The sequence below is a fragment of the Globicephala melas genome, chromosome 2 (genome assembly GCF_963455315.2).
Source record: "Globicephala melas chromosome 2, mGloMel1.2, whole genome shotgun sequence".
Lineage (NCBI taxonomy): Eukaryota > Metazoa > Chordata > Mammalia > Artiodactyla > Delphinidae > Globicephala > Globicephala melas.
Genome location: NC_083315.2, coordinates 108307804 through 108451982, shown reverse-complemented (window position 1 = coordinate 108451982; position 144179 = coordinate 108307804). Strand labels below are relative to the sequence as shown.

Genomic DNA, 144179 nt, shown 5'->3' with positions numbered 1-144179 from the left:
TGATCCTATCTTAGATTTAAATAAAACTTTCTTTAAACTCCTCACCTTTCAAAGGATGGAGCTGGGATTCTTACAATAGCAATAGTGTTTTCTCCAAGAATTTCTTGAAACATGAAGGTTCAGATCATGAATAGCTTTTTCAATCATATGCTCTCAAATTGTAACATTTTATTTATCATATTCCCATAGAAAATTTCAAAGTTATTTATGATATGTATGGTATTTAAGTAGAAGGAGCATATGATGATTTTCCATAGCTGAGAACATTTATAGTACAGAAGGGCAAAGTGGCAAACTTAAGGTTGGCTGTGGGCAAACTTTTTTTATAGGATTGACTAACCTTACAAAAACAAGTAGGAAGGAGAATCATGGGCTTTGCTCTTCATAGATCACTATCCCACACTTCTTTAGTACTCTATTCAAAGTGATTTGTGATTAATCTACTTCAAACAATCAGCAGAATATACACTGACTAGTTGGTGTTTTTTACATGCTATGGGGATACAAATGATGTGTAAGAGATCAACCTGGCCCTCAGGGACATAACAGTATAACCAGGAAGATAAAATTAAGCTTCAGGGAACTAACTTGGGAAGATCATTAGGTATTAAAATGTATAGAGCAGTCTGTAGATCTTCCAGAGGTAATATTTTTAAATACTTCTCAGTGCATCTTGAGAGGTACTCATTTATGAGTTTCTTTCCATGCAACACTTTTGCTACTTCATCCAAGTAAAGGATAAAGTGAATGTCATGTAAGGAAGAAGAAGGGTAGGAACCAAGGCAGTTTCTGTCAGATGGAGAAATAAGAAGGCCCTCTATCTCCAGGAGAAAAAGCCAAGAAAGAAAAAAAGAATGAAGGAAAATGTGTGAAGTCAATCATGAGTGTACTTTCTTACCATTCCCCCATTCCCCAGAGAGCAGGTGAACCAGGAGTGGTACATAACAGAGGGGGTGTGTGTGTGTGTGTGTGTGTGTGTGTGTGTGTATTGAGTCACAAGGAGTATTTATTTCAATTTGGCCTGAACATTAATTTTACTTGTGGTAGTCAGAAATCATTGTTAACTTCAATTGATAACGTTTTTCAGACCACTGGAACTAGCTAACCTTGATGCATGTTGAAATAGTCTCTCAAAACACTTGGATTATCTTAGATGAGACAAATTCACTAGGGTAAACTGTGAAGTTTTTTGAAAGATTTTTTTTTATTGAATTCAGACTTCCAGAAAAGTTGCACAAATTATACAAAGAATTCTTGTTTACCTTTCACCCAGTTTCCCACAATTTTGCATCTTATATAACCATAGTTCAGTTATTAAAACCAAGAAATTTTATATGTGGAAACTAAAAAATAAAACAAATGAACAAATATAACAAAACGGAAACAGACAGATACAGATAACAAGCTAGTGGTTACCAGAGGGGAGGGGCTGGGGGGGGCCAAAATAAGTGAAGGGAATTAAGAGGTGCAAACTACCAGGTATGAAATAAATAAGTTACAAGGATATATTTGTACAGCACAGGGAATATAACCAGTACTTTGCAATTACTCTATATGGAGTATAATCTATAAAAATATCAAATCACTATGTTGTACACCTAAAACTAATAAATATTGTAAGTCAACAATAGTTCAATTAAAAAAAAGAAATTAACATTGATGCCATATTATTAACTAATATGCAGGCCTTATTAGAAATTTGCCAGTTTTTCTGCTAATATCCTTTTTATCTGGTCCAAGGTTCAATCCAAGATCCCATATTGCATTTAGTTGTTTTGGGGGTTCTTCAATCTGTGATAGTTCCTCATTATTTCATGTTCTTGACACTTTTGAAGAGTTCATGCCAGTTGTTTTTTAGAACATCCCTCAATTTGTGTTTGTCCAGTGCTTTCTCATAATTAGGTACTTGTTACTATTTTTTGACAAAAAACAGAAGTGAGGTTATGTCCTTCTCAGTACATCATATAGTGGAATATATGATGGCATTATATCCTATTACTGGTAATGTTAACTCTGATCACATGGCTAAATGGTGTCTGTCAGGCTTCTCCTTTCAATGTTAATATTTCCCCCTTTGTAATTAATAAGTATTTTGTGTGGAAATACTTTAAGGTTATGTAAATATCCTATTTCTCATCACTCATTAATTTTAGCATCCACTGATGGTTTGAGCAATATGTATATAGGTAGATAGATTTCACAAATATTACTGTGGTGTTTCAATGAGGTATCACCTCACACTGGTCAGAATGGCCATCATCAAAAAATCTACAAACAATAAATGCTGGAGAGGGTGTGGAGAAAAGGGAACCCTCCTGCATTGTTGGTGGGAATGTAAATTAATACAACCACTATGGAGAACAGTATGGAGCTTCCTTAAAAAACGAAAATTAGAACTACCATATGACCCAGTAATCCCACTACTGGGCATATACCCTGAGAAAACTGTAATGCAAAAAGAGTCATGTAGGGGCTTCCCTGGTGGCGCAGTGGTTGAGAGTCTGCCTGCCGATGCAGGGGACACGGGTTCGTGCCCCTGTCCGGGAAGATCCCACATGCCGCAGAGCGGCTGGGCCCGTGAGCCATGGCCACTGAGCCTGCGCGTCCGGAGCCTGTGCTCTGCAACGGGAGAAGCCACACAGTGAGAGGCCCGCAAACCGCAAAACACACAAAAAATATTACCGTGGTGTTTGTTTAATGGTGATTTTCCATTTCCCTTATTCCTTGTAGATTTATTAATTTATATTCTCCTGTAAAGGAGAGTACTCTCTTTATTTACTTTTCCATTTACAGATTTATGTCTGTATAGTCATCCATGATTATTTTTAATCTAGGGGTTGTAATTCAAACTAGCATTATTTGGGTTGTTCTCTAATTGGCCCAACTTTGGTCGTTGGGAGCATTTTAAACTTGGTTTTCGTGGTGAATTTTTGAGATGCCTCCATCATTTTGCGGATACTTGTATACATTCTGTTCCTTAAGACATTCCGGTCTTATCTTGTATTTTTCCTGCCCTGGTCCTTTCCAGCACCAGCTATTTCTCCAAGGAGTCCTGGTTCCTTTTACTGGAATGACATTTAAACTCCAAGATCTAAATGTTAAGTGTGCTTATTGTTACTGGGAAGTCATTGTTTCTAGGCCCTGTCAGAGAATAAAGCTAGGAAATAGATGTACGTGTAATAACACATGAATACACACAACTATTTATTTCTGTATCTATCCATCCTGTGTGCATATATATATATATAAACTACTAGTCATACTGATATGTTTTATTCCAATTTAACATGACAGAAATTGTTTTACTCTTATTTTCATTTGTAACCTCTTCCTCTGACGATGAGAAAAATGACACTCATTAACAATATATTTGGTTTTTGTTCAAACCTAATATGAATATAAAATAGTTTTAGAATTGCTAACCTACACCCGTGTTAGAAACAAATTTACTAAACACAGAGTACAACATTTTTGGAAAACTTGTTTTTTGTTTGTCTTTAGGTTTACTATATTTAGTCAAAATATTGCTTTCTAAAGTTACTTATGTGGGTTCTTTTATCCCCACCCTCATCAGTGTGGTTATTTTATTCATTTATAATAAAATTAGGTTCACTTGTTACTGTGTTTCCACTTTGAGTTCTCCTTACCTCCTGGGTTATTTAACCATTTATTTATTTGAGAGGTATATAAAACAATATCATGATCCTTAGAGTAAGAGCTATAAAAAACGTATCCTCACAAAAGTATTACTTCTCCCTCAATCCTATACCATGTTCCCATTGCCTCTTTATTTCTACCCCTTTTCCACTCATTCCTGTATGTAACCAGTCTCTTTAGTTTCTGTTTGATCCTTACTATAAGTCTTTTCCACAAATGAACAAATACATGTATATTCTCTTATTCTTCCTTCTTGCTTAAATGGTCCCATACTATAAATACTTTTTGCACTTTGCTTTTTCCACAGAACAATATATCCTGAAAATGTCTTTCTCATTCTTATTTACAGATGCACGGTACTCCATTGTGTAGAGGTACCATAGTTTATTCAACTACTTTCTTATGTGTGAGTATTTAGGCTGTTTCCAATATTTCACAGTATAATAAAGAAATTTTTAAGAGATTTCCAGTGAAAGAATTTGTTTCTATATCCTCGAGATAAGACAAGAAAACTTCAATAATCTTAGACAAACTCCACAGCAAACAGGGCACTGAGAGTGGTGCCTCAAGAGCTTAACAGGATAGGAACAGTCTGTGATGGTAGTGCATCAGATTCCTCGCGGCCCATACCTGATGTGTAGGATATCCACAGGCTCAACTGCTGAGAATACAAGTAGATCAAAGTAGGACTGGGTCCATGGCAAAAACTGAAAGGTGCAAGTGTTTCATGACCAGAAACTACAACCAAGTTCACAGTCAGAAGGAGTAGATTCCAGAATAATGTTCAAAAGAGATCAGTTCTCAGTGGACTCGATTGAAGAAAAAAAATGTCTGGGTGAAATGAGGGTCCTCCCAGCAGAGGGAGCAGGACCTAGAGAATGGTATAAAATACATTCATCATAAGTTTCCTCTGGAAAGCTTCCATCTTGGATGGGAGATGGGGAAGGAGAGACTCTTGGAGGAATTTGGAATTTGAGGAGAAGCTAATTTTATCAGGGAGTTTGAATTTAAATTTCACTGAATGTTACCTTACAGAGACTATTATATTAATTATGTATTACTGTGTAGTAAATTACCCAAAAACTTAGTGGCTTAAAACAACAAACATTTATTATCTCAAAATGCCTGTGGCTCATTAATTCAGGAACTGCTTAGCTGGGTGGGTCTCACATAAGATTGCAAACAAAATGTCAGCCAAAGCTTCTGTCATCTGAAGTCTTGATCGGGGCTTCAGAGTCTGCTTCCAAGCTCACTCACATGGCTGTTGGCAGGAGGCCTCACTTCCTCACTAGCTATTGGCTAAAGGCCTCAGTTCCTTGCCACATGGGTCTCTCTGTCGGCTTTTTGAGTGTCCTCATGGCAGGGTACTTGGCTTCCCTTAGGCTGAGTGGCACCAGAGAAAGAGCAAAGAGGAAGCTAAAATACCTTTATGTTCTAATCTCAGAAGTTACACATTATCAATTCCACCATGTTCTTTTCTTTAAAAGTAAGTCACTAGGTAAGCCCACATTCAGGGGAACAGAATCAGGCTCCACCTTTTGAAGGGAGAAATATCAAAGAATATGTGGACATATTTTACAACCATGACAACTGTTTTAATCTGGAAGAGGTGAAATTAACAAACTAAAATTTATTTCTCTCATCAGCAGGGCTTTGGCTTCAACACAAAATCATTACATAATAAAGGAAAGTACTTTTATTTAATGCATTATATGTAAATTGTCACCCCTGCTACAGGCTAAAAATAGATCACTATGACCAGAAGTGCTGAAAAACACCATTTACATTCTCAAATAACTTTTTAAAAGCTGAATCTATACTATCTCTATGATGTCACTAGTGGCATAACCTCTTCCTTTGTCTTTACCACTAATAAGATTGGAGAAAAGTTTAGATTCTCATTTCCACAATTCTTGAATTCTGCAATATAAAGTACCTTATTTAGGTTTAATAATAATAGACCTTAGTAAAAAGATATGTATCCAGATATACCTTGGTTAGAAACTCATTTCTAGTTATTAGTTTTGTGTGAAAGTTTCTTTATGCCTCAGTTTTCTTATGTGCAAATAGGGATACCAATACCTCCTTCATAGTATTGATGTATCACTAAAGCACCTAGCACAGTACCAAGAACATGGTGGATACTCAAAGAATGGTATTATCACTCCATGCCACACAAATAGAATTATATTGATATGGTTTTAGGATTGAATTTCTTAACCTTCATTCTGTTTAGAACTCTGCGAAGTGTTATACATAAGTATCAAGGATGTACAATCAGATGATGTTGGGAGATAAACTTTGCCATCTTCATCAAGTGTAATATTCATAATCAGTGAAACTAATAAAATCAATTCATCAATACCTAGGATTAGAATACAACTTTTGAATTACCAAAGAAGATTTCTGAGAGTTAAGAGCTCTGATACTGGAGTCACATAGGCTGCATTAAAACACTGGTTCCACACTTACTAAATGTAGGTAGGACTTTGGGCAAATCAGTAACTTCTCTGGGCCTCAGTTTCATTATCTATATCACAGAAATAATAGTACCTTCCTCATAAGGTTTTGGGAAGATTAGTTAATATATTAAAGTAATTAAATGAAAACCTGGAATATAGTAAGTTCTAAATAAATGTTAGCTATTTTCATTAATATGATTATGATTATTACTATTATAATTATTACATTCATTTGCTTTTGTTCTTCAGAGAAAAAAAGAGTTTTGAAAGTTAAAAACAAAAGAAAATACTGCCATTAATTCCAGGTGATGTTTTAAGATAATTTCCTGTTTGGATTTTGTGCATTATTTTAAGAATGACAAGGAAAGATTTTATTTTTAACCCTTAGTCACTTGGCAGAGAGAAGAATCTCAGAAAGAACCCAAATGTTGTATGTAGGTAAATTTCAGAGCTAGAAAGGTCAAAAGCTGTTTCAATATTTCTGAATCTGGATGAAGATGTATAATTGTTAATCATTTTGAGGCCAAGCTGAACAGAGTGCCTTAAGGGAAAAAGAAGGACTTGTAGGGAATTCCCTGGTGGTCCAGTGGTTAGGCCTCCACACTGTCACTGCTGAGGGCCCAGGTTCAATCCCTGGTCGGAGAACTAGAATCCCACAAGGTCTGTGGCGCAGTCAGAAAAAAAAAGAAAAGAAAAGAAAAGAAAGAAAGACTTGTAACTACTTTTGTGGTGGTGCCCTAGAGTGATCATGATGCTCCCTGCCTCTGCAGCCCTCTGTCTTCCATGTGCTAATCAGTGACCAGCATTCTCACAAGATTCTTTACCCAATTACTTATTTCCAATGATATACTAAACCCCTCAACAAGGAAGAGTTGAAATTCCTGAATTTGAGAGAAATTGCCATGGGGCTAAGTTGGCATAGTGTAGCCAAGAAAACTTACTTCAAAATCTAGGAAAATAACACTAACTTTTCTCCACACCGTATATTTTGAAAGCTTGATTCAACCGAGAATTTTACACAAAAACAAAAATCAGCTTAAAATATGCACTAATTTATTACTGAAAAAATATGGAACTTAAGCAGAGAAATTTTAAAAGTCACAACTTTCCGTGATATAGTGGTAGCCTCTCCTGATTGACAGAGGTCTAGTAATCTAAGTGAATATCACCCCAGTCCAACTATGCCTTATGGGAAAAATTTGTCAATATCCAAATATCACTAGCCTGTGACTATGAGAGTGGTCCCATTTACAAAAACACTCAGATTGTTGCTAGGTCTCAGCACATATACATTTTATTGTACACTTCATCTTTTTCTCAAAATTCCCCTTCTGACATTCTCAAGGAGGAGTTTCACTTGTTTCCAGGAACAAATTTTACTTCTATTTTTCATCTCTGCTCACTTCACAGAAGTCAGGTACTCATAAGCCACTTGAGGAGGGTGTCACACCACCATTACTGCTTCCTTTCTCCACCATTCCCACCCTGACTGTCCCTCAGAATGTGGATTTTGCACAGAAGTCTACGGAGACTGGGGAGTCAGAGATAGCCCTCTGCCCAACTCCAAGTGGAACTTTGGCAGTATTACCAAGATGATAAGGTTGGAATTAATTTGTACTAAAATGTTAATGACTTCTGTACAATGTTTTCATTGTAAATGAAGTAATTTAGTGCCGTAGTTTAATAGAAAAATGATTTTTTTTTTCTTGGCCACACCATGCAGAATCTTAATCCCCTGACCAGGGATCGAACTGTGCCCTATGCAGTGGTAGCACGGAGTCCTAACCACTGGACCACCAGGGAATGCTCTGATTTTTAACGGAAAAAAAGTTTTCACTGTAAAGCTACCACAAGAGATTGTGTGGATGGTGTAGTCTTCTGGTGCCTTTCAAAATGGAGAACTGACCTCATTATTACAGAACTGATGAAGTATTATAATTCTCAGCAAAGAGAAAAGGAATTTAAAAGGCAATTTTTAAAAGTAGAGAGGTGAAGATTCATCTTTGCCTCTTTTAGTAATTAGACAGCCTTTTCAGTGAATCCATAAACTCAAGTTTTTTTGTTTTTTATTCTAAGCTTTAAAATGGGCATATCAATCTTTGCCTATTTTAGGTGGTAGGTAATAATAACTCCAGATAATGAGTGTAAAGCACATTTTATAGATATAAAATGTTTCACAAGAGAAGATTGACCTCTTGACTTTGCTGAAATTTGTATACCATTTCTTCATATGCCTTTATTTCATAAACAGGAAGGAAAACACTTATACCTTAAACTATAATTTCCTTATCCTAAGGAAACTGTAGTTTCCTTATACCTTAAACTGTAATTTACTTATCCTAATCCTATGTTAGTCATTGAACTAACATAAAGCACCCTGACTGTCACCTCTGATCTGTAGTGATGGAAAGAATTACTTTGCTTTCAGGCAGAATTCTTTAAACTCCAAAGTAGGTACTATCACACTCTAAGTTTGAATCTATTGAATAAAAAGAAGTTTCAATGAATTCAAAAGTAAACTCAAGGGAATTCCCTGGCGGTCCACTGGTTAGGACTCCATGCTTCCACTGCCAGGGGCGCAGGTTCAATCTCTGGTCGAGGAACTAAGATCCCGCAAGCCGCGCGGGTCGACCAAAAAAAAAACGAAAAGAAAAATAATAAAATGAAATCAGAATCTTTGATATTCAAAAGAAAAGAAAAAGTAGAGTCAAAATTCTTATCCATTCTACTGAAAATATATGATTTTTCTTAATTCAAATGATATTTATTTAGCCTGTGACTCAAGTAAGCTCCCTGTTGGATAGAAAAGAAGTTATATTCTTCAGGAAAATAAGTGGAACAGAGGTCTCTCTAGTGCAACAGTAGCTGACAACAGGAAAGTGACAGGCACAGAGGTGACTAACAAAGGAGGCTAATTTCAAAACTAAGATAAAATTAAGGGGAAGACCTGGTAGCCCAATGAATAAAAGCTATTTTGTGAAAAATAATTACTGCTCATATAAAATAAAGCTTTTATGGAAGTAATTCTTACCTTATTAATTTTAGTACACTATAACTCTGCAAAAAATATTTTTTACATGTTAGTCTGGAGTAGGTTCTTTATGAAGAGAGCAAAATGTTCCCAATTTCATTTCTCGTCCTTCTTGTGTGCACTGCTTATCACAGAAGGAGGTGTTCTCACTCTGAGATCTTTCTGTTTAAGAAAAATAATCAGTGTCTCAGACAAGAAATGGACCCATTCTAGGAATTGCACCACCTAGACATAAGTCATCGTATGTGACTTTCAAGTTTTTTTAAGAGGCAACTTGGATTGCTGCCCATTCTACTGAAATGAAGAGGAGGGAGGAACCACACTTTTTCTGAAGTCCTTGGTGTCTGAAACCACAGCATCAGTTTGAAGTATTTCAAAATTTAAATTAAAAAAAGCAAAACAGAAATACAGTAGAACTCTGTGGTTGATGAGATATGGCCGAAATGAATGTGTTATCATAATCATTTGCACCTTTCTGTAGACTCACCAAAATCTTCTTATCAACTTATATTTAACAAACCTCAACTAGTTCAGTGCCTACTGAAAAGTTCATCCAGTGTTTATCCTAAAGACATAACATTGATATTTTTAAAGTACAAAATAATCTATTTCACAATATTCTATAAAATAATCAGTGAGGTTGTCTAGAAAAATAGTTCATTTTATTTAAGATGTCTATCTATGAACTTGAAACCTAGATTTTGTTTTATGATAATTCACATTTTATCTGAAATGTTCACGCTAATCATTTTAATTTTTGAAAAGATGTACCCCCGTCAAGAAAAAGCAGAGATTTGGTATCAGATGATCTTGAAAATACAATGCCTTTGACTGTTTAAAGAGATAGAAATTTTATTAGTAGGCTTTTAATCATTGAAAACAATAAGGAGAATATCTTCTATTCATTTTCAATAGGACAAGGCAGTATTAAAACAAGACCATTCCATCAGAGAAGCTTGATGATTTTCTCAGTGTTTTAAATTATGCATATGATTGGTGACACAAATACATGTTTAAGTGGTTGCAAATTTAAAAAATCAATATTCCCAAAGAACTAAAATTATGCCCAGTCATAAATAACAAATTAATTCACCTGCATATTTTGATCTACAACTTACCCTATGAACATGAACATTTTATAAAAGAGAAGTATCTTTTCACATCAACTTATGTTCATTATATTTCACACAAATATAGTTCAAGTCAAACACAAACCTTTTCAAAGAGGAAAAAATTAGAACTGTTCACTGTTCTTTTCTTTCCCAGATGATCTGGTGTGAGATGTGGACTGCCATGTTGCACCAAACCCACAGCAACCAGGACCCATTGTTCCCAAGGGAAACGTAGCCTATGCAGGAATGCAATAGTATGCACTGCAAGGAATGTGGAAAATAGCATATGTCACTACTGTACGGCACACAACAGACAATTATGATTCAACTGTCCAAATTATAATCAGTTTGACAAATGTCCACAAGCGTCTTCATTCTATTTTATATTTTCCCTAAGACAAGGCAATCACACAACCAGACAATTCCATCAGGGAAGCTTGTTAGCTGCTTAGTCTGTTAAACCCTGGTTGCCATAGCATCTAGAGTTGAAAAAGCTGCAGATTGGCATGAAAAAGCATGTCGACAATTGCCCTGTCACAGCATGCAAGCCAGGTCTGCTCAAAGGCAGCACACTACAAGTTTTCTTTCCCAGTTTGCACTACCCCATGCTGTTTAATAATATCCATTTACTGGTATTGGGATTGATCTAGCACAGTGTAAAATTCACATCTAGTGAGACTTTGCTTTTCACATGGAGTGAAATTCTTTAACAAATGGGAGTATGGCAATTAATTTAGAAATGTAATACTGTATATACTAAGTATATTTAGATTTAATAGAGAAACTGTCCAAAATTTTAATGCACAGTTCTGTAAAGAACCAAACAGTTTTACTTGGCAATTTTTCAGTTGACTTTCTAGTCATTTCTGAAGCCTAGTCATACTTCGCAGATGACAGACAGCATTCAAAATTCAGTAGTACATTTTAAATATGTTTTAATCATACCATAGTTGTTTCTTCTTTATGTGCATGGTATAATTTAATTAAGGATATACATTTCTAAAATAACTGTAATTTAATTAAAGATTAATATCATGAACATTAAAATTATAGTCTAGAGAGCAATGTGCATCCATTTTTTCCCAGAGGGATCATATACTTAATGGTGATAAACTACCATGTATTAATAAGAAAAATTGTGTTTCTACCAAAGGGTATTCACATCCCTGCCAACTCTCAGATTCATACGGTATATGGATTTTAAATAAAGCATGTTTACAAACAGCCATTGTTAACTTACTGGAACTATGAAAATGTGAAAATGTCTACATAAGTTGTGAGACTTACAAAATAATTTTTGTTCAGAAGTTTATATTTGTGTTATTCAGTCTTCTTCCATTATCTCCTTATATTCTAATTTTTCACTTCAGTTTAGTTTTCGTTCAATGCTACAAAGAAAAGAAACATTTTAAGATACTTACTTGGGAGCAAATTAACTTGGCAAACCGATAAGTATTTCAAATACAGGTATTTTTCTATGTTTTCTACTATACTTGTTCTTTCCATTAATATCCACTGCTTTGCTCTCAAAATGTCACAAAATCATATTTAATTAACTAGAAATGACCTCATTTTTTTGAACTTTACATAGGAAAAAAGTTGATAGTTTACCACAGTACAAGAAAGGGAAGTTAATATTTACACTAAATTAGAGATATTGAAGTAATGACTATTTTTCATATTCCTGAACTATTGAAGACCTTTTTTTTCCTAAACAAGATTATCAGAGATTTTTTAGACAGAATGATCAAAGCATAACACCTTGAGTTTTATACATACGTATAAGTGTATATATATATCAGTATGAAAATAGTGTTAATGAGTGAGCCTCTTCAGTAAAATTCAGTATGAATTTAAATCCGTCATTTTCTAGGAATTCTCAAAAATCTCAAAATCTTGGGATGAAACTTGGTTCACATATGGTGTCCATGAATGTGTTTTCTTATACCACATCTTCCAGTTTTTTAAAAAAGAGGAAAGCTGTTTACTTGTTAAAGGTCTTTTTATAAGCTTTGATGACTCAAAAACACCTTCATTTTAACACATGGAATTTGGCAAAGAACTTAACCATGTTACCATTTGGAAGACTTTGATATTTTGAAAAAGAGAGAATTAAAAACAACAGAGATTGAAACTTAAGTTGGCTTTTGTGTATAGAACATAATTTTCTCAAGTATATTTTCTAGTATAAGGATTTGCTATTGAAATTTATCTGCCAGAATACTATAACATATCAAAGCTATAGTTATCTTGAGTGAACAATGGTGAGTAGAGCCTCAAACTTTACCCTGGTGTATCAAGTTAAAAAAACAAAGATTCTTGGTATAGCATTACAGTAATCTAAATAGATAAATGTGTATGTCAAATAAAAAGCTTAACAAAAGGTTGAAACAAAATTTCTTCTAATTACGCTTTTCCAGAAAGATTGTATTTAAACTTTTGTTTGCTTCTCATTTCCTTAATTCACATGCAATACAGTGCAGTGCAGTTCTTCAAGTTGGATTAAAGGAGTTACCACTTCTTAACAAGTCTTAAGGATATGTATTTTCCTACAGTCCTCAAAGTATTCGGTTTGCAGAATTCCACAAACTGGGTAGCATGGAAATGAAAGTTTATGCTTTAACTCAGAGTACATTTGCTTTAGTTGCGATATCTCAAATCTTCCCTGTAACCCAAATGCTGCTTTTATCTATGATTTACAAACAAATGTTGTTCTTTATAACTGTGCGGTGTTCATATTCTCCATTCCCACTACTTAAAAAATATGTAAAAACTGCATTTTTTATAAGTAGTTTATTTCATGTACATTCTTATACTCTAAAATTGGAAATTACGTTATCCTTTCTGAATTGCTTCAGACATATCATTGGATATCATTATTACTTTTGGACCTCCTCTACAAATAATGTACCTTTCAGTCATTATGATTATTGCCAAATGGAAATTATAGAAGAAAATGTTGATGAACCTAAAAAGACATCCATAAAATGAAACAAGCAAACTTGACTTGTGGCAGAAAATAGGTGGTATCTTGCAATGCCATTAGTTCCTTTCATAATACAAAGGGTAAATGTCATACTAAAGACACTAAACTGCTTTATTTTGTAAAACAAACACACTCTTATTCCCTAAGTGAACTACTACCTTACACAAAATGTAGGTTTCATGTAAGCACATACATTCTTGTGTAAGGTAGTTCTTCTTTTTCTGGGTGATTTTGCCTTATTCTGAAATTTTCTTCACCTGACTGAAAGCACATTAACTGCTAGATAGGCATCACACTGATGTCTCCATGCTGTAGCATAGAGCCGTGAATTTGCTACGATCTGTTTAATCAGCAGTATATTGATTTTCCGCAGCTTTCCTTCATTTTAGCCCCATAGCAGGCTTCTGTAATTTCCTTTGGACAAAGTGTAACCAAACTGTGCTAAGTGATGTTGATTTGCAGGCAAAAGTAAAGGGGTAAATATAAATTAACAAGCTATAAACATTTTACAAGTGGGGAGTCAATAAAAACAGTGTCTGCCGTTTCTTTTAAAAAAATGATTTGAAGCAGATTGTTAACAAACGTGTCCAAAGAAACTGACATGAGTCTGAGAATAATTTTTGTGCTTTGTGATTAAGAATTGATCAGTCTAAAAGCCTTGGATGCAACTGAATCACCAATAAGCTGCTGGCCTGAAAAGGCTCAGCAGGGGCTGGTATTTGTTTGTTAAACTCCCATGATTCCAAGTAGATAATTGGTCTGTGAAGTTCATGGCAGAATCTGAATTTGCTTTCTTGCTTCCCAGCTGGCTGAGCGCTGGTTTATAGACTTATGTGTACAAATTTAGCCAGCAGCAAACCTCACATCTTTAATATAAAAGGTGTTTTGTTGTGTTTTTCAGGTGCTGAGTGGAAAGCCCACACTCCAGAAGCTCATTAAAAGGGCCAAGTTACAGTACAGGTTTATTTCTGTCACAGCGTTTCTGAAAACAGTGACAAGGATTAATATGTTTCTTTAGTACTGGAAAAAGCCTGACACAATCCCCTGTGAATTTGATCATCTGTTTCATTGCCTGTATAAGATTCAATCTCCTATTATATCCTGAAGTTCCAGCTGTAAACTAATGCCGGTAAGAATTCATAAGCTATTGCAGAAGCCTGGGGCAAAACTAATTGTTTTATTCAACAGTCACTTATTTATTTATTATTTATTTCATACCACTCTCTTATCATCTTTTTCCACTGTTCCTCCTCGAAGTCAAGATGATCTTGGCTCTTTGTCTCCATGCACAGAGCAAATATAGAGACATGGGAAGTTCATGTTGCCAGGAGCTTTCAAAAAAGTTGCTACAGATCAGTGTGTTGTAGAAATGTGGCCCGATCTAAATTTCTTATAAAGCTATTCTACTTTCCTTAAAATGGAAATTCCTTATTAAAAAAGCAATTATCTGCACAAACATTATAACCTTTGTGTTTTGTATAATCATGTGACATTAGGCTCTATCTGCTAGTGGTTGCTGTGTTTCTGGGACATGATTTAACATGTGGTAAATGCAAATCCTAGTAAAGTGCAAACTATGTTATAAAATGATTCTGTTTTACATCAAAGTAGATAGGCAAATAGCTATTTGCTATTTTCAAAAATTAACAAAGCTATAACAATATGCTGTATGGATACCATAAAAAGTAATCTTTTGAATTGAGGAATCTCTGTCTCTAAATCTCTCTCTAAGTCAATCTCTCTCTCTCTTTCTCAATTCAGTTGTAGAGTAATATTCCTTACCTACCAGTTTTTGGTTATGGCAAATTACATGCTACATTAAAAATTTAGATACAAAAATTTATATTCAAAATTTCAAACTTTAATGCAAGTACATAATAAGACACAAACAGAAGGATTCCTAATAGTCCATTTGTGTACACTTTATAAAAAGTTGGTGGAAATTAATGCAAGATTAGACAGAAGAAGTATATTCAGAGAATGTTTGAAATTAGACATTAAGCTTCCATTCTTAATAGAAGTTGAGTGCTAATTCCCTATACATCACAGACATTTTAATCCATAATAACTGACTGTAAATACAGTATGAAGCTAGCTAGAGCCTTATTTACACCTGCCAATTTGCTGCCCTCCAGCACTAAAAACAAAAACAAAATTGTAGCCCAAGAACTGCCAAGCAAAACACACCCTGCCCCTCATGTACACTCCTTTCTATTTCCACAAGCAGAACCTCTTGCTTCTTGTTTTCCATCAACAAATTCAACTATGGGATTTGAAATAAAGTTAAGGAAAAAGACATTTGCGTGACATGACAACAACAAGTAATTGTTAAAATGGTCATTTCTTTCAAACATGTGTCCCCTTAAAACATTGTAAGCGCTTGTAAGCATTTCATGGCACTTTTAATTGAGAAGTAACACATGTGCTATGCAATGCATATGTTGCAATGGCAGCCACTTATTTTTACTGAATAGCTACAAAATTTGCACTCAATTTTATTCATATAATAAAAGCCCATGTTATGCGTTAAAAAGAATATATCATGGATATTTTGATTGATAAAATTGCATTTCCTGTTGTTTTTCATCCCCTGTGCCTTCCTATCATATCTCATTTACATAAATAATGGCAGCCCAATTATTTGTTTCTACTTTTTTTAGAAGCTTAAAGCATTTGTCAACATTTTAGTGAGGTTTTCCCTACGACCTTAATTCAATGAAAATAATTTCTGCTAAATGCTAGACAGTGTTTTACCCTTCTATTGTGGATAGCAGTAATTTGCATATTATTACATCTATTACTTAACTTGTATATATTAAAATAGTAAAATAAGGCATATAACAATGACTTGCATACATGATGATATGAATAATTTGTTTATCAATAACATCTTTTTTTCAGTGAGCTCAGTACTTGTTATTTGATATTGAACCCTATCCTTATATATTCAATACATTGAGAACAAATGAGACTCATACATTAGAACAGAGTAGTAGCTACCAGAGGGTAAAGGGTGAGGGTGCAAAAGGGGATAGATGGAAACTAAATTTTGGGTGGTGAATACACTGTAGTGTGTACAGAAGTTGAAATAGAATGTTGTACACATGAAATATAATGTAATAAACTAATGTTACTTCAAGAAGAAATAAATTTTAAAAAAACGTGTACATCTTAATTAGCTTTTTAAGGTTTTTGAAAACAAATTTTATTTTTATCACATAGAAAAAACTGAGGGTTACTCCTTGGACAAAAATAGGTGGCTAAGCCAATATTAGATCTCAATACCCTTTTGACTTTAGATCACATCTTAATATTTCATGCCAAAGGTTTATGAATTCCAAGGCTGGTAAACACATATGTGGAGATTTATGTTTTATTGGCTAGATTGTAGGATCCTTAAGACAGGGTAAATGTCTCATTTAACTTTAACCAACACTAAATACGTATTTAGCATTCAGTAAATGTTCATTAAATTGAATAAACTGAGGCTTTCAAGACATAAATTGCCAATGGATGATATCTTAATAGAGTATACAAATTCTTGTCACTTATGGCAATGATGATCAGTTTTTCAGGTCAACATGTTGCAATTGCAAATTGTTGCACAGACAATATTTATTGTGCCTTCTAATGGGAAATTAGATGAATAAGAAGATATGGGGATATATGTATAGGTATAGCTGATTCATTTTGTTATAAAGCACAAACTAACACACCATCGTAAAGCAATTATACTCCAATAAAGATGTTAAAAAAAAAAACAGTAGACAGTGTCTGGCATGCTATAATTGGATGTTGCTTTACTCCTATAAATTAAAAAGATTATATATCTTAGAGAGAAAAAGGTGAAATTTTAAGAATTATCTTTTTTTTGGTAAGTCTGTATAGTATCCTATGAAACATTAGTAAACATGAAAATATTATAGATACAAGAAAAATGCTATAAAAGGCATGATTGCTATAGATTTATGAGAGAGTGCTAGTAAACCCATATCATTCGTTAGAAATTGCATGTAAAAAGTATAAAGTTTCGATTCTGTGGCGAAGTAAACAGCATGGCCTTATATTTACCATGGAAATCTATACCAAGAGACTAAGACAGACATAATTTGTTAAAACAAACTTTGAAAAATTTTTCTACCAATTTCTGTTCTCATATTAAATCCTAGAGTAGTCAGGCATTGAATTAAGTAAAGTAGGTCTATGATAGAAATCTGAGGCATATTTCTAAGGAAAGAATCTGTGCCAACAGTGTCAATCAGACACTTAAAAAGTACTGTTTATTTAGGATGATTAATGACTATCTAATGTCTTTGTTGATTTTTCTTTGCAGTTAAGTGGTGGTCTCAAGTTTATTTTGGTAATAAAGCACTGTTCTGGGAAACGAATTCAAATCTTCAGTTCTCATCTATTTAACCTTTAGATTTTTGTTAAGTGGAGATTATGCTTTGTTCCCTCAATTTCCTTTATTCTGCATTATACTACATCTTTTTCATTCAAAAATGTCCAAACTAGTGAATTAGATACATATTGTAATGTACTGAAATCTGTAGCTACCCTTAGTTCAAGCAACTTCAGAAAGTTAAAATAAGTTAATGATCAATTGTATATGAAAAGAGTATTGCAGATCATAGTGTAATTGTGCCCACAGTGAACAAAGTGAATGATTTGTGCTTTCTCAGCTTGTTCTCAGTTGTCCACTAGTTTGTAAATTCTTTTACGCCTGAATATCAAACACATGACTCTATGTAATTATTTTAGTCTCCATGCAAAAAATAAACATCCCAATTAATATAGGTGTCATCAGTGTAGGTGATATATCCTGGGGAATTGTAAAGCTAAAATAACAAGAAAATAATAAATATTTACATAGAGTATACAGATACTTTACCTCATTATAACCAACAATAATACCATAGATATGGCACTTAGACTGAAACTACTTCTTTATTTCCAAATCACAGATTGTCATTTTTGTTGAGCTATTTGTTTGGAAATTTAAAATATGGTTATCTGACTAATTGATTCTTCTTACAGGAAGCTGTTCCTTTGGGTGGAAATTATAACATCAGGGAGAAGATTGGCCCAAGTGAATTTCCAAGGTTTAGCCAACAATATTTATTAAGCTCTTATGGTATAACAGAACATTATACCAGGTTTTGTATGGGAATAGTCAAAAAATGAGTGTAGGGTACAGGATTCCTCTCCACAGAGCATTTTAATATGTATTAGAAAACTAGGACGTTCATCAAGAAGACTTAGATGGACACTTTTATTAACCAGAGTTATATAACTACCACGAAAAGGCCAAGTGGAAGCATGGTCATAATCAGGTGGGATTCATAATGGAAAAAATTCATTTTAAGCCAGGTTTTAAAGTAATTAAGAACTATTGAATGGAAAGGGGAGGGACTTAATAAGCTCACCAGAGGAGAATTAAACGTCATTTGACAAGCACTGAGTGCCTTCTGTATGCAAGGCATTATGCTCTGGACTTTATTGACTTGCAGAAGACTCAGAGGCATGCCTGCCCTCATGATCTCTCCATCTAGTGATGGAGACAGAGAGGTTAGCAACAATGGCATGTGCCAAGGCTCAGGAGCAGAAGCATACCTAAAATCTTTAGAGAACCAAAGACTTGTGTTTTTGCCTGCACTAAAGATGCCACATAGAAGAATAAAAATTGGCTAGTTTACGGAAGTGCTGGAGTGGGTCAGTTGGCAAATGATCTTGAAAGCACATGCATCAGCTAGAAACAGTTTCAGTCATGAGAGCTGTGAATCAAGCTCCAAAATGCCATCAGTGGTCCAGGTTCCTTCTTTCTTTCTGTTCAATGATTCATAGTGTGAAACTCTAGAACTAAGAAGGGGAAATACCATGGGCCTGAAATTCCCTCTAGCATGCGCCCATGTGCACGCACACATGCGCGCGCGCGCACACACACACACACACACACACACTTTCTCCATCTTAGTTAACTGGCACCCCATTCACCCAAACTATAAATATAGGAACCATTTTTTCTTCCTTTCCTCATCACTTGTAGCAATTCCTATAAGCATTACATCCAAAATACTCCTGCATTTAGCCATTTGTTACCATCTTCACTACTACCACCCTAGTTCAAACCTCCAACCTCTGTTATTGGGTTTATTACAATAGTAATTTACCTGATCGCCCTGAACTCTTATCCCTTACAATGTAATCTCTTCTGATAAACCAGAGTGATCTTTTAAAGAATATAAGTCAGATTATTCTGCTCACATGCTTAAAACTGCTGACAAGCTTTCCACTACAATTAGAATTAAAACCTCAGATTCTGTATCATGGCCTGCCTACCTAGCCATAAATGATCTAACCCCTCAGCACTCTTCCACTCTTTCTCTTCACATTGACACACTCCTTATACTTTATATACTTTCTTTTTTTCTTGTACTTTATATGCTTATACTTCATATACTTTCTGTAGCCATTAAGATCATTCCTACTTGAATGTGTTTACACTTACTGTTTGTCCTTCCTACAATACTCTTCCCTCTAGATAACTACATCCATATATCTGGCTCCTTATCTTTCAGGTCTCAGAGGTCTTCAGAGTACAGTCTGTCTAAAGTGATCTCCTTTCACCCAGGCACCATCCCTATTCTATCTTTTTTTCACTGTAACTTTCACTATCTAAAATATGTATCTTTTAATTTATTATGTATTGTGTCTGTCCAGTAGAATATAAGCTCCATTAGACAGGCATATTATGTCATATGTGTTCTTGTTTCCCTGCACATAGAACAGCTCCTGCTTCAAAATAGGCACTCAGTAAATACTTGTGGAATGAATAAATGATTAGGATGGCTTTGGAAGATGTCCACAGCATTGTCTTTGACATGAGACAAGTTTAGGACTAACTGATGAGAACCAAGGAGAAATAGTAACATTTTTTTTGCAGTAGGAATAGTAATACTGTAGGAGGAAAACAAAATTAGTTATAGGATGTCCTGGGACATTCGTCCACAGTACACAGAAGGCAGAGAAATGGGGCTATTCAGGTTTGGGAACTGAACTAAAAAAGAATAACAGGATCAGAGACTGTAGAGTCTAGTAGGATGACTATACAGCCCAATTTACTCAGGACAGTCCCAATTTACATCTATTGTCCCAACTTAATTATTAAGTATGCCTCCCTTTCATTCTCAAAAGAATGTTCCCTGGATGAAAAATTATATGATCAACCTAAGTTTAGGATGCCAAAGAACTATCCATGGAGTTCCTACCAGCCAGTGAAGACTAAAAGGAGAATCCTTGGTAGTTTTGTACCATGTCACTTGCTCCTCTGAAATGTAGAACAACTCAGAATGTTTTCCAAAGGCATAGGCCTCAAAGGGATCAACATGGACTTTTCCACCAGCTGCTTCAGTGACTGTGCAATAAGCAATCATCCAGGGATCTCAGCCTGAGCTATGTGAAAGTATTTGGCAAAAAGGAATTAACACTGCTACTTCTGATGCAAGAACAGCAAGTACTTCACTGAATCATCAAGTCAAACCAAAGATGGAAGGAGTCCCAGAATGCCAGCTGGGCTAGGTTCCCGCTTTAGTAAGCTAAATACAAAAACTTGATCAGGTCTCAAATGGCATTTATTTAACGTACAGGTAAAATGGGCCACATGAAGACTAAATTACAGTGAACAAACCGCATAACTGTGGCAGCTTTTTTACTGGATTTGCAGACATGAGTCTAATAATTTTTATTCAATTTTCCGTAGACTTCTTCCAGCTCTGAGTTTAGAGAGAAATTTTTTAAAGCAGATTTAACAGGTTTTCTCTGATAAACTCTGTTACCATTTTTGTCATTAGCAGAATTAGTGTAGTAGTTCACAAGCACAGGTACTTGCTTGGAGGTTTACGTATGTTATATCAGTTAATCTCTATACAGACATGCCTCAGAGATATTGTGAGTTCAATTCTAGATCACTGCGATAAAGCAAATATCAAAATAGAAGCAAATCACATGAACATTTTTGGTTTCCCAGTGCATATGAGTTATGTGCACACTATACTATAGTCTATTAAGTGTGCAATAGCATTATGTCTAAAAAATGGACCTATCTTAATTTAAAACTACTTTATTGCTAAAAAAAAATGCTAACCATAATCTGAGCCTTGAGTCATAATCTTTTTGCTGGCAGAGGGTCTTCCTTCTATGTTCATGGCTGCTGACTGAGCAGGGTGCTGCTGAAGATTGGGGTGGCCATGGCAGTTTCTTAAAATAAGACAACAATGAAGTTTCCTGCATCAGTTGACCCTTCCTCTCATGAACAGTTTATCGGCAGTAGGCAGTGCTGTTTGACAGCATTTTACTCACAGTAGAACTTCTTTCAACATTGGAGTCAATCTCTCAAACCCTACCTCTGCTTTATCAACTAAGTTAATTTATGTAATATTCTAAATCATTTGTTATCATTTCAACAATCATCACAGCATCTTCACCAGACGTAGATTCTTTCTCAAGAAACCACTTTCTGGGCTTCCCTGGTGGCGCAGTGGTTGGGAGTCTACCTGTCGATACAGGGGACACGGGTTCGTGCCCCGGTCTGGGAAGGTCCCACATGCCGCGGAGCGGCTGGGCCCGTGAGCCATGGCCGCTGAGCCTGCGCGTCCGGAGCCTATGCTCCGCAGCGGGAGAGGCCACAGCAGTGAGGGGCCCGCGTACTGCAAAAAAAAAAAAAAAAGAAAAAAGAGAAACCACTTTCTTTCCTCATCCATAAGCAGCAACCCCTCATCTGTTTAAGTTTTATTATGAGATTGCAGTAATTCAGTCACATCTTCAGACTCCAGTTCTAATTCCACTTCTCTTGCTATTTCTGCCACATCTGCATTACTTCCTCCAGTGAAGTCTTGAACCCTTCAAAGTCATCCATGAGGGTTAGAATCAACTTCTTCCAAATTCCTGTTAATGTTGATATTTTGACCTCTTCCCATAAATTATGAATGTTCTTAATAATATGCAAAATGGTCAATCCTTTACAGAAGGTTTTAAATTTACATTGCCCAGATCCATCAGAGAAATCAGTCTGTGCCAGTTATGGCCCTTCTCCAATAGTAAGACTTGAAAGTCAAAATTAATCCTTGATCCATGAGCTGTAGTGTGGATGCTGTTTTAGCAGGCATGAAAAAAACGTTAATTTCATTGTACATCTCCATCAGTGCTATTGAGTAACCAGGTGCATTGTCATTGAGCAGTAATGTTTTGAAAGGATTCTTTTTTTCTGAGAAGCAGTTCTCAACAGTAGGCTTAAAATATTCAGTAAACCATGTTGTGAATAGATGTGCTGTCATCCAGGCTTTGTTGTTCCGTTTACAGAGCACAGGCACAGTAGACTTAGCATAATTCTTAAGGGGCCTAGGATTTGGGGAATGGTGAGTGAGCATTGGCTTCAACTTAAACTCACCAGCTCCATTAACCCCTAAAAAAAAGGACAGAGTCAGCCTGTCCTTTGAAACTTTGAAGCCAGGCATTGACCTGTCCTCTCTAGTTATGAAAGTCCTAGATAGCATCTCCTTCTAATAGAACACTGTTTCATCTACATTGAAAATCTGTTGTTTCATGCCAACAGGCACATGAAAAGATGCTCAACATCACTAAACATCATGGAAATGCAAATCAAAACCACAATGAGATATCACCTCATACTTATCAGAATGGCAGCTACCAAAAAGATAGCAAATAACAAGTGTTGGCAAGGTTGTGGAAAAAAGGGAACCCTGTGGCGGTCCAGTGGTTAAGACTCTGCTTCCACCGCAGGGGGCGTGGGTTCGATTCCTGATCTGGAAACTAAGATCCCACATGCTGCGCAGCTCCACCAAAATAATAATAATAATAAATAGAAATGTAAATTGGTGCAGCCAGTCTGGAAAACAATATGGAAATTCCTCAAAAAATTAAAAATAGAACCACCATATGATCCAGCAATTCCACTCCTGGGTATTTATCCAAAGAAGATAAAAGCACTAATTAGAAAAGAGATATGCACCCCTATTTCACTGCAGCATTATTTACAATAGCCAAGATATGGAAGCAACCCAAGTGCCTATCAAATAAATAAATGGATAGAGAAAATGTGGTATACATAGACAATGAAAACTTAGTCATAAAAAATAATGAAACCTTGCCATTTGGAACAACATGGATGAACCTAGAGGATATTATGCTAAGTGAAATAAGTCAAACAAAGAAAGAAAAATACTGTATGATTTCATTATATGTGTAATCTAAAAAACAAATGAACAAACATAACAAAACAGAAACAGAGTGATAGATACAGAGAACAAACAAGTTGTTGCCAAAGGGGAGGGGAGTGCAAGGAGAAAAGAAATGGGTGATGGAGATTAACAGATACAAACTTCCCATTGCAAAATAAATGAGTCACTGGTATGAAATGTACAGTGTGGGGAATGTAGTCAATAAATATGTAATATTTTTCTTTTGTGACATATCATATTAGACTTATTGTGGTGATCATTTTGAAATGTATAGAAATATCAAAATACTATGTTTTCCATGCACATATGGTCACCTTATTTTTGATAAAGGAGGCAAGAATATACAATGGAGAAAAGACAGCCTCTTCAATAAGTGGTTCTGGGAAAACTGGACAGCTACATGTAAAAGAATGAAATTAGAACACTCCCTAACACCATACACAAAAATAAACTCAAAATGTATTAAAGACCTAAAAGTAAGGCCAGACACTATAAAGCTCTTAGAGGAAAACATAGGCAGAACACTCTATGACATAAATCACAGCAAGATCCTTTTTAACCCACCTCCTAGAGAAATGGAAATAAAAACAAAAATAAACAAACGGACCTAATGAAACTTAAAAGCTTTTGCACAGCAAAGGAAAGCATAAACAAGAAGAAAAGACAACCCTCAGAATGGGAGAAAATATTTGCAAACTAAGCAACTGACAAAGAATTAATCTCCAAAATGTACAAGCAGCTCATGTAGCTCAATATCAAAAAAACAAACAACCCAATCCAAAAATGGGCAGAAGACCTGAATAGACATTTCTCCAAAGAAGGTATACAGATTGCCAACAAACACATGCAAGGATGCTCAACATCACTAATCATAAGAGAAATGCAAATCAAAACTACAATGAGGTATCACCTCACACCAGTCAAAATGGCCATCATCAAAAAATCTACAAACAATAAATGCTGGAGAGGGTGTTCTGCACTGTTGGTGAGAATGTAAACTGACACAGCCATTATGGAGAACACTATGGAGGTTCCTTAAAAAACTAAAAATAGAACTACCATAGGACCTAGCACTTCCACTACTGGGCATATACCCTGAGAAAACCGTAATTCAAAAAGTCATGTACCACAATGTTCATTGCAGCTCTATTTACAATAGGCAGGACATGGAAGCAGCCTAGTGTCCATCGACAGATGAATGGATAAAGAAGACATGGCACATATATACAAAGGAATATTACTCAGCCATAAAAATAAACGAAATTGAGTTATTTATAGTGAGGTGGGTGGACCTGGAGACTGTCATACAGAGTGAAGTAAGTCAGAAAGAGAAAAATGAATACCATATGCTAACACATATGTATGGGATCTTAAAAAAAAAATGGTTCTGAAGAACCTAGGGGCAGGACAGGAATAAAGATGCAGATGTAGAGAATCTATTTGAGGACATGGGGAGGGGGAAGGGTAAGCTGGGACGAAGTGAGAGAGTGACATGGACATATATACACTACCAAATGTAAAATAGATAGCTAGTGAGAAGCAGCTGCATAGCACAGGGAGATCAGCTCAGTGCTTTGTGACCACTTGGAGGGGTGGGATAGGGAGGGTGGGAGGGAGACGCAAGAGAGAGGAGTTATGGGGATATATGTATATGTATAGCTGATTCACTTTGTTATACAGCAGAAACTAACACACCATTGTAAAGCAATTGTACTCCAATAAAGATGTTAAAAAAAATAAATAGAAAAAATAAACTAGAAAAAGAAACAATGTATTAGAGTTCCAGTTACCCTGTGTTCTTGCCAGACTGGAATTGACATTTTAAAACATTTAAGCTATTCTGATAGGTGTGAGGTTGTATCTCATTGTGATTTTAATTTGCATTTCCCAAATAGCTAATGGCTGGTTATGTTGAGCATCTTTTCATGAGCTTATTTGCCAGCGATATATCTTCTTTGGTGAAATGTCTGTTCTTATGTTTTGCCATTTAAAAAATTTGGTTTATTTGTTTTATTACTGTTGAGATTTGGGAATTTTTAAAAATATATATATTTTGGATACAAAAAAATACTATGTTTTGTAACAGAAATTAACATAGTTTTGTAGGTCAATTGTACTTCAAAAACAAACTCATAGAAAAAGAGATCAGATTTATGGTTACCAGATGTGGGGGGTTGAGAAGGAGAAATTAAATGAAGGCAATCAAAAGTACAAACTTCAAGTTATAAGATAAATAAGTACTAGGGATGTGATGTACAACATGATGCATATAACTAACACTGCTGTGTGTCATACAGGGAAATTTTTAGGACAGTAAATCCTAAGAGTTCTCATCACAAAGAAATTTGTTTTCTATTTCTTTAATTTTGTATCCATATGAGATGATGGATGTTCACTAAACATATTGTGGTAATCATTTCATGATGTATCTAACTGAATCATGTGGTACACCTGAAACTTACACAGTGCTGCATGTCAATTATACCTCAATAAAACAGAAAGATACATACATACATACATAAAAGTAAATCTGTTGTTTAGTGTAGCCACTTTCTTTTTTTTTACTGAAGTATAGTTGACTTACAATGTTGTGTTAGTTTCAGGTGTACAGCAAAGTGATTGTTTTATATATATATGCACATATATACATTGTATATGTATATATATGACACACATATATATAATTCAGATTATTTTTATTTTAGAATTTTACAAGTTACTGAATATTGTTCCCTGTGTTTTACAGTAAAATCTTGTTGTTTATTTTATATATAGTAGTTTATGTCTGTTAATCCCATACTCCTAATTTATCCCCCCTTCCTCCCATTACCTCTGGTAACCGTAAGTTTGTTTTCTATGTCTTTGAGTCTGTTTCTGTTTTGTATATAGATTCATCTGTATTATTTTTTAGATTCCACATGTAAGTGATGATATATAGTATTTGTCTTTGTCTGACTTCTCTTAGTATTATATTCTCTAGATCCACCCACATTGCCACAAAGGACAATATTTCATTCTTTTATGGCTGAGGAACATTCCATTGTCTATATATACCACTTCTTTTTTATCTGTTCATCAGTTGATGGACACTTAGGTTGCTTCCATATCTTGGCTATTGTAAATAGTGCTGCTATGAACATTGGGGTGCATGTATCTTTTTCAAATTAGTGTTTTCCTTTTCTTCGTATATATACCGAGCAGTGCAGGATCATATGGTAGCTCTATATTTAGGTTTTTTGTTTTTTGGGGTGTTTTTTGCGGTATGCGGGCCTCTCACTGTTGTGGCCTCTCCCGTTGAGGAGCACAGGCTCTGGACACGCAGGCTCAGCGGCCATGGCTCACGGGCCCAGCCGCTCCACGGCATGAGGGATCCTCCCGGACCGGGGCACGAACCCGTGTCCCCTGCATCAGCAGGCGGACTCTCAACAACTGCACCACCAGGGAAGCCCTATATTTAGTTTTTTAAGGAACCTCCATACTGTTTTCCATAGTGGCCACACCAGTTTATTATACATTCTCACCAACAGTATAGGAGGGATCCCTTTCCTTCACACCCTCTCCAGCATTTATTATTTGTAGACTTTATGATGATAGCCATTCTGACTGGTGTGAAGTGGTACCACATTGTGGTTTTGATGTGCATTTCTCTGATAATTAGCAATGTTGAACATCTTTCATTTGCCTGTTGGCCATCTGTGTGTCTTCTTTGGGGAAATGTCTATTTAGGTCTTCTGCCCATTTTTTGATTGGGTTGTTTCCTTTTTTTATAGTGAGTTGTATAAGCTGTTTGTATATTTTGAAATTTGACCCCCTGTTGGTCTCCTTATTTGCAAACATTTTCTCCCATTCTGTAGGTTGTCTTTTCATTTTGTTGATGGTTTCCTTTGCTGTGCAAAAGCTTTTAAATTTGATTACGTTCCATTAGTTTATTTTTTGCTTTTATTTCTTTTGCTTTTATTTCTTTTATTCTTTTGCCTGATCTAAGAAAATTTTGCTATGGATTGTGTCTGAGAATGTTTTGCCTATGTTCTCTTCTAGGAATTTTATGGTGTTGTGTCTTATATTTAGGTCTTTAAACTATTTTGAGTTTATATTTGTACATGGTGTGAGGAAGTATTCTAATTTCACTGATTTACATGAGGCTGCCCAGCTTTCCCAACACCACTTGCTGGAGAGACTGTCTTTTCTCCATTGTATATTCTTGCCTCATTTGTCAAAGATAATTGACCGTAGGTGTGAGTCCTGACCAGACCTCATCTCTGCCCCCTCCTACCCAGCTGTTGTGACACCTTCTTTATATCTTTAGTTGTGGAAAAGCTTTTCTGCTAGTCTTCAGGTTGCTCTCAGAGATAGTTGCTCTGTAAGTAGTTATAATTTTGGTGTGCTCAAATGGGAAGTAAACGCAGGATCTTCCAACTTTGCCATCTTGATCCTGTCTCCTGTTTCGTCAGTTTTAACAACACAGCGTATGATGTTAAGAGAAGACCAGGGGTGGGGCTTGGGCTGGGGTGGGTATCTGAGGCTCTCTAAACTTTGTGAGTGGCTTTTCTGTAAGCTTAAAAATGCTCTTAAAAAAAGTAAATATGCACCTGATTATGTATGTTCACAAAAACACTTTATGCTGGCTGAGACAGTGAACATAAATGTAATCTTGTTGCAGAATTTGTCCGAAAATATGGTGAAGATCTCAGATGTCTTGAACTTGAGTAACTCACTCTATATAATATAGATATAGATAAATATATAGAGACAGACAGACAGAGAGAAGGAGAAAATTACAAAATTCTCCCCAAGATAATCAAATCATGGCAAATGAAATGTTGAACATAGGCCAAGCACAAGAGAATCTCAATAATAGCTTCTTTGTATGACCTTGGAATCATACATCTATGACCTTTGACTTCTCCTACACCTCTCATGTGCAATTAGGTACAAAGTCTTGTCAATTCTTCCTCAGTTTTAAATTATTCTGTTTAAAACACTTCTATTACTTTCCATAGCCAGAAAAATTCCAAACTCTTTAGAATTGCATTTAAAGTCCTTCAAGCCTCTGAATCTAATCAACATTTTTAGTTTAGTATGTCCTCTTATAGACTTGGGTTCAGTCAGACCAGAACACTCACCATTGCTGAACATGCCATTCATTTCCATGCCTAGTCTGTAACACTGATTCTCATACTTTGGTGTGCATAAGTAGAGTATGGGGAAGAGCTTATTAAAAATGCACATTTCAAAGAAAAAAACAAAAAAAAAACACAAAAATGCACATTTCAACAAAACAGAAACAGACTCATAGGTAGAACAAACTGGTGGTTTCCAGAGAGAAGGGGGGTCGGGGGAATGGAGAAAATAGGCGAAGGAGATTAAGAGTTACAAACTTCCAGACATGAGATAAATATATCACAAGGATAAAATGTACAGCGTAGGCAATAAAGTCAATAATATTGTGGCAATTTTGTATGGTGACAGATGGTAACTGGACTTACTGTGGTGATTATTTTGTAATGATAAAAATATCAAATCACTGTTGTACACCTGAAACTAATATAATATTGTATATCAAGAATAACAATAATAAAAAATGGCAAAAATTCAATGAAATAATGTAAAACAAGTTGGGACATCTGGTCTCTTATCCTGATTTAATAAAGTATTTGTGTTCTTTTTGAAAAAAAATAAATAATGAAAAATACAAATGCGCATGTCAAGTCCATGTACTGCATTATGACCCAAAATAGTCCAAAGGACCTTCCTGCTATAGAACAACCAAATATTTGATAGAACAGTTTTCTATGCATTGCTGAGGTCACAGGAAATAAGGGAAATACTAAGGGCACCCCCTACAGGGGAAAATATCTGTTTGCTGAACCCGGAGTAGAGTCAGCAGGCAGCAAGCAAATCAGAAACTTGAAGCTTCCCTGAAGGTAAATGCCAGTATTAGCACTCTCATCAGGAAAGTCTCAAGTAAGCTTCAAGGAAGAAGAGCTGAGCCCCAGGCTCTTGCATTAGCTAGGGGCTCTAGAAGCTTAAGTAGTTTCAGGTTGATAGTCTCCTTACCATCAGGAGCTAACTACGAGAAAGGGGGTCTGAAACTCAGACTCTTGTATTAGAAAGAGACTCTAGAAAAACCCTGAAGTGATCTTAGGCTGTTAATCCCCTCCTAAATAATTAAATGCTTACTTAGTGAAGGAAAAAAGACAAGGTTGGTACTTTTAAGGAAATTAGGCTTCAACCGTAGAAAGAAAGAAGTATAATCTGCTCTAATAGGAGAAGCTGAATGCTTACAACATGTTATGTTTGCATAGAGGTGTCCAAGGTTCTCACAAATTAAGATGAAATATGACCTCTTAATCAAGTATCTCCAAGCATGTAAAAAAACAAGCCATCATACATGAATCAGTAGAAACCTCAAAAAACAGATTTATTCCCAAGGATTTCAGATACTGACATTCTGAGAATCAAAATATAAAATTTCAACTAATGAAATGTTTAATAAAATAGAATGGGCAATCTCAAAAATGCAGAAGAGTAACAAAAACATGGACAAAGATTTGAAAGGGGACGAAGTTGAAATTTTAGTGATAGAGAATATAATTTTGAAGTTAAAAACCAAAAGGGCATGTTTAAAGGCAGATTAAACTAAGCCAAAGTGAAGTTAATGAGTGAAAAGATAGATCTTAAGAAATTATCTAGAATTCAGTACAGAGAACAAAAAGATGAAAATTATGAATGATAGGATCCAAATATAGAGACAGAATTAGAACTACGTCATATATTTCATTGAAATACTGGAAAAAAAGAGAGAATGGATGAGAGGTACTTTTGTAGAGATAGTATCTGAGACTTCTCCAGAACTGATGAAAATTATGAATCCACCAATGTCCATCAACAGGAGAATGGAAAGTAAATAGTGTTAAGTTCACAATAGAAATTACACAGCAGTGAAAACAAATGAATAACTACAAAAATCACCATAAATGATTCCTAGTAACATAATAAATTTTTTTTAAAAAGGAGCAGAATATGATATACTAATTACTTCATTCTTTTTTATTGAGGTATATTTGATGAATAATAATATAAAAGTTACAGGTGTACAACATAATGATCCACAATTTTTAAAGATTATATTCCATTTATAGTTATTATAAAAGATATAATATTTTGGCTATATTCCCTATGTTGTACAATATATCCTTGTAGCTTATTTATTTTATACAGCATAGTTTGTACCTCTTAATCCCCTACCCCTATCTCGCTCCTCCACACTTCCCTCTCCCTACTGGTAACCACTAGGTTGTTCTTATGCCTGTGAGTCTGTTTCTTTTCTGTTATATTCACTAGTTTGTTTGATTTTTTAGATTCCACATATAAGTGATATCATATAATATTTGTCTTTTGCTATCTGACTTATGTCACTTAACATAATACCATCCAAGTCTATCCATGTTGTTGCAAATGGCAAAATTTCATTCTTTGCTATGGCTAAGTGGTATTCCATTGTGTATATATATGCTACACCTTCTTAATCCAATCATTTGTTGATGGGCACTTGGGTTGTTTCCATGTCTTGGCTACTGTAAATAGTGCTGCTATGACCCTAGGGAGAATGTATCTTTTTAAATTAGTGCTTTGATTTTTTTCCAGATATATACTCAGGAGTGGAATTGCTGGATCATATGGTAGTTCCATTTTTAGTTTTTTAAGAAAACTTCATCCTGTTTTTCATAGTGACTACACCAATTTACATTCCAACAAACAGTGTAGGAGGGTTCCCTTTTCTCCACATCCTTGCTAACATTTGTTATTTGTGTTCTTTTTAATGATAGCCACTCTCACAGGTGTGAGATGCTATCTCATTGTGTGGGGTTTTTTTAACATCTTTATTGGAGTGTAATTGCTTTACAATGTTGTGTTTCTGCTGTATAACAAAGTGAATCAGCTATATATATACATATATCCCAATATCCCCTCCCTCTGTCTCCCTCCCACCCTCCCTATCCCACCCCTCTAGGTGGTCACAAAGCACCGAGCTGATCTCCCTGTGCTAGGCAGCTACTTCCCACCAGCTATCTATTTTACATTTGGTAGTGCGTATATGTCCATTCCACTCTCTCACTTCGTCTCAGCTTACCCTTACCCTTCCCCGTGTCCTCAAGTCCATTCTCTACATCTGCATCTTTATTCTTGTCCTGCCCCTAAGTTCTTCAGGACCATTTTTTTCCTTTAGATCCCATACATGTGTGTTAGCATATGGTATTTCTTTTTCTCTTTCTGACTTACTTCACTCTGTATGACAGTCTCCAGGTCCACCCACCTCACTATAAATAACTCAATTTTGTTTCTTTTTATGGCTGAGTAATATTCCATTATTACTCATTACAGTAATATGTGCCACATCTTCTTTATCCATTCATCTGTTGATGGGCATTTAGGTTACTTCCATGACCTGGCTATTGTAAATAGAGCTGCAATGAACATTATGGTACATGACTCTTTTTGAATTATGGTTTTCTCAGGGTATATGCCCAGTAGTGGTATTGCTGGGTCCTATGGTAGTTCTATTTTTAGTTTTTTAAGAAACCTCCATAGTGTTCTCCATAGTGGCTGTATCAATTTACATTCTCACCAACAGTGTAGAAGGATTCCTTTTTCTCCACACCCTCTCCAGCATTTATTGTTTGTAGATTTTTTGATGATAACCATTTTGACCTGTGTGAGGTGATACCTCATTGTAGTTTTGATTTGCATTTCTCTAATGATTAGTGATGTTGAGCATCCTTGCATGTGTTTGTTGGCAATCTGTATATCTTCTTTGGAGGAATGTCTATTCAGGTCTTCTGCCCATTTTAATTGGTATTGTTTGTATTTTTGATGTTGAGTTGTATGAGCTGTTTATATATTTTGGATATTAACCCCTTATAAGTCATATCATTTGCAAATATTTTCTCCCATTCAGTAGTCATCTTTTCATCTTGTTGATGGTTTCCTTTGCTGTGCAAAAGCTTTTACGTTTAATTCGTTTCCATTTGTTTCTTTATGCTTTTGTTTATTTAACTTTAGGATACTGATCCAAGAAAAATATTGCTACAATTTATGTGAAACAGTGTTCTGCCTATGTTCTCTTCTAGGTGTTTTACGGTTTTGGGTGTTACATTTAGGTATTTAACGCTCCAGACCTCACTCAAAGTTGGCGGCATTTTGTGTCACCCAGTATATACACCAGAGAAGTACACCTATATGTGGAATTTATTGCCTACAGAACCGAAGAAAAATAATAGGTGATGTGCTTCCTACTTTGTGGTAAAGGGGGCAAGATTAAGGAATTTTTCTCCCTGGAGGGGAATTGTGGCTTTTTCCTGGCCACTGTATACCTGAAATCTTCACTGGCATGGTCCCTGAATCTTCATGGGGTTTATATCTCACCCTCTGGAACATAAGTGTCTTACCAAAGTCTCATGTTATTAGCCATCTCTTGTTTGTCTGGACCAATCAGTATGATGTCACTGATGTAATTTATCAGCATGATGTTCTGTGAGATGTCAATATAATCCAGATAATTTTGGACTATATGATGACAGTGGGTGGAAGAATTAATGTAACACTGAGGTAACACTGTAAATCAATACTGTTGTCAATAATGTGTGAATGCAAGCTATGTATGATTTTCTTTGCAAATTAGAGGAGCAAAGAATGCGTTTGCTAAATTTTTAAGCACATACCATACCATATATTTAGGCATTGTTAATCTGTTCTAACAATGATACCAACTCCAGCACAGTATCTGCAATCATCTTCAGTCATTCTCTAGTACCCATCCAGTTTCCATCAGGGCCAGCCTGACTAATTAAATAGACTTATAGGGACAACCACACCTGCATCTTTTAGGTCTTTAAATGTTGCATTTATCTCTACCATATCCGACAGAGTATGATATTGTTTTTAATTTACTATGTTGGTGGGGAGAACTGAAGGGCATGGAATGTTTCAGAGGTTTTCACTTGGCCTTCTCCACTGTGACAGCACTTGCCTCACAGGCCAAAGAACAAATATGTTGATTACTCCAACTGCAAGTATATTAATTCAAATTATACATTCAGAGACTCAGAAAATGAGTACTGGAGAGATCCACAAACATAGTGGAAACACTGTGAGTTGACCTCTAAGCCAGGATTCCATTTATTACATACTCCTCTGAAGTCTCCATTCTAAAAGGGGAAACTTGCTGAAAGTTTAAGTTTCCACATATTTATGTCAACTCAAACTCTGGGTCTAACATTACTCAAAATTAGGAATAAGAGGTCTGCATATTCCCCTTTCTCCTCTTTACAGTCATCCATGTAAACTGCTAGAGTTCCCTCTTCAGTAGAAGACAACAGAATCCAGTTTCTACAACGTATCAGCCACAATGTGGAACATTGTTATTTTAAAAAAATAGTAGATATTTTTTAAGTGACCAAAAGTGAACAGCAAAACTAGTCAACAGAACCAGAGTACAAGGTGAATCAAACACTGGAATCAGTAAACAATAATTTTGAAGCAGCTATTTTTAATTGGTTCAAGAATTTAAAGGAAAATTTGATCATAAGTGAATGGATGAAGAATCTCAGCTGAAAAATAGAAACTACAAGAAATGGGAATTCTGGGACTTCCCTGGTGGCACAGTGGTTAAGAATCCACCTGCCAATGCAGGGGACATGGGTTTGATCCCCACAGAACATCCCTCTGTGGCACGTTCGATCCCACATGCCACAGAGCAACTAAGCCCATGCGCCACAACTACTGAGCCTGTGAGCTAGAGCCCACAGGCCACAACTACTGAGCCCTCGTGGTGCAATTGCTGAAGCCCACACACCTACAGCCCACGCACCTCAATAAAAGAAGCCACCACAACGAGAAGCTCATGCACTGCAACGAAGAGTATCTCCCGCTCACCGCAACTAGAGAAAGCCCATGTGCAGCAACAAAGGCCCAACACAGCCAAAAAATAAATTTAAAAAAAAGAGACAAATGGGAATTCTAAAACTGAACAGTACAGAGTCTGAAATTTAAAATCCCCTCTATGGGGTCAAAGATTGTAGATGTCAAGAGAGAGTTTCACTAAACTTTAAGATAGAGCAATAGTAATTACTTCAATCTTAATTGGTGCTAGTGTCCTAAAAGGTATTTTCCTCCATCACATAAACTTTGAATCCAATAGAGATGACCTACTGAAAATAAAAATAGAAGCCGTTGTTATTTTACAAATGCTTACATAAACACAGACACATGCAAACCTACACTAAAAGGGTAAAAATGTGTTATTATTATTAAAATTAAAACTTAGGTCTATTAACTTCATTCCATTTCTGTTTATTTTATCTAAATAAGAACATCTTATAATGTCAAAAATATTTTTTCGGACTTCCCTGGTGGCACACTGGTTAAGAATCCGCCTGCCAATGCAGGGGACACAGGTTCGATCCCTGGTCCGGGAAGATCCCACATGACATGGAGCATCTAAGTCCGTGTGCCAAAAATACTGAGCCTGTGCTGTAGAGCCCGCAAGCCACAACTACTGAGCCTGTGTGCCACAACTACTGAAACCTGCTCACCTAGAGCCCATGCTCCACAAGAGAGGCCACCGCAGTGAGAAGCCCACACACCTCAACGAAGAGTAGGCCCCGCTTACCGCAACTAGAGAAAGCCCATGCACAGCAACAAAGACCCAATGCAGCCAAAAAGAAAAAAAATAATAAATTTTTCGATGTAGATACACAAAAGATACAGAAAAAGATACAGAAAAATAAAGAGAAGAAAATAAATATCACCAAAGGACAATGTCAATTAGCGTAGATACACAAAAGATACAAAAGGACAATGTCAATTAGCGTAGATACACAAAAAGATACAAAAGGACAATGTCAATTAGCGTAGATACACAAAAGATACAAAAAAGATACAGAAAAATAAAGAGAAGAAAATAAATATCACCAAAGGACAATGTCAATTAGCGTATTACATTTTGATAGATTTATTTCTACTCTTTTGTCTAAACAAATATTTTTATTAAAGTAGGATCTTTGTGTAAAAAATATTATTGACTGATTTTTCATTTAACATTTTTCATGATCATTTTCCTATGTCATTAGCATTCTTTTAAAATGTAATTTTAATTACTTTATATATATCAGAAATTATAAACCTATCCCTCTATTGTTGAACAAATGAGTTGATTTCATTTTTCAGTATTGCAAATATCATTGTAGTAGATTTTGTTGCACATAAATCTGCCTGAATTCCTTCTTATTTATTGAGAAAACTTAGAATTGGGATTAGTTATATTATTTTATTAGTTTTTTAGGACTTCTATAACAAAATAATACCGATTGGGTTTCTTAAACAACATAAATGTATTATCTCACAGTTTGGGAGGCTGAAAGTCTGATACCAAAGTGTAAACAGGGTTGCTCCTTCTGAGGGCCATGAGAGAAGGATCTGTCCTAGGCCTCTCTCCTTGGATTGTTGATAGAAGGCCATCTTCTCCCTGTATCTTCACATTGTCTTCTCCTTGTGTCTGTGTCCAAATTTCTTTTTCTTATAAGGACACCATTCATATTGGATTAGGGCCCACTTTAATTACTTCATTTTAACTTAAACCCTCTCTAAAAATTCTATCTCCAAATACAGTCACATTCTGAGGTAGTGGAAGTTAGAACATCAACTTTTGTATTTTTGAGAGTACACAATTCACTCTGTAACAAATGACTCTGAACATTTTTAAAGGTGTGAATACATTTAACCAAACAGGCCTCTATAAATTGCATGTCTATCCAGACTCAGAACTGGAAGACTCACATAAAGCAAAGTTACTCCTCTGGTATTGATATTTCCCTCTAAATGAATACATGGAAATTAATTCCTTTTGAAAATGGAGAAGAGGTCTATATCAGGCAGCTTCTCAATGTTTGGACCATATTGAGAGTTTACTTACTATACATGTAATTTAGTAAGAGCTCTTGCAGAAATACCACATGGATTACTTCTCTGTTCTGAGATACATAGATTATAATCACATTATCTGAATGTTTAATATTAGTTTGTCTTAAAATAATATATATATACACAATATACTTTACCAGTATGTTATGGCTTTTTACAGAAGAGACATTTTAGATCAACTTCTCAAATGTTTCTGCCATATTTTGAAATGCTACTTGCAATCAGGCAATAAACTGAAAGGCAACTAAAGAAGTCCAACACAGCTGCTGGAATAATCTTCCATAAATGTTGTTTGGATAACATCATTCCCTCTCTTAGAAAGCTACAGTGGCTTTCAACTTCTTTTTGTTCCAAATATGAACTTCTAAATATTTGCTACAAGGTTTGGAAAAATTCAAAACCACCTACCAAGACTAGTGTTTTCTTTGTCTGATGATTCACAATCAGTTCCCATTCTATCAAACAACAGCTACTTAACTTCCAGGGCATGTGTATCTCACTCTCATGGTTGACTTTCATGGGGCTACTCTTCATTGCAGTGCACAGTGTTCTCATTGTGGTGGCTTCTCTTGTTGCCGAGCACGGGCTCTAGGCACGCGGGCTTCAGTAGTTGTGGCACACGGGCTCAGTAGTTGTGGCTTGCGGGCTCTACAGCACAGGCTCAGTAGTTGTGGCTCACGGGCTTAGATGCTCCATGTCATGTGGGATCTTCCCGGACCAGGGCTCGAACCCATGTCCCCTGCATTGGCACCACCAGGGAAGTCCCTATAGAGCATTTTTTGACCAGCTAAACTGCACAGCCCAAGATCAGGAAAACTTTTTCTCTGCTGAAGCAGAAGAAGTAAAAATATTCTCAGGAAGTCATCTCACATGGCAGCAACTGAGGCTCCTGGAAGCGCCAACAAAACTAAAGGTGAATGTAGTCTTTCTAACATTGATAGAATAAGATCAAATACAGACAAATAGAACAGAGAACAAAAGACATTCCTGAGCAATAGAAGTTGGCTGGGGCATGCAGGACCTTTAAAGAGGCCCTGAGAGTATTAGGCACTGAAAAGAGAGGGAGGGGAGTCAGACCAGTTTCACCAGACCTACAAAGCACCAGGCAGAGACTTCCCCAGCTAGATGCCTCCCACCAGAGATTCTGAAAGCTTCTAGTCATGTGCACTATTACCCCTATGGTATACTGCATAAGTCTCATGACACCATCATGTTTAAAGCAAAAGAATGACTATGACTGTGACTATGTTTAAAGCAAATTCACATCCTCTTCTTTTTTGTAGAAAACAGTCTCTGTGCACGTGTGTAAATATTAAAGGGAGAAATCTGTTCAGATATGCTTCCTGAAGGGTACAGAGTACCAAAAGCATTAATATGTTTTTGAAATAATATATCCTATAATTTGAGTAACTTGAATTTTTAATCATTTTTTTTCTTTTAACACTTTAAATGTTAAACACTTAAAAGACCAACTTATTTGGGGACAGTTTAATGGTATATAAAAAAACTTTAAAGAATTTACATATCATATAATTTGATAAAATTTTAATCATCTATATCTTTTCTTTGAACACTTTTAAGGATAAATATTTTAATGGATAAAGTCATTTGGGGGCAAATAGTTTATTTTATTTTATTTATTTTTTGCGGTACGTGGGTCTCTCACTGTTTTGGTCTCTCTCATTGCGGAGCACAGGCTCCGGACGCGCAGGCTCAGTGGCCATGGCTCACGGGCCTAGCCACTCCGCGGCATGTGGAATCTTCCCGGACTGGGGCACGAACCCGTGTCCCCTGCATTGGCAGGCAGACTCTCAACCACTGCACCAGCAGGGAAGCCCTGGAGGCAAATAGTTTAAAAATAAACTTCAAATGTAGCCACAAAATATTCATGGTTGAGGGAGGAAGGGGATCTGGTATGGACCTTTATTTAAGTGGATATTCACAGCAGTTCTGGATAACCTGTGTATGTCAACAAAAGGCATATTATCTCTTAGAAAGATAAACTATCACTCTTCATCTCTAACTCACATACCCATTAGTCTTTGCTTTACAAATTTTAAACTAGCTTTTTCATGCTCCATGTAATTACCTCTTTCTCTATCTCTCCTCTACATCTCTCTCCATTTTCTATGGCCCCATTCTTTGTATTTCCTTTTCCTGGAGGATTTCTCTGCATATGCTCCAGGAAAAGTAGTACCTCATCATATAAATGGAAACACAAAAATTGGCTTCAACCTAACTCAGTTAATCAAAAGGACAAAAGAGTTCATGGTACTTATCCTAGAATTTTGGAAGAAGAAAAAAAATTCATGAGGTGAGAAGGAAGGAAAGAAGGGATATTCTTAGAATATATTTTGTCTATATATATTTTTTATATATCGACTATCAGTATCCACTGAAATGATTTCTTTCTTTGGAGAAAAATGGAGGGAATAGAAAATTATATGACCATATTTTCCCAGAGTGCTAAATAAAAGCACACCGGAAAAAAAGAGAGAGAGAGAGAGAGAGGGAGAGGGAAAGTAAAAAGAAACACTACCTCGGTGTTTTTTTTCTCAGTTCAGCACCTTGCTCTTGTGCTTGTTTTAGAGATTTTTGGAAAGCTAATGGTTAGAGCATTTTTAAATAAAAATGAGTTGGGAAAGTAAGACATCAGTAGACAACTGTTCTGAATTGTCTTTAGCTATCAAGAACCTATATAAACTTTTTTTGGAAAAATCTTAAAAATGTTTATCACTTTAAAAGGACAAAAAAAGAAATATTGAGATGTCAAAGTTTCACATGGTATGTACCATCAATGTTTTTTGTGTTAAAAGATAACGTTACACTGATTTATGTGAACATACCATTGTAGCAACAGACTGTGGCATCAGTTGGAAGCAAAAGAAGTTGGAAGCAAAAAAGACAAAGTGGTTAATGTTCTGAATACCTACAGTGTAATTAAGTGAATGGTTTAATTTTGAATACACTTCAAGTGGGCACATGTCCAGTCAATTGAATTTCCTTTTCTTTTTTTCAGATGCTAGTGTTTATCTCATTCACCAACATGATCAGTGTCCAAACTTCAAATTCTGCTGAAGTGAATGACGTTGAAATTTTCTTGACCTTCCTCATCCTATACATTCGTATTCCAAGGGGTAAGTATTATCATCCAATGAAAGTTTATATATAAACTGTTTCCACTCGTTTCTGAATCTGATACTGATAAGGCCGTGGGCTTTTGATCCATAAAATAATGTTATGTTAATTTTATCAACACTTTCTAAATTAAACCAAAAAACTTTTATTCCCCTAACTGAGGTTTCAAACTAGAAATCTGAAGCTTTTGAAGCAAAAGCCCCTACCAGAATTATTACTAAATAGATTCCTTAAGTTATTCCATACATTTCCTTCCTCTACATTCCTGATTCTGATGCTAAAAATAAGCCAAATAATTCATTTCCAATTTATTAATTTTATTAAAGTTTATTAATTTCAGCACCCTATTAGAATTCTCCCAATCTTTCAATAAAGACACATAACAAACAGTAACCTATTTAACTTTTATTAAAAGTTTTAAAGTGCAATTAGACATATATGTATATAGTCTTATAGATATGTAGATATATTATAAGAATTCAAAACTTTATATATATAATATTATATGCTATGATATTGTAACACACATTGTTCACTCTACCATGGAATGAAGTTATATTTATGGAAATGTATTTAGATTACTAAAATTCTGTTGCTCAAAGTAGAATATTCCAAACGCTGGGATCAATTATTTTTTCCCTACATTTCCATCCATTGCTCAAAATCATACTATATTTTATTTTGCTACATATTTAGAAAATTATTTCTTGCAGAATATTTTTCTTTCCTGGAATATTCTGGAGGCTGCAATTAATTTTCTTTATTTTTTTATATGTCAAAAGAAACATGTCTTTATATTCATTACTAAGATCATCCAGAGCTTTGTAGTTATATTATTTGATATTGTGCATTTTTGGAAGATATTCCTTTCATGTCAATTTGACTTCCAGTTTAGTTTGATTGTTTTATAGGCTTAATACATAGTTGTCAAGCTATTATTCCTTTTTGTTGCATTCCTGGGATAACCCAACTATTTTTTATCTTTATCTTTCTTTTTCTTGCATTCATTTTTGTTTGTGTGTTTGTTTTGCTGCAGTAAATCCTTCAGTAATCCTCCTGACCCAAAGCCTGTATAGCATTGAGATTTCTAAGTCATCACCTTTTGGAAAATATTTTTATTTTGACATTTGGTTAGTAGTTTGGCTTTATTTCTTTGCCATATTCCTTAGCAAAGGGGAAAAACATGGAAGTTCTGGAAACCAGTAAACAGTTGCAAGATATGCATTGTTTTAGAGGTAAATTGTAAACAACTAAACCCATGTGGCAGGCCAAATCATGGCACCCCAAAGATGTCAATGCCTTAATCCATACAACCCGCAAATATATTAAATTACATGCAAAAGATGTTTCAGGTGTTGTTAAGGTTACATCTTGAAATAAGGATATTATCCTAGATTATTCCAATGGGCCCAGTCTAATCACATGAGTCCTTAAAAGCAGAGAACTTGGGCTTCCCTGGTGGCGCAGTGGTTGAGAATCCGCCTGCCGATGCAGGGGACATGGGTTCGTGACCCGGTCCGGGAAGATCCCATATGCCGCGGAGCGGCTGGGCCCATGAGCCATGGCCGCTGAGCCTGCGCGTCCGGAGCCTGTGCTCCGCAACGGGAGAGGCCACACAGTGAGAGCCCCGCGTACCGCAAAAAAAAAAAAAAAAAAAAAAAAAAAAAAAAAAAGCAGAGAACTTTCTCTGGCTGACATCAGAAGAGCTATAGCAAAAGTCAGACTGTAAGGACTAAATGTGCCCTTGTTGGTTTGAAGATGGAGAAGCAATGTGATGAAAAATGTGGGCGGACTTACGGAGAGGCTCCCAGTTGACAGCCAGCAGGGAAGCAAATCCTCAGCCCTACACCCATGAAAAACTGAATTCTGCCAACAACCTAAATGAGCTTGGACTTGGATTCTTTCTCATAGCTTCCAGATAAACGACCAGACCTGCTGAGGGAGGGAGACGCAAGAGGGAAGAGATATGGGAACATATGTATATGTATAACTGATTCACTTTGTTATAAATCAAAAACTAACACACCATTGTAAAGCAATTATACCCCAATAAAGATGTTAAAAAAAAAAAATAAGACCAGACCTGCTGACACCTTGATTTTGACCTTGTGAGACCTAAAGCAAAGAAAATGGTTGAGCCCAAACAGACTTCTGACCTATACAACTGTGAGATAATAAATGTATATTGTTTTAACCCACGAATATTAATGTGTTAATTTGTTATGGCAGCAGTCTAAAACTGATTCTTTGGAAACTTCAAGAATCTAGAGTACCAACAAAGAATTTATAACAACTAAAAAAGAAGATACAACAGCCAGGAAAATGGAAAACTTTCACAGGGAGATATGCTAAATCTAATTAGCACTCCTCTCTAAGGGCTTGTTGCAAGTTGTTTCTCTGAGAATAAATGAAACTGAGTGCTCAGAAGATTTATTAAGATTTATTAAGTGCTCTCAGTGTCCACACTGCAGAAGGAAACAGAAGGAAGAAGGATTGTGCAGTGAGAGAAAGTGAGCTCTCACACAGTCTAAATGAAGGCCTCAGTCAGCCCTGCAGGGGGTTCTGAAGCTGGATAGCCCTTATTCCAAGACAGGATGAATGGTTCAGGTCTTTATATCTATACTTCAAATAGTTACTGGGTGTTGCAGCCCCAGTAAAGATTGTGACCTTGAACAAGGATACTCATTGCACCTGAAATAATCCCTCCATTTAGGTAGCTGACAGCTGAGAGCTTGATGCTAGTAGCACTTATAGCAGCAGAAGGAGTAAGGCCTTCATTCCAGAAGAAGGATCTTGGCATCACATCACAGCATCCACTACATGGTTGCTATTACCAATTCACCTGCAGTTTGTGTTGAAACACAATATACTGTGTCTTATGGTTAAGAGGTTATTTTCAAAACCAAGATCCATGATCTGTTTATGCATAAATTAACTCAATCAACAGATTTTTGTTATTAAGTAACAAAAATGTCCCAGGTACTATGCTTATTTACATAATTACTTATTTACATGCTTTGTAAGATTTTGATTCTTTTCAGTTTATTGAGGCTTTCTTTTATATCCCAGCAATTGCTCTATCTTGGTGAACATATTCTGTGCAGTTGTAAGAATGTGTATTCTACTCTTGTTGAATATCAATTAGGTCAAGGCAGTTGATAATATTGTTCAGATCTTCTAGATCTTTACTGATTTTTTTTCTAATTGTTCTATCAGTTGCTGAGAGAGGGTTGTTAAAATTTCTAACTATGATTATGGCATTATCTCTTTTTAATTCTGTCAACTTTTGCTTGAGTCTGCCCTGGGCATAAATCAGCCAAGGACTTACGTAAATTTTACAAACAAATTTGGAGATATCCTTTCTCTGGTTGTCTTATTTCCAGGATATTTTCCTTATTTTCCAGTGCCTGTGGTTGCCCTGAACTCTGCCCTCCAGTTATTCAAACATGTAAGCTTGTGAGTTTTCTAAAAGAGTGTTTTCTAAAGGAATTTTTCTAAAGGAATGCTGCTGGTCCAGTTGGAAAAGGTTTGAAGGAAGATTTATGTGTATCCTTACGGCAATGATGCAAAATCCTTCCTCAGTGGCAACTGGCTTCCCTTTCAATCAAGGACCTTGAGTCTGTGAACTGACATATCTTGAAACTGGGTGAGAGACTGTGGTAACTCAAGTTAGGTTTTTGGATACCAGACTTAGAGTTTTTCCCATCGTATAGATCAAGAAATAATCTGTTAGGCTATCTATTTCATTCCTAGAGACTCTGTGATCAATTAGCAACTGTGAAAGATCTCTATGAGGAAGCACATTCTTATTGGGAGTCTTTACTAGTTGACAGAATCACCTTATCTTTGAAAATTAAGTGTGGCAACAGGGGAGGTTGTGGTATATCTTTAGGACAGTAAGCATCCCCTTCCAAAGCATCTTTTCAAGTGTGATTATCACCAATTTTTCAGGCAGAAAAGGCTAGTCTCTTTGAACACCAGAAAGCAAGCTACTTTCCCTGATGAGGGAGTCTCAGAATGGCATGTGGGTTCAAGATTGTCAGTTTCACTTAGGTCCAACCAGAAGTCCCCACTGCAAGTTTCAGAATTCCATTCTTTTCCACTTTCACGTGAGAAACCTAGCAAGAGTGTCATTGTAATTCAGCAACTCACACAATTACATTTTGCATTTGATTTTCACCAATATCACTCCTGTAACTACAAGAATTAAGATAGTTTGAGGAACTTCATAGAAAATCCTTGGTTGTGAAGTTATGAGTTAAATTTAGAAGTAATTGAGTTAAGATTATTATTTTCTCTCTATAACTGCTCAGGTGCACACAATGGTATTTCATCCCACATTCCAGTCATTATAGAATTCATTATTCCCATCTGGTTAAGTGTAACAGCCGCTTGAGTTCCCAAGAAATGTGCCTTAGTTGGCACTTCATTACAATTAACCGCAGTTGGTAGCTTAATTAACTGTGATGCCACTACAAGCCATGGATTACTAGCATCTATTTCCCATTGACAAGGAGCTCAGCACTGTGCTAAAGCTCAAGGGCATGGCCAAACAATCTCAAAATCCCATCTTCAAGAGTCTACCTCCTGAGATCTATTCCACTTCTTATACCAATTCTGAATCAATCTGGGTCCAATCAGGATAGAAACAACACAGTGATTCAAACAGGAGAAGTTTAATATAAATAATTACTAAGCTATGATAAAAGAGTAAATCTCCCTAGGGTTATGAGAGAGTACCTAAAAGAAAAAAAAATACTTGGACTGGAGGGTCTTTCTGCAAGAGTGAGGTTCAGACTTCACTGGAGAAGGTACAGCTGCAGAGCAGGTGTTGAAGGGTGAATTTGGAGCTGCGATGCGATAAATTGATATCAGGGCATCTCCTATGCTTCTCCTATCCACTGTCTCCTCTTTCCAATCAATTTAGTCACTGTTTTATTGGACCAATATTATGGAGCACTTATCACGTCTCAGGTGCTCTTTTCAGTTCTGGAAATAACACCCTGGGCAAAACAAAGCCTCTGCTCTCATGTCATTCTATTGGGATAATAAACCAACAAACACATCAAATAATATATTCTCAGATTATGATATAAAAAAGTAAAGCAAATACAAATATCATGTTTCTCAACACTTTTTAAAGAAAAAAAAAGCAGACTAAGAAGGTGACTGTAATTTAAAAGATATGACCTTTGTAGATAGAATGGTCAGCAAACTTTTCTGAAGAGGTAACTTTCGAACAGAGACCTACTACTCACCGTTAGTACCTACCAACTAGCACTCTTCCAGTTATCAATTGAAAGTCACAGTTGAATCATGTCATTTTCTTCTCAAAAATCTTTCATAACCCCCTACTTATATGTAGATTAAGCAGATCAAAGCTGCATTCAATAATAAAAGTGATCAGGACAGATCTTCAGTCCTAGAAGGGTCATGATATGCGAAGCAAGATATAAAGACAGAAGCCTAATTGTTTAGAATGAGTAAGTCCAAGTAGGGTGAAGAAAACCCATGGGAAGGTGAGCCCATGTTACACTTGGGCTAGAGCCTCCTATGGGTCATTTCCTTTGCCCACAGATAATACAACTCATAAATGGAAAAACCGCACTTCTTGAAATGGTCCATCAATACCCATGACTGGGGTTCAGTGTATGGATTCATTTGTCATTCACACTAAGCTCTGTCCTCCCACTGATATCCATTAGAAATAAAATGTTTTAATTTCCACCTAGTACTTTCTCTCTTGCTCCTTTTTTTTTTTCAGAACCTAGAAAACTAAAAATCGACTCTCTACTGGTCTCCCTCAGAGGCACAAACAGTAGATTGTGAGAGATCAAGTATCTTGCCCAAGATCACATAGGTTTATTGGTGGCAGCCAGGATTCAAATCCTATTTTTTGTGCTACCGTAATTCTCAGTTTGTGCATAATAAGTTAGTCTGGGGAGATGCTGAATGAAAAAATGTTTATGATCAAATAAATTTGGTAATCACTACATACTATGGTACCCTTTTAGAAATTTAGATTGTACATTTGCATACTAAAAGCTCTGAGAAGTCTAAGATTTGAAGGAAGAAAATTTTGTTCTAACTTTATTCATTCATTCATTTAACAAATACGTATTGAAACTTTACCAAGTTCAGGGCATTCCAGGCAAAAGAAAGAGTACAAAGACCCCAAGGCAAGAAAAAAACTGGCTTGTGTGGGGAACTTACAAAAGGCTGATATGACTGAAGTGTAGTGCTGACATGAGAACCGTAAGATACGAGGTTGCAGAAGTTGGCAAGGAATTAGTGGATGACCAAAAGAAATTTAGATTTTTATTCCCAATAGAATCAAAAGCCACTGAAAGATTTAGCTGAACATTAAACTTATCTGGTCACAATCCTCTTTATTCCATGAAATTTTCATAAACATATGCTTCTTTATATTTTGTTGACCCCCTTTCACTGGTAGAAACTGATTATGACCAAGATAAACTCCTCCAGGCTGAAATCATTTCATCGACACTGTAAACCCTAGCATAGACATAGTAACTACTCAGTAAATGATGTGTGGAATGGATTAAAATCATGAAGGGATGGAAAGCTATGACATTTGATAAATGTCTGAAAGAACTCGAAATGTTTCATCCTGCCATCTGGAAGATTTATGATCAGAGAACAAGACACAAACCTTCAAATGTTTGCAGTGATACTAGAAGACAAATTAGACTGACTTTGTAAGGCTCAAGAAGGTGTGCTCCTAGTCAGGAGCACTGAATTCTAATTACAGAGAAGCAGACAATAAAATGGACATGTCATTGAGGCAATAAATCTCTCATCACTTGTTTTCAAACAGAGATCAATAAAATTATAGGGAATATCATTTATTTATCAATCAAAGCCTGGATTACATACTTTGAAAATCTCTTTCAACCCTAAGATTCTGGGATTCCATTTGGAAAGGATTGGAGGAAGGAAAATGAGTAGATGAAGAAGTAGGTGTGGCTAGAGAAAATTTTAGACAACAATTTTTTTTTTAATTTTGCAGACCTTTTATCTAATTAAGGCAGAGTAAGGAGAATTACTTGAAAGAATGAAATGAAGGAAAGGAACTTCCAATAAAATGTGTCAGTATAAAGATATTCTTACTATACTCCTCACTCTGACACTAACATTAAACAAAAAAAGAAAAAAACTAGAGAAAAAATGTTCATCATCAATAAAGTCTCTAACACTCCCAGAATTCCAAGTCAAAACCTGTAAAATCTGTCACTAAAACTAAAGGAGCCACCTAAAAATTTGTAGAATTCTTGAAATATTTCTGTAATACACAAGAAAGCACTAATAGTAGAAAATTTTAGGGAGTAAGAATTGGGTTTGTGGAAAGATGGGGGAGTAGGGACTTTTATTTTTCACTTTGTATGTTTCCCTACTCTGAACATTTTTAGATAAAGATGTATATATTTTACATTTTAAAAACAATTTCAGAAGGATAAAAGTGGTAGAAGTAAATTTGTACTGAATATATGGTAGATGCTTTCAAGGAGACATGTATCTTCAGAGTTATAAATCTGAGTACATGACAACTTAAAATAGTCCTCTAAGAGGAAAGCAAAGGGATAGCCAATATAAAATGTACTCTACTTCTAAACCCTACAATCCTACAAAAAACAAGCCCCGTGATACCTGAACTTTTAATTTGATTGGAAGAATTAGATTCACACCACTCTGTAGAAACACCTGGAAGCTAATAAAATATAACATGTACTCATTAATAAAAGTCCAGCCCTCCCATCAACAATAAGCATAAGTCCATGAGCATGGTTGTAGGTATAGACTGAGCAATAGCTGAGAATCTAATTATATCTTCTTCTTAGACACTAGAGTTTAGGTATGTAGTCTATGAGTAGCACCTTAACCGTCAGATTTCAATGGAAAAAAAACACAAGTGAGTGGAGAGATATTTTTCCCAAATTCCAAGGTTCAGGTAGATTTCAGTTGAAAAACGCATTTTGTCTTCTGCTAAATTTGTTGCTTTGGAAATATTATATTGAATGCCAAGCCATATTTTAAAGGGAAATTTTCTTTTAATGTCACTTACAATAAATGACCTGGAGCTTTACAGAAGTAATGCCATTGGCCTTCCTTTTTTAAGAAATCTACATTCCACCCCAAGCATCTGTAGGCTACAGAGTATTATCAGACAACTAATACATCCCAATCAGACTGAATTTATTTATAGACAACGTTCTTTTTGCAATGTTAGATGCCTCATTAACTTGATTCAGCTTGTGCATAGCAAAAATATTCCCTCCCTCTTCAGATTTTTGATAGAGTGAATTATAATTTCTTGTCTCACTCATTATAAACCTTTAGTTTGGAGGACATTTCAAAAATGTGTAGTGCCACTTATGTAAATCCTGGATTACTTGGCCTGGATTAATTATGTGCTTTATTTATCTTTATTTGGGAGGAATATGGAGTGGTATAGTGCCCATTCTTATTTTTCGCTTCACATGGAAAATAAGTTAAAATTTAATTTTGCTATAAACCTCCTCCCAGAAGAAATGAAATGTAAATTGCGTTTGAGTAGATTCCATTATACACATTATTGTCAAGTTAGTGGGGTATGGGTGGGATAGTTGGGGTTTTAAAACTCCTAGAGCCTTAATAATTCGATGTACTTTTTAGATACGTTCATCTGAGAAGAAAACCAAGGAGATACTGTGAAAAAATGATCATATATAGCTTCCATATTATGTTACACATATTGAAATTGTGAAATTTCCTTTTGAATATCACTATGCAACTTTGGGTTGTATGCTCTTTTAATTTGGCTTGCACTTCTACAGCGTGGGGGAAAAAAGGATTTTTCGTTCCAAATATTCCACTACAACTGTTTCAGACTCATCATTTTTAAAAACCAGATTTAACAGGTTAAATTGAGCTCGGGAAAAAGATGATGATTAAAAAGCTAACCTCCATTTCTCTTAAATTCAACCTACCATGCTTTCAATGAAATTTCACACAAATAAATAAGAATACCTAATGTTTGATGTAAAGTAGCCACAAATTAGACTTGGAAATATTCCACATTTTGTTTTAAATAAATGGAGTTTTGTGAAGAACAAAGAAACATTTTTCTTAAATTACAGCCTGCAGTGTTTTAAATTTCCTCTGTATGATTTATTAACCTGTTCTATATACTGGAATATAACAAATATGAAATATCCAATATATGTGGTTTTCCTTGTTTGCCAGATGATAGGGAATGTATCAATACTTACAATCTTGTAGCTCTGATGCTATCACAATTAATTTAGCCAAAGTTGATCATATAACAACAACAACAACAAAAAGGTGGTTTCATTGCTCAGTCTTCACACTTGAAAACGTGTAGCAGAAATATGAACACCTTAAGCAAGTTTCAGAACTTCTGTTTTTAGTCAAAGAAAAATGTAGAAATTCTTTCCCTTCTGCAAAGCCGATCTTGGTTTTATTTTCTTTATTATATGTATTCTAAGTAAGCTTCTATTCAGAAGAAAAAATTAAAAAGAAATCTCTAAATATGAAATACCCCATGTGATTGGAAAAGAAAAAAATACCAAAAAAAAATTTTTTTAAAGCATCTCTACCCACTGTTTTGTCATGAAAGACCATGACATTAACTAGAAAAAAATTTCCCCTTCTAGGCCACAAATAGTCCTGGATCCACACTGTTTGATAAAAATTCTGATTCTCCAGAGTTCCCTGGTAGCCAAGTGGTTAGGATTCCCAGCTTTCACTGCCCTGGCCCAGGTTCAATCCCTGGTCGGGGAACTGAAATCCTACAAGCTTCATGGCATGGCCAAAAAAAAAAAAAAAAATCTGATTCTCATAAGAGATTGGGAATTTATGCAGAACAGTATGACTTAACGTTCATCAGATGGAGTGGTTTTCTTTGTGATGGGAATGGGAATGGAGAATTGAAAGCATTTAAAATTAAGATGGAGTTCCTAAACTTATAAAATTGGCCTAGTGTGCCAAATGTATGCCGAATGACATGGAGCATGGTTTAAGCATACATAACTGGCCTGTTGTTGAGCTGTCTTTTTCAGAATACATAAATGAAAAGTTATTTGTAAGCCAATGTTTTGGTCCTAAAGAACTTCCAAGTTTACCTGTTAATCAGGTTTTAAGGCTTCAGGGTACGAAGGGTAAGCCCAAACTAAAGGCCATCTCTTATTCCAATCACAGTTAAAGTCAGCTGTGGGAGGCCGCCACCCTTGAATGCTTTATAATCAGCTTGAGACATGAAACTGACTCATTTCTGGAAGTGTGGGGGGCTGTTCTTTCACTCTCTTCAGTGCATGAATGCCACCATAAAATAAGATTAAAAGCTCTGGGATTTCCCCCGCTGCTTCTCTTCCCTATTTGTTAGCTTTTCATGGTATGTGGGCTTATACTGTATTTATGTTTTCTCTGCTTCAAATTATCTCACAATTTTGCATTGGACAGCCCGCTTTGCTATACTTCTAAAATAAGACTTATTTTCCTATTATGCTCTATTTTATCATGTTATTTTTAAAAGATTAACAGCTTAAATATGAATAGATATAATACTTAAACTCATTAGAGTCACAACATCTTTGTTGGTGCCCCACTCCATTCAATGTCATCTCTTGGGAGAAGATTACTTGTGAGCTTCTTCCCCACTGTCTAAAGGTAGCTGTAAACTTGTCCTCTAAAATACTATTATTAGGGAATCACACTGCAATTATAGACTTTCTTCCTGAAGCTTCTGAATTTCAAGCTATAGTGTTTTATTTCCTTCTTTGAAAAGTGTCTTGGCCTCCTAAATTATGGACACATATCTTCCAGGATCTTATAGACATTCACGTTATTTAAGTTATTGCTCCCTTGTATTTTGAAAAATCTTACTCAAGTTTTAAAGGAGGAAAATGCTTAATGTACTCAACCAACTCTCAAATGGATTAGAAAAATAAACTACATACACATACGTAGATATATATAGTTTTTACATATAAACTATATATAGAGAGAAAGACAAAGAGAGGCTGAGAGGGTGAAACAGAGGGAGAGACAGAGAGAGGTGATATAGAAAATGTGGTAAGTGTTCATTTAAAAACCAGTAGGGAATTCCCTGATGGTCCAGTGGTTAGGACTCCACACTTCCACTGCAGGACTGTAGTGGACACGGGTTTGATCCCTGGTCAGGGAACTAAGATCCCACATGCTGTGTGGTCAAAAAAATAAATATATAAATAATAAAATAAAAATCAATAAATCTTAGAAAAGAATATCTAGGAGTTTTCTGTACTATTCTTGCAACACTTCTTTAAGTTTGAAGTTACTTCAAAATGAAAAAATAGGGAATTCCCTGGCAGTCCAGTTTTAGGACTCTGCACTTTCACCGCCGAGGGCCCAGGTTCAATTCCTTGTGGGAACTAGGATCCCACAAGCCATGCGGTGCAGCCAAAAAAAAAGAAAAAAGAAAAAAATATATTAGTTTAAGTATGACATTGGCAAGTATGTAGCAAATAATTTAATAGTTAATATAGCGAATAATACTATGATGACAACAATCATCCTTTATAATAAAACTAAAAATATAAAGTGAGGCAATGATTGGGGTGTAGGGTACTTACACTAAATCCCTTCTCTTTCATATCAAGAATTTAAAAAATTACTGTGTTATTTTATATCAAGACATAGAATGATAAAAGTGTGTTTGGTGAGGTTGAGATGAGAAGGATCAGAACAAAGTATTCAAAATTGGTAGAAGTGGGTGTTATGCAGAGAGGTAAGAAGGAGACTGATTTTATTTATATACTTACTTATTTTTACTGAGATAGCACTGGTTTATAACATTAAATAAGTTTCATGTAGATAACATTATATTTCTACCTCTGTATACACTACAGCCTGCTTATCACCAAAAATTTAGTTTCCATCCATCACCATCCAGTTGACACCCTTTTACCCATTTTCCCTCCCTGACCCCTTTTCCCTCTGGTTAACACCACTCTATTCTCTGTATCTAAGTGTTTGGTTTTGCTTGGTTTGGTTTGTACATTTATTTTGTTTCTTTGATTTTTTTTTTATATTCAGCATATGAATAAAATCATAAGGTATTTGTCTTTCTCCATCTGACTTATTTCACTTGGCATAATATCCTCAAGGTCCATCTATGTTGCCACACATGGTAAGCTGTCATCTTTTTATGACTAGTATTCCACTGTATATACATATATATACATATGTATATACATATATGGAATATATATATGTCACATCTTTAACCTTACATCTGTTGATGGGTACTTAGGTTGTTTCCTTATCTTGACTATTGTAAATAATGCTGTGATAAATATAGGGGTGCATATATCTTTTCGAACTACTCTTTTTGTATTCTCTGGATAAATATCCAGAAGTGGAATAGTTGAATCATGTGGTAGTTCTATTCTTAATTTTTTGAGGAATCTCCATACTATTTTCCACAGTGGCTACACCGACTTACTTTCCCACCAACAGCGTATGAGGGTTCCCTTTTGAAGGAGACTTACTTTAAATAAATAAGGCATTGGCAATACACATACAAACAGTCCTACTTAAGTAGAAAGGGTTTAACCATATGGTTCATTAAAGGTCTGCAGGTAGTCACAATCAGAACTGTAGATGGAGATAATCGTACTTGATCAATGACAAGACAGTAACAAGCAATGAGAAGTTATAAAGCAATCAATGGAGAATAACAGAAGAGACAGGACAGATGCATAATACCAGAGAATTTTAAAAAAGAAAACCTGAAGCAATTGACTCTGTCAGCTTAAGTTGCTTTCACATTCCTCTTACCCTTGGTGAGAGTTATTCTGACTGAGCCAGACCTGCAGACTTAGAGGGTTCACTGGAAATAAAAATTAGAAAATTCAGTCTGGCTTGGTAGAATGCAGAAAGGGGATCCAGTAGAGTGTTTAGTAAGGGTTTATCTAAATAAAGTTTTTATTTTGTAATAGTTTTAGATTTACTGAGAAGTTTCAGATGTAGTACAGAGAATCCCATACACCATATACCATTTCCCCTATTATAAACATATTTGTGTGGTACATTTGTCACAATTAATGAACAAATATTGATACATTATTATTAACTAAAGCCCACATCTTATTCAGATACCCTTGGTGTTTACCAAATGCTCTTTTCTCTTCCACAGTCCCATCCAAGATATCACATTAATTTGGTTGTCAATTCTCCTTAAGCTTCTCTTGGCTGTGATAGTTACTCAGACTTTCCTTGTTTTTGGTGACCATGACAGACTGTAGGAGTACTGGTCAGGTATATTGGTCAATGTCCTTCTATTGAGATTTTTCTGATGTTTTTCTCATGATTACACTGGTGGTGTGTGTTTTGGAGAGAAAGATCATAGAGGTAAAGTGTCATTCTCATCACATCACATCGAGAATACATATTATCAAGGTGACTTGTCACTGTTGATATTAATCTTGGTCACTTGGTTGAGGTAGTGTGTCAGGTTTCTCCACTGTAAAGTTACTCTTTTTTCCCCCTTTCCATTCTATACCCTTTGGAAGGAAGTCCCTATGCATAGCCCACACTTAAGAAGTGAGGAGTTAGGCTCCATCTTCTTGAGGGTAGAGTATCCAAATAAATTATTTAAAATTCTACTGCACAGGAAATGTGTCTGTTCTCTCCCATTTGTTTATTTACTTAATTATTTATATCAGTTTGGACTCATGAATATATATCTTGTACTTTGGGTTATAATTCAATACTATTTTATTTTGTTGCTCAAATCATTCCAGCTCTGTCTATTGGGGGGTCTTTCACTTGGCTTCTGTGTCCCTTTGACATACTCCCATCACTGTGTGTGTGTGTGTGTGTCTGTGTGTGTGTGTGTGTGTGTGTGTGTGTGTTGAGCACTTTCTTTCTTTCTTAACACTACAAGGTTCTCCCAGATTATCTTGTTTATTTCCTGCCCCAGGCTTAGAATCAGCCATTTCTCCAAGGAGCCTTAGTTCCTTTAATTAAAGAAGGGTTCTAGAAACCAAGATCTGGGTGCTAAGTGTACTTGTTGCTACTGGATGTCCTTGCTTCTAGGCTCTCTCAGCTAACAGAATAGGAAAATATGTGGATGTATGTTAACCTTTGTGTGTATATATATATGTGTATATATATATATATATAGAGAGAGAGAGAGAGAGAGAAAGAGACAGAGACAGACAGACAGTCACATACCTTGTAGATATTGCAAGTTCAGTTCCAGAACACTGCATTAAAGCAAATATCAAAATACACTAAGTCACATGAATTTGGGGGTTTCCAATGCACATAAAAGTCATGTTTATACTATTCTATAGTCTGTTAAATGTACAATAACATATCTAAAAAACAATAAATATATATCTTAATGGAATAATACTTTATTGCTAAATATGTTAACCATCATCTGAGCCTTCAGCAAGTCGTGGTAGTGACATCAAAGATATCTGATCACAGATTACCATAACAAGTTATATAATAATGAAAAAGTTTGTAATACTGCGAAAATTACCAAAATGTGAAACAGAGACACGAAGTGAACGAATGCTGTTAGAAAAATGGTGCTGATAGACTTGCTAGACACAGGGTTGCCACAAACCTTCAATTTGTAAAAAAGCAGTATCTATGAAGCACAGTAGAGTGAAGCACGATAAAACAAGGTATGCCTGTACTTATAAATATTTCCCTGTGTTTCTGTCTGTATCTATAGTAAGCTAAAAATGAGTTTATGCTGATATCTCCAACTATATTCTATTACCAAACAAACCTTTTTTTTGTTTGTCTGTATCCTCCAGCTCCAACACTGAGAAACTTGCCTCCCACGATCCGCCATTCATCTACCTCACTATTCAATTCTAGTATATATGCATAGTGGCTTCAGAATTGTTAACCCATAGCCCCATGGGAATCAAAATTAAAGTACACTGCTTATGTGCAGTTTCTTCCTTTGCCTTTAGTCTAATGTCTCCACTCATTTCCAAAACTACTTAAACCAGAAATTTTCTCCCCATTCCTTCAGTGAGGTTGTTTTATAGATGTTATACAATTAGATTGTTTTGTCACAGTATACATTACATTCTGGAATCTACCAACCTTCTAAATGATTTTTCTACTTGCATACATTAAAGTTCATTCTTGTGCCATGGATTTTGACAAAGGCAGAGTGTCATGTATTCATCACTCCAGTATCATACATAATACTTATCTCCACAAACCCCCGCCTCAACCCAAACCAACCTGCCCCCAAACACAGTCAGTTTTTTGAGCCATGCCCTCAAAAAAATAGTAACTCCTCTGGAAAGAAATCTTAAGGGGCACAATCTCCTCCTACTTTCAATGTTCCACACTCCCCAGCACAAGCCTCCTTGGCTTTTTTCCCCCCTGCTCCCTCCCCTTCCCTCCCCCAGCTACCTCCATTACCTAAGGAAGGGTTTTTTTTCTCTCTCTCACCCTCACATTGTAGGAATGCATGAGCAGGCCAGGTGCACAATCACATTTTTCAAGAAATAACTTCACAAGATTTCCAATGATAGGCAAAGATTGAATGATAAGAACCCCAGAACCAGGAGAGGTAGTTCAGATGCAGACCATAAAGACACTGCTGCTCCAGAGCTTTAAGAACAAGAAAAAACACTCTTTGACATAAATTGTAGCAATGATTTTTTGGATCTGTCTCCTAAGACAAAGGGATGAAAGCTTGTAAACAAATGAGGCCTAATTAGACCATTGATAAAATGAACAGACAACCTACCAAATGGGAGAAAATATTTGCAAATGATATGACTGATAAGGGGTTAATATCCAACATATATAAATAGCTCTTACAACTCAACATCAAAAAAACAAACAACCGATTAAAAAATGGGCAGAAGAACTGAATAGACATTTTTCCAAAGAGGAAATGCAGATGGCCAACAGACACATGAAAAGATGCTCAATATCGCTAATCATCAGGGAAATGCAAATCAAAACCACAATGAAATACCACCTCACACCTGCCAGAATGGCTGTCATCAAGAAGAACACAGATAAGAAATGTTGGTGAGCATGTGGAGAAACGGGAAGTTGGTGGGAATGTAAATTGGTGCAGCCACTGTAGAAAACTGTTTGGAGGTTTCTCAAAAAACTAAAATTAGAACTACTATATGATCCAGCAATTCCACTCGTGGGTATATATCCAGAAAAAACAAAAACACTAATTCAAAAAGATATGTGCATCCCAATGTTGATAGCAGCATTATTCATAGTAGCTAAGATATGGAAGCAACCTAAGTGTCCATCAACAGACGAATGGATAAAGAAGATGTGGCATATATGTATATATATATATATATACACACACACACAATGGAATACTACTCAGGCATAAAAAAAAGAATGAAATTTAGCCATTTGCAACAACATGGATGGACTTGGAAGGCAATATGCTAAGTGAAATGAGTCAGAGAGAGAAAGACAAATACTGTATGGTATCACTTATCTGTGGAATCTAAAAAATAAAACAAATGAACAAATATAACAAAACAGAAGCAGACTTATATATAGAAAGCAAACTATATATGGTTACCTGTGGGGAGAGAAAAGGGGGGAGTGGATTAAGAAGTACAAACTATTAGGTATAAAATAATATACAAGGGTATATTGTACAATATGGAGAATATAGCAAATATTTTATAACTATAAGTGGAGTGAAAGCATAGAATATAAATCATTACCTACATACATACCCCAAAAACGTGAGAGAGGAAAACCTTTTACATACAGCAAAAGAAAAAGTCTGAACTCCCCAGCAAAACCACTGCAAATTTTCCACTACAGTAGTGCAAAAAGAATTCGGAAGGAGCTAGCTGAAATCACCTTTGACCCTCCTCCTAACCGAAGTGCTGGACCTAAAAGAGATAGCACCTATGAACAGAGACTGACTATACTTGGTCCATCAGGTCCTGTGTATGAAAGTGGTGTGTTTTTTCTAAATATCACATGTTCATCCAGTTATTCATTTAAGCTGCCAAACGTTACTTTTCACACCACAATCTATCACTGCAACATCAACAGTCAAGGAGTCATCTGTTTGGGTATCCTCAAAGACAGCTAGAGTCCTGCTTTACTATTTCAAAGATTTTGTGGTCAATTTGTTCCCTTTGACATTGACAGACTGCAACTCTGTAGATCCTCCGGTTGGAAGCATAGCTGCTCAGTATTTGACCAACAAAGAAGAACATGACAAGAGATAGGCAACACAATTCACATAATTTGTATGCAGTGAGAAAGAGCAGAGGCATCTTCTCACTGCGCAGCAAATCTTTATAGCCTTTACAATATGGACTTCTGTGTATGTGTTATGCTGCTGATTCTACTCTGGGCCTTTATCCTCTGGAAAGTGGGAGACTGCCCCAAAGGGCAAATGCTGTCAAGAATAGAACTTTGTAACTGTAGATAATTTATGTTTAAACACCTACTCGCAAGTCTTGCTTCTTTGGGATATTAAAATGCATTTTGTAATATACTAAAGATACTGGTCTTGATTTCTACCAAATATTATAGTGCATTTTGGCTTAACTCATTATCTGTATGAAGTTATAAAAGTAGCCATATAGGAATTAGATCATTTGTAGTAAACCCATGTCAATTTCTGAGTATGTGGTTCACACTGTTGTGAAAAAACGTCTTACGTTTTACTTTCATCAATTTGTAATTAGAGGATTTTCTTTTACCCTTTTGTAGCTCAGAGAGCACCTGACGTATCATCTCAAATACAATAAATATGCTTCTGAAGGCAAAAAAAAAAATTAAGGGTTTTTACAGCAGCTTTACAAAATATAGGATCTGAAAAACCATATTGTAATTACTTCTTTACATGTTTATAACCTCATGAGAGCTTACCTGTCTTATCCTGAATACCCATGCCCAGCACATACCTAGCAATAGTAGGAACCCAATGACCATTTTGGAATAAATATATTAATACCAGTTTATCCTAATTAAAATAACCAATACATAGTTTTCATTCTGAAATTTTTCTGATTTTTCAAGGTTTTTAATTGAAAAATATAGAAAGATAACTAAAACTTTGAGATTCAATATCTGTTCTATAGGCATATTTATAATTTAACATATTCACTTAGCTCTATAGAGTCCTAATAACACAGAGGGGATTCTTCATAACCATAATGAATATTTCATCATATCTTTGCCTGTGTATTGAAAGTGTGAACAATTTTTTAATAGCTTAGATTTCCTCTTTTACAATGCTGCAAGAAATTTTGAATAAAGAAATTATATATTTTTACATCCAAAACAAAAAATGTTCACAAATTTTATTTTCTACAATTTGGAATATGTTACTCCTATAGGCAAACAAGGTCAAGCTTATAATTTTCATAAATGTAATTTTGCAAATTTTATAAAAGCCAGAACTCGTTTTACTTAATGTAATGAACAGGTGATGGTGACATGCATAATGCAATTTTCACAAATGAAGGTAAACGTTAAGTTCGTATTTCTGTATTCAAGAAAAATATGAACTAACTCAATAAAGATGAGTAATGTTAACCTTAAGGAGTTAATCATCAGAGTGAATGAGGGAAGATAGTATAATTAGCAATATATGAAGGTAGTCATTAAGGTGAACCAAGGCACATAATATAGTTTGCAACATAATGTAAACAAAAGCCAAAGTTCCCATAGCAACACAAACTTTTCTCCAGTGTACACATACTGTATTTTGGATTACCAGTTAGAGTTCTAAATTTGTAGTTTCTTATGCAGGTGAGTAATAAGGGTATGTCAACATGGTTCTGAGAACAATAAGATTTATATATTCAAATTTAGATGTGTTTAAATTTGCAAGCTTCACACTTAGTTTTCTTTACAGTTGACATCCCCTAAACTTATGGTGGCATTTCAGGTTAATGCCATGAAATTACATTTATCTCATTTGTGGTAATGTTTGTAAGTACCTTTATTATTTAAGCTTGCATGTGTTAGGATGCATATATTTTGTGGTGTGTTTTAGAAACTTTGATGATTAAATGTAGTGGTGTTAAAATATAAGATTATATAAATATTAGGAAATATAATAGCTAGCCCTAAATTATTTCACACAGCAATAAAATAGTAGATACCATAAAATGGTATTCTTTGCTCAACATGGACAATTGTATTAATACTCTTTCTTCAAGGAAAATTTTTTTCTTCTACAATTCTCACTCAAATAATCCATTCCATTATAGCTGTCTTTACTTTGTTTTTCTTCTTTATAAAATAAAACAGGACTTTAAATTTACATTTACAAAGTTTATACAGTCACTTGTATACTAATTCTCATAAAATTTTTGTGAATGTGCCAGTTGGGTGGTAACTACAATCCAAGATCACACAATAAGAGCAAATACTATAGTTACTCAGCATAAACAACTTTAAAATTTACATATTATATATGTATATATGAATGGAAAGTGGAAGTAACTAGGAGAAAAATCGTGTATTTTATTTCATATTTACATATTTTATTCATCTAGATATAAATCCTTATTCATTTTTATTAAGACTCAATCAAATGCTTAGAATATTCTGGAGAATCCTAGTGGCTCGCTATTTCAAAGAGAAGTCAACTTTTCAAGGTTTGAATTATTGACAGATTTTGCTCATTGTAAAATGGAAACAATTTAAAAGAGGTGTTAGTTTTACCAATCTATCCATCCTCAATTTGAATGTCCTCAAATATTTGTCTTTTGAATTACATTATGATAGAGACAGAAGGATCAATCATTAAGTGAAGGTTAGTGTGAAGTCTCAAAATTAAACCATTCTGGAATTCAAACTCTCTGTGGCACTTGACTGAGACACATAATGAAGTATCTGACATGTGGGAGATAATATGATTTGTTTACAATTTGAATAGGTAGAATAAAACTATAAAAATTGGGGGCTTCCCTGGTGGCGCAGTGATTGAGAGTCCGCCTGCCGATGCAGGGGACACGGGTTCGTGCCCCTGTCTGGGAAGATCCCACACGCCGCGGAGCGGCTGGGCCCGAGAGCCATGGCCGCTGAGCCTGCGCGTCTGGAGCCTGTGCTCCGCAACGGGAGAGGCCACAGCAGTGAGAGGCCCGCGTACCGCAAAAAAATAAAAATAAAAAAAATTTTTAAATAAAATAAAATTCCTCTTCAATTAAAAATAGAACAAAATAAATAGTAGTAAGAAGGTGTAGGGATGACATCAATATTTTAGCATTTTCTAGGACCTGGAGATGTTCTCATTGTGGAACAAATATAAATGGTTTCATTCATTTTGCTATTAAAGTGAAAAATCATGTGTCAGAATACAAATCTTAAAACAATGATGTCCAATTTCGGGGGAAAAAAATCATCCCTTTTGAAGATAATGATAAATATTCAAGTTTTCCTCTATGAAGATAATATTTTTTGTCTAAGTCAACATACTTTACCATTTTTAAACTTTTCTTATCACATTTTTGACAGCAGTTTTTCCAATTTTGACAGCTCTTTAAAAGTAATTTTAACAGCCTAGTGATTTCTCTTCTAAGCAAAGTCAGATTATGTGAAATGTCAATGTAAAAACTATACACTCTGACACATAATCATTTTTAGTTGAATTTACTTATTAATTTTGCTTGCTATTACTAATAAAACATAAGTTCTTAGCTAATTGTATTGCTTTTTGAAATGCTTTAATGGTATTAAAACTGTATCCTCTTTACCACAAAACGTCTCACTTTATCACAATTAGCTACCCTTCCAAAAATGGAGAGGAGGGAGGAGTAGCAGTGCTAGGTAGAGAAAAGGCAATTGAGAGACTCAGCAAAGTGGCTAAAGTGCAAATACAAGCCTACATTGGTTAAACCAGGATGGAGATATATCTGAATTCCCTAGGGGGAAACTCTTGCAAAACAGGGGCATCTCCCTTCTCCCCTTCCTCACATAACCCTATATTCCCAGCTCCCATTGCTGGGATTCTGATATATGCCCAGGGCAGGTGGATAGAGAATATTTTTTCACATGCCCACCCTCCCAACTGATTGAAAACCGCTGGAAACAATTTAAATAAAAACTGACAATTTTTTTGACCGAATTAATCCAGTTAATTTCCTCAGTCCTTTATTTCATGATCAAAGTGTTGAAGGAGGTGAAGTGATTATCTGGTGAATATAAATAAATGGGTTGTCAGTTCAAAAATTATCTTCTCTTTGTAGTATTTGCTCTAGTCGCTTGTTTCCTGATCAATACTTTGGTGACTGAAAGCTTGTTTCTCTATAGAATGACTTTGTCATAATTTTAAAGAAAAAAAGTTTTACAGAAAAGGATTTCATTTTAGTTGATGATCCACCATCTAACCACTATTCTAAATGGAATTCCAGTAAACTTAGCAAATTTTTAAAAAGTTAGATTAGTCTTATTAGATGAATTCATTGAGGATTATACATTGACTAGATTAATAAATTGAATTCTAAACTGTCCTATGTTCCTCATCATTGTAGAAACGTTCCACTTCATGTTGAATGAGTAGACTTGCCTTAGACAAATTAGGAGCATTAATTACATTTTGAAGTCTAAACAAGTAAACAAACAAAAAAACCCAGTCAAAATTACAGGCAAGATTCAACAACTCAGTAGCATCATTCAATAGAAAGTGGAAAACAATGGAGAAATAACTTTAAAATTCCAAGAGAAAATTATTTCCAACCACACTATCAATCAAGTGTGAAAGTAAAGTGTAGACTTTTTAGATAATTTCTAAAATAATTTACCTTCTAGTCAACCTTTCTTAGGAAGCTATTAAAGATGCACTCCACCAACTCCAAGAAGTAAGCAATGAAATGGAGTCCAGCAATTCAGCAAACAGGAAATCAAACTCAGGAAAGAAACAAGGTAATTTTCAAGGTGATGAAAAATCTTCCAGGACAACTACGCAGTAGTCCTAAACTGCTGATTGTACAGGCTAGATCAGAAGAATAGACATATCCAAGAAAATAAAATATAAAGAAAAGAAATGAATATGTTGCCTGATGTGTTTGAATATATGGAAACAAGTTTTACAGTTTTGGTACAAAATTGGCTCTGAGACAATGGTGTAACAAACAAATGTAAAGCAATGTAATTATGAACCAAACTAAGAAAAAGTTGTACAAGAAAGTTAATGTAGTCAAAGGAAAAGAACACCTAAACCATGAACAAAATTTACATTGTCAGAAACATGTAACAACAGAATACTGTTTTTAACAGCTTTATTGAGATATAATTCACATACCGTAAAATTCAGTCTTCCAAAGTATACAATTCAGTTTTTAGTATATTCACAGACTTGTGCAACCATCACTACTATCTAAATTTAGATGAAGCCCCATATGCATTTGCAGTCACTCCCTATTCCTTCCTTCCCCAACCCTGGCAGCCAATAATCTACTTAGTATCTCTATAGATTTACCTATTCTAGACAGTTTTTATAAACGGAGTTATACAATATGTGGTCTTTTGTGACTGACTTCTTTAATTTAGCATAAAGCTTTCAATATTCATCCATACGTTAGCATGCATCAGGACTTCATTTTTTTTTCACTGCCCAATAACACTGATAGGACAGACCAGAAGAATCAGAGAGGAAAATACATTATTTCCTCAATCCATCAGACACCATACAACTAGTAAACAATTTAAAAATATTAAAATTTAATACAATGTTTTCTTTACACAGCCCTCCTTAAATCTTTATTTATTCATTCATTCATCCATCTATTCACTTATATTCAATATATAGTGATATATTTACTATATCACCTAAGATACTTATCAGCTTATCTTAGGCCTTGTTATAAGCACTGGAAATTATCACAGACAAAATAAGATAAAAAAGACAAAGCCCTGGCATCATGGAGCTTTCTAGTGGGAAAGTCAAACAATGAATAAGCAAAATAATATATAATGCGCTTGTTAAATAGTAAGGAGGAAAATAAAACAGGGAAGAGTCATAGGAATCATGGGGGAAGGGTTGAAATTTTTGATCTTATAGTCTGTAAGGACTCATTGACATCTATGTAAAGGAAGTGAGGAGTGAGCCATGTGTATATGTGTGTGTGGCTGGGGGGGAAGGGAAGCTTTCCCAGCAGATGGAACAGGAAATGCAAAGGTCCTGTGACAGGAGCAGTTTTGGTATAACTGAGAAACAGTTGGGAGACTAGTGTGCACAGAGAGAATGATGGGGGAAGATAGTAAACGGCTGGAAGTCACAAGGTAAGGAAGCGCACAGGTAATGCGGAGCCCTGTATATCGTTGTGAAAATTTTGGCTTTTAGCCTGACTAAAATAAGAACACAGGAGGAGGCTGAGCAGAAAAATGAGATTATATGAGTTAGATTTGAACATTTCCTTCCTTGCTACTGGTTGAATAAAAACTAAAGAGAGACAAGGGCAGAAGCAGAGGCTGTTGTGATAAACCAAAGGAGATATGGAGAGTGGCTTAGACCTGAGCTGTGGCCATGAGGGTGGCAAGAAGTGGGTGAATTTTGGATACAATTTGAAAATAGCACCAACATAAATTACTCAAAAATTGGATATTGTATGTGAAATAAGAAGGCAATAGTGATCAATTTGGTCAAATGTTAATGAGAGTCCAAGTAAGATGAGGCCTGAGAATTGACCACTGGATTTAGCAACATGGAGTTCATGGTTGACCTTGATAAAAGCAATTTCACTAGAGTTCTGTGGCTAAAAATCTGTTTGGAATGGATTAAAGAAAGAAGAGGGGGGAGAAATTGGGAAACACATGTAGAAACCTCTTTTTCAAGTTTTGTTTTAAAAGGAATGAGAGAAAAGGAAAGGTTGTAAGGGGAAGTAGAGTCAAAAGTGAGGTTTTTTTTTTTTAGGAAAGCAAGAAATAGCAGCATGTGTATGTGCCAACGTGAAACATCCAGTATCGAAGGAAATATATATGGCGCAGAAAAGAGAAGAGAGAATGATTAGTCCCACATCACAGAGTCAGTGGGAAAGGGATAGAATCTAGTACAGCAGTTGAGGACTAGCCTTTAGGAGTATGGTAATTAAAGGTCAAGTAAATTTGCACAGAGAGTTAGGTCAAGAGATGTAGAGGTAGGGGAAAGTCCCTTCCACTTGCTTCAGTTTTCTTAGTGGAGTAGAAATCACAGTCAACAGCTTAAGATGAGTATGAGGAAAGAAGTGTTGGAGATTTGAGGCAAGAAGATTTAGAATAATCCTTTTAGTCTTATTAATGAACTAGGAAAATGTAGTATGATTTCTAGACAGTATGAAGGACCTGCTAGAGAAAAGTGATCCTAAATTTAAGGTGAAATTAGTCAGCATTGATTTGGATTTTTTTTCTCTAGCTGCATTCAGTTGCAAGTGGGCAAACATTGAGCAGGTTAGAGTTTGATTTAACATAGGTGGTGCTTTATCCAGCTGATCATAATGAATCAAGACTGGGACAAAGGAGTGGATGGTATCTGCTAGTGAGAGATTATCACTGATCGTTAGAAGGGCTTTAGAATGTCATACCAGCTTAAAGATAAGACATATATTTAGCATTTTTAGATTTCATCGATTCTAAGTTTTATGGTATTCCCTAGCAGGACAGTAAAAACACAAAGTTTTATGTGAACCTTTTCCTTTTGTGGTTCTAGAAAAGGTGCTTTTATGCTCTGCTAGTGTTTAAACTGCAACATTTGAAAACCACAGTCCTTTATTATCAATAAATGTATTAGGATGTGGGCTTCTCTAGAACAGCAAAACGTTAAAAAAAATTAAAATTAAAGAAACAGTAGTGTTAAATTATCCCTGAACGCACATTATTTAGTTCCTCATTAACTTAATTGTTTTCCAGTAAAAGTGAAATGTGCAATATGCAAATTAAATAATATTACATGTCAGAGTTTGAAAGAAATATTCATTTAACATTGGAAGAGGTTTTCTTTCCCCAGGAAATCTTGTTCATTTATTTTGCAAGAAGTTTTGTTTGTCGCTATTTGTTCAAAACATAATACAATTGTGAGACCCAGTGCCTGCTGGCAAAGTTGGAATAGCTGTCAGCAGGAAATGGCAAACTAATAATAAGTGCTGGTAAAATATTTATATTATAGTTTACTAGGAAGCTGAATGTAGTTTTGTATTTCATTAGTGCTCGAAGCAATACATAGTAACATAGTTGTGCTCCAAAATAAGTGAATAGAATTCTAAATACTATAGTAACTTATCAACTATCTGCTGGGAAGAGAAAGAATTAATAATAATAAAGCCTTTTACACGTTGAAATTTAAGAAATTTTAAACGAGGTCCATAGGGCAGTAATTAGCAGCATCTCACATTCAGTGTTATTGGACACTAGGCTGCTGGATCAACCACTTCTCTATGAGGCCTAGTAATTTAGCTCTGGCTCATAATTTTCAATAACAGAGCTATTCAAGAGGGAGGGGTGGTCCTAAACCACCAGAGGACTCAGAAGTATGGTGATGTTCAAGTACAACACTATGTTTATGTACTCCCCAAAGTGTATCAAAGCTCAGATCCAGAGAAATAAAAGAAAAGTCAAACAAAACAAGCATTAGACTACGTAAAATAAGGTATGGACAAGGCAAACAGGTGAGGCATTGTTTAGGTGGCTAAGGTAGATCAATATCTATTCTTGCAAGCCAGGAATCCTGCCTGCTTTCCTCTGGCGCTCTGCAGATCATCTTACGGCTTGCAGACAGACTGTCGCCTAAACCCAACTGACAGACAACTTATTTCACCCCTGTAAAAATCATACCCATCTTCTTTCTTTGTGGTTCACTGAGGGGAGAAAAAAAATATAACTGTCAAAATAAAATAATTACCAGATTGGTTTACCACACTTTAACATCCCTTTTCATTCACCTACTTATAAAAGAGTGGTTCCTAATTTCTCTTTCATATATAATTTTAATCTACTCAATAAAAGGTAAGTATATTGTGAGAATAACAGTGTGTGCGTGTGTGTGTATGTGTATGTTGAGGCGGCCAAATTTATGCAAATAATAAACACGTGTAAAGTGTCTTGCACAGAATAATCACTCAATAATTATTAGCTATTATCAATATTCCTATCATAATTTTTAAAACGTTAACAGAGGGATGCACAAAGAATCAATTAGAAACTGAGGAAATAGACGTTTATAATTGTAATTCATAGGCTAAAGAGGTAATATTTCAGTAATTTTGAAAACATTTAACAAGCTCATGGTAGCTGAATTTTGAGTAAATAACAGAAAATCATATTATGTTTTGTGACATAGTACCATCAGTTTTCATTCTTCTGACAAACTACAAGTTGAGGCATAACTATTAGCCATCTTAGCTTTCCCATATGTTTTAGTTCTGATGGGAAAATCAAAACCAGATATGTTTTCTCAAAAATAAGTATTATACTTTAGTTATGGCAAAAATAACCAACATATAAAACCCGTCTTCTGGCTCTATAGGACTTTAAAAAATTATTCAAACTTCCTTGCAAATTGAGCATTATAGAAAATGTTTACTTTACATATATAATTATTATTGTGTTATTGTTTTTCACTTCATAAGTTTAACCAAAAAGTTAGGAGAATGCCTTCACTGTAGTAAAAGCAATAGTAATTGCTATAATAACAAAAGCTTTGTGTAAAGGAGAAATTACAACAAAGACTACTTAACAAAATAACAAAATATAAAAAGTTTGCACAATCCTCCTAATTCTGCTTTGGCAAAAGGAAGACATGTTGTATGTTTTACTCCTGAGTATAGCATTTACTGACTTGTAATTTTTCATATGTGTTCAATAACTTACAGATTTCATCTTATCCAGATTTTTATATTAAAAGCCATCCTGCTTTTTTTCACCCTCTGGGTTGACTAATGAAAGGAGTGGCAATTTTAATAAAATATTAAAATACCAAAGTCAAGACAAATCCTTATTTTAGTGTTTGTAGAGATTTTGTCTTAATCTTGAAAGTGGAAAAGGTCATATTTTGTAGGCTGGCCCATATCATATCTCTGAGTAATAAGAATATGTCTTTTCATCACTGCTACAGTTTTCTGCTTACCTCTTTATGGTGGAAGAAATGTAATTTACTTGTCAGATTGAAATGTTTGATATAAATTCTTATCCTACCTTTTGAACTAGCATTTCTGAAACACTGCATTGTAAACAAATGGCATGTTTAATTAAACAACTACTTTACTACTAACTGAACAAGAGAGTATGATTATATTAATTTAATAGAAAGCCATGTGACTAGAATTTAAAGAAACCATTTTTAATTCAGCAAGAATATATGATTATACTAATTTAAAATCAAGACACGTAATTGGAATGTAAACAAAATATTTTAAGTTCCTGTCTTCAGGATATCAAGAGTTTTCTTCTAAAAGTTAAAACTAACATGGTTTAAAAGATTTTAGTTTACATTAAAATTTCTTCTGTAACTTACTAATAAATTTAAAAGTCAATTGATAGTTTACTATGATGCTAAAAACTCATTTTAAATATAAACAATTGTGATTTTCCAAGGGATTCATTTTATTGATACTTTTCTATAGGATTGATTTTTTCACAGCTGCAGGTTAGCAATTCTGAAATATACTATCTCTGTTCTAACAAGAATGAAAATATGGTGAGGTAAATTTAGCTGAATAACTAGGCATACTATAATGTACATGATTACATATGTGCATATGCATTTATGTGTGTGTATATAAATATATATATTTAATATATATCTATAATTTTTGAAAGCCAAGGATTAATTTTGCCTTCAAATTTCAAAATATTAAATAGTAGATTTGCTGTAATCATTCACAGGCATTTGATGCTGAAGGTCAATCCATTTTTACTCATTTGTGCAAACAAAGAAAAATAAAAAATCACTGGGTTCTGACCTAATCAAAGCCATAAATTGTTTTTTAAAACATGAATTGTTAGAATCTTAATTATCTTATTTGTGTTTGTTTAGATAGATAAACAGATGAAACTTTTCTGATCCAGATGTGACAATCTCACCGCTGTCATTTACCTTTCAAGGATCATAGAACTTTTGCTTTTAACACATTCCCTCGAGTACCTACATGTTTTCATTATAAACCAGTAGTTGAGAAAACATGTCAGATGCTAAATTCAAAATCCACCATGCAGGAAACATGGGGAAATGTAACAAATGTTTTGGAAGAAAATGTCTTGAAGTCAACTTACATAAAATCTTTAATGGTTTGACAATGAATTATAATTAGCATTTATGTTACAACTGCAAATGCTAAACAATTTCTGCCTAACTATTATAGGGTTGAAAATATTTTTGTCAAATATGCATAAAATCTTAAAATATCTACATTCTATAATATAAAAGTTTAGCGATACAAACGCAGAATTTGTAATATCAATTTAAGTTATGAAAAAGGAGCAAAATAGTTTGAAGTCTAGAGCACTTAAACCCTTTGAATACTTAATACATTGTATGAAGTCTCATAAAGAATATGTAGTACTCAAGGTAATAATTTCTGATATAAATATTCAATAACCTGCATGTCCAAGTAGACTGAAAACTTAGAAATTCTTCAAGAGGCTCACATTCAATAGAGTAAATTAAATGAAAGCTTTAGGATGTTTGTGTAAAGGTTAAAATAACTCAAGTTACTTTCTTAGTAAATGCTTCCTCATATTCATCAATCATTATTCTAAAGTATGAAGAAAATGATTTATATAACACAATATAATCAATGAAATGTTATATGCAAAGGTAGATAATGCAAGACAACTGAGTTTTTAATGCATAATACTTAAAATATTTAATCATGGCTTTATATGACTACACACAATAATTTATTTCTATTTAATAAAATAATAAAGTTGCTTTTTTTACTTTTTTAATGTGTAGTTGCAAACATTTTCTCTCACAGAATTGTTCAATTAAATAATATGCATTTCCAGTTAAAGAACTAATGTATTTATGGATATTCATTTTTCAACATTTATTTAATAAAGGCTAAAGTTGGTCAGGCTAGCATGGAAACAAAAATTATGATGTTATTTTGAACTCTGTAACCTTATACAATTTGCAAACAGGTAATTATATGAAAAATTGTAGGATACACTAAAAAAGCAGTTGGAAAACAACAAATATTTCATGAAAGAATTATTAATTAGTGTTATAACCACTAAAAACAGAAGTATGTGCATGAATATATAATCACCTAAAGAATGTCAGTCTAACTTCATTTAATTAGTAAAATGGTCATTTAAGAATGTCTCAAAAAAAAAAAAAGGATGTCTCACAAACATATCCTTTGATTAAACATGAATAATAAGGGATAGTTTGATATCTAATAAAAATAGCAAAATATAAGACCGATTTCATATATTCATATTAGTTATGAGAAAATGTGTAAAATATTTATGCCTTCCAAAATGGTATCAGTATAATCAAAAGTACTCTTATTGGAAACGAACCCATTAATATACACAGCCAATCTCTAACAGATTATTGGTATTACTAAAATGTGAGTGTTGAGTGCTAGTTGCTATCATTTGTGACTTGTTGGATAAAGTGTAAAGTAAGCAGGAAGTTTGAATCTATGTATTTAACCAGGATGAAAAACACCGTCATGAAAACATTAAAAGTCTGTCTTTCGGAGAGTGCCTAGGAATCCACGTGCTAAATGTGTTTTAATATAAGGAAGCCTCTCATCAGTAAAGTGGACTTCAGAAAAAGTCATATTTTGGAGTATCATAGCAAAGTTTGCCCTGTGCGTAGGTTACTGTCACAGCAATTCTTCATAGGGAAAATTCTAAAATCTAAGGTTGTCAATCTGCTGTTTTTTGAGTACCATAGTCACTTAGAAATAGCAGTTAACAAAATAACCTCTTAAAAGCATTGACTTTTATACTTCATTCTAACAAAACAATTTACTATTTACTTATTTTACAGTTAATCTCCATGCTAAATCTGAAAGTATGCTCTCAATAACAACTATAATAAAAGAATGTTGGGATAATGACACAAGATGATAAAAGCAAGGAAAATGCTCATTTGAGGATAATCTCTTTCACATATACAAGCTTTAAGTAAAAATAAAGTAGGATAAATGCTCCACAAAAAGTTAACCCAGAGAATTCCTATAGAACAAAATTTATCAAAAAGTGGTAGAAAGCCTTCCTAGACACCAATCCCTGTTGATAAAGGCTTTCTAATGGAGATACATAGCTCTATAAAATTATGCTCAAATAAATTTTGTAGGCAAAGAGCTCCTCTCCATTTTTAACTAACTGATGAAAAATTAGAGAAGAATCCTAAGACTTAGTTTTGTTGGTGGAAATGTTTGGTTGGTTGGTAAGGCAGAGATAATGCTATGTGTTCAGCAAACCCATTTCTTATTCCTCCTAAACACAATACTAACTTATATTCTCAAACCTTCCCTGCAATTAGATTGGGCCTAACATGACTGACTTCAGGCCAATGGAATAGGTATTATCTTTTAGAATCCTCAAAAAGCTTTCCTCCCTCCCTACCCAATGCAGAGTACCAGTGGAGGACTCCAGGGCTCTAGAAGATGGCAGAGCCATTCATGGGTCCCTGAATGACTGAATGAAACTGGATGGAACAAAGAACCACTCCTGCTCTCTACCCGACCCGCAAGGAATATGACATAAAGGAGTAATAAATCTTGATGGTATTAAGCCACAGAGACCTGAGAAAGGCTAGAAGATTATTCATTCATTTTTTAATCTGTTTCTCAAATATTATGAATAATAAAGAATTAAAGGGGATCAAAATAAAATTTGGTACTTCAGAGGAAAGCAAAAGTGGTAACTGTACTGGATCTGAATATTAGAGTAAGCATAGTTCTTAGAAACTATATGATTTCAAGTATTCTGCAATTGGTCCCTGTCAACGTCTTGCTTCCCCAATCGTGTGCTGAACTTATGTCATCTTATTATGATATTATTATTACTCTTAATGATAAATGCTTAAAGCATTAGCTACCATTCATTTCATACCATACTCCGGGCTGAGTGCTAAGCACTTTATATGAATTATCTCATTTAATTTCAGAGTGACTGTATGAGGGAGTTTTGACAATATACTCATTTTACAGAGGAAACTGATGTCCATAAAAGTAAAGATGATCTCACAGCTAGTAAGTGAGGACTCAAAAAGTCTTTTTGACTCCTATTAATATATAATATTACTTTGAAGGTAATATTTGGTCCAAACCAATTATTGTTTGATCAACTGTAATTTACTTCAACTACTATCCTTCACACAAAGAGAATCAGATAGTTGTATTGAATATGTTCATTTTGTAGGTCACAGGAAAGACTGACAGGAAGGATTGACCTTAGAAGGTATAATTCTGGATCTGCCCCTCATAGTAGAAACCTTACACTCTGATTTTATCAACATGCCAAAAATGTATTCATCTATCAAAGGTAGATATACAGTAATCATCAAATCAAAACACTAATGTTTTGACCCAGAAATCAAATTATTCACTTATGATGAATAACTTAAATGAATAGATCTTCATTGAAGGCCTGGGATATAATTACTCACCTAAAGGTAACTGCTGTTATAAGTGAAATATTTGAAATTCATGTGATTAGTGTATATTCTAAGAACAAAGGTACTTCGGAAGCCAAATAATAATCCAAATATTGCTTGGAAGACATGGATTCAGAAAGAAGATATTTTTGTGGATAGAATGTTTAACAGCATCAAGTTTAAAGAGCCTGATACACATTCACAACAGGAATGGCCTTTCATTGGGATTGAAGTCCAATGGAATTGAATCCACTCCCTCATCTCTGAACCGTACTTGCATAGGCTTTGCCTACTTTGCTTCTGGCTTTCCTTTATCTGCTTTCATGGCTAAAATTCTTTCTGCAGATATGTCAATACCTTCAATTAGTTTATGTCAAACCCTGCTGCACAGGAATTTGTCTGTTCTTTTAAGATAACTTTGCACACACTCATGCTGATTTGTTTTGTGTTGATCTTGAAATTTAACAATCGAAAGGCAATCTCATCTTGTGTCCTTTATTTCAGATTTCTTGCTAATACCTCTCTATCATAATCTATAAGAACAAAGCACCATGACAAGAGTTGAAAGAATTAATTCCAGGATAAGATAATGCTCACTGAAAAATCATGGCTATTTGTGAGAAATGAGTGAGAATAAATAATAGCAGCTGTTCTCTTCTTCTTTCACTTAGGGTAGAAGCAGTATATCCACAGGATTCAGTTAATCATCTTAACCACCTTGATTACTGGGATAAAGCTCTCCAAACTCTTCCTACAAGAGGCACCATTTTTCTCTTTATTGATGGTACCAAACCCCATACTAAGAACTTTAGCTCTGGGAGGAAGTGTGGCCCAGAATAAATCATAACTGGCATACAATGTCAGGGAAAGATGATGCTATGCCACCTGTACCCTGTCAATGAAAAACTAAGCTCGTTCAAGCTTTATGCTGCTATGGTGCCATGCATTTCAAGAGCAAAGTCCAGTGCCGCATTCCTACTGTTCCCTTATCCACCTAGGCAAATGCCAAGAGGAGCAGTTTCCCACAAATAAGTGTGTGGGAGATAACCTACCAGGGTGCTTCAAGACTGGAATGATTCAGTCAGACAGAAACAAACGATTTTTATTCCTTTATTATTATTTCTTCTTTATCTGTGGAGTCAGAGGGTGGGAAGAGGACCAAGAATTCAGACATGGGACAGATCTGGATGAACTTAGGAACCTATCTAGTAGTTGGCGTATACTGTAGAAAGAAGTGTTCCAAAAACAAAAACAAAAAAGAATGCTGAAGCAACTTTCTCCGGAGATGCATCATGTGCAGGGAGTCCCAGACGCATTTTTGCCTCGATCCAGCTACTTTTCTTTGAATTGAATTGGAGAACACGTATTTGGAAACTTCTGATTGATAACAGCACACCAATAAATAGATATCCTTTGATTCAAAGTGAACAATTGTGCCATCAACCTTCATTGTACTGACCCATGAGAAACCTCTGAAAATAACAACATGGAAAGGACAAGAAAATAGATGATCAGTACAAAAAAGGCAAAACTTCTTAATAATAAGAGAGAAATAGACAAAGATAAAAGTTAATTTACAAAAGCAAAAACAATTTTAAACAATATTAATCCTTTATTTGTAATTTTAAAAATTGTTGTGGTGTTATAGTATACTGTATACCAAATTTTATTTTTATTAGTAGAACTAATTGCATTCATAATGAAAGGAGGGAAATTCCATTAAAGTAAGCATTGTCTATGGTGTCATTGTAAAAATTTGATAAGATCTGAATATTCAAGCTATTTCAGCAAAGCAAAAAAGAACACGTGAAAACTTGCTGTGTTTAATTGAGCATATGCAAAGTTACCCTCCCCAAAAATGATGAGTAAGGAGATTAAAAGAAAAAATGTCAAAAGAGTGATTTTAAAAACATTATCTTACAGATCCTAAAAATCTTACTCAGTTAAATTACTCAGTTCAGTGCTTAGCCACTGCCAAAGATAAGACACAGCAAACTCACTAGCTGTCACTTGATTCTGCTTAATAACAGTTTCCTATAGGTAACAACAACCTGAACCATATAAATGGAGAGAAATCAGAAATCAAAAATTCTATAAGGAAAAAGAAATATATTCCAAAGGAAAAAAATGAAAGAAATATCTAATTAAACACCTGAAATAAGAGATAATTACTGTACTGTCTGGCAGAACTAATGAATGGGGAAAAAAATCAGAGCCGATTTAAAGTTTTATTACATCTTCACTACCACTGAATCATAACTTGAGGTACTTGTCCAAAAATTTTTCTTTTGGACAATGACTTTTGTGGTTTTTTAAAAACACTATAGCTAAATGGTATGTGCATAAATAAATAACAGACCATTAAACTTTTCCTAAGACGCTTAAAGATTACTTTCAAGAAACAATCTCAATTATAATAGTGGAGGAATCTTCCATTGAGAATAACATGTTAGTCCTATGTAGTTGTACTCTTGAGAGGCAGGATTTGACTTTCAAGTCCTAAAAAGTCATCATCGTGAGGCTCTACTTTAGTCATGTAACAGCACATTTGATCCATTTTCTTTTCCATTATCTTTTCAAAAGGAATAAGGTACTAGCCATACTCACAATCTTTTCTTTAAATTTATAGGAAACATGGTGCCTACTGTTCATTATTTGAGTGGGACACTTGGTTTGTCTTGTCTACAATAATTTAATGGGGTTATACACAAAGATGAAGGCTTTACGATTTTTTTTTTCAATCAGAAAAGAAACCGTCAGATACTATGAATTACCTGTCCTGTTTCGTAGGTAGCACCTGTATTACTGCCACACATCTGTGGAAGCACAGTATCAGCCAACTGTTAATCAAGGATCACTTCCCTTCAAAGTGACTGATGATCCACTGTTAAAACAGCTTATAAAAATAACTTCTCCTTCGAAAAGGTGCTTCAGGGTTTTCAGACACATCTCACTGTTCCTGATAGTTTAATGCATGTATGAAAGTTAATTTCTCATTAATATTTAAAGAAGAAATGGCTTCAGAACAAATTTTAAATGATCCATTACATTTTAGAAATAAAATATTATTGGCATTATTTTCATCTCGATTACAAGGAATAATAATGTCCAAGATTAAGATTAGCTTTTAAAACTGTTAATGAGCCCTGGAAATGTGAAAAAGATATGGATTAGGTAGATGTAATGAGGTATGATTAAAGGGTGCAGGCACTGAAGGGTGTTGGAGAAATTCTTTTCAGAAAGAGTATAATTAGTGTCTGATAAAAGTACTTAGTAGATAAGATTTTTGAAGAAGAAAGGTTAAGATAAACACATACTTTATGACAAACCTGCTGAATTTTCCCCCTTTGGTTCTCTTACAGACTCAATATTATTTTGAAGTTTCATACATAAATAATGTTTGTCGAATACTTGATGCAATTTTATGAGACAATTAGAGTGTTTTAATTGCCAGACACGAGAGCAGAAAATGTGTTGAAACATCTTATTCCATTTTCAGTGTACATTTCTTTGTTGATTTATGTAATGTAGCTAATAATACGCAACGTACCCTAGTTTTTTTTTTGTTTTTTTTTTTTTTTGCGGTATGCGGGCCTCTCACTGTTGTGGTGGCCTCTCCCGTTGCGGAGCACAGGCTGCGGACGCGCAGGCTCAGCGGCCGTGGCTCACGGGCCCAGCCGTTCTGCGGCATGTGGGATCTTCCCGGACCGGGGCACGAACTCGTGTCCCCTGCATCGGCAGGCGGACTCTCAACCACTGCGCCACCAGGGAAGCCCAACCTACCCTCGTTTTAAACAAACAAATGAACTTCTAAAAAGCAAGCTTTCTGTAAGTTGCTAAGCAACTTCAAAGGCACATTTTGTTAATTTAATAAATAACATTTAGATGACAAATCCTTAAGGAAGATTTTTAACTCCATTTTATAAAAAGTAGAAAATCCAAGCAGTTACCCTTCTGATTTTCCTATTTCTAAGGCCTCAAGGCTAAGAAGAGACACTGCCATTTTCAGAGGTACATTTGACTCACTAAACAAAACATTTCTTCAATCGAAATTGTTACTATAATAGAAGTTAGGTTCTGGGACTCCTTGTGTAGTTCTCCAGAGTTAGAGCTCAGGCTTCACTCCCACAACTGAAGGTTTCTCAATCTCAGTACAATTGATATTTGGGACCGGCTAATTCACTGTCATGGGGGTCTCTCCTCTGAATTGTAAGATATTTAGTAACATCTATCCCTGGTCTCTACTTACTAGATGACAGTAGTAGCCCCACAGTTGTTACAACTAAAAATGTCTCCAGACATTGCCAAATGTGCCTGCTGGGGGTGGGGAAGGTGTGTCAAAATCACACCCAGTTGAGAACCACTGAAACTGAATAGTGGGTAAATATGTTAAATGAGAAAGATATCTTGAGCTTTAACTGGTGATGAAGATATCCTGAAATTAGTCACCATCAGTCAACACCTAACATCCCCTAGCACTACCAACAATGAAGATTAAAGTGGTAATGCTTATTCCAGTGGTCTGGGGCTCTTACTTTATTCAAGACTCATTACTGATTTTATCATTTAAATGTAATTTCCATTGTATAAAAACTGGGGAGAAAGGGCTTAATGATGACTGTCTACAGTCACTCTGTAGTAATGTCCCATTCCAGAACTGCACCAAAATCTTTTCTCATACTCTTTCTCCCTCAATTTTCACTATGCTCAGTTGCTGGCTAGAATCATTTTAAATATAAATCTCCATTTTAATCATGCCATCCTCTGCTCACAGGGCCACCACAGGTCTCCATCACCTCTACTATCAAATACAAACTCCTCTGCATGATCTTTAAGGTTTCCTACAAATTACCACCAAACTCCATCTCATCAAATATCTTTCTCATTCTCCATTTATGCCACCTTTACCCCCCTTGAACACAAACAGCTTGCATTTCCAATCTTTCTATGTGGCACATTAAGGACAAATTCATTTTCTCCATGAAAGTTTTCCTAATTAATCCTTCCTGTATTTCTTATCAGTATCATATTTCTGTTAAAAGAATGACACGACTGCAAATTAATTTGTGAGGCAATTGTTTACTGAATGTTTTCAATATTCCAGACACTGAATACTGCTTAGTAGCTGTTTCTATCAATTTACATTCACATTATTTATGCCCAGCTAGATTGTAAGTTCCCAGACGAGAAGAACAGGTCTTATTTGTATCCCTCAGATGCCTATTAATAATGATGCTAAATACACTTTAACTTTGATTAGCAATTATAACCTTTCAAATTACTTTCATGGTTATTAGCTTATTGGTTATATATTTTCACTATTTTACAGTCAATGAGAGTGGGACATTAAATGCCCTAGGGACTAGTCTATAGATTACACAACTGGTGCTTAGCAGAATATGCATTTAATATATGTTGACTGATTGAATCCAGTCTCACAAGTTCACAACTATGAAATTTCTCTCCTGGTTACATAAAGTTCTTATAGCATTTTTTAGAAAATGTTATCGTAAAGAACAAGAACAGTTGAATGATGCAGAAGATACAACATAGGATTGAATTGTTTGGCAAGGATTAAACTATAACATAGCAGGAAAGCGAAAGAGAAATCTTAGTTTCTGCCTCAAATTAGCTATAAGAGATTAACTTCATAAGGCCTTGACCTCTTACCACAGAAAGTAAAACTTAAAAAAAAAAAAGCAAAATGGAAAGGAAAAGCCACAGAAGGGCTGATAAACCCCACATTCTAAAAATCACAGCATTTTATCTCTTACGTATGAAAAAGTTCAAGAAAACACTTTCAATATCTTAAGAGATTTCCTCCCACTGTTTGGGGGAGTCCCTAAAAAACATCAAAATGCCCGTAAAAACCATTTATTTATCAACCTCTCAACTGAATTTAACAAAACACCGGAAGGCAAAAGTCAGCTGCTTTCTGAGGATACCTACTATCCCTAAGCACCATGTACCTAGCGGAGCAGCATCATTTATTCAGTAATTCTTTAAGCATTTATTGCAAGCCTACTAAGTGCGGACACTGCCCTAGGCCCTTCGGGAAAACTGGCCTAAATCTCAGTAGCTGATGTGAACGGGTGCAGGGAATTCAGAAAGGGGGGGAGGGGGGCGGGGGGTGGTGATCTGAAAAGACAAAAAAAAAAAAAATCTTCAATGGGCTTTTTCTCTCAACCTCTGGCCCTCCTCCACTGTGCCCCCCTCCCACACCCCCAAGTTTAAGGAAGCAAATAATTAAAGTCAAAATAAAAAGAAATGAATGGAACAGGTAAACTTCCCAACAGCTACGGGAAAGTTATAGAAAACAGCTCTCAGGGGTGTACCTCAGCCCGGTGACTAGGCGGGAGCGCAGAAGCCCACGGGACGGAAGTGCTGGGGAGAGGAGGGTCAGGGCCCCCGGGGGAACCGGAAGTGCAGGACCTGGAGGGCGCGGGAGAAATGGGCCTGGGCAGGGCTTGACTCAAGCACCGAGACCTTACGAGGCCTCTCAGGGGGTTCTCTGACCACCAGGCCTCATCGCGGCACAGCAGGCTTTCTGCAAAATAGGCATTTTGGAGCTTTTCCGAAGAGGTTCCTAGAGGTGGCGGTAACCTTGACGTGAGGTCTGCAGCGAGGGTCCGCGCTCCTTTCCCAGCTTTTTCCTGGGCAAATCAGCTCCCCCGACACCGGTACGCGGAGGGGAGCGGACGCCCTGGGCCCCCAGTCGCGCGGGCGGGGTTGGGGTGCGGTCCTGTCTGGCGTCGGCCGCGCGGTGCCCCCTTCCCGAGGGGGAGGAACACTGGAGTGGGCGGCGGGGTGGGTGTTAGAAAGCTGGCCCTCTGGGGGTCCGGGGTTCCAACGGGGCCACTGAAAATGTGTCTGAGGCAGGGCTCGTAGCGGGGGCTTTGTTCTGGCCGCCCTCTTTTCTGAGGCCCCCGGCCGGGGCGGCGGAGCGGCTGATGGACCCGGCAGAGGACCGACTCGGGCCTCGGCGAACGCCCTGGGCTCGCGCGGCGCTTTGCGAGCGGCGGTGGGGGCGGAGGGGGCACCGTGGGGCCCTTTTCAAACTAAATTGTTAAGAAGAAAGTTGGCTCTAGGGTTTTTATCCGGGATATGGAAAAGAAGATAGAAACTCGGAGTCTGTCTCTGTTGGTCTTTCTCGACCCCGAATTAATTCTGAAGCTCTCGGCCTGGCCTGCAAAGGCGGAGGGGTAGGACAGGGAGCACCTCTCTCTTCCTCCCTCTCCATTCCCCACCCCCAGCCCCCGGCTCGTCCTCCCTCTCTCCAGGGACCGGCTCACCCCCGCCCCTGCCTTCATCCCACACACTTCATTGGACCGTCTCAGGAATCCCTGACATATTCCACAGAACACAGAACGACTAGAGCGCTCCACTGCACTCGTTCCCAGCCCTGGGCGACTTACATCAGAATAAGAGAGCTAGAGAGTTTCTTGCTGGTCTTAATATAATTAAAATGCACCAGCCCTGTGTATTCCCAAAGGCGCGAGAGGGAAAGTGTTTGAACTCGGCGCTGATGGTTAATGGATCTGCACAACATGGCTTGTAAGTTCAATTTTGAGATCTCCCCAACCAAGTCGTCACTGAGAAGAAATAGCTTTCGAGATGATTTTTCATCGCATTAAATGTAGGACTCCTCCTCACTCTCTACTCTCTTTGAATGTCCAAAGATGGAACGGAAACTCTAGGTTAATTTCCAAAGGTTAGTGACCCAGAGGAGCCCTGACTCCCCTCCCTGCCCTGCCTGCTCTCGGTCATCCTGGGAATGGGGAGAAACCCTGGGGTCTGTAGGACCCTAACAACTCCTGATTGCTAAAAGGGGAGGAGGGACGGAGGAGAGAAATGGAAAGGGAGAAACACACATTTGTGTTCATTTACACATTTCCTGTGCAGAACGAAAAAGTCCCACCATCAGCAAAAGAAGTCTTTTCCTCCAAAATAGCAGCCAAAGAGGGAAAATTAGAATATGCATAAATTTCTTCATTTTCATTTGCACAGAGCACGATTTCCGGCAGATTTGTATTTAAACTGCTCGATTAATCCCAATTTCTGAACAGTATTTTACTTAGCATCTTCCCAAAACTCACCTAAAGAGTATTGCTCTCCTCCCACTACCCTGTTTTGAAGCTTCCTTCTTCCCTAGTTTCCAACTGCCAATGAGACTTTCATTGATAAGACTGTCACTTTATTTTTTCTGTCCATCGTCTTCTTTTCAAAACTGGACTGATGCATTGGATTGCACTTTAATACAAGCTGGCTACTGTCTGTGAAGCCATAACTGCAAATGAGAGCCTAATATAAAGGCTATGTTTTTGAAATGTGTACCCAAAAGAAAATAAACATGATAGGACCAATAGACTTTTGCAGCTCCCCTCTTGGCGTGGAATCCTTTCCTTTTCTACACAGGTCACATCCTTCCACCATTAGCAATAGTTAGGAGGCTTGGACACGTCCATCCCCCCAAACTTCTCCCCCCTCCCCCATTTTTAAGGAGTGTGATAGTCACACAACACTCTTCAAAGGAGTATTACTCATCATAAACATTCAAAGAGTATCAGTCCATTAAATCCCCCCCACAGACCATTTTTAAAATATTTGTTTTGCCACTTGTGCAACAGATCTGGCTGTATCTGCCTTGAAAAATTCTTTGCTGGAAAAAAATGTTAGCATCATTTGAAACCATTCCTTTTGTGAGATATAATAGCTTGACTTGGACTTACCTCTCCTGTCTTTGAAACTGTATATTTCTTTTATTTAATTATAGAATGTGAATGTTTAAAGAATGAAATTACTACATCTTGGCTTACTGAAAACATATATAGATCTTAGTGCCACTCAGTCCAAAATTCCTCACTCTTGCACACCCCAAAACAGAAAGAAACTTATATTTGCTTCATAATACAGCCTAAGCAGAATGTCGTGGTTCTGGCTTTCCTTCGGTGTGTACAGATCACAAATAAACACCAATTATGGGTGGTTAAAAAGTTAGAAATGCTAATATTTGTTTAGTTCTTAGTTTCTACTTAAAAATAAATGTATATTTGAGCCATATGTAGCATGGTATATAAAATACATATGCATAAGCATTAATATAGGTTGGCTAAAGATGTTTTTACGAAACTGGGATACAGAAGCCTACTAATTTTGTTAAATGGGTGCATAAACGGAATGCAGGTGAATGTCTGCATGACTTTTACTACTTTGTGAAATATCTGCTTTTATTGTTTCTTTACTTTCTGTCAAATATTCCCATTACAAATGTATTGACTTAGTTTCTTCTAGTTAGGCATGTCTTCAGTGACTCAGAGGTTCTCAGTTACATACAATTAAATCCAAATTGTTTGAAACTTCTTAAAAGCCATACTTTGGGGGTGTACATAACAGGATTGAGGGCTACTTTTACTGGTGATGTTGATTTCTTTTAATTTTCTTACTGAAACAAATGATAATTGCCTTTTAATCAAAGGAACAATTCAAATGAATAAAAAACAGTAACTGAGAACATTTTCCATAAAATATTATTTTAATTAGAGTTGGATTTTATATGGAAAGCACCAGTTTGATTTCAAGTTGCAGAGTTGTACTTCCAGAAGAATTGAAGTGAACTTAGTAGTTATTAGTTATTTTTAGTGCACAGAGAAAGCCTGGGGGTACCACTGAAGAGCAGAGCAATATACAGTTCCAGCCAAAGCTGCCTTTCTCTATTGCAGACTGAGCATCACCTCAGTGAATTTATCCCTAGAAATGAAAGCTCCTCATTCTCTGCTGATCTTTCGTGAAAAACAATCTCATGAACTGGAATATTTTCATACATTTTTAAGTGAAAAGACTAGACGGAAATGAAAAAAGATTGTTCAACCTCCCTGCTATGAAAGGTGAAGAGATAGATGCACAGTACGACCAGCAGGGAAGTTGCGTCCTTCTTTTTTTCCCCCTCCCTTTCTTCCTTCAACTACCGTTTGGTTTAGTTATGGATTGTGTGTATACAGCAATATCTAAAGAAAAAAGTTTTTTTGAGGACAAAGTGGCTATTGATAGTTATGCCTTTCTTTTTGTAATTGTTTTTTAACAAGGTATGAAGATCTCATTTTCTTATAAATTTTCAGGGCTACATTAATTTGCAGGAACAGAACAATGCAAAAACGTTTTATGATCACCCTTCCTTCCTCTCAAACTGTCCTTCTGTTGCTAAGGTTGTTTTTCATTTGGCCCTAGCTGCTGGGCTGCCGAGGAATTTCTATCTCATTCTCTGCTCTTCTCTCCCACAACCACCCTTTCTCTCCTAACCAGCTTTCTTTCCCCTTCAAAATGAAAGCAGTTACCAAACAACCTGCTTTAATCCCAACATCTGCCTGAAAAAAAAAAAATGAGTCTAATTCCCTCCCCATCTACTTTTTATTTTCTTTCATTTCCTTTTTCTTGGGGGTGGGGTGCACAGGGGGCTCAGGAGATAGGGAGAACATTGGGCTGACAGGAGAGTTAGATGCCTGCAAGTACAGACTCACTGGCAGATTCTTTCCAGCCTAGTCTCAGGAACTGGTGGCTGTTCTTGAACCCAGAACAGTAAACCCTGGCAAGTTTACAATTGACAAAAACACATCTCCCTCCTCCTAAGGAGATGGGTCAGCTTTACCAGCTAGCGTCCCACTGGCTGCTAACATCTTCAACCTGGTCTCCTCCCTCCACTTCTACTCCCTACACTTTATTGTCCCCTTTCCATCCCTCCATCCCTAAGGAATCAAGAGTTCATCCAGGGGGCCCTAATTTCTAAGTTTTGTTTCTTGCCCAATGACCCGAGTTCCTCAGGGCCAGTGTTCTCTTTGGATTCATGAAACCTAAGTTACTTTGCCCCTCTCAAACTCCTTAGCTTTGTGAACGTGACTCCCAAATACGACAACTTGCCTATTCACCAGCAGAACTCCAGACAGAAGGCACCAGGTCCTTCTACTCAAGAATCCCTTCACATGTCTGCCTCTGCTCCCAGCCTCCTTCCCAGGTTGATTTACTTGGGAACAGTGTCCAAGGGGAACATGCCCATAGCAATGAAGAGGAGTGGGCACAAAAGTACTCAATGACATTAAAAAGACCTACCATATTAGACCAAGGGAGTCTCTATTAGAACACGAGTTGGACAGGAACAGATCATCCATCTAACAGTGAAACAAGAAATCAGAGGAATGTCCCAACTGCAGCCGTGAAACACAAATTTCAGACTGAAATGGATTCCATCTTCATCCTGTTGGCCAGAGAAATTATTTTTAAATTGTTTCTGCTATTATTGTGTGCATTATTGTTAACATTTTATTTTTGTCATTATTGCTGCAGTTTTTTTTATTTTTGTTGTTGTTGCTGCTATTATACTACTCAACAGAAGTTTAGAAAGATTAGTCAGATTAATTAGTTTATTGGTAATTTAAAGTAGAAAACTAGTAATTAAGCCAAAAACTAAAAATGATCAGGGATGATTCATACCAATGCAGGATTTGGGAGGAAGAGAATCTAAATTTTGGATATAAAATTTGGCAGCTGTGAAATAAACAGGACTTGGGGATCAGAACCATGATAATTGGAATATTCTTAGTCACTCCATCTCTCCCCCTGCCCTGCTCCAAATTCAGCTAAGATCATTCTGTGATTTGTTTGATAGAAGGAAAAAATTATATTTGTTTTTGTTGACAAAGAACAAAGACCCCAGGCTTGTTCTTCATGTGATTTGCATTTGCACATGAATTTCCTCTGCCCAGGACTATCCAAATGTCTAAGATCCCTCCCCTCCAAGTTTGCCTCCTTCATCTCTTTGCTCTTGTTACACACCTCACTGAAGAGGGTGCATCATATAAGACAGGTATACAGTTTCAGCCCTCTCCACAGACACATTCCATGGAATATAAATTCAATAATGCAATTCTCTCCACAACAAGCTCTCTGCTCTCTTTCAAATATAATTAATGTTTTGATAGTGTAGTTCTTTAACTACATATATACACACAAAAACAGACATACCCTCTAGCTTTGCTGTTTTTGAATCTAAGACAGAAATGGATGTGGCTCTTTCAGTCACTACAAAAATTCCTCAACTCAGTCAGCCCACAGAGAAGAAATCTGTTTAGGTAATAACTGCACAGTCTGTTGTGTGTCCAAAAATATTTAAAACAATTAAAAAATGCAAGCCCCTAGTTTTTGATAGTCATTTTTGTCAAATTTCCTAGTAATTAAAGGATATTCTGAATTGATATTCTGATATAGACATTCACCAGATAACAGTCAAAATCAACAAAAACACTGTCCTAAACTACTGGTTGTCTTTTCCAAGTTTTGATGATGGAAACTGAATTTCAATACCTTCCATTTACCCAACTGGGACTAAACTGACAGAGATGTATAAAAACTAGCAACCATAATAACAAAACTGCAACGACTTCCATAAGGAATTGCTTACTCTGTCAAATACCTCAGTTATATGTTTTAGGTGGGTAAATTCATTTAATTGCAGTCAGTTGTATATTGACATATTCGTATGTGAAATAGATGGTCAGAAAGACAGGTAGATGACAACATATCCAATAGCAGTTAAGTGAGCAAATGCTGCTGAACTCCCATATTCAAATGTACAATATCCCTAACATTTTATTTCTACCAGCTGACTAAAACTATAAGAGGACAAATAAACTTTCAGAGTGTAGGACATGATATGTTTTCAGTCTTTGAAGAAAAATATGTAATCTATAATATTTAATCCAATGAAAATATAAACCTTAATCTCCCTATATTGTTACTGAGTTGAAGGAGCTAGTTATTTGGAACTGATTCACTGATTTCCAAGCATCTGGGCTATTTTGTGTGATTTGTGAATGTATATGAGGTGCTGGCAGGGGGAAAATTTTACACATTTTCTCTTCTCCACAAAATTTTCAGAGAGGATATGTAAAAGGAATTTTTTAAAAAATCTTTTGAGGTTTTATTATCTAACTCTTCATGTGGTATTTGATGTTTGGAATTGTGAAAGAAGGTAAAAGAATGAACAAGGAAAGGAGCACATGTGGCTGATTTCAAGTAAGTAGATCTTTTTACTAGATGCGAAAGAAACAAAACTATTTCCCCAATACAGTTGTGCAAAAAAAGGGGAGAGTGTGATTTGTGACGAGCTCACTGTGCTTTGTGTTATTGTTTTAGAGGGTGGTGGCCCATCAAGTTTCCTTTAGTATTGTTTTCTCCAAACCGTTTTCCTTGAAAGCAAATGTGGGAACTACTTATCCCTTCATTCCCTCTCAGGCTAACATATAAACAGCAAATATTTCAGTTAAATTTTCAATAGAAAAGAGTCTTTACAGGTTGGGAGCTTCCATCTTAATACAGGACTAAATTATCAATCCCAATTGTTTAGATGCAGTTAACTTGATATTTGCCTCTAGTGAGTTTCTGTGTGTGTGTGTGTGTGTGTGTGTGAGAGAGAGAGAGAGAGATTTATACAACACTGATCAGCAATGATGTGTGACCTATCAAAAAGAAATCTTCCGTCAGACTTTTTAGATTTGTTCTGATTTCTTCCTTGTTTTCTTTCTTTCGATTTGTTTTTGAGGCAGTGACACGACTACTTCTCTGATTCGCAAATGAGGTTTTGTTTGGCTCAGATTAATATTAAAGAAGATCACATACACGGTTGGAAAATATTGTTATTTTTCTTTAATGGAGAAAATTGGACTCCCGCGTGTCAGATCTGTGGTTTTCTGAAGGGCAATGGAAATGGTACTGACATCACTTTGCACTTTAACAATCGGATTTGGTCAGGGTACAAGTTGTTTGTTTAACCCGACAGCTCGGTGCACCCCGTCACACGCTTTGCACACTCATTAAAACGATTATTCACGACCTGTCGAGTGTTTTCGGGTTCATTCACAGGAAAGGCTTGGAGTGAGCGAGAGCAATTCAAGTCAACACTGTCCACTACCCTGATGCACGTGAAGACGAGCTGGTGCGTGCGTAAAAAGATGGAGGGAGGGGTGGGTGAGCATGCTTCACTCTAAGTCCCAGTCCCGTTCATCTGCTGCTCCGGAATCTCAGTCTCGCAAGAATGCCGAGAGTGCTTGGTTCTAACGGGCCATATCGCTGTGTTAACTTAGAGGGCTTGGCACGGGACGGAAAAATAAAATAGACCAAATAAACTCAAAGCTGTCCCTCTGCTCCTCCTTTCAACCTTCTGCAAAGCTTAAGGAGCCGGAGCTCGCCCACCTTCTGCCTGCAGCCGCCTGACTGCCAGGCTCCACCTCTCACAGTGCGGATGCTGAGGATAAGTAGTTTCAGGAAAACTCGCCAGGATGAGGAGAGTAATTCCATTTCTGAAGGCCCTTTCGTTCTTAAGAAAGAATTCGGTTGATTTCCCTCTCTATATTCTTTGCAGATACAGGGGAGGGGGGAAACGTGGGAGATGAAGAATAGAACTGTTAACCGTATTTGGTAGATGAATTGCAAATTATTAGTGAAGAAAGATTCATCCTCCGAATTGCAATAAAAGACCTATAAAGCCAGAAGTAAATAGCCCTCCATGAATTCAGCCACTTTTGTTTTTCTATTTCCAAATCATCTTTCAACATTTTGTAATGACAGTAAGAGAAGCACAAACACACATGCATCTCAATCTCCCACTATTGCCTTGTACATATAAAAGGCACACCCGTGGTCTTCAGTTGTTGTATTTGTTCAAAAGAATCCTGATGCCATAACATTCACATGTGAGCTGTTAGTTCAAGAGAAATGCCAATCTTCATAAGGTATAATCGTATATGTACACTTAATAATAGAATATATGAGTGTATATATGCATATAATATGTAGTGAAGAACCCTAGAATATCCTGTTCAGTATAAGTACCCCTGGCATAACTTAGAGGTAATAGATGTTTGAAAACATTGCCATTTCTATATTCAAAACCCGTTGCTCCTTGATTTTTCATAGATAGCATTAGTAAACCCAATGGCCACCTTATTGTCATGAGGGTAACCTAGTCATGTTAACGGAAAAATATGCATTCGTCAGTTTCATTCTATCATATCTAACATCATAAAGTCATGTTTTCCTAGTTTATTAAAACACGTAAGTACAATGTTTGAAGAGAAGAATGGAAGCTTTTGAGTAGCGCGAGATTTTAATCAGAGACAGGTTCCTAACTGCTAAAAAGCAAGTACAAATAAGTAATTTCATAAGCTCTTTGGATTACCACAATTCACTACCAAGTTTACATAAAATTCATCTGTCAAATGTGTTTCCTATATAAGCTCTTTCATTAAAACCAACCTGCGATAATAATCAAGAGGCAGATGCTGAAATATGTAAGTAAATAACTGAAAGTCTCTGCATAAATAAACACAAATCAATGCAGTAATAGACAACACTATCGATGCAGGAATGATCGATTTTAGTCTTCCAACCTGCAATCAGAGCTCCCAATGTATAATTAAAAGTATATTTTTCAACTCCACTACTACTACTACTACTACTACTACTACTACTACTACTACTACTGGAAATAAATAAATAAATAGATAGATAGATAAATAAATAAATAAGCCCAGCTGCCACTTCTACCTGATTCTACTTTATTTCTTCTAGAGTATTTTTGATGGGGTGGGAGGCGTACTCTACTTTTTCTAAGAAAGCTTTGCCAAACTTAAAACTACATCATTAATTATAAAAATTATAAAAGTATTAAATAATAAAATTACCACCTTATTCATGTTCTGAATTTTCAACCTTCATCATAGCCTCTAATTATTCAGCACATTTTAATGGGGGAAAAACACACAAAGTACTCATTATTTTTAAAGATTTTTTTCAACTACTATAGTACCTTTGGCTTTAAAGGTTCTTTGGGCCTTTTGTTAAAATAAATGAGAAAAAAATGTTATTTCCTCAATATACCCTGGAAGTTCTCATGCCTATGCCTGCATATGCAAGCAATCTGAAACAAGGAAGGAGGGAAAAGCATCTGCGTTATTCCAAAATTGTTTCATAAAGTGATTGCAAAACAAACAAGTGTCTGACTCAAAGAAATAAATATACTTTGGATTTCTAGAAATTCACATCTGAAACGTTTCAGATTTTGCTTAAAGTTAAATTTCCTTTTTGAGAATATTTATGGAGGGCAGAATTAATTTAGATTAGCAAGCACCGGTGTATGATGAGTTTAAGTATTTAGGTTCTGTAGAGTAATGAAAATATGGTGTTCATATTTTTTTCTTAATCAACAAAGATGCTTATTTACATTCATCCTTGAATTGGTGTGGTCCTTCTGAAGCACAGGCCTCTAAATTTTTTTTTTATTTATGAAATTCAGCTTCTTTGAAAGTGATTTTTTTCTTACATATCACCAGCACATAAATATCAATTTTGATTATCTTTATATTATTATGTGACCAAGCGTTCTCTTTGACTCCTCTCCTCTCCGTCCAGAGAAAAGAATTCAGGGGCAACCGGACCCGAAAGGAAAATATCATCAGTTATTGTTTAGGGCTAATTTAACAGATAATTTAACTTCAAACAACAATGATCAGGTCATTAAATTTCAGAGCAGTGAGAAAATGAAAGAACTGAGAGATAGCTCTCCCTAACCCCACTACAGTTTTTAGTCTTCCTGCTTAATCAACGGAATCAACAATGTCTTGTCATAGAGGTGGGGAGCAAGATAGGTTTACACCTTAAATGCATTCTGATTCAAAGGATGAAATAATAAAAGGAGGAGAAAAGGGGGAATAAAACTAAGGAAAAAGGCCCTAATTCAGGGAGTGCTGGCTGTGTAGGAAAATTCAACCTAAATGGAAAATGAATGTCCCAAACATTCAGTCTGGCGAACACTCTCTTTCATTCGGACACTGATCTCCAAATCTTTGCAATGTGCAATGTGCCTTCCTCCCATGCAGCTTTTCCGAAAGGCCAAAGACAAGGGCACAGGCACACGCCACAGAAAGGACATGGGACATCTTATCTCCCCTCCCACTCTCACAAACATAATTTTGAGAGTTACTTGCTATTTTAAATGCCTTTTTCTGATCAAAAAAATTCTGGAATTTCTGCCTACCTCAAGTTTTGATAGAGGGCCAGGTGAGGATGGTGTTGAAGCATGGAAATTGTCCTATGCAGGATGTGGAAAGGGGCAGTCGGAAAAGGATGAGCTCTATCCTGTATGGTCCTTTCCTTCCTGTTGTCTTTCCAAGGCTGAAGATCATTGCCTGAGAAACCCACACACAGGCAGATTGCTCTGCCCACCTAACCCCCTGCCTCCCTTTCCCCAGCCCAGGAAAGGGTTGCCCTTTATAAAGGCCAGCTTTATAAAGTGTTGAGGGAATTCCTACCCCAAGGCTATCTCTTTTCCTCTAAGAATCCTTCAGCTTGGACCACAGGTTTGGGCAGAAAAGGAACATGGGGTAGAAAGCGAAATAGAAGAAGAGTAGAGATTGGAAAGGGAAAAAGATGTCTACTACAGAGAAACCAGTTCTATCAACTAGCAGATAAGTGCTGAGATCTGAAACCACACCAGGTAAACAAAAAGAAACAACTTTCAGGGGGAAGAGGGCGGGTGGAGATGAGTGAAGAAGAAAGGAAAAAGGTGGGGAAGCGCGCCGGCCAAGCTTCTGGAGTCAATTTTCCTGGCATCAGCCAGTGTGAGCTACCAAAATCTTAAGCTCTGCTTGTCCTGGGCAAGAGCGCCCTCACCTTGCTGCTCTCTGCTCAGCGCCCGGCTCCCCGTCTGCGGGCATCTCGGCCGCAACGTCCCGGGAGCGCCTCTCCACCGCGGCCACCTCGCCGCTAGCGCCGCCGCGACTCGGCAGCCTAAGTCCCCTTTCTACACGATTCCAAAATCCGAGAAAACCACGCCGCCGGGTCCCTACCACGACGACTTCAAGTCCCGCCATCGTGCCCCTCTCCAACTTAAGCCTGAAGTCCCTGAGGTGTCGGAAAGTCTAACAGGAAACCGCGGCGGGGGCCCCAAACGCGCATCGGGCCGAACCAACCTATCTGTCTGGCGCGCTCGCAGCCCTCTCGGGACAGCCGGGCTCTGGAGCTTACACCGCCGTCTCGTAAGTGTGCATTAAGAATCAATTATTTGCCTGAGATCCCAAGGCCGGGAACTGGGATATTCCCAGCAGGGACGAAGTCAAGCCCAGAACGGAGCTCATTTCCCTACGCCTTCGAATAAGGGAAGAAGAGCCTCCAACCTCCGACCCGTGCCGCTCTCTACTTGGAGCAGCTCCGCTAAATCCCGCAGTGACCCTCGCCCGACCCAGGCCAAGGAGCTGGGGGCGGACGGCCAGCTCTGGGGAGGTTGGCAATGTTCGTGCGAAAATAGGGGAGGAGGGGCAGTCCACCAAAAAAGAAAAAAAGAAAAGAAAACTCTAGAATGAGGCAAGTCCTTGGCTCTGGAGCAAAGACCTTTGTCTCAAATAGGGAGAGCAAATACCTACGGGTTTGAACCCTAAGTCTCGTTAGTGTATTCTCGCAGTTTCTGTAAGACTAGGAAATCCTACTTCCACGAAATAAATTATTTTGCACTTTGGAACCTATTTCAGTTTCCCACTACCCCTGCTCCATATAAATTCATCTCCTTTCTTCTCCATCCCTTTTTGCCATATCTACATCCTCTTTACTTAGGGATCCACCTTGACTTACTGCCGCCTTGGGAAAAAATCATGCATTCTTTCAGCTACTTCTGCTGATAGCGCGCCCTCTAAGAAAATTTTTCAAAAAAAAAGAGGCGTCTTTAGCTCTGGACCTGAAAGTCGCGGTTTAAGCCTTAGTCAAAAGGAGACTGTCGGGCACAGACCCCACCGCACCCCACCCACCGTAAAGCACTTTCACTTACCGATCTTGGGGTAAGAGCGCTCTCAGTCCTTAAGTCTTTTTTCCTCGGCATCCTTCGGGCAACCTCAGGCACAGTCTTGGATGGAGGGGGGAAAAAAAGCAGAAATCGGAAGGCAGAAAAGAGACTCAAAACATAACACTACCTCATCTATTCCCCTGAGCCACCTTGGCCTGCATCCTTGGGAAACGGTCCCGGTGAACTGACCGCTGGAGTGGGGAAAAGGTCGGTTTGGGGGCCGAAAACTAAGAGGTGGATTATTTTAACTACTCGTGGTTGGGGGGAGGGGAGACCCTGGAGGGAGGGTAGGGAAGGGGAAATGATTGGGATGAGAAAAGAAAGCCTTAAAAAAAATTTTTTTTTAAAAAGCACGCAAAAGAAAATCAAGCATGAAGTACTGTGAAAGATAGCGCCTTTGAACTCTTACAGGTTGGTAGCTCTTAGGAAGAATGCAGACGTGTGTATGCGCGAAAGGAGAATCTAGACGACCCCAATTCTTTCCATATCTCCAGGATCTGGCCTCGAGTAGGGGGGAAAATAAAAAAAAGAAGGGAGAATTTTAATTCCAGTTTCACCTACCCTGCTTGTTGGAATGGCTGCGCAGATTTTCATGTTGGAGAGTTCCATCTGTCTGGCAGAAGCTGGAGTGGTGTTGGGGGCAGGTTATCTGGTGAAGTGGGAATGTACAGGAACCCCGCCCTCTAGGCACGGTTACACAAGCCCAGCAACCCGTTCCAGCCAGTTCTAAAACCTCTAATGGTCTTCACCTTCACCCTTTGTTAGCCTGTTTCTCAAACAGGCGTTTAGTCCCAAACACAACCAGCCACTTTAGCTATTCATAAAATTAATTTCTCAAAAGCAAAGTTATTTCAATGCATGCAAAGTCTTCAACGATGTTGTAGAAAACACACTTTTAAAAGACCACATTTATATATTTAGAGTTCTAAATATTTTGGGTTTATCCACCTACTTGGGTGAAATAACCACCAATTTACATATACATAATTAAATCACAACACTACAAGTCTCATTTTTTATCTCTCTACCCTCGATTTTATGCGAGTTATAGAAACCACATGAAATCTTCCATGACCATAAAGATATCTGTATTAAATCTTGTTAGTTCTGGACTTCATGTTCACTTGATTTCCAATTTTGAAAAAAGTGGAAGAAACATATTTGGAAGAATCCTTTCACTGCTCTAGCTTAAGTAAGTCGTTTTCTCAATGTTTTATAGATTAATAATTTGTATTAACTTGTATCAGACAAACTCAAATAAAATACTTTAAACCTGGAAATAAATTGTAATTTGGGATTTCAAGTTTTAAGTTGTGATCACTGAGCACTTTCAGTTCCAAATCTCAAAAAGAGCAAACTTCATCTCATTAAAAACAATTATAAGTATGAAAGAAGAAAAGCTTCAAAAAGTTTCAAAGTGTTTTTCTGGCATAAGCTAATTTTAACTGGCAAAGGTTGGGGAAAACAAATACCAACACAACATTACAACCAATTTGTTGCAAAAAAAAAAAAAAACCAATTAAATGCCCAGCTAGATTTCTGTGTTTTTGAAGACGATAACTTGAGGGATGATAGGATTGATTGAGATAAATGAAACGTTCACATTGGGCTTCAGGAGGCCTTCACACGGTTCTTTCTCTCTGTATATCCCCCTTCCTATCTAGTATGCGTATTAAACAAACTATTCTTACTTCTAATCACATCGTTATATATGTAACTCGGACATGTATCCAAGTAGAACTTTTCCACTCCAGTCCTTAGTTCCTAATGAATTCAAAGAAGTCAATTTTACTCCCAACCTCAAAACATTTTGCCATTGAAATTCTATTTCTCAATCATGCAACAAACAATCACAAGTAAGTATGGTTATTTAATATGGACAGAAAAAAATACTCAAGGGGGAAATCTTTCTTCTATATCTATGTCCCCTTACCTCAATATGAGTCCAACTCTCTTTTTAACTTTTGATAGTCAAAAGACTATATTTCTTTTGTCCCAGTATATTCTTATTCCACTAATAAAATCCATGGTAAAAGGGAACAATACACCATCACCTTTTTCAGCCTAAACACATGCTTGTGAGCTGTTTTGGATTACAAATGTGTAATGGGGATTTCCTTTGCCTAACCGTATTCACTTGGACTCTATTACTATTTTAAATATCAGCCATACATTTGGCTTCTAAAACAATTTAATTTATTTGTGGAATTTTCTTTTATGCTTCACTCTAAAGAATTGTTAAATTTCAAGAAACTTGGACCTCTGGTGAAACTGCTCTCATACGAAGAAAATAAAATTATGTCCAGTCTGCTTAAAGGAGATAATTAAACTAGCTGTCTCGGTCTATTTTGGTCCATTTCCCATTTGTGTATATTTGGTTCCAGCTCTTTTAATTTTTCCTGGCTCTTATCTGTCTTTCTTAGACCTCTCTCTCTCTCTCTCTCTCTCTCTCTCATTCATTCTTTCCTTTTGGTAGCAGGGGATTTTTTTTTTTTTTTGGCTTTAAGATTCTCTTTCCCTTTCCTCCCTCTAGCTCTCTCTTCCTCTATCTCTCTATTCCACAGCCCACCCATCCCCATGTTCCAATATTAACTATTCTGTATTTCTATTTCAAATCTGTTTGAGTCAGCCTCCTTCTCTCCTAGGCTTTTTTTTTTTTCTCTCTTTTTCCTGACCAACTCTCTAAGTGTTTGCTGATAACATCTTGGGGACAGATTATTTTTCATTGGGCCCTTTGTAAGAAGTAGCCAGCTTATTGCATTACTGCAGAACACATTTCAGACTATACAATTGTAACAAACGAACAACTTGTCCTCCACGGACTCACCACAGGATCCAATTAGTTACTAAACCTTTTAGTTAGGTTTTCTAATTATTTTCTGGAGTCATAGCAATTGAACTGCTGAAACAATTCAAAAAAAAAGTTTTCATTTTGCTTCAGGTTTATATATATGCATATATATGCATGCATACGTATATTGCAAGTTAAAACAAAATTATGACTGTAAGCAAAAGGACAGATTTCTAGATAAAACTACACAGACATATTTAAAAGTGAATCAAATAAATACCTCTATGACGTAAAAATGAAAGAAAAGGAGAGAGAGGCATTTTACTTCTTCTGAACATCTAGAATTGTAAATTGTTATAAGTTAAAAATAAAATATAAACATTGATCTGCAAGTCATTACAACAGGTGATCACTTCAGCAAAATCTATATTGCAACTTCAGCACATCTTTATTAGAACTCTTTCATTGTGGGTAAACAGCCACAAAAATAAATGCTGACTTAGAAAGTATAAATACAAATATTTAAACAAAAATATTTGCAGCATTCATAGCGCAAATTGTACCTGAACTGAAGGGCTCTGTGTGTCTATATATATATATATATATATATAACATATGTGTGCATTATATTCACTTCTATCTAACCATATACATATATTTATTTATAATTTGCCAAGTGCTATAAACAAGATACCTGAAACAAAATATATAAAAAGCATTCTATCAACTGATTTGAAAATAAACACAAGGTAAATAGCTATGCACATAAAATAATCTCTTTTTGCTGTATATCTACAGAAACTTAAAGATATCAGCTGAAAAGCCTATATTTTGTTTAAAGCTAGCATTTATTAAATAGCCTGCTCCTTGTAAAATTTGACTCCACAATGGAAAAAAATATTATTTTCATTTTAAAAGTCTTAGTTCAAATGAAAGGAGCAGTTCAAATTTTAGTTGGCTGAAAAAGCCTTTGAATTCCCTAGAACTTTTAATGGTCTTTCAAAAATTAGCTCTACTTAATAAAAGAGACAAAAGTATCAAGATATATATGAATTTAGCCTATTTTTTTATTTCTGTGTGTTCATAGTAAACATTTTTGTAAGTGACAAACACGGGCATATGACCACAGTATCACAATCAAGAAATTTTAAGACAACATTAACAATCACTCAAATTTATGCGGCATCTGCGCAACACAGGTTACATATTTGCAAGGTTTACCTATAAGTACAATAGGTATTAACATTTCACTACATTTAGAAAAAATAAAAGTGACCTGTTAGTGACCACATACATCAAAATATACACAACACAAACTGAAGGCAATCATTAATTTTGTCCCCTTCCGATTCTCTGATTCATTTGAATAGGCAGTGCTGCCAACTGAAACAACTTTCTTTTTTTTTTTCTTTTTCTTTTTTAATACTTAGTATACCAAGTGCATTTTCTAGAACCCAATCTTTGGTCTAAAAGTAAACAAAAGAAAAAAAGTTTTTTTTAAAGAAAAAACAAAACAATAAATGGCCAAAATAATTTCTTGGGTACCTTTACTACGAATGCTTCTTAAATACAAATTACAGTTTAACATTTTTAAACTCTCCCCATAATTTAGGTTGTTCTCAATGTCTGCATCCACCATAAAGATCCATGATAATTTATAATACTGCACACATGGAAATCTGGCGGCTCTTAAGGACAGACTTGTCAGGTTTGAATGAAATGGCAAAGCAGTCACTATTTAGATACACATTCTACTATAATTTTGACTTCCAAACCTTATATTCTACAATGTATTCTCCCCACATTGCACCTCGCTGACACTCCACACCTTGTTAGAATAATAAACAACCCTAAGACTGAACAAACGTACAGAAATGCGGGGGGGGGGGGCTTAATAAAAAATACCTGGACTTATTTTGTAATTATCATTTACAATGCAAATGTGTGTAAAACGTTCACTTACAGTCTGGTCCCAGGGATGTTAATGTATTAAAGGGTTGGAAGAAGACCCCTGATTTTGATGTGTGAAATAATCAGACAGTCCCCCGGACAGTCCCGTCGTGAAACTTGGCAAAGAGGGTCTTAAAGACTCACAGGGCAGGGTCGAGGGGGCCTGCGGAGACGTGGACGAGGACGCGGCCCGGGCGCTCATGGACGTGCTGCTCTGCGAAGTCATTGACGGGTGCGGGACGTGGGGGAAAAAGTAACTGGTCTGGCCCGCGAGCAGGTTGACCGAGCAGGGGTTGAGGGAGTAGGTCCCGGAGCAGGGCACCGACAGGCCGCAGGGCACCGAGGCGGCGAGCGCGGCGGCCGTGAGGTGGTGCGTGGCGTACGGGATTTCCCCGTTGACCAGACGGTCCACGCTCAGGCCGTTGGCTGTGGAGAAGGAGTGGTTGTTACCCAGCGAGTTCTGAGTCAACACGGAGCTGTAGGGCATGGGGTGGCTGGGGTAGGCCGACGTGGTGCCGTTGTAACTCAAAGTGCTGCTGGCGCGGGGGTGGTGCAGGGACAGGAAGGGCGACATGGGCCAGTAGAGGGAGCCGGCGCGGTCCATGAAGGTGAGGCCGGTGGAGGTGAGGCGCGCCCCGCGCTTGAAGGCCAGCTTGGCCCGCGACGTGGTGGAGCGGCGCCGCAGCTTGCCCGTGGTGCCGCCGATGAACACGTCGTCGCTCGAGGGGTCCAGCATCCAGTAGTTGCCCTTGCCCGGGTCGTCATAGTGGCGCGGCACCTTCACGAAGCACTTGTTGAGGGACAGGTTGTGGCGAATGGAGTTCTGCCAGCCCTGCTTGTTCTCGCGGTAGTAAGGGAAGTTCTTCATGATAAACTCGTAGATGCCATTGAGCGTGAGCCGCTTCTCGGGGCTCTGCCGGATGGCCATCATGATGAGCGCGTTGTAGCTGAACGGCGGCTTCTCGTACTTGCCGTTCTTCTTCTCGCCCTCCTTGCCCCCCTCCCCGTCCTTGCCGCCCTCGCCCGCCCCCTTCTTCTCCTCCCCCCCGGCGCCGGCGCCCTTCTCTTTCTCGTCCGGCCCGACGGGCGCCAGCTCCCCGGGCCCGCCGCCCGGCTCGCCCTTGCCGCCCAGCCCGTCCGCTTTGGCCCCGTCCAGCGCGGCGGCCGGGGGCGGCGGCGGCGGCGGCGGCGGGAGCAGCAGCTGCTGGGGGCCCTTGTCGTCGTCGGCGGCCGGGGCGCCCCGTGCAGGGGGCGGCGGCGGCGGCGGTTGCTGCTGTGGTGGCGGCGGCGGCGGTTGCGGGGCGGGCGGCGGCGGGTGGTGGTGGTGGTGGTGGTGGTGGTGGTGGTGCTGGGGGTGGTGGCTGTTGTGGTGGCCGTGGCTCGCGTGGTGGTTGTCGTTCTGGACCGCCTCTGGCACCAGGCTGTTGATGCTGAACGAGGACTTGGGGATCATTTTCACCTCTTTCCTATCTCCCATGTCCAGCATCACCCAGTCGTCGGGGGGAAACGGCGGCGGCGGCGGCGCGGGAGCGGGGCAGCGGAGCGGCGGGCGGCGGCGACCGTTGGGTGCCGAGCGGGGCGCGGGCTGCGCGGGCGGCGGCGGCGGCGGCACTGAGCGCTTCGGCAGCAGCGCAGTTGGACCGCAGGCTCCGGCGCTGGCAAGTCATGTAGCAAGAGCAGCAACCACCCCTCAGGAATTAGAAGAAAAAAAAAAGGGGGGAAAGAAAAAAAGAAAGAGAGAGAAAAAAAGAAACAACCACCGCCCCGGGGGTGAAGCTCCCTCGCTCCCAACTCTACTTCTTGGTCTCCCCCCCCACCCCCCGCTCCCCCCCCTGCTGCTTCCTCCTCCTCCTCCTCCTCCTCCTCCTCCTCTCGCAGCAGCAGTCACAGCAGCAGCAGCAGCAGCAGCAGCCCAAAGGGGGGGAGAGCCGGGCGGCGGGCGGGCGCGTCCCGGAGCGGCCGCGGCGAGGATGGGGAGACAGCGATCGAGGCGGCTATAGCCACAATTAATTTTCCGAGCTACAGGCGCACACTAGGGCTGTAAAAAAATTTTTGGTTTAACCTTTCCTGCCGCTGGGCCAATCAGAGCCAGCGGCGTGCGGGAGCGTCTCTCCTGCCGTCGACCAATCGGCGGGTCCGGACCCACCCACCCCCGCCCCACCCCGCCCCGCCCTCCGGCTCCCGCCCCCTCGGGCGCTCGCCTCCCCCTCTCCGCGGGCCTCGGCCTCGCGGCCGCGCGGAGCCGCGTAGGGATACGCCGGTGGGAGCACGCTGCGCCACGGCCCTTCTCTGCGCCCCCTCCACCCGTTCTACCCCGCGGGTCTGCTCAACCGAAATCCCCCTCTTAGGGCAAATATCTCACATTTCCGGCTTCCTTTTCATGTAGTGGGTCATTTTCGTTTGAGCGTCAATATTTGTCCTTATTGATTAAAGTTTGTATCCAATTTTATGTTTAAAAGCGGGGGCGGTGGCGGCGGCGGCGGTGGTGGAGAGAAGAGTGGGAGTGCAGGGAGAGGATGCAGGGAGAGGGCAGGAAATGGAGGAGGGAGAGGCGAGGCACTACTTTCCCGAGTCGGCCTTGCAGGCCCGGGTCCGGCATTTCGGAGCCCGTAGGAAAACTGTGCCCCTCGTAGGTAACACTCCTCCGAGGTTTCGGAGGGTTGGGGAGGGAAGGCCCACCTCAGGCGTGGGAGGGAGGTCTCCTATACCTTGGGGGAGGAGGGTCCGGCAGAGGTTTGGAAATGAAGGGATAAGGAGGAGGAAGTGGGCTGGCGAGCGCGGGGCCAAACAGGGTTACTTACTCGGTTCCTGCGGCTCGGGCGGCGGCGAGCTCGGGCGCCGCCGGGAAGCCAGGCCTGGGGCTCCCGGCGCTGCGGCGGCGGGCGAGGGCGGCTCAGTGGTGGGCGCGTTTGATGGCTTTCCGAAATGAGGGGTGCTCAGAGAGAAAACAATACCAAACAATCTCGAAATAAACCAGGTAACACATGCTCTCTATGTGCGTCTCTTCCCCTTCTCTCCCGCTCCAGACCTTCGCTCACGCTCTGGGTGACTCGGTGCCGTTTTCTCCTCGCCGCTCCAGCTTCTCCTCAGCTTCTAATCCGAATTGGAAGCGAGTAGCCGCGAGCTATCACCCTGGAAATGTTTTCATTTTGCTTGTTGACATTGGAGGGAAAATAAGGGTGGGCGTCTATTTCTTTCCGGTTTTTTTTTAAGCCTTCCTATTTTCACTCCCTCTTTTCTTTTTCTTTCCGTTTCTCAAATGCTTTTAATTTGTGCGGGCCTTAATCCTGAAATAACCGCATGCTTCAGCCGGCCCTTTCCCATCCTGAATGCTGCTGGAAGGCGCCTAGGAGCCTTGGGAACGTGGGTCCCACAATTACAGCTTCTTGGGCTTTAGGACTGGGAAGGTTCGGTTGAGGGTTGAAGTGAGTGGGGAGATTGTGATTCGGGGGCTTTAAAGGGATCCCGTGGCCAGGGGCAGGGCTAAGGCCCAGCATTTCCCAGGGATTGGAATTTGGTGCAGGGCATACTGATCAAAGGCTGTTTCATCCCACATGGGCACGAAACATACCACATTTTACGGAGGATGTAGCCTGAGAGGAGAGGGAGGTGGAGGAGAAGCATAAATGAAAAGCACCTTTTCACTCTGTAAGGTAAATAATCATAAAATGTAAACCTTTCTTCACCTCGATAAACTCTCAAATTATCTGACAGATTTGGTATTTACGAAAACGAAGGAAGAAAAGCGGTGCTTATGTACGATGTTAAATTTCAATTCTAATATAAAGAATGCAATTGATGAATACTCAGGTTAATAGGGAGTTATTCCACTCTCCCCATCCCACCCCTACCTTGAAATTATGAGAGAGAGAATAAACTCTGAAGAGAATAATAGACAATTATAAATAGATAATGATTTTTAAATATGGATCTATTAGGAATGCCATAAAGGAGCTTTGAACATTGGACTAACCTCAACTATCCATTCACTGTATGTGTGTGTCTTCCCCCTATTTCTACATAAGTCCTTCCTTTAAAACAAACTATATTTACATGTGGGAAAATTCAAGGGTTCCAGCTATCGCCGTTAGTGGTGACATGGCCCCAGACTTTGACTTCTAAGCTCCTGATTTCTTACAGAGCCGGGTGAGCTCATGGGTTTTGCGGACTCGGCTGGAGAGATCTGTGGGCCTTCCTCTTTCTGCTCACTTTTCCTCCTCCCACTCTTCTCCCCTCCGCAGGCCTGTTATTCCTCCTTTTCCTCAACTCGCATTCCTGCCTCCTCCCCTCTTCCCGCCTCCTCCCCCTCACTCCCCCCACCCCTCTTCTCCTTCTATTCCACTCCCTCACTCCATTCCTCCACCTACTCCTCCCCATTTCTCCCCCCACAGCCCCCCTTCTCATCACCACTTATAATGGCACACAAGGGCTCCCTCTGAGGTGGACGGCCCGGTACGTTTTCGTAGTCGGTCTAGCGTGAAATGATTCGGTGTAACCGGATTCTTGGGAAAGGACAGGTTACGTAAACATTTACTGATGTGGAGTAACTATACTATTTGTACTCTGATATGCAGGAAGGAAAGTGTTGATTAACACAGAAGAAAAAAAAGCGAAATTAGCTGATTGCATGCTCATAAGTGCAAGCTGTCATTGAACTGCTTTTAAAATAGACACAGCTGGGTGTTTGTGTTGAAAAATTTCTTGTGTTTTTGCTAATACTGAAATAAGCATGATTTTGTATACCAAACATTTTCAGATCATTAAAATTTGTAATCTGTGCTGGTTTTAAACACAAAGAAAAGAAACAGAATCATTTCGATGTAAAATTTGCTGATATTATATTAACTCAATCAGGTCTGTACAAATTGTGCATTGTGCCTCCTAAAATCTGTTTGATCAATTTAATACACAAAGTGCCAAACGTGGGTATTGTTTGTTAACATTGGACATTTTATTCAAATCCAAGCTCAGCAGCAAACTGGAGGAGCACTCCTTGAATCCAACACCAGCACTGACTGATGAATTTTTAATGTTTTAAGGTGTTTCTTAGGTCAAAGCTGAGTGTTCATTGTTTTGTAATCCTGCATAAAATTTTAGCAGGTGAAAATAAGTTTTTCTTCTGTTTACTTTCAAATAGCAAAAACTGGGGTCTGCTAATGAGAGCTGCAATAATCTGATTTTATGTGCCAGGAGCTTATATTGACTGGGAAAATGTTTTGCATGCAAATTAAAAATGTGTTATATTATTTTAAGGATTGCATGGATGCAAGTCTTAAAATAGGATATTTGTGTAGGAATAAATAGATTCCAGTTTAATATAATCATATTAAAGATATATTCTCCCTAATGACAAAGGTTATTTGCAGTTTGGGGGGGAGGTGAGTTTGAATTCCTTTTAATAATTTTAATTAGACTTTATGGTGAGATAGAGTGATATATATATATGTATACACACACACACACACACACACACACACACACATATATATGGGCTTGTTCAACAAAACATGCACTGTTTACTCAGCAGCCCACATTTGTCTCAGCAGTGGCTTCTTTTTAGAACTGCTACTAGATGAAATGGAGGGGGAGGGGGCTCTTGGACAGAGTATTGTGCAAGTTGAAAGTCCCTGGATGGAGCTTTGTATATCCTACCGGCCAATTTGGGTGCAAATTGGATTTGAACGACTGCCCACATCCACCTCAGGCCTCTTTCCTAAACACAAGAAGCCCTAACTCTGTATTTCCACCTCATTCAGTCTCTGTGATTACCTTCAGAAGACAGAGGGCATCCGGTGGTCTCAGATCTGAAAAAATTCTTTATCACTTTAATATTGTCTCATCATCAGCTTAATCTTGATCTCTCAAACACACAGATCTATAAATGTACACTGGTAACGTCAAAGTCAGAGCAAATGTAATTTTCTGGGATATAATGGTAAATTTCTCCTCTGTCTGCCTCCCCCTTCACCCCCCAAAAGAGGACAGGCCTTGTAAAGAGTGAGCAGTTCCAACGGAAGAATTCCTTGGGAAATGAATTAAATTATTCTGTCTCTAGTTTTAATTAATAGCCAAGGCCCCACAGCCAACTGCAGGGAGCAGCACGTTTAGCTTCTCCATCTGGCGGTGCTACACTGAGTCTTCCTTAGGGCCTATTTCCCGCTTTTGGTTGGTGCCTTGCTTCTTTTTTCCTTGTTACCTGCTGGTTAAAGGAGGACGAGCCATTTTTGCCTAAAATCCACCCTGCTCTCGGCTCCCTGGATAGGGTGTCCTTGGAGCGGTGCCCACCGCCAGGCTCTGGGTAAAGCTCTCTTCCTGCAGATGCAAGGGGAGTCCCTGACCCTGTGATGTTTGTGAGTGAGCGGAACCCTTGCAGAGGCATCCAGGTATTTCCAGAGATCCTGTGACTATCAAGGTCTGCTCTCGCTGAAGCCAACTCGTCCTTAATCCCTTCCTAACAGCAGGTAATGGTGCTAACATTTAGTGATTGTAAGTTACCCTTCAGTGTGTTGTATCCTTGTTCTGTGGGTTTTGGTTACAGGTTATACGATTAGGTTTGCGAGAACAGTAGTGAACTAAACTTCTCAGTAAGAGGTCTTCACACCAGGGAAGTGTTACTTTTCTGCAGCAGCCTTGCCTCGTCACTCATTAGGGAGCTGCAGGTTGTCAAGCGGCTGCTCTTAGAGCACGCGCACGCACCCTCAATATCCCCAGGGACGCGCACACGTGCACGCGCACACCACAAACACACACACACACACACATATACACACACACACACCTCACTAAAACTAAATTAAGAAGCCGATGATTAAGACAAGCGTCTACTAGGCCTGTCATTTCAGCATCCTTCCATCATAACATTGTGGCACCGGCAATTTTGCTTGAGAACTTTGAGAAAAAATAATTCATGGGAGAGCCTCGTATTTGAGAGTCGAAATGTTTAACTTGTATAAGCTGGGGAACCACTTCGGAAATGAGAAAGTCCAAAGTTAAAAAAAATTTTTTTTTAAGTAAAGAAGAAGAAGAGAAGGAAGAGGAGGTCTGGATAGAGACCCTGGGACTCCCCAGGCAGGTTGCTGTGACTCTGCCAGAAAGCTTCCAAGCTCTCTGAAGGCGAGCACATACTGATCCAAAGGAATCGTCTTGAGACCTGCAACAAAATACACTTGGGAGAAGCTTCTTCCCAATATTACCCCCACAGAGAGCCAGGCTTGGAGAAATCCATGAGGATGGTCCTTCGACCACCCCAGGGTCGAAGGACTTTTATAAAGTCTCTCTGAACAACCTCTCAGTCGAACACTCTGCACATCTCTTGTAAATATAAAATGTCCAATAGTCGTTTACATGTTTCCTGTTATTTGCCAGCTGCTTGGGATCTCTGAGGGTGGACAATTTGCAGAGGGAGTTGAGTCCCTGATAGTGTGAGGGCAGGCCCGTTCCATTTTTTGACCTGATCCAATTAGGAGAAATAGTCCCACACCTTTCGGGCAATCGTGCCCTGAGAGGCCAATTTCTCGTTTTCCTCCAGAAGCCCTAGGAAATGGCGCAGCCCATCCTTCAGAGGGGTCAGGAAATGCTAAAGGGAAAGACAAAGAGTGGAAGGGGTGATGGTAAACGGGAATGACGGAAGCTAGTTCTCAGGTCCTTATATTTAACCCTTCAGTCTATCTGAAAAGGGAGGAAGTGAGAGTTGGCAAAAGTCAGCACACAAGACAATGCTACCTTGGATTTTTCACCAGTGGGACATGGAAAGAGGGGGGAAAATGACTTCATAAGTATTCATCGGCCTGAAAGAAGAACTTACAGGCCTCAAAATGCTGGTCTCCTAGAGTTCGAGCGCCTTACTATCCCATTCCTGTTCTCCTTAATTAGTTGGAACTTCAATTTGATTTCCCGTAAGACACCGAATAATCTACTTTGGGAAATGCTAACAGCACTCTTTGGAGAATGTGGGGCATCGAGTTTCCTCTATTCTGAAGCACCATCCCAAAAGGTCCCCCAAACTCCAGTCGTTGTGAGGAAAGATGAAGCGGTGCGGCTTAGTGACAATTATTAGGACGGTCAGCTCTGAACCAGTCACCCTCTCAATAGTTAAAAGTACACGAAGAGCACCGAACAATAGAGAAGATTGATAGTATGTTTTAGACAATGCTCGCACCCACTGACGGTCGTCAGGAATGATGAGGGAGAAAACTGCCTGCGCTGGGGTGAGCAGGCCAGGAGGCAAGCAGAGACCCTTCCACCCCAAAGTCCCCCTTCGCATTTGAAAAGTCTCATGAGACAAAGTAAACTGTTTACTAATCGAATACGTCCGCTTCCTTTCTAAAAACCCAAGTGGACAAACCAATGAGCCAGTTTTTACTTCGTGTCTGTCTCATACCCACCTGTCTCCTCACTCTCGAACTGCAGTTCCCGTAGGTCTTCCCCTCCCCCTCCAACTTGAAGCAGTGGAAAATATGTTGGAGCAGCGTTTCGAAAAAGGTCCTGATCCTCTCCCTCCCTCGCTAACCCCTCGAGGCTGTAACGGCGACGGATCCCTGCGAGGAGCATCACGGAATCCGGGCTCCCGGGGCCTGCGCTCCGCTCCTGCCTGCTAGCACCCGCGCGCCTACCCCGCGCTCCATTGTCGCCCGCGCCTGCCCAGCGCAGTCCTGCTAGAGGACTTGCCTTTAGGTTTTATTTCCGGATTTACCCCTCTTAGAGTTACCTTTTCAGCCCAGATGTCTCGTGTTTGCACATGACGCCGGAAGCACGCATACAGATCAATATTTTTGGGCTAAGAGGTCATCTGCCACAGTGAACGTGGAAAAAAAATAGAGCCCAGTTAAAGGTTTTAAGCTTATTATTTGTATAAAGCACAGCTCAGAGTTAAAAGATTGGGGTGCGTGCAGGTGAAGTTAATTTGAATATTCAATTACATAGAAGGGGTGTTGGACCCAGTGGGGGAGAGCAGTTATACCCCTGTTTGTCTCCTGCCCTTTGGAAGGAGCCGAAGGCAGGGAGGAGAGGAGCGGCCAGGGTAAGCTAGATGCAGGATGGCTTCAGGAACAAATTACCGCTATGATGTGCAAACAAAACAACCCTACTCTTCCGTTTCAGAAACTACAACAAAGGTAGTGGGGAGGGTCACTTTTATTTTAAAAACAGTCCTAGGTAGGTTCTTGTTTACCAATTTTAGTATCTTTCTTCTGAGCTTGTCCTAAGGCACGCAGGAGAGAAAGTAACGTTCAAGAAGAAAGCCGGGTCGGCAAGTTTGGCTCCCGAGCGTGTGAACTATGAATCACCGCGGTGAAGATCTTTTTTTTTTTTTCTCACCCTTTTCTTTTCTCCTGGAGCGTGAACTTGTTAGATAAGATAGATGAGGCCACAAGGATGTGGAATCGCTGATAAAGCCCGGCTTCTTGGAGAGCAGCCTGTGAGGCTGCTGCGTTGCCTCGGACGGAGCTGAGGGGCGCGGGGCTCGTTTCGGCGCTGCCCCAACGCAAGTCCTCGCGGCCGCCCGCGGGCTGCACCCCGCGCTGGGATCGCTGCCCAGGCAGCCTATCCTCTGGCCTTAGAGGAAGCACCCCAGAAGACAAAAGAACGGCCCCAGCTGGGCTGAGTATCTACTCTCCGGAACACAAAACGGGGCCCGTAGGTTTTCCTGGAATAAGTTCGAAGTCCGGACCACAAAGCAATCGGAGGGTGGGAGACACTAAATTTTAAAGAAGTCTGGAATCAGGCGTGAAACACTATTTTCCCCATTGATTAGAAGTGGTTCCCTTTCCCTATTTATATATATATATATATGCACATGCTATTGATTACACACCGCGATTTACTTGAAAAAATGCTTAGAGTATCTTTAGCACACGCTCCTCAGTCTTTCAATTAGCACTGGATTTTGCCCCGGGATTGCTCCCTAGGGCGGACAAATGGAGCCAACTCATCTCCAGCGACTTTTTTTTTTCGCCCACGTGCGTATCCACGCCAGAGCTTTAGAAGCAGTTTAAAATCCCCAGCCTTGGTTTCACTTGATATTGTTGTTGTTGTTATTGATAAATATTGGGTCATACACAGCCACTTGTCAGAGCCTTTGGCTCCATCTCGCAGCTGCAGCTCCTAGCGGGGCGTTTGAGTCTTGTTCTAGGAACTGGAGGGATTTGTTGGGAAAAGAATTGCATAGTCTCTGCTCCTTCAGTTGTGGAGATGGCCCCTTAAAATCCTACTTCTTGTCTGTCTACTGTCACGTTTATTTCTTTATTTGTTCATATATGTGAACACTGGGTAGACGTGTGTCTCTTTTCCCCCCGTATCTTCTAATTGAAATTATCGTCAAAATAAAAAGGGATAAACTATTGACCCCAGTTTTCTTAAGTATATCTGAAACTAAAAAGAACATAGGTGGGTGGACAGATAATTTTTGTAATTGCTGGGGGATGGTTGAGTCGGTAGGACGTTTGGGGCTTGTGTAATTGGAGTAATTTATACAGTTTATCTTTCAACTGTGCTGTATATACTCTTTCCCTTGATACTGCACACGAACTGAGCCCATGGTCGGCTTGTCTTGGCATGTTTGAAGCCCCAGACACCCAACAGTATCATTACAGGAAAGAGACAAAACCCTAAAGACTCGAGGCAGGGAGGCGTCTGCCTTGAGGTGAATGGGGAGTTTGTCTTGGCGCTGGACTTTTCGGGTAAGCGCACCCACTGGCTCAGACTGCCTGGCAGCGCAGCGTTAAGGTCTTCCCCGCGCAGAAGTGCAGGGAAGGGGTGGGGAAAGAAACAGCTGATTTTCGACATTTCAAAGGGACTCTTTCTATTTATCAGTGTTACCGAAGTGTACGTTACTGGAGAAACAACAAAACAAGCATAGAGCTGCAATTTTCAAGAAAATAGGTTCCCCAAATATAAAAATAAAAAAGTAGCAGAGAAGATGTATAATTCAATCAAATTACACAAAATTGCTTGAAAATCCAGAACAGTAGCGATCCATTATGCCTCTGTTTTATTAGTGACAAGTACAATTACTCTAAAATAAAGAACATGGTGAATATATAATTGGCTGTAATCATGTTAGTGTTTGAATAAAAATGACGGGAACATTTAACACTTTGACAACAAAATGTTCAGAAATAACTTATTTATTCAAACAGTTTTTATTTTCCACCAAGTGAAGGAGAAACACAGTTTGCTTAGGAAAATCAATGACTTTTCCCTGCAATAAATAAATATCCAAAAGGGGAAAAAAACAGCCCCACACCTCTATATTATTACTATTATTATTTTTAACCAGCAAGAAGCTTAATCCTGTGTTTGGAGTCACCACCGCCTAATGGTTGTTGGGTACCGACGTCCGCCACCTAGAGGAAAAGCTCTGCAGCTCACCCGTTTTCCGGCGGTGACCTCGGGAATCAAAGTTAATAAATATTCCTTTGCAAATTGCTCTCCAAACTAACTTACCCTCCCCCACCCCTCAGTCCCCTTCCGCCCTACAAAATCGTCACAATATTTTCTTAGTAATTGCTCTGTGCAATTGACAGAAGTGCCGAGTCCCCGGCAGCGCGGTCCTCTCCCAGCAAAGAGCCAGAGCGCGCTGGGGAAGTAGGTCAGGGAATATTTGCGTCTGGAGAGAGAATCTACTTTCGACCAAAATTCTTCTAGAGCAGCCTGAATTCGGGTCTCATAAAGCAACAGCTGATGCTGGAACCCCACATTCCAGTGCTTTTTTTTTCTTTTCTTTTTTTTTAGGGCGTTCTTAGGGAAAACACAGCCCGGATCCCTCTGTCCGCCAGTTGCTTACCGCGGGGCCCCTTTTCCCGAATTCTCCCCGGTCCACATGCCCCTCCCCGCCGCAGACACGGAGTTGTGAGGTCCGGGCTCTCTCTAATCGGTCCTTCGAGACCAACGGGACCTTTGATTTTCCTAAATAGGTTATAAAGGCATTAAGGGGAAGGCCATGTTTTGAGGGGTCACCCCTGTGGCCCTGGAGGCCGAACCAGGAGAAATCCCACATCTTTACACTGAATCCTGGAATTTCGAGAAACTTCCGCAGTGTGCTGGGTAATTTGAGGACGGACCCGAAGAGACTAGGGACCTTTTCTGCATTTTAGTTTTGGTGGATACTATTGGCTTCTCCCGCAGAAAAAGCCAGCCTTACACCCGGGTCTTGCCTGGCTGTTCTCAAGGAAGTCTTGGGGAAAAGAGATGCTAAGCGAGTGTGAGGAGCTAAGAAAAGAGAAATAAGGAAGGTGTTCGGGGCGCTCAGTGGCTGCTTGATAGCCGAGCAGCGGACTGTGCATGTCCGCGCGCCGGCCCTGCAGGCGTTTCTCCCCGCCCCACGCGTCCAAAGTTTTGTTTTGCTTTGCTTTAATGTACCTAGAATACTGTTCAAGCTGAAAGTTTGCTAGAAAGCCGAAGAAGGAACAAGCAAGCTGAATTCGTTTTGGAAAACAAAACATCATCAACAACAAAAAAACCCACCCTGATAAATAATTGGACTTCAGCTGGGTTTCATTCCTTAAGTTTTCCCTTCCCTCTCTTCCTCCCCTCTTTGCTTTCCTTTCTCAGTTTCTCAACTTCCCCGCCCCCCATCCCCATCCCTATCTTTATTTCTGTCTTTATAACCTATCCAAATCCCTATCTCCAAATCTCTCTATGTGTAAGAGAAAAGAAGCAGCGTGAGGTGGGTGGAGGTGACCATTTTTACGCTGAATTTCGGAACCTCCCTATTTGTCAGTTCTCAGCCCCGACGCTGCTGGAGTTTAAAGGAGACATCCCAGAGATGACTCTTCCTCTCATTCTTCCCAGAGGCAACTTCAGAACCATGGACCTGTTTACCTACTGCAGAAATTTTTTTTTTAAGATAGTCGAAATATAGATATAGGTACATCTCCTCTAAAACGGATGTCCCAGTACATACCTCCCCTATGGAGTGAGGCACGCCCCAATACCCTAATAACCCAAGTCCTAAGAATTGTTCCGTTTTGTTTTATATAAAACTAGTGCTTCCACTCTCAACTCCCAGGTCTGTCACTCCTCTCCCGCATTATATTAACAGGCGATGTTAGCCTTCCCCTACGTGTTCAGGCTGCTAATGCGGTCCACTTAACGCAACAAAAATGCTCATCTGTGGAGATTTCCCCAAGGCTAGCCGCGATGCTCTCTCCTTTCCTTTTCAGGGCAAGTCCTTTCCTCCCTCCCCCTTCTTTGCTTGAGGTGGGGGCTGAAAAAGGGGTTCAACAACCGCGAGCGAGGGTGTGAGCGCTCCCTCCTCTATCTCCTGCCTGCCAATTCACCCAAGAGATAGTGAGTTTTTGGTTTTCTCTTGGGAACAGAAATATCTGGAAGCTTCAGCCGTGCCACCTGGTTGCCTCTTTCAGTTAATTTGCCTTCCTCTTTCTTTTCTTCTCACCTCAGTCTATGAAAGCAGTTCAGGATTGCTCTCACAGCCTCCTCTGCATCCTTTTAGCTCCTGCCTTCTGAAGGAAACTCTGCTGGCTTTTTCTTCTGTTTCAGCAGGAAAGCTGGGTTGGAGATGCACTCTGTAGCGGATTGTTTGTGTATTGTGTACATTTGTCTAGTTTTAATAACTTTTTGGAGGAGACTTTCCTGGGCTTGCTGACATTTCCTCCCCCCCTCCCCCGCCTCTCTATGGAGGAGACTCCCTGGAGGAAGGAATCACCTGAGCTTAGCTGATGGCCTTTTGTCAGTTTCTCTTACTCTTTAAAGTCTGGTCTGGGAAAGTCATGTGTCATCATGATTCATATGTATCCAGTTTCCAAGGAGAAGGACATCAGGGAGAAAGCAAAATAAAACTAACTTAACATATAATAAGTATTATTAGTTAGGTTTTGGTTTAAAAGATGATTGCCTTCATTGCTTCCATCTGGAACACTGTAGATTTTTTTTAAAAAACCCTATAAAGTACAGACATTAGAACAGAGCTTTCCAACTCTGGCTCAACCATGCTCTTTTTCTTACGGATCCTTAGGCAAGTTACTTCACCGTTGTAATTTTCGTTCTTCATCTGAAAAATAAGTGATCTGCATTCATTAATACATAAGATATCATCTACTCACCAAAATCCCCAAAACAGAAAAAACAATTACCCAAACTCTAAGAATCTTTTTTTTTTCTTTTTCTGGAAGCACTAAGAAAATCTCATTCAAACGGCAGCAGCGACATCTAGTGACCATAGTGCTCAATAGTAACAATGACAGTGTGGGAAGTTTACCAAGGAATGGGTTTTCAGAGTGAGACATCTTGGTTTTTCTAATAAATCTTAATTGTCTGGCAAAGAGTACTCTTTTGATATCAAAGAGTTCTTACTGAGTTTAGATTATGGCAATGATTTAAAGAAAGAAAAAGATGCTTAACGACCTCAAGTGTGCATATAAGGCAGTTAAAATTTATAAGAACACTCTTCTAATGTTTTAAATTCCAGGTCAAGAGACTAGTTCTAAAAAATAATTTTGTGGGTTGTGCTTTATCTAACTAATTTTCCAAATTAAAATCAATTGTATTACTGCACAAATACTTAACAAAATTGGAAAGAGGTAGAAATTTCCAAGATTTCCTTTCATCTCGACCAACCATTTAGTTGATTTGAGATTGCTGTCTAGTCAATATCAGGGAACATACTAAAAATAACTCCCTCCTTTAAGTCACCACATATATACTCTGTCCATAACACCTTTGCTCAAAGTATTTCGAAATTCAAAGAAATGGGATTCCCATTACTGGATGGACTCCATCTCTTTTTGTAGCAAAGATTATCTGGGCACCGGTGAAGTCTTAGCAATGGCAGAGACACTATAAAGCCCAAGATGTTTCAGAATAACAATGTTAGCATTTTCTTGGCATTTCACACTTTAGACAGAGGCAAAGAAGAATTCAACTTATTCTCTGTGACTTTATAAGCTGGCCAAGTGTGTGGGCGTAGTTTGTTCATGCACTCAGTGAAGTGTGTGTTTCAATTCCTATTAGCAAAGCAGATGATGACTGTTGGAATATATGGATCCATGTTTTATAACTTTAAAGGAAGCCAATTTTGTTTATTATATTTTATTTTTGACCAGTACTTTATGCACTTTTACTATGTAATTTGGCCACTGATTGACTTGCTAGCTAGTTTAGCCAGGTAGTATTTTAGTGTAATAAGACTCTTAGTTAACCCCGGGGAGAACTTGAGCTAGTCACACCACTTTCTTGACCTTAGTTTCCTTAAATATAAAATGAGGAGGTTGAACGCTCCACTGTCCCTTATTGCTCAAACCAACCATAAATCAATAAATCGTCAACCCTCATTTGCAAAGACCCTCTTCTGGTGCCTCTGTGGTCATCTGTGACTCTTCAATGTCAATGCTGAATTCTCCAGTTAGGCATCTCATCAGAAATTAGAATGGAAAGAATTGACGAATCCCACTTCTTCATGTCCTGCCTACCTCCCGGTTTGTCTGATTTTTAGAAATGACAAAAATCTTAGACTTTCCAGTCAACATTTACCAATTCACTGGCATGCTCTCAGCTCTCTTGTCCATCCAGAAAAATCACAGTGTGGGAATGGGACAAAACTGAACACAAAGCTGGGGCAGCTGTATTTGAACATGTATCCAACATGTTCCCATATCCCCATGGTAATGGTTATTTATTATTATTAGTATTATTATGAACCAGAGCCAAAGTATTCTGGCTGCAAACAGCCTACGTTTCCTTCCTGCTTCTGTGGCCCTATGAATACATTTCTTCAGGAAGGAGGTGGCAGTAAAATGTCTCCCATTTTTATCTGGCTTGGAATATCATTACACACATTTAGCAAGGAGAAGATCGTTCACAGGAGGCAAATATTACCCCATGATGCAAATATGCTTGGCATTTAATATAGGTTCCAGGGAGACTCGGAGCGATACTGACATGGATTGACAGAAGGGCCACGGTTCATTATAAATAAAATTCTGAATCTCTCAAAGGTTTATTTTTAAGATGCTTTCCTCCTTTCTCATCTCACTAGATGTCTTCCTGCTCTTCATACGACTCAGTCTGGTAATAAAAATACCCTATCTTTGTATAAAATTAACAAGGCATATTTTCTTCTGTGAATTCCTCTCAGATTGAAGAGACAGATATTATTTTACTTTAGAAGTGAGAAAACTGACCTAGAGAGGCTAAATTACTCACCTAAGCTCATACTGCTGGGAAGACCCAGAACAGGAGCATGAATTCTGGCCTGGGATAGGCTGCATCTCACTTCTGCTTGTCCTCAGGGTTGAGGTCCTCACGCTGGGAACCAGGCTTACAGACCGATCTGCTGCTGTTCCTTAGGCCTCACCAAGATTCCACTGCATATATGTGAGAAGTCTCAAACTTTTAGGAGATTCTTGGGACCCTTGTAACATGGTAGAATCTGTGCTTGCTACTCTTTTTTTTTTTTTTTTGCGGTACGCGGGCCTCTCATTGCTGTGGCCTCTCCCGTTGCGGAGCACAGGCTCCGGACGCGCAGGCTCAGCGGCCATGGCTCACGGGCCCAGCCGCTCCGCGGCATGTGGGATCTTCCCGGACTGGGGCACGAACCCGTGTCCCCTGCATCGGCAGGCGGACCCCCAACCACTGCGCCACCAGGGAAGCCCTTGCTACTCTTCATTCATGTATTTCTCCTCTTAATGCTAACAATTTTATATTAATATATTATTTATATTGTTAATATTTTCTTCCTAAGGAATAATCTTTGTGAAATGATAGCAAAAATAATATAAAAATATATTATTTATATTTTCTACTAGAGGGATAATCTTTGCAAAAAGATAGTATTCAGAACATGTTTGTTGGTGATCTTGGGATCCAAGATGTTGGAATTGGAACGAATGTAAGACATCGTCTGATTCAGCAGCTCTGGAGAGAGATCACTCTCAGAATCAGTGGCTCCTGGGAGCTCTGCTGAGTCCAAGTCCAGATTATTCTGAGTATCCTGGCATTGTTTCCTGCCCATCTCCCTTGCTTCTTGGCTTCATACATTAATGTATTTGGGAATTCCATTCTTGCTGGCTATCCTGTGGGCTGGTTTTCCAAATAGGCTGTCTCTTCAGTAGCGGGCAGTAGATCCGGCTAAGGACCCTGCTCTCAGCTGGGAGCTGTTATCTTCCTCTTGAATGTATTTTCTCTGAAGTAGCTCTGTGCTGCCCTCCACTGGCACTCAGCCGCTAGAGCTAGCTAGCCTTCTGCGTCTCCGCTAACACACTGCATCTAGGGCTCCAAACGCGATATGAGAGCACTATTAACCACACTATGTATGGTTTTTACTAGCATGGAAAATAGGACCCAGGCCCCTTCGTGTCCACTTATACCCTGTGTTCTCACTTTCTATGAGTTTGCTGACGGGCTGTGAATGAGTGTATCTGACATTCACTAATTTCAAGTATTTGTGCTAGAGTATTTGGAAGGGATTACTTGAAAGTGTATAACTTCTATTTAATTATCAAACTTAAATACACTTCAGCTGACATGATACTAGGCCACAAATTTCTGAGCGTGCTGTACTTACTCAGTCTTAAGGAATATTAAACATTTTATCTTTAATGTATATATAAAGATATAGTGAATTATATGAAATTCCTAAATGATATGTACATTTTTCATTTATTCAACAAATATGTATTAGACACACAGTATGTGCCAGGAACTTCTTGGTGCTGAGAATACAGCACTGGATAAAGAATATATAAATTATAAAAACAACCGCTGCCTTTATTGAGTTTGTTTACTAGTTGGGGAAGATAAATATTAAATGAATTAATAAGCAAAATGCCCTTTAAGGGAATATGGCACTACCATATCTATTTCCTACCGGAAATACACTGTAGTGATTCCATGTTTTTAAGAATATCGGTATTAAGATCAAGACAGGCATAACCAGAGTTAGATACGGATTTTTGCTACAAATATTTATTGTGTTATTCATAAATATATTGTGAATATAGTATGGGCTTGTTAAAGCAATTGATGCAGCTGAGTGTATGAATCCCTCAGCTGTAAAGATGTTTCATCTTTTGATTCTATCGCAATCTTCTCTCCTATTAGACTGTCTGGCAACTGCCACCTTGTCACCCCCTGTAATAGCTGTCGTGGAAGTCCCTGCTATTGCTGCCTTGATAATGGGATCTGTTACTGTCTTTCCTTTTTCCTTTGTTTTTATTATGTTCTCTTTCTTTCTTTAATAAATTTATTTATTTTATTTATTATTTTTGGCTGTGTTGGGTCTTCGTTGCTGCGCATGGGCTTTCTCTAGTTGCAGTGAGTGGGGGGCTACTCTTCCTTGCGATGCGCAGGCGTCTCATTGCGGTGGCTTCTCTTGTTGCAGAGCATGGGCTCTAGGCACGTGGGCACAGTAGTTGTGGCATGTGGGCTCAGTAGTTGTGGCTCACGGGCTTTGTTGCTCCACAGCATGTGGGATCTTCCCGGACCAGGGTTTGAACCCCTGTCCCCTGCATTAGCAGGAGGATTCTTAACCACTGCCCCACCAGGGAAATCCCTATGTTCTCTTTCTATGTCTTTTGCTTTCCCCACAGATAAGCTCAAATAGATGTCATTGGCCCAATGGAATAAGTTTTTCCTTTCTAATGTGGCAGAAGTACCAGTCGCAACGAAGCAGGTATAGTTACTTTGTCTTCTCTAATCTACCAGGTCTGTTGGAAACGAATGTCTGTCCCAGGTGAAACACAAGTGGTTTGGAAAAAAAAACAAGCCAAAATACCAAAGTAATGTTGACATTAGTTACAGGTACAACTTTTAAAAATGTTATATTGGTTGAAGAGTTCTTCCATGTTGTCAGGGACCAAGGGTCACAACAAGCTGCTTGTCCTTCCTCAGGAATAATGCCATTGCCCTCACCCAGATGTGAGGTGAGCCATTGCCAGAGATGTATAAAGTACATGTCAGAAAAGCAGATTCTAACTCTCCCAGTCAAGTGTGAAACTTAGATCGTTCCATACCCTTATTTTTGAGTGAGCTTAGCTGTCTAGCTTCAGCTCAGCTAGAGCTGGCCTTGACACATACCCAATGTCTTTGGCCATAGGTTCAATAATTACTTTATATATCATTAATGGCTAACTTGAAATGTCATGCGTGTAACATGTTTATACAGCTGCCTGGGTACCTTCCTTTTACAAACTCTATGAAACAACACTTGTGTATGTCCTCCCTGTCCTTTGCACTGGAAACTAATTCTTGTTGGTTAGGATAAGTAGTTTGTTGTTTTTGAGAGAAGAGCTCTGAACTTAGAGAATGTTCTTAAATTTTAGAGGGTTTGGCAATTTGGTGTTTACATAATCAAGGTTTTACATTATTGATTTGAAGTGATCAAATGGAAGAAGTGAGGGGATGGTACGTTTAACTGAATTGAATACATTGTAAAGTGCACCATTATTTAATAGAACATAAAGAAAGAAAACGTGCTGTGAATTTATCTGACATGCCATGAATTGTGAGATGCATCCACACCTCAGAGATGTTCAAATATGTATATCTCACTATCACGTGAAATGCAGTAAGTGTTTCTTCATCGCTTTGAAATGGATTCATCTCTTCCATAGCTTCTTGGGAAGACACATCTAGTAATAAATGCATATTGACTATAGTAACATGAAGAACCAAAAACTTGACAGCAAAAAAATCCTTATAATATGACAATTATGTATTTTAGTGTTTTTGTAGATGGTTTAAAAATGATTGCTGAGACATCTTTAATTCTTAATAGGAATCTGAGAAATCTCAGGATTTCTAAGTAAGATGTTTATATTAAAAGAAAAAAAATAGTCCATATTTTGGAAAAAGCTCCATAATACAGAACTGATTCAGGGTTGTCGGATGAGAAGTTCAACCTTCCCTTGGAGGGTTTTTCTGATTGGAACTTTCTAGTTTTGTTTTTGTGGTGCAGTCTCATGGTATTGTCTTCTACTAGGAAGACATGCCATCATTTCACTGCAACATGTGGGTCAGGACAGCAGGTAAGAATCTGAAGACTCAAATGTCCTTATATATGAGTTAGAAGTGTATATTTTTCTTTTCTTTTCTTTCTTTTTTCTTTTTTTTTTTTTTTGCGGTACGCGGGCCTCTCACTGTTGTGGCCTCTCCCGTTGCGAAGCACAGGCTCCGGACGTGCATACTCAGCGGCCATGGCTCACGGGCCCAGCCGCTTCGCGGCATGTGGGGTCTTCCCGGACCGGGGCACGAACCCGCGTCCCCTGCATCGGCAGGAGGACTCTCAACCACTGCGCCACCAGTGAAGCCCATAGAAGTGTATATTTTTCTTAATAAATTATTTGATATAATATCTTTAACTTTTTGCTTACTTCTGATTTTAGCTTAATACAGACTTGCTGTAAAAAATGAGTTAGACCTAGCTGCCAGGTCTAACTCTGAAATTTATTCTCAAGAGCAAATGAGATGTAATAATGGGGGTTTACAAGTAGAAAAGTTAATATTCTGATTTCACTTCTGGATTTGGTTTATGTTGGGACTCTGAAAGTCACGCAAATACCCCAAAAGATAAGAATATTTGTTGTCACCAACTACTTACCTTGATTGATCGGAAGTCCTCATGTATTCTACAAGTATGTTGAATTGTTTGAATATTGTACTGTTCCTTCAGTACTCAAAATAAATATCACCAGAAAATCTTTGCAACTTCAAAGATTTATATACTTTATATGGTGTTTAAAACTTTTCATGCATTTTAATAAAAACTGAGTCATTTTTAAAATATGAGGTTTTGGTATAAATCCACACATCAACTTGGAAGGCATAGTTTTAATGCAGCTGCTGTACATTTTCTTCACAGCTTACTTGTAATGTCATTAGTCATTGTTAGGTCTATTAGTCAGAAGTTTCAAATCTGTAATGTGGTTGTCATACTTAGTAATTATTTTTTAAAATGCTGAAATACAATTTAGTGTGTTGAAATTCAGCTTTATTCACAGATTTCCCCTTCTGTTCTTTTGCAAGAATCAATTTGTATAATGTCAAAATAACAGTGCCTCTCTACACTCTTAAGCATTTTAGATGTGTCATCATATTAATTTTTTGCCCTTTACTACTTCCATTAATTAATTCTGCCCTTTAACTTTTGCTGATCAATGTGGACTAAATTGTAATTGCAACATTTCTATGAAATAATGCCAAATTAAGGCTGATAGTGGCATGCTGTGAGTTAGTGAGGGATTTTAACATTTTTGAGCTTGGTATGTTGATATAAAACCAGATAGACTGAGAATCAACTTTTAAAATTTTTAATTAAAAAAAAGTTTTAATTAAAAAAATTTTATTGAAGTATAGTTGATGTTCAAATTTATATGTTACAGGTGTACAATATAGTGATTCACAATTTTTAAAGGTTATATTCAACATATAGTTATTATAAAATATTGTCTATATTCACCACGTTGTACAATATACCCTTGTAGTTTATTTTATACATAATAGTTTGTACCCCTTAATCTCCTACACTTATATTGCCCCTCCCCCTTCCCTCTCCCCAGTGGTAACCACTAGTTTGTTCTCTATATCTGTGAGTCTGCTTCTTTTCCAACTGAGAACCAACTTTTGATTTATGTTTAAATTCTAGGTGTGAAGAATTTTAAATATTATATTATGGTTAAAATTTCCTTGTAGTGTCTGCTAAATACTGGTGGTTTGGAGACATGTAGCTTTACATGATCACTATCCCATTAGAGAGTTAAAATGTGCAATGGGGAAATGAAATAATTAAATATCTCATGAATGTTTATATTAATTCTCACATGGATTGAAATATTGACTTTAATCTAGATTACCCACTATGGTTGATTGTTTATTTATTAAGTAAATGTATAATCATTACTTATTCCGCACCAGATAATGTACGAGGAGATGAGGGTAGAGTGATGAATAAAATTTAGTTTGTACTCCAAAAGAACACAGAGTCTGGTGGAGGAGACGAACACATGGTCATATGTGTACAATAAAGTTAGGTGCCACATTGGAGGTATGCACTGGGTACTGTGGAAGCACAAAGGAAAGTCACTTGGATCTTCAGGTTTAGGAAAGATATGCCACCCAAGCTCTCTCTTCAAAAAATGTTTTTAAAGTTATAAATGGAATACATGGACATGTAACAACAATTTAATAATTTAGAACAGTTTGTGATCAAAGTCACAGAACCATTTCTATTCAACAGTTATTTGGCTTCCTAAAGGCAAGCTCTTTTAAATATTTTTGAATGCATTTCCTTTGGTGGTTCCTCCAGAATACTAAATTATATGATTACACATTCTCTGTGTGTTTTAGGGTTATTTATCATTTTGTTACTTCTGCAGGTTACTTTTTTTTTTAACATCTTTATTGGGGTATAATTGCTTTACAATGGTGTGTTAGTTTCTGCTTTATAACAAAGTGAATCAGTTATACATATACATATGTTCCCATATCTCTTCCCTCTTGCATCTCCCTCCCTCCCACCCTCCCTATCCCACCCCTCCAGGTGGTCACAAAGCACCGAGCCGATATCCCTGTGCCATGCGGCTGCTTCCCACTAGCTATCTACCTTACATTTGTTAGTGTATATATGTCCATGCCACTCTCTCGCCCTGTCACAGCTCACCCTTCCCCCTCCCCATATCCTCAAGTCCATTCTCCAGTAGGTCTGTGTCTTTATTTCTGTCTTACTCCTAGGTTCTTTATGACATTTTTTTTTCTTAAATTCCATATATATGTGTTAGCATATGGTATTTGTCTTTCTCTTTCTGACTTACTTCACTCTGTATGACAGACTCTAGGTCTATCCACCTCATTACAAATAGCTCAATTTCGTTTCTTTTTATGGCTGAGTAGTATTCCATTGTATATATGTGCCACATCTTCTTTATCCATTCATCCGATGATGGGCACTTAGGTTGTTTCCATCTCCGGGCTATTGTAAATAGAGCTGCAATGAACATTTTGGTACATGACTTTTTTTGAATTTTGGTTTTCTCAGGGTATATGCCCCTGCAGGTTACTTTTGTGATAATAAATAATACCCTGATACACTATTAAGAATTGATATTATCACCTGTACTGTTTTGTTCACCTTTTTACCTTCATCACTCTCCACCGTTTACCAGCTACCTTTTTATTTTGTTAAGATTGAAAAAGAATAGATATATGTATAACTAAATCACGCTGCTGTACACCTGAAACTAACACAATGTTGTAAGTCAGCTATATTCCAATATAAAATAAAATTTTAAAAAATGTGACAGACAGCATCTTTATTTTATTTATTTATTATTTTTTTTATTTTTTGGGGGTATGCGGGCCTCTCACTGCTGTGGCCTCTCCCGTTGCGGAGCACAGGCTCTGAACGCGCAGGCTCAGCGGCCATGGCTCACAGGTCTAGCTGCTCCATGGCATGTGGGATCTTCCCGGACTGGGGCATGAACCCGTGTCCCCTGCATCGGCAGGCGGACTCTCAACCACTGCGCCACCAGGGAAGCCCCGAGACAGCATTTTTTAAAAAACCTGGAAAGAATTTTTTTTAAAGCTTTTTAAATAGTGGAAAAAAAAAAAAGATTGTTATCATTTGTAATTTGATATGAAACAGCAACAAAGTCTTTCATTCTTTCTCCATAAATTGACTCTGAAAGTTTACATTTTTATAACTGTGCTGTGTCATGTACTGTGCTATGCTGGGATGGTTTTTCTTTTCTTCTTATCAATTGATTAAAATCATGCCAAAGATTTATTTTCTCCACATTTGAATTGTGGCTTTTTACACAACTTTTTTTGTTTGAACTATAGTTGATATCCAGTATTTTGTTAGCTTCAGCTCTACAGCAAAACGATTCAGTTATATAAATATCTATTTATATATGTAATACATATATATTCTTTTTCAGATTCTTTTTCATTATAGGTTTTTCAAGATATTCGATACAGTTTCCTGTGCTATATCTAAGATCCTGCATGTGGTGCAGGATCTTAGTTCCCCGACCAGGGACCGAACCCATGGCCCCTGCATTGGAAGCACGGAGTCTTAACCACTGGACAACCAAGGAAGTCCCTATTTGTAGACATTTTATGATGGCTATTCTAACCAGTGTGAGGTGATACCTCATTATAGCACAACTTTGTTTTTTTGCCCTTTGGTTAGCAACTGACTTTTCTCTCTTGTTTTTAAAAAAAGTAATATGCATCTTACATTTTCATATATTTCCCTTATATCTACTCAAGCAGAGACCTTTTCCCAAATGCCTTCCTCCTGGCACCATCAATCTTTCTACTCTAATCTGAATCAGTTGCTTTCTAGGGCTACTGTATAGCCTCTCTCCAGCAATTTCCTTCATTGCTTTCCTGAGTGGGATCCATAGTTTCTAAATCCCGTTTCTTCTCTTTCTCTTTCTTCTTTTCCTTTTTTGTCCCTTACTGTTCTAGTCAACATTGCAAAGTAACTGTTTGAAAAAAAAGTATAGTATTAGCAAATGTCTATATTCTGCTCTCACTGTGTGAGAGTTTGTGTGTGTGTGTGTGTGTGTGCACGTGTGTGTGTGTGTGTGTGAGAGAGAGAGAGCAGAAGAGAGAAGGAGAGAGAGATTAGATATTAGACTGGGTATATCATTTTAGAGTCAAAAAATTTCACCGTTAACTGGAAGGCATTTATCAATTTTCTTGACATCAGTATTGGTGATAAGTCTAAGTCAACCCATTCTCATTCTTTTTTAGATAACCTGTTTTTAATTTTGGAAACTTTTATAATCGTCTCTAGGTGTGAGTTTTAATTACTATCATTCTACGTGTTATTTTGCACTTTAAACACTCAGATCTTTCAGCTGTGAAGAATTGGTCTGTTATTTCTCTATTAATTTCTTCTCCATTTTCTGCATTCATTCTTTTTAAAATTTCTGTTATTCAGATGTTGGACTTCTGTGATGGTTCCCTGTAACTCATCTTTTCCTTTGTGCTTTCTGACTCTTTGCATTTCTACTTTACTTTCTAGGAGAAGTGCTCGACTTTATTTTCTAAGCATTTATTTTTAATTCCATTTAGTTAATTGTCTATTCTGCACTTTTCAGCCTCTAACAATCTGTTGATATCAGTCATTTGCTGATAATATGTCTCCTACATTCTTCTCAGTTATGTATTAATTCTATTTTTATAGATTTCTGTTTTTGCTTTAATGGAGTCTCAGGAGAGATGAAAAGTAAAGGTGTATCACTGAAACCTAGTATGAGTTTGTGGGGGAACTGCAAGCAGTAACAGATTAAGGTTAAAGTATTAAACCAGGAATAGCAGGACAAATGACTAAAATAATTGCTAGGCATCATATCACGAGGGCCTTGTAGATACACTCTACTAAGAATTTTAGATTTTATCTTACAGGAACTTAATGCTTTGATTGTGAAAGTGGTAAGATTATATGAGGAAGATATATTTAGAGACTAGAGGCAGGGAGGAAAGTTAGAAGGTTGAAAGAGTTCATATTGGTAATCAGAATGTGATTACCAATATGACTAAGACTCTGCGCTCCCAATGCAGGGGGCCCAGGTTCGATCCCAGGTCAGGGAACTAGATCCCATGTGCCACAACTAAGAAGTTCACATGACTCAGATAAAGATCCCGCATGCTGCAACTAAAAGATCCCTCACGCGCTAATGAAGATCCCACGTGCTGCAACTAAGACCTGACACAGACAAATAAATAAATTAATAAATTCTAAAAAATAAAGTGAGTTTATAATGTAGGTATTATTTTTCTTATTTTACAGATAAGGAAACTGGCTTAGAGATGTTAAATATCCTAGATTACTGTCAATTTAACAAAATGATCATTTATCAATGAGCAAGTGAGGTGAACTTCAGAGAGGAGACTGATTTCCTTATATGAATCCTAGAAAAAAAACATAATAGGTGGTTAACTGCTTGCATGTAAAACTGATTTCTACCATAAATGTAATCACACATCTCCTGTTAACAATGCTATGTTTCTTTCTTTGTTGGCTGATTATTTAGTCTATCTATTGATTTCTTTTCTTTTTATTATCATTTTATTTGCAGTAGAGTCAATCAATTCTAGGCAAAATTGAAAAGTAGATGGATTATATCTTTTTGTCCTAAGAAATACCTCACTCATTTCTACTTTTCATGCACCCTATCCTTCAATAAAAACTATTTTTGGAAAAATAGATGAAATCAATCATTTATAACTAGATATAAATTCAAATTGTTTTTCCTCTTCCTCCTCAGATTATCTGGAATCTTATTTTCCCTTTAATAGATGTTTAACCCTATTAAAGGAAATCTAGGCATTTTTGAGTAAGCAAGTTAGACTTTGGGAAATTGGGAAGTGATCTTTTCAGGGATTCCTGAAATATCATAAATTAGGTTCAGAGTAATTTACTTATATTTCATACAAACCATAAAATAAAATAAAATAAAATAACAACTTATTATTAAATATCTGCTTGTTGGAAAATGATTTAAAAGATATTTTTAAATGTCACATTATAATGTCTATCTTTTGTTGATCACCAGACAATGACCTAAAGTAATTTGGAAGTTCCAAGCTTTTATATAAAGTCCAATCATGAAATTTGATTATATACAGTTGTTGAATTTAGGTATCATTGCTATACTTGGATTATATTGGTAGAGTTGGCTCTTAGTTATACACTTTTAAAGATTGCTTATATTTGGATATATGGATGCTTGGCTACTCTCAATTAGATCAGACCTACACTGATCAAGAATAATGATGGGAAGTACTGATGATGTATTTCTTGGGCAGCTTCAGTGAACAGGATATACTGGTCTCTATTAGTCTGAGACTAGGATGCTCTGACAAAGAGGACAAAGATTCAATAAATTAAAGAAGATGTAATTTGATTTCTCCTTTAAATAACAGTCCAAACTGAATGATTCAACTCTGCTCCATGAAGTTATTCAGAGATACAGTTTCTTCCCATTGGTTGCCCTCATCCCTTAGGGTTGTCATCCTCTGTGTGGTGGAGATGGAGTCTCTGTGAATCCCAGATGATAAGGAGAGAGACAACATGGTGGAGGCATACTCATGGATTTAAGTAACCTACTTTTGTTAATAAGGATATTGATCTACCATTGATATTCTGAAGCCGTTATCAGTCAAATATTAACATTTATTTTCAGCCTTTGGGCTACTTAGTTTTCTACTTACAAATTTTATCTGTTCTTAAAAATTGCAAGTAACACTGCTTGATGATGAGGGAAGAGCATTTTCCCTAATTGGACAAAAAATAGATTCTGCCTATTGTGAGATTATTTGAATGTTTAGGTCTTTGTAAGTTGAAAAAATGAAGTTGTAAAATTTGTGTTAGGTAAATCTCTCACTTTAAATTGGATTCAAGACATTATCATGGGTGCCAATAACTGTAATAGTGTGAATCCTTGAACTCTAAGGTTTAGGTTTGGATCTAATTGACAACTACACTGTCAACTCTTGTAAGTGCATGAACCATGTTTTATTAATCTCTCTATACCTAGTTCTTGGCATATAGTAGATAATCAAAAATATGAAGTGGATACTCAATAATTCTTTAATAGGTTCATATTCAATATTAATATATAAGTAATTATTAATTTTTGTCCTGTGCTATGTGGTAAACAGGAGCCAAAGATGGGTAAGACAAATGGTCTGGTTAACAGAGGAGAGGAGATTAGAAAAGGGCAAACAGAACTATAATATAAAATGGGTTAAACTGAGTATCCTGAGATAAATGTAAACAATGTGCAACAGAGGTTCAAGGTGTAGAGAGTTTGGAGATTTAGGAACAACTTCAGGAGGATGTGACATCTGAGTTGATCCTTGAAAGGTGGTTGTGTAACTGCATGGTATATTGGAAAGATTGTCATGGCAGAGAGCACATAACATATAGGATCAGTGCAAATCAGACTATTTTTCACCTCTGAAGTGCCATAGCTATTCCATGGAACTTGATTCCTAATATGTAATAACGATTTTGTACTAAGGTTATTGCCCTCATTGACTTCACTAAAATATAAACTTTTTGAGGGCTATATGTTGATAAATCTTGTATCCTCTGCTAAATCTATGAGTGCTCTGCGCATAAAAGTATTTTACAAATTTACTCTATATCTTTCAAATTACCAAAAATTCTATAGTTTTGCTAATTATGTTAGATCCACCAGCTGAATATCGTCTAGTGACCTCAGCTGACTCCATGTGGAGTAAAAGTATCACCCATTCTAACCGTATCTGATTTCTTGACCTGATTTCATTAATCACGAAATATAATAATTGGCCATTGTAAAACACCAAGTTTTAGGTTAGTTTATCACATGGCCACAGATTGGTAGAGCAGGCCATTATGAAGATTAATTATGAAGATTAAGTGAGTTAATTTATATCAAAACTTAGCCTAGTATCTGCTACATAGTAAAAATTTCACAAACATTTGTTGCTATTGTAATATTATTGTACCTAAACCACAATTATGAAATCTGCATTTAGGTGTGTACGTCTGTGTGTGTGTGATTTGCAAAGAGAAAATGAACTCAAAATGAAAGGCAATAATATGATACAGTTTCATATAAAATAGGCTTTGTTAAGTAGTCATTCTATAAGGAATTCTTGTTTTTCTCTGGCTAAGCATTAAATAATGAGGTTTATTTCCTTCAAGGTGTTTTTTTTTTTCCTAGGCTTTTTCTCATATCACTTTATATTGTCCATCTGAACAGCCCATCTGACTGATCTTCAGTACTTCCTTGGCTTCAGTTTCCATCATTTGTTAATGAACCCCAAATATTTATTTTTAGCCCATCTTATTTTTGAACTTCAGATGTGAATATTTAACTGCTTACTGAAAATCTCCCTCATGGTAAAAATTGAATCCATCAACTCATCATCTTTTCTCCTCAAATTTCCACTCAGGTATTTAAGTCAAAACCTGACTTTAAAAACCTGGTTTTAAGTAAAGAGTCTGGCCTAAGACCACAAATCACATTGGTTGTATGTTCATTAAAATAGGACCTTGTCAGGGCTTCCCTGGTGGCGCAGTGGTTGAGAGTCCGCCTGCCAATGCAGGGGACACGGGTTTGTGCCCTGATCCGGGAAGATCCCACATGCCGCGGAGCGGCTGGGCCCGTGAGCCATGGCCGCTGAGCCTGCGCGTACGGAGCCTGTGCTCCACAACGGGAGAGTCCACAACAGTGAAAAAGAAAAAAAAAAGGACCCTGTCTAAAATGGTAATTGAAAAGTTTGAGGCCTTCATAGTATATAAGCCTTCAAATTTATATACTATGGTACTGACACTTTTAGGTGCATGAAACAACAATGCATATAAATAGTGAAGAACGCATTATAAAGTATTTGCTATTTGGGATATGCTAAGAAGACTGTAATAGTTTGGTAAGTCTTGGGATTTAGACCTTTTCTAGTTTTAGTTTGTTTTTCTTGCTCAAATCTATTGAAGCTTGTGACCATATACCTTAATCCAAATTTAATCTGAAGGATGTCAAACAGGCATATACCCTTCATTTGTCTACATATTTCTTAACGCTTTGGTACCTTTAGCAGAAATAAAGCCCATTGCTTTTCCCAGTTGGCACACAACATCTTTCCTCTCCTCTCCATAACCTTGTCAAGAGCAGCCATTATTCTACACTAGCCATGTGTCTAGTTCCACATAAGTACTCAAAATCTTAATATTTCAAATCAACTTTAATCAGATATTTGTACTTAATTATTTCCTATCTCCTAGTGTCTTTTTTCCGTATCATTTTTATTTGTATTTTAATACCATTTTTGGTAATTTGTGGTGCTCTTATCTTTAATCCCTGGAAATAATTTTAGCAAAAATTTCAGTGACTTAAATTTGGGAAACACTGCATCTTTCTGTTGAAGATTTACCATATATGCTAACATGCTTAAACTCCGAAAAGTAAAGGCTTGCAGGAAAATTATATCAATACTTGTTTAGTTTGTTTAATCCAGGGGTTGGCATAGAACTTAAAAAATGTACAACATTTGTCATGCTATTTATTCTTTAGTTGAAGAGACTTTAGAACTTAAAAATTGATACTTTAGTTAACTTCATGAGTGCCTTTGCTACTGCATGGACAAAGTGGGAGAGGAAATCTTTCATACGTATACTTTCCACTTGGTTAGACTACATGAGAGGCTTTTTTCTCTTTCTTAAGTTGCTTCCTTAGTTGTTCACTTTCACCTCAGATGATTTCCAAAATTCCTTGACAATCAGTCTTAGGTGGGTTTACTTTCTGAAGGTGAGATTCTTCCCTTCCACTGTCCCCATTCTTAAATTGCTAAATCCGTGTGTCCTATTTCTTTTGACTCTTTGCCTTCTTCTTTTCCTTTCTTACATTGCAGTCTTTGTCTTGCCAATGCTCCTTCAGCATTATAGTATATTAATATTTTTGTGTTCCCACAATGATTTCATAAAAAGTTTATCCATTAGAGGATAGCTGTTTACCTCAGAATGCTTCATTTGACAAATTATTTTGCATAGGTTTCCTTTAACCTGAAATCTCTGCACCTCAGATGGGTTCTAAATATCCTTGACTTTTCAGAAACTTTTCAGTTGCATAAAAAGAATGCTGCCTATCATGGCTGTAAAATGGATCTGCTGGCCATGGAGGACCAATGCATTGCAAGGGATTGGATCTTGTGTACACTCTCTTTCCCCTCTTGCTACAAGTAAACACTGTACTACTTGAGTCTGGTGTATTATCTGTGTGCAACTTTGAATATTGCACAAGTCTCTTCCCTAGGTGTCACTTATATGCCTTTTAAGCTTGGTTGCACTCATGTTATTTTCTATCCTGTGGCATAGACTGACCACCCAGTGAATAAAATAAAGCTTCTCCTTCCCAAGCCTCACAAGAATTGTGCCATGATTTGTAGGTGAGAAGAGAATTACAAGCCATTAATCATTCATCAATACTGATTACCACTGAGAATGGCTACTTCAAGTCTACAAGCTTATTGCTACTTCTGTAACATTCTTAGGCCACAGAACATTGGCCAATCCATCAATCAGCTCAGATTAGCTGATGTGCCTTTGGTCCAACTTCCTAGATGGACCACATCACCATTCCTCTCTTATGTCTCATGGTCTCCCTCTCAGGAATTCTTCCAGGAATCAGGGGTGAATTTCCTCATTGTTCTGGATCCTCAGACCTCTCTAATTTCATGTTTAGAGGGATCTCCACTCCACACCCACTCTTGCAATGTTTGATAATGATTACCATTAAAACTAGAATCTAAATCATTACCAACAAAGATATTGTTTACATTTCCTTGAACCAGAAGGCATACTCTTTAAAACATTCCACGAGGGAAGGGATGGGATACCATCTGTCTACGATGGCAGAGAAAGGGGAAAGTAACAAAACGGTTAAATGTCCACATTAAGATTATTTGAACATTCATATTCTGCCAAATTTGTATTTAAGTGTGCATGTTATTTTCAATAATTAGAGTGATACAAATAGATCTTAAGAAATAGCAAAGAAATCCATGTTTTTTTCAAATGGGAGTCAAGGAGATATGGAAATTCTTCCCATTTTAAGTGCTCCTTAATTAATGGCATTTCTGTGGTTGAATTTATATCAACAAAGAGAATTGGAGATTAAGGCAATTAATCAGCAAATTCAGCTTAAAAATAACAATTGAAAAATAAGTGAAATTTCCTACAGAATTCTAGGGTTTGGTATCTATACAGATAAGATTCATTAGGTGGATGCATAACTCTCTTCTTTACTCTCATGAAAGATTGTTCTCTGATTGTCACTGTGTATAAAGTAAAATAAAGATAGATTATGCAAATATTCTGATTGATTAAAAGATTAAAATTGTGAGTCTTCCTAGAAATATGTCAGGATTCAAGAATATCTTATTGCAGTTTTCTTCCTACTGTAAATAAAGGATCAACCAACATCTTCTAATAACTCACAACTACCTCTTTTCCTGTTAGAACATGTCATCCAGCACTTTTTGATTACATGTTCTCAGGTAATAGCTGGGACAGATTGACCAAAGGAGAGCAATTTCTTTAATCAGGATAACATAATGATTCCATCACAAACTTTAGATAGGACTACGGGTATCACCATTTTGTTGTTGTTGTTGTCTATTAATAATGCTGTATCTTTAGTGGAATTGAAGACAGCTTTCTGTAGACCTCAATGCAACTTTGTAAAAGACCATAACAATGCCTTTAGAATAAAATCCATTTGCTGTTCTACAGAGAAGCAAGTTTTCTAGTAATTTGGCCATAATTTGAGGACAGGACCCCTAAGCAATGGGATGTGGTAAGCAAAAATCTGAATTTTCTGCCTGGCTAAAACCAATGACCTTGAGCTTCTCCATGATCTTGAGTTGTTTTGTGGGCATTGTTTTCCTTACCTATGAAAAGAAGAGTTTGTCCAACATGTTCTGAGGTTCTTTCAGTTCTAAAATTTTTTGGCTAATTTACCTGGAACACAAGAGGTTCCCTGAATCTGGCTGGTGTGCAATAAATATTTAACGATTATAAAAAATATTTAACTTCCAAATGGGGAGAACAAACATATGGAAATATTGTGATATCTCAACCTTTGTGATTTTGGGAGCAGAATCAATGTGATTAAAATTACAAACCCAATGAATTCCCTGTTTACTTCAGTCAAAGAGAAATAGTTGTTGTCTAAAAACAATCTGAACTACTCCTAGAGTAATGGAAGTAAAAACAAAAAGAGACAAATGGGACCTAATGAAACTTTAAAGCTTTTGCAAAGCAAAGGAAACTACAAACAAGATAAAAAGACAACCCTCAGAATGGGAAAAAAATATTTGCAAATGAATCAATGGACAAAGGATTAATCTCCAAAATATATAAACAGCTCATGCAGCTCAATATTAAAAAAACAAACAACCCTATTCAAAAATGGGCAGAAGACCTAAATAGACATTTCTCCAAAGAAGACATACATATGGCCAAGAAGCACATGAAAAGCTGCTCAACATCACTAATTATTAAAGAAATGAAAATCAAAACTACAATGAGTTATCACCTCACACCAGTTAGAATGGGCATCATCAGAAAAATCTACAAACAACAAATGCTGGAAAGGGTGTGGAGAAAAGGGAGCCCTCTTGCACTGTTGGTGGGAATGTAAATTGATACAGCCACTATGGAGAACAGTATGAAGCTTCCTTAAAAAACTAAAAATAGAATTACCATACGATCCAGCAATCCCACTACTGGGCATATACCCAGAGAAAACCTTAATTCAAAAAGACACATGCACCCCAATGTTCATTGCAGCACTATTTACAATAGCCAGGTCATGAAATCAACCTAAATGCTCATCAACAGACGAATGGATAAAGAAGATGTGGTACATATATACGATGGAATATTACTCAGCCATAAAAAGGAATGAAATTGGGTCATTTGTAGAGACGTGGATGGATCTAGAGACTGTCATACAGAGTGAAGTAAGTCAGAAAGAGAAAAACAAATATCGTATATTAACGCATATATGTGGAACCTAGAAAAATGGTACAGATGAAACTGTTTGCAGGGCAGAAATAGAGACACAGATGTAGGGAACAAACATGGAGGCCAAGGGGGGAAGGTGGCAGGGGAGGTGGTTTTGGTGGGATGAATTGGGAGATTGGGGTCAACATATAGACACTAATATGTATAAAATAGATAACTAGTTAGAACCTGCTGTATAAAAAATTAAAATAAAATTCAAAAATTCAAAAAAAATTTTTAAAAATATCTGAACTAAGTTCAAGCAAAATACCCCATATACTAGTTGCAAATATATATTGATAGTAAACATTATTATTTCTATCTTTGATAAAATGCTGAATTAGTTGTTTGAATGTATTAAAAGTAACGAATGTATTTAAAAGAAGTTTTTTAGCTAGTTGAGCAGTTTATACTTTGTGACTATAACCAGTGTGTTTAGTATTTTAAAAATATATATCAGGAGGGAAAGGGATAAATTACAACTATTTACAAAGTAATTCTTTCTGAGAATGACCTTAAGACTAGCAGAAAAGATTTTCCACAATAAAGATATAAAGAAAGAACTACAACCAGATGGGTAAGGAGGGTGGAGATGTGGTCTAGTCAGGACCCACAATCCCATGTAGGTGACCATAAGCAGGAAGGATATCTCAATCATGGAGGTCCTCCTGGAGGAGTGAGGAGGTCTTCCTCAAACCCCACATTGAGCTCAGAGGCAACAGTTTGAAAGGGGTCTGGGTCAGACCCACTTGCTGACTTGGAGAGCCTCCTGCAGAGGGACGAGGCAGCTGGGCCTACCCCTGGGGACTGAGATGCTGGTGGCAGCCATTTTTGTGATCTCATTCTACCTTGCTGACAATGACACTGGTGGGCACCATTTTGGAATCCTCCCTCTAGCCTATTAGCACTGGGGGCCTGCCACACTCACTAGCATATCTGTAGCTGGCCTTGCAGCCAGCAGTGCTGGAGTGCCTATCCTGTCCACCAGCATGCCTGCAGCAATCGCACAAGGCAAAGGCTTGCAGACAGTCAGTCCAGTGCACCCACAGCAGTCAGCCTCGGCAAAACAGAAGGGAGTATGTAGCCCTTAAAGGAGACACACCTGGAACATCTCTCTCTGGTGGCCAGAGGGGAACCTGCTGCTGAAGCTCATAGAACATCTCCTACATAAGGCCACTTCTCAAAGACTGGGAGACATAGTGCATAATACATACATAACACATAGACCTAAACAAAGAATTAGGCAAAATGAGGAGAAAGATAAATAGATTTCAACAAAAAAACAAGACAATACCTCAGAAAAAGAACTAAATGAAATGGAGATAAGCAATCTATCTGATAATTAGTTCAAGGCAATGATCATAAAGATGCATACCAAACTCAGGAGAATAATGGAAGGACACAGTGAGAACTTTAATAAAGAGTGAATTAGAGCCAAAGAATACAACAACGTAAACACACCAGAGAAAATACACCAGAAAAATACACCAGAGAGAATCAACTGTAGATTAGATGATACAGAAGAATGGATCAATGATCTGGAACACAGAGTACTGGAAATCACCCAACTGGAACAACAAAAAGAAAAAAAAATTAAATGAGGATAGTTTAAGGGACCTCTGGGAGAACATCAGCAAGTCTATCTGATAGAATCATATATCATTATGTATTTGTATGACCATTAAAAGCTAAAATAGAAAAAAAAGAAGTATATATATATATATATTTTTTTTTTTTTGGGGGGGGGGGTAGGCGGGCCTCTCAATGTTGTGGCCTCTCCCGTTGCGGAGCACAGGCTCCGGACGTGCAGGCTCAGCGGCCATGGCTCACGGGCCCAGCCACTCCACAGCATGTGGGATCCTCCCGGACCGGGGCACAAACCCGTGTCCCCTGCATCGGTAGGCGGACTCTCAACCACTGCACCACCAGGGAAGTCCCTAAAGAAGTACATTTTTAATTGACATTTCTTACACATATAGAGTGAATTGACAATTCTTATGGGTATAAAGTTACTAATAATAGTTTACATTTCTTGAGTACCTGCACTGTTCTAAATACTAATCTTTATTTATCCTTTAACCCTTTTAACAACCCTATGAGAAATTTAGTATTATTATCATCCTACCCATCTTGTAAGTGAGGAAATTGAAGACCAGAGAAGTTTACTAATTTTCCCAAAGGTACGCAGTCAGTATGTGGTAAAGCGAAGCTCTTAACCAACTGTAATATAGGCATCCTTTGATGATTTCTGAAAACACGACTAAATTATGTAAAATGTATTAATACATCCTTGTTTATTTATAAATTTACTAACAAAAATGGACCTTTTCATGTGTTCAAACAAAATTTTCTCCTTCATTAACATCTGCAATTGTAATTTCTATTTCTTTACACTTTGTAAGATAAAAAGCTGTAGTATCAACTTTTTCTTTTTCTAATCTGAGATTGCAATTCCGTTATATGATTTCCTATTATGTGTGCTAGAATATATCAATACCTTTTATCTTTTGCTTTGAATATGAGGGAGCTAATTTCTGATGAATTTCTCTGAGCTGAGAAGTACTATGCTCTGTATGAAGTCATAAGTAGCCCATATATGTCTCTTTTCATTCTTTCAGGAGGTCTTATTTAGTTTTGTTAGCATTATCTCAGCCCAGAATGTATTGCATTTAGAAATCATTGAATCATCTGTTTTACTCAAGTAGCTGACATTCAATCACACATTAATATTACTTAATTTCTTATTCAGAGGTTTAAAACTCTCTTTTATTATCTTTCAAAACCTTAAAAGGGATTGACAATTATAATGATGTGTCTTGTGATACAAAGAGTAATAAATTGTAAATAAGCCATGAATAGGAATGATATAAAAGAAAGAAGGCTGAGAAAAAACCCCAGTCAGATGGTATACAATAATTTCTTCTTGGGCTTCCCTGGTGGCGCAGTGGCTGAGAGTCCGCCTGCCGATGCAGGGGACACGGGTTCGTGCCCCGGTCTGGGAAGATCCCACATGCCACGGAGCAGCTGGGCCCCTGAGCCATGGCCACTGAGCCTGTGCGTCCAGAGTCTGTGCTCTGCAATGGGAGAGGCCACAACAGTGAGAGGCCCGCATACCGCAAAAAAAAAAAAAAAAATTTCTTCTTTTAGTCAAGGAAATAAATGATTGTTGCAATAGAATCTAACTATTCTAAGACCCTTTAAGGACAATTTCTATTGCAAAGTGAGAACATTTGAAGTTCCATTTGAATAAGGCAGCACTTCTGGCCTGTGAAAGCAGATAAGCTTTCAGGATTCTCCTTGTGGAAAAGACAAGCCTATGGAAAAAAAGGCCTATCAAAAGACATATCTTAGCAGGAAAACACTTAGTTTCCTAATGCTGGGCAAATAGGTATCTGTCTTTGATTTAATGGCTGTATTTCTATAATCACTGATTCTCAGAGGGTCACACTGATACATGGTTAGATGAGAAATTATACAGATTTCAGTGAATTCTTATTGAAATCTATACTTTAAAAATGAAAAAGTTTTGATTTGATCAATCTGAAAGTCCTATCCAAACTTACTCAGAATACATATGAAATTACATCATGAAAATTTGATAATTTGGGGCTAAAATTTTGCTTTTCAGAGTTGTAAATAGCTTTTCTGAACTCTAGAAATCATATTGCTCAATGTTTTTGTAAGTGATAAAGAAGGTTATTTAGGAAGTAATACATATCAGTTAGAAGGCTTTGTGAAGAAAGTGATTGAAAAATTGACTTAAGACGGCTTAAAAATAAGAAAATTTATTATCTTCCAGGGATGACATCAAAGTGGATTGATTCAGCAGCTCAACCTTGCCATCAAGGGTCCAAGTTCTTTTAGCCTCTCTGCTCTGCTAACTGCAACACCAGCTTTACACGTCACTGGCTTCCTTTATGATCGTGAGATGGATGCTGTACATTTTTTTGTTTTTGTTGTGTGTGTGTGTGTGTGGAAGAGAGAGAGAGGCTTTTTGTGAATACTTTAATTAAATTGGGATTATTTAAGAAAGAGAAGAAAAGAAGAAATGATGCTGGGTGATCATCAGTGTCCAACACAGGTAAGCAATGTAAGAAAACAGAACCATGTCACTATGTTTTAATGATAATTTTTGTGGATAGCATATTCTAGTATAATCTGACTTCATTGCACTAATATTATTGTGTACAATATTGAAAGCCATATTGAAAAATTTTTCAAAAAGAAAACCTCCAAAAAAGAGATTATTTTTCCTTTAAACTATTATTTTTCCTTTAAACTATTAAAATAAAATAATATTAATAATAGTCTAGTTTTAAGTAGGATGCTACATTCTTGGTGTTTCTTTTACTGTTATGGTTAATTACATGACTATATATTACATGGATTATATTATATTATTAATTATTATATTTAATCAATTAATTATTTATTAATTATGTTTAATCAATTTATTATATTATTAACTATTGCTTAATTAATTATTATTAATATATTATAATATTATATTATAATATATTATATTACGTGGATTATATATTACATGGATAAATTCCTATTTATTGGGAACATTTTTTGGAATTCAGTTATAACCACTTAACACATAAGCTCTAAATTCTTAATTATACAGATGCAAAATGGAATTTTAAAATGTAAAGTAATTTTATAAATTTGTAAGCCTTTATTGTATATGGCAGAGATTGTTACTTATTCTCACAAGCTTGAGTTGGACCATGACTGCTTAGAATAAAGACTGCTTCGCAGCCTCCCTTGCAGCTAGGTGGAGCCATATCATCAAGGTCTTCCACTGGGATGTAAGCAGAAGTGATGTGTGCAACTTCCAGTTTATGCTTTTAAAGGGAAAGTGTAACACTTTATGGGTGGTAGAAACAACAGGAAAGAAGGAACCTGGACACTTGGTGACTTTAAACAGAAGATCTGATGCATCAGCCTAGATACTTCTACCTTGTACAAGCCATTTTTAATTTAGGCTGAACCTACATCCCAGTACCATAAACTATCTAGAAGTAAGGTGTGGCTCTCTGAGACTAGAAACTGAATTACAATTCTTCTGGGTACAATATAAAATACGTTGCTTGGTTTTAAATATTTTTAGGAGGAAGTAGCATCATATGGAGCTCCCAATATTTTTATTTTGATATTGTAGTTCTTTATGAATGCAGCAGATTTAACTGTTTTGAATGAATTTACTCATTTTAAGCAATTAACATCCAATCACTTTACTTAAAATAATCAAACCATTTGTGTATATATATATATATATATATACAGCATACACCTCCACTGTTTACTGTCTCAAAGCATTTTAACAAGCTATTGTGCTGGCAGAATTAATTAGATCTGAAAACTGGTATAATAAAAACAATAAAAGCTACAAGAATGCATTAAAATAGAATACCAAAATAATAGAATCTAAGGTTTTTAAAGTTGTGTTTGACTAGTCAAATGTTCCTTAATAATTAGATGCATCAGAGTACATTGTTCATTATAATATTAAAAGGAATGTAATAAAATGAAAATTGAGGCAATAGAGAATTCAGTATGCATAATTATTTTAAACTTAAAATCTTCCCCATAATGAACATAGCTAAAAACATAAAAGACAAATGATAGAGATATTAGAAGCAATTATCAAAGGAATTCTCAGCAGAAATTTCTGATTTAAATTAAAGCCTATGATTAAAAATCTTCTGCCTTTTTGTCCTTCTCCACTCTTCCCACAATCACTACTGCTGCAGCACCTTGTAACTTAATTTCTTTTCCTCAAAGACAGTCTATGCTTGATCCATAGCAAGAATGAACATATCAACTTCAGGTCTTTCTGGTTTTTGTTTCTACATGCACTAATGCTTAACTTTTAAAAGAACAAAGATGGAAATGCTATTGAACAGAGGCCATGAAAAATGGAATTATTTTTCACCTGCATAACTTTGTTAATTTTGTAAGTGAAAATTTTGTAAGTGAAACAGGAGATCTTTTCTTTCTTTTTTTTTTTTTGAGGTTTGAAATGTAGCACAATGTGTTTTGGTGGTTTTGAGCATCTACTCATGGAGTGTTCTAGGTGCTGGAGACACAACAGTAAACAAAATCACTTGTTATTATGTTTACATTCTGGTGATTAAATTAATACTACACCATAAAACAAGTATGGGACAATTCAAGAAAGTTCTTTTTTTTTTTTCGGTACACGGGCCTCTCACTGTTGTGGCCTCTCCCGTTGCTGAGCACAGGCTCTGGACGTGCAGGCTCAGCGGCCATGGCTCACGGGCCCAGCCACTCCGTGGCATGTGGGATATTCCCAGACCAGGTCACGAACCTGTGTCCCCTGCATCGGCAGGAGGACTCTCAACCACTGCGCCACCAGGGAACCCCAATTTCATACATATTTAATGTATGGTGCCTATGAACATAATTACTATGCTACATTGTTATACAGCAAGAAATAATTCTGAGTTTCTGGCATACTTGAGATTGTCAATAATTCTGTATATAGGAAGGTTATTTTAGAATTCAATCCTGAATTCAGATTTTAGAAGAACCAGTTCACCAAGTAAAAAGCACAAGAGGCGTTTAAAGAAAAAACCCACATATTTAGGGTATATAAAATATATTAGAGAATATACATTTATTATAGCTAAGGAAGTACAAAGATGCTTGTCTTACTTTAAAGGTAATTGTGTGAAAAAAGTAGCATTCAAAGGTATAAGAATATCTTTTCCACATCTGAGGTATATAATTAACAAACTTCTCTACACTTATTCAGAAAAGAAAGTAATAAACCACTTGTAAATAATGGTAGTCTTGCATTCTATATACTTAAATGTCAATAATCTGAACATAAATTTTCTCCTGTTCTTAGTTACACAGGTGTGTTTTTGAGATAATGCAGAGATAGGTATCATTACCATTGCTGCAGTTCCATTTTCTATAGATATAAATATATTAATGTAAAACATGGAGGATAAATGAAGAGTTCCACTACTATAGAAAACTGTAGTGCATGGAAATTAAATCAATATGCAGCTTTAAGAAACACAACATGGTGACAGCAGAGAAGTGAAATCTGACTGCATTCCAGGAAAAAGACAAAAGTAGTAGGTGTCTATTAAAATAACAATCACAGTGAAAAGAAATAAGAACATATTCTTTCCACATTTTGATTGCTTGATGTTCTGCCCTTTGATTTCTCAGGATTAATAACTCCAGTAAGAAGGAGGCTTTTGTAAAAATGTGCGAATAAGGGCAGACCTTAAGAAAATATACAAAGTGATTTTTCTCCATCATTTGAAATGGACTTGGTTTTACCTTGTAAATTTCTGAGCAACTGGAGTGATATATTCACAGGTCTCCTAGGTTAATTCAGTGCACAGTAACTAATGCCAATGATAACAATTTCCTTTTGAGGACAATTCTGGTATTTAATAATAGATGAACCATGAAACAATACATATATCCAGGCATTAAATAGGAAGGAGTAAACTCAGCCCTCGATATTTAGGAGTTCAGGTGATATCAAAATTATGTTACCAAAAAATCCCAATGGTCAATTTAAAGGCTGTAGTAGATGATGCAAGAGTGAGAAAAAAGATCAGAGAACAATATTATTAATATAATAAAAAGGATTATGTTAAAAATTAATAACAAAATACAATTTATCTAAATACAGCTTCTAACTGAACTGTATCCTTAACAGTACTGATTTAAGGGTTGTTTCAATAAAAAGGGAGATCTAGGATCCCTGTATTAAAAAACTTGGTCAGATATTATACATGATTAATATACTTTTAAGGTATACAAGGGTATTTAATAAGTTTATGCACACATTTTATGCACACTGAGGTATAAGGTAGCTCTCAAATTACATTTGGTTATATTTTCGAATTTTGAGGTTAAATTGGTTGTTTGAAACTTACAATATATTTTTTTCAAATAAAAATATTATAATTGAGATTTTATCTTTCGGCCCAATTCAGAAAATAATTTAGTCCATAATGTCGCCTAAATCTTGTCAAACAGAAAATAAGTGAAAACAATTAAGTTGCATATGTGTAAATTAAAACTGAAAACTAAGTTCACAGAAGGAATCATTTTTATTTACTTTGCATTTTAGTGCTCAAGGAGAAGGAATTTTTTTGTAGAATTAAGTGAAGAAATCTGTGGAATTTCTGAAAGAACATGTGGGCATTTTTATAGACTTTTATAGATCTATTGAAGACAGCTATGGTTTCTTTATGAATATATTATGCCATTTTCTAACTTATATTTCTTATATTCTTTAAAACGTGTGGATTGCTGGAACTCTTCTATTCTGTACTAATTTGCTAAAGCTGCCATAACAAAATACTACAGACTGAGTGGTTTAAACAACAGAAATTAATTTTCTGACTCTTCCAGAGGCTAGAGGTCCAGGGTCAAGGCTTGATTTCTTCTGAGGTCTTTCTCCTTGGCTTTCATATTGCTGCCTCCTTGCTATGTCCTTACATGTCCTTTACCCTGCGCGTGCAAATCCCTGTTGTCTCTCTGTTTCCACATGTCCTCTTTTTATAAGAATGCCAGTCAGATTGTATTAGGGCCCACCCTAATGACTTTAACTTAATCACCTCTTTGAATACAGTCTTCAAATACAGTCACAATCTGAGGTAGTGGGCTTAGGGCTTCAACATATGAATTTTGGGGAAACCTAATTCAGACCATTATATTCCACTAACAGAATTAAGGTTAATTTGGATTGCTAGAATACTTTTAGCCCTTATTAATTAAGAGATGGAGAACAAGCAATTGGGGAGAAAATTGAAGTGGGAGGAACCATGAGAAGGGGGATATTTTTGTTATTTGGTTAAGAACAGAAAAATATTAGGAAATAAAAGAGTATGCATGCGGGACTTCCCTCGTGGTACAGTAGTTAAGAATCTGCCTGCCAGTGCAGCGGACATGGGTTCGAGCCCTGGTCCGGGAAGACCCCACAAGCCTTGGAGCAACTAAGCCCGTGTGTCACAACTACTGAGCCTGTGCTTTAGAGCCTGTGAGCCACAACTACTGAGCCTGAGTGCCACAGCTACTGAAGCCTGCACGCCTAGAGCCCATGCTCTGCAACAAGAGAAGCCACCACAATGAGAAGCCCACGCACGGCAACAAAGAGTAGCCCCCGCCCATCGCAACTAGAGAAAAGCCCGCGCGCAGCAATGAAGACCCAATGCAGCCAAAAATAAATAAATAAATAAATAAATTAAAAAAACAAAGCCTATGCATGTGTGGAATAACTGAGCCCAGGGTGGCCTTTAGCAGGGAATCAGGGATGTTAGAGAGATCTTTGCATCAGTTTCTTTTTGCAGGTAGGTTGCTGTGTGAAGGGAACAAATATGCGGTGAACTGAAAAACCTGGGGTAGGGACATGGAGAGAAAAGCAATGTGCACCCCACTGTTTACATTTACAGGTAATTCACAGGTTGAGCGTTCATTATCTGGGAGTTTTAAACTACCTACATCAAGACATCATCCACTTATATTTTTATTATTTATTTATTTTAAAAATCCATTATTTTTATTGAGGTATAATTGACATATAACATTATAGTAGATTCAGGTGTACAACATAGTGATTCCACATTTGTATATACTGCAAAATGATCACTAAAATAATCTGGTTACCATCTGTCACCATACATAGTTACAAAATTTTTTTTTGTGTTATGAGAACTTTCAATATCTACTCTTCCAGCTACTTTCAAACATGCAACAGTGTTATTAACTACAGTCACCATGCTATAAATTTCATCCCCATGACTATTCACTTTGTAAGTGGAAATTTGTACCCTTTGACCCTCTTCACCCATTTCGCCTCCCCGCCCTGCCCCCCAGCCCAATGCTTCTCTCTCAGACAACCAACAGTCTGTTCTCTATCTGTGAGCTTATTTGTCTTTCACATGTAAGTGAGAGCATACAGTATTTATCATTTTTTGTCTGACATTTCACTTAGCATAATGCCCTCAAGATCTATCCATGTTGTTGCAAATGGCAAGATTTTATTCTTTTCTATGGTTGAATAATATTTCATTGTGTTGTATACCAATTTTTTTTAATGCATTCATGAACATTTAGGTTGTTTCCATGTGTTGGCTATTGTTAATAATCCTGCAATAAGTATAGGGGTGCATAAATCTTTTTGAATTAGTGTTTTTGTTTTCTTTGTATTAATATAAATACCCAGAAGTGGAGTTGCTGTATGTCATATAATAATTCTGTTTTTAATTTTTTGAGAAAACTCCATACCTGTTTTCCATAGTGACTGAACCAGTTTACATTCCTACCAACAGTGCAAGGGTTTCCTTTTCTCCACATCCTTGTCAACACTTGTTATTTCTTGCAATTTTGACAACAGCCATTCTAATGGGTGTGAGGTGATATCCCACTGTGGTTTTGGTTTGCTTTTCCCTGATGATTAGTGATGTTGTTCATCTTTTCATGTACCTGTTGACTGTCTGTGTGTCTCCCTTTGAAAAATATCTATTCAGGTCCTCTGCCTGTTTTTAAATTAGATTGTTCTTTTTATTGAAATTGAGTTGTATGAGTTCTTGGTATATTTTGGATATTGACCTCCTGTCAGATATATGATTTGGAAATACTTTCTCCCATTTTGTAGGTTGTCTTTTCATTTTGTTGATGGCCTCCTTTGCTGTGCAGAACCATTTTGGTTAGATGTAGTCCTACCTGTTTATTTTTGCTTTTGTTGCCTTTGCTTTGGTGTCAGATCCAAAAAATATTGCCAAGACCGTGACTTACTGCTGACATTTTCTTCTAGCAGTTTTATGGTTTCAGGTCATACATCCAGGCCTTTGATCATTCTCAGTTAAGTTTTGAATATTGTAGAAGATAGTGGTTCAGCTTTATTCTTTTGCTTACGGCTGTCCAGTTTTCCTAATACCATTTATCAAAGAGGCTGTCATTTCCCCATTGTATATTCTTGGCACCTTTGTCATAAATTAATTGACCATATAACCCTGGGTTTATTTCTGGACTCTCTATTTGGCTCCATTGATCTCTATGTCTGTTTTTATGCCAATAACATACAGTTTTGATTACTATAGTTTACTATATACTAAAAATAGATTATTATATACAGTTTTTTCTTCCAGTTTAATTGAAATATAATTGACATTCAGCACTGTATAAGTTTAAGGTATACAGCATAATGATTTGACGTACATACATCATGAAATTATTACCATAATATGTTTAGTAAACATCCATCATCTCACATAGTTACTACGTTGAAGAAAAAATTTTTTTCCTTGTGATGAGAACTTTTAGGATTTACTCTCTTAACAACTTTCATATATAATGTACAGCAGTGTTAATTATCTTTGTCATGTTATACATTACATCCCTAGTACTTATTTATCTCCTAACTGGAAGCTTGTAACTTTTGACGACCGTCATCCAATTCCCTCTCCCACCACTCCCTCCCTCTGGCAGGCACAAATCTGATCTCTTTTTCTATGAGTTCGTTTGTTTGTTTTTGAAGTATAATTGACCTACAGCACTATGTTAGTTTCTGGTACACATGTAGTGATTTGATATTTGTACACATTTCAAAATGACCACCATGATAAGTCTAATCTGTGACCATACAAAAATATTACACAATTATTGACTATATTCCCCATATTATTTGTTTCATAACTGTCACAATTATTTTCTATATATTGTTTTGTAATATAGTTTGAAATCATAGAATATGATGTCTCCAGATTTGTACTTCTTTCTCAAGGTTAATTTGGCTATTTGGGGTCTTTTGTGGTTACATACAAATTTAGGATTTTTGTTCTATTTCTCTGAAAAATGTCATTGGGATTTTGATAGGAATTGCATTGAATCTGTAGATTTCTTTGGATAGTATGGACCTTTTAACAATATTAATTCTTACAATTCATGAGCATTGAAAGTCTTTCCATTTATTTGTCTTCTTCAATTTCTTTCATCAACGCATATTTTTCAGTGTACAGGTCTTTCACCTCCTTGGTGAAATTTATTCCTAAGTATTTTATTCTTTTTGTAAATTATAATTGTAATTTTGTAAAATTTGTAATAATTGCAATTGTAAATGGGACTGTTTTCTTATCTCCTCTTTCTGATAGTTTGTTATTAGTATATAAAAATGCAACAGATTTTTGTATATTAATTTTGTAACCTGAAACTTTACTGAATTTGTTTATCAGTTCTAACAATTTTTTAGTGGGATCTTTAAGGTTTTCTGTATATAATATTATGTCATCTGCAAATAGTGACAGTTTTACTTCTTCCTTTTTCAATTTAGATGCCTTTTATCTCTTTTTCTTGCCTAGTTGCTCTGGCTAGGACTTCCAATACTATGCGGAATAAAGGTGGCAACAGGTGGACATCCCTGTCTTCTTCCTGACCTTAGAGAAAAAGCCTTCAGCTTTTCACCATTGAGTATGATGTTAGCTGTGGGCTTGTTATATATGACTTTATTAAGACATCATCTACTTAATAAACGAGCAAATCTTGCTGTATCTGAGATTTTGGAAACAGATGTACCTGTGTTTGAAAGTTGATTTTGTTGCCTACTAGTCATGAAAACTTGGGCATGTTATTTTACCTCTCTGAGTCTGTTCTCTTATCTGTAAAATGTGGATAATATTGTATGTTAATTGTGAGGATTAGGGGAATAAAGTATGCATAGAGTATCTGCATTACATTGAGTCTTCATAAATGGTAGCTACACTAATAACAAAGATATTAATAATAATTCAATTCTTGTTTGATTGTTACACATTACACAAGCCCAGAGATGTGGTAGATTAAAAAAACCTGATCCTTGGAAATAAACAGACACAAATGTAATCATGTGCATTTAACAGATGTGTTAGTTTCCTAGGGGTGTTTTTTCATAAATTACTACAAACATGGTGGCTTAGAACAACAGAAATTTATTCTTTTTCAATTCTGGAGGCCAAAAGTCTGAAATCAAGGTTTTGGCAGGTTTGGTTCTTCTGGAAGTTCTGAAGGAGAATCCATTCCATGCCTGTCTCCTGGCTCTATGGCTCATTGCAATCCTTGTTATTCCTTGACTTACAGATTTATGACTATAATCTCTGCCTCTGTCTTCATATCTGCATGTCTGCTCACTTTTTCTTCTAAGGACAATTGTCATTGAATTTAGAACCCACTGTAATTCAGGATGATCATCTCAAGTCCTCAACTTAATTGCTTCTGCAAGATGCTTTTCCCAAATAAGGTCACATTACAGGTTCAGGCAGACACATCTTTTGGGAAGCTACCACTCCATCCAGTACAATAGAGATATAATACAATTTAATGAAATGTTCAGGATAATTTAGCTAATAATATACATTTGACAAATGATTTAGAAATCACTTTTTTTAGCACATTTAAGGTTTGATATTTAAAATAAAGGCTAAAATTAAATTAATGAAGGTAAATCATTTGCTTTTTCAAACATGAATAAATTAGGGGAATTAGACATTTATTTACATATAAATTACAATATGTGAAATCCACTACAAGTGGGAGAAAGAATTAGGATAATAACAGCTAGTGATAATGACAAGTAGTATTTAGTATTTACTACATGCTTAACACTCATTTCTTGAAATGTACTACCTCAAACAATCCTCATAAAAATCATAGGGTACACAATAGTGAGACCAAAATAGCTATACAAAGCTTCTATATTTGGAAAATTATAATGACATTGGCAGGTAGACCAAATTTGGGATAATTCATAAATATCTTAAATTTGAAATTTTGTTGAATAGGTAATGAAAGCCTGGTAATGACTTGTTTATAACTGTGACAGGCCAACTGATTGCATGGAGTTTTAATCTGTGGAAGAAAATAACAAGATGGTTTGTTTTGGAGAAAGTTTGAGTTGGACCTAGTTGCTGGAACATGAGGCAATAAATTAAGATGAAGCCTTGTTCCTTCTTCATTTAACGAGAGAGCTCTTGGAAGGCATAAGATTTCTTCTGGGTATTGGTATTGTTGAGAAAAGCAGAGCACTTGATGAAACAGTGGCACACAATTGTTTCTTGTCTAGTACCTGGTGAATATGATGAAACCATTAGCTGAGGGAAATATAATTGAAAGGATAATGCTATTATTTTTGGTGCCAAATAAAAAGGTTGTAATATCTCTTAATGTATTGAAATAACTATTCTACTTAAGAGGAAATGTCTTCTCTTCGGGAGATGGGACAACTTGTGACTCTAGTGGTTAACACTCAGTATTAGAAGTGGTGGTGGGGGGCAGCCACAGTAGAGCAGGGTCCTCAAAAGAGCAGTAGGTTTAGGACCTGGCTTGGCATAAATAGAGCCTGCAGAGGTGTAGGAGTTGGTGATTGGTAGCAGTGTTAATTAATAACAGCAGTATTGAAGGCTAACTGGAGTAAGATGTTAATTAGATAAATTGTGATTTTGCACTGCCTTTTTTGTGTAAGGAGAAAATTGTCACTTGCAGATTGCAGAATTGATCTTGGCAGAAAACTTTGGTGTCTGTTGGAGCCAAAACTCTTCTGATGTTGCATACTTTTGAAAAGGGACCAGTAGAGCTAAAAATTCAGAAGAGTTTTTTTAAATCATGTAAGAAATACCTTTTTCCCAAAGACTTGAAATTGGAGTTCCCAAAATAACCATGACATCATATTATTAAAATGTTTAAGCTCATCATGTATAGTGACCAAAATTGGTGAAAAAACACAATCTTTCTCATTTGATTGGTTTCAACCTATTTGCAAAGTTACAGAGTACCACTTTTATCATAATATAAAGCCTCTTAGAAAATGAAAATGGTATGTCTTTGGGATATAATCTTCTCTCTCTTTCCTCTTATCAAAATATATTAAACTTGCAAATCAGGAAAACCAAAACCAATGTGATTCTCTTTGGAAAATTTTGATCTGAGTAAAAATGGAAGGTAACAGAAAGATCACAGCACATAGCCACCTGGAACTCTAAAGGAAAGCTTTACTTGTTCTTACACATTTATTGCATTTTGAAACAATTCATCATTAGGACTTATAACAGAAAACTGTTATAAAGGACAATTGTTAAATAGCTATTTTAGGATAGATAATTAATTGCTGACCCTACCACATACTTGTTTTTAATTTTAGTGTTTAAATGCTCTGTAGGAAACATAAACACCTACAGATCATTTTTTAGTTTGGTAAGAAAAATTTGCTTTCTTTTGTTTATTTTTCCCAGGTTACCTCTGAATCACATTTAATGCTGCTAATTCTCAATCCATATGTAAATATGAAAGAGGGATATATGGGAAAGGGTATTTCTTGAATTCAAGTTTGGAATCCTTAAATTTTTGTCTGATCTAAGAGGAAAGTCTGATATTTAGAAGAGTGGGTATCTTCATTATAAATATGAGATATTATATATAAATTTTTGCAGGGAAACAGGATTTATGTGAGGTGAGTGACAGTTATCTTGGGATAAATGTTTTTCTTTCCAAAATTGCCAACTTCTTCCGGTCTTGTGGTTTTTTTTTTTTTTTGGCAATGTGCCACAGTAATCTTGATGTGACCAATGCAGAGTATCCAAAGAACACTACTTGTTCACTGTATATACATACCTAAGAACAATACTGTATCTACATACCTATGACCGTAAATTACGTGGCAGTGGCTGCTAGCTTATGGAAATGGGTCACATAGCACTTCAAGTCTTCCTGTATGGACCTTGAAATAAGTGTGAAGGAAAATAACCGATTTTGAAATTATTTCTTTTCTACCCAAAACCCCACATAATAAATATCCTCTA

At 37.2% G+C, this 144179-nt stretch overlaps 1 protein-coding gene, 2 long non-coding RNA genes and 1 pseudogene across 3 annotated transcripts; 2 read left to right on the top strand and 2 right to left on the bottom strand.

The window, feature by feature from the left end:
• Nucleotides 1–52913: 52913 nt before the first annotated feature.
• LOC115852067 (ubiquitin-conjugating enzyme E2 E3 pseudogene) lies at nucleotides 52914–56896 on the top strand (annotated as a pseudogene).
• A 15432-nt stretch (nucleotides 56897–72328) lies between these two features.
• Nucleotides 72329–90736, bottom strand: LOC138842585 (uncharacterized). The gene is made up of 4 exons (XR_011377293.1): nucleotides 90653–90736; nucleotides 90077–90151; nucleotides 82315–82459; nucleotides 72329–72686 (listed from the first exon to the last, which is right to left on the bottom strand). It is a non-coding gene; the product is annotated as an uncharacterized lncRNA (long non-coding RNA).
• A 3195-nt stretch (nucleotides 90737–93931) lies between these two features.
• On the bottom strand, nucleotides 93932–96629 carry FOXG1 (forkhead box G1). Its single transcript, XM_030854436.2, has one exon. It carries the CDS (start codon nucleotides 96316–96318, stop codon nucleotides 94864–94866), a length of 1455 nt encoding a protein of 484 aa, XP_030710296.1. The 5' UTR covers nucleotides 96319–96629; the 3' UTR covers nucleotides 93932–94863.
• Nucleotides 96630–97113: 484 nt separating this feature from the next.
• On the top strand, nucleotides 97114–141705 carry LOC132596863 (uncharacterized). The gene is made up of 4 exons (XR_011377292.1): nucleotides 97114–97809; nucleotides 113375–113457; nucleotides 132149–132430; nucleotides 140712–141705. It is a non-coding gene; the product is annotated as an uncharacterized lncRNA (long non-coding RNA).
• Nucleotides 141706–144179: the final 2474 nt, after the last annotated feature.

What these genes read in the sequence shown, in the direction of transcription:
- FOXG1 (XM_030854436.2), bottom strand. Translation starts at nt 96,318, where the DNA reads ATGCTGGACATGGGAGATAGGAAAGAGGTGAAAATGATCCCCAAGTCC.